The sequence below is a fragment of the Fundulus heteroclitus genome, chromosome 18 (assembly GCF_011125445.2).
Source record: "Fundulus heteroclitus isolate FHET01 chromosome 18, MU-UCD_Fhet_4.1, whole genome shotgun sequence".
Taxonomy (NCBI): Eukaryota; Metazoa; Chordata; class Actinopteri; order Cyprinodontiformes; family Fundulidae; genus Fundulus; species Fundulus heteroclitus.
Genome location: NC_046378.1, coordinates 25817942 through 25962120, shown reverse-complemented (window position 1 = coordinate 25962120; position 144179 = coordinate 25817942). Strand labels below are relative to the sequence as shown.

The 144179-nt window shown below is 39.3% G+C and overlaps 1 protein-coding gene across 1 annotated transcript; it reads left to right on the top strand.

Moving 5' to 3' along the window:
- The first annotated feature begins 88735 nt into the window (after positions 1–88735).
- On the top strand, positions 88736–139627 carry LOC118556588 (CD166 antigen homolog A-like). The gene is made up of 6 exons (XM_036150244.1): positions 88736–89058; positions 135601–135701; positions 135951–136164; positions 138399–138463; positions 139145–139232; positions 139416–139627. Exons 1-6 carry the CDS (start codon positions 89007–89009, stop codon positions 139610–139612), a joined length of 717 nt encoding a protein of 238 aa, XP_036006137.1. The 5' UTR covers positions 88736–89006; the 3' UTR covers positions 139613–139627.
- Positions 139628–144179: the final 4552 nt, after the last annotated feature.

The following is a 144179-nucleotide window of genomic DNA, read 5'->3' as shown; positions in this document are numbered from 1 at the left end:
TGTATGTGCTTCTCTAAATTATTTAAGATTTTGGGGGAAAGTATATATTTTTTTTTACAGGTTTTCACACTCTGACTTACTGTAAAGAGGTAAATACGGTCTTCAGTGTCATTCTGGTAGATCTCAAGGCTGAGATATAGGCAAAACAATCTGCCAAACACCAATAATTTGTACCTGATTTGGCAATTCAGTGCAATAGTTTCGCACACAGTCCCTCAAACCCAGTGCTTACTTAGCTCTCTGCCTTTGCCCCGGTGTTATATTTTGATCCAGGCGAGGTCTTCATTTTTAAATCTTTTAGCTCGGCTATACTAAGAGCCTCCTGACTCCAGCTTAGCAGAAGCCAAGTAAAAAGAAATAGCACAAATTTTGCCAGCTAAACTCTGGAAGAAATAAGATAATAAGGTTTAAAGGCTTTTAGAGGCAGACAGATTTTGTTACCTTTATGCAGAGCAAGTCTTTACTCCCCATGTTTTTCTATTTATCCTTCACTTACTGTAAAGTGAATCTAAAAGGCTTTGACTCAGCAGTTTGCCTCAGCTAATGGACGTTCACAATGGTCCTTACTGATACTTATAAGTATTCGCTTACTTTTTATGTAAATAAACACATGACCCCCCCCCCCCCCCCCCCTCGTCGCAGAGTTGCAAACCATCATTGATCCAAAGTCATGGTAATTTTTCACATTTAGTCGCATTACAACAAGCAATCTTCAATGTATTTTAGTTGGATTTCATTTGATAGACAAACCTAAACTAGTTTCATGCTTATGAAGCGAAAGGAAAATGCTTCTGGGTTTTCCGCATTACAAAGGAAAAAGGGGAAATATGGCACGCAGATGTAATTACACCCCTTTAATCAAATCCCTTTAAAATAAATTGCTGTTCCACCAACTGAAGACAGTTATGAGGCAGAGTCCATCTGTGTGTAATTTAATCTTAGTATAAATATAGCTGTAGAAGAACAACCAGGGTAGGTCCGGTTTGCAGTTTGCCCCAAGCCACATTGGGAGCCTAAAAAAAAAAAAAAAAAAAAAAAAAACACCTGGAAGAAGATGTTCTGGTCAAATGACACCACAATTAAGCCTGTGGTAAAAATGCAAAACACTTTGTGGTGACAAACAAACACAGCACATAACTCTGAGCACACCATCTCCAGGGTGAAATATGCTGGTGGCAGCAAAGTTCAGCCTTGGTATGTATCGAGAAAATGTCTACAATTTGAAGATGTTTTTGTTTCTCTTCAAAGAAGATGAGAAACCTGGAAATGAACCACGTGTCATTTCCAAAAAGTCACACATCAAAAGTCAAACATCAAAAGACATTTCTGTAATATATATATATATATATATATCTTAATTAGGTAAAAGGAATCATGTCTCATTGTGATGCTGTTTTGCTCAAACAGCATCATACTGTTGCTAACCTAGTCTGGTCAATCTGGTCCAATTTGAAATTTAACAAATACTCTCCATCCAATCTGATTTAGCTTGAGTTATTCTTGCAACAAAAAAAAAGAAAGAATGGCTAAACATTACATCTTCAAGAGGTACAAATGTGGCTCTTCAAAGTGTCAGTAGTGGTTCAACATAGTCACATGCAACGTTTTTCAGATCGCTATTTTTTTAATGTGGGGGGAAAAAAATCTATCATTTTATTTCATCTCATAATAGCGCAGTGCTCTGTGTTGGTATGTCTTGCAAAATCTCAATAATAGCTGTTCATGTTTATAGCTGGAATGTGACAAAATGCTAAAATGTTTACTATTAAACTGTAGATGCATGTTGATTAGCGGGAAAGCGGGTTCATTACTTAAAACAATTTAATGTACAGTAGTAATACAAAAAAAAAAAAAACTGTATTCCTGCCTTGGCCTAAAAATATCGGTTAACTTTATCTCATCACAGTCATATAATGAGCACAGGTGAAGCTGTGAAAGAGTCCATCTGGAGCCTCTAGCAACCTAATTATCAGACTGACTGACATAAAAGAGGGTTTGAAATCATCCCCTTGTGTTACCAGTGGTGATCTCCAATGAAAAGCAGGCAGCCACCAGTGCTTCATCAAAATGTCCTCACATTCAAGGAAATAGCTGCTAGAACAGCTTTTAGATGAGCAACATCCTCAATAGCTGCGGTGAAGGCTCTATGAGAGTAAAATAAGCACCGACATTGTCTCCTCCTGAGGAGTATTATAGGAGTTATTGAGGAGTCTTGTTGCCACCGGTGCAGAGCTCACTAAAAACTGGCAGGAGGTGGATCCTAAGGCATGTGCAAGGACAGTAAATGGAGAGATAGAAGACAAACTGCCTTGAAGACCCTTCAATCCAAGAAAACAATGAATGACAGACTGATATTCTGCAGAAAATACAGAAATGGAAAACAGACGACTGGTGAAAAGTTCTTTTATCTGATGTATCATCCTTGGGATTGTTTGGGACATCTGGAAAAATCATTTGTCCAGAGAAGAAAAGGTGAGCGCTGTAACAAATCCGCATGTCAGAACACTGCCGTGAATACTAAGTGGAGTCAGAACATCTTCAAAGAGGGACTTTTTCAAACAATGCAAGGGTAGAAAAAAAATACTGTTAAAATCTATGTATTTTCCAACAACACAAAGCACTATGTCACAAAGCAAAGATGATAACGTGTAAAAACTTTGGACCTCAGCCGGACAAACTCTTCAGAGTCCTGAGGTGTTAACCTATTAGACATTCTGTGTTAGTTAGTCAAAGCCTAAAGCGATTTTGGGAACTATGGCCGTATCATGAAAATTTAATGCAGTAAAAAACACAGATTGTGTCAGATATCAAAACTAAATAAATAGCCAGAAAAGAAGAGCACATAAAATATAAATAATAGCATTCGCAAGACTAGTTGTAATAAATAATGATGTGTCAGCCTAGAATGACTAATCCAATGTTTAATCATGTGTAGATTTAAAAGAAGCACGTTTATTTACCACAGGATTTCATGCAGTTGGTTAATGACACATTCGCCCCGCTCATCTTGCCATTTTTGGTGGTGGATGACGTTAACACAGGTTTGAGATCGTAACTAGAATTTTAAAAAAAAAGAAATGTCTACTTTCTCATTCACAGGAATCCCAACTTGTCCTTGGACTGAACAAAGCCTAATTTTAAAACTTTAATCCAAGGTTCAAGCTCCTCTAAAATACTTAGTCGCTTAAAAGACTCTTATTTGTACTTATGATGTTGAATCTGTAAATATTTTCAGTGTCTGAAAATGAGAGTTGCCTGAGCTTCTCATGGAGGGTTGAACGTATGTAGCAACATTAAATTATCGTAGATGATGTTTAAGTTTCCCATGCTCAATTCTTATTTCAAATAAATTGAATGAGCTAATGTACTTGAGTCTGGCCTCTCACTTCTGCATACAGGCTTTCCCTGTAGGTCCTTAAACAGTGGTCCTATAGTCTAATCTTCATCACACAAGTGCTTCATGTAAACTAAATATATTTATTTTTTTATATTTTGTTTTTGCTGATGCGTTTATGTTATACTCAAAGTTTTAAAACGCTATTTTCTCAAATATTTCTTAAGACGAATACAAGCCAGCTCAGTATAAGTCATAAGTGGGTTTGTCAAAACTGGACGGGAAAATGAAATTCATCAAATGTTTGTAATATTTGCAAAATGTCACACATTTTGGCCATTCCTGCAAACATGCTTAGTTCAGTTCCAGGTTTTTATTCGAAAACCGCATTTGTGATCACATTTAAAAAAGAAAACACGCCAACTATACCTACAGTCACAAACATTTCTAAGTAATGTAATTAGTCAGCAGGTGAAAATTGTTGTCAAATATAAATTTTTAGCACACAACCAGACCTGGAAATCTGATACATTCACTTAAGTTGGTGTTTCAGAACATGTTCACTTTAACTCAGCTATTAGAATATTGCCATATGTAAGTGGACTCACATCTATATTTAGAGCCACTGGATCACAAAAAGCCGATTAAAAGGCAGATACTTCTGTGGGCAGCACAGTGTTGCTACACTTGACCTTGTGCCCCACTTTTTTTCCCTAATGTCCCTCCATGATTGGAGTGTTTTTAACTGCAGCGGAGCTTTTTTCAGTATACTTCCTGGTCCAAAAAGAGACTGGCCAGAATATTATGGTATAAATTTTTAACAGAACAACGTCACATTGAGCAGAGAAAATAATATGACCTGTTTCCCATCTTTCAAAGTCTGTTTGTTTTATAGATTTGATAGAAAATGTTTCTTTTAGAGGGAAAACATTTGGATCCTTATCCTTGGAGCTGCTTACACGCTGAGCCTTGAACAAGCTTTTGTCCGCATAAGAAAATGAATAATATTGCACACCGGGCCCCTGGGCTGCATCACTAACTGACAGGCAGTCATTGTATGATTTATTTCCCCAATCTACTATAGTCAAAAACATATGAATATTAAAGCTTCATAGCCCAAAAAGAACAAATAAATCTTCAGTCACCTCTTTGGTTTTCACCACTGGTCTTGAATGCCACCTGATCTGACTGAGACAGCGTAGACAAACCAACATTTTCCAAGTATGAACCAGATCTAGCAGGTTATTATTATTATTTTTGATAGAAATTTAGGTTTAAAAATTCCCACAGATTTAATTTATTTTAATGGCACGGTGCCTGCTAAAACAGGCTAATTGCATGCTTTACTATTGCTAACAGCAGCTAATTCACTAGCTTTTTAATTCAATTCAGTTTTATTTATATAGCGCCAATTCATAAAACATGTCATCTCAAGGCACTTTCCAAAGTCAAATTCAATCAGATTATACAGATTGGATCAGATTATACAGTTTGGTCAAAACAATTTCCTATCTAAGGGAACCCAGTTGATTGCATCAAGTCTTGACAAGCAGTATTCACTCCTCCTGAAAGAGCGTAGAGCCACAGGGACAGTCGCCTGCATTGCTGATGGCTTTGCAGCAATCCCTCATACTGAGCAAGCATGACGACAGTGAAAAAAAAGGAAAACCTCCATCAGAACCAGGCACAGTATGAACGGTCATCTGCCTCGACCGACTGGGATTACAGAAAACAGAGAAGAGACACAACAAGAGAGACAAAAAAAGCACAGAAGCACACATTGATCAATTCATCTGTTCTACATTAGATGGTAATAGCGGGTGATCTGTCTTCCTTGGATGATGTCACAGCTAACAGAACGCCAGACCAGGTGTACCTACTATGAAGAAAAAAAGAGAGAGAACAAAAAGTTAAAAGCTGAAATGACGACAATGCAAAAATGGAGAACAGTAGAACTCAGTAGAGTGAGAAAAATAGGCCCTGATGTCCTCCAGCAGCCTAAGCCTATAGCAGCATAACTATAGAGGTAGCTCAGGGTAACATAAGCCACTCTAACTATGAGCTTTGTCAAAAAGGAAAGTTTTAAGTTAGTCTTAAAAGTAGACAGGGTGTCTGCCTCACGGACCAAAACTGGGAGTTGGTTCCACAGGAGAGGAGCCTGATAGCTAAAGGATCTGCCTCCCATTCTACTTTTAGAGACTCTAGGAACCACCAGCAGACCTGCAGTCTGAGAGCGAAGTGCTCTGTTAGGAACATACGGGGTAATCAGAGCTCTGATATATGATGGAGCTTGATTATTAAGGGCTTTATACGTTAGAAGGAGAATTTTAAATTCTATTCTTGATTTAACAAGAAGCCAATGGAGGGAAGCTAAAATTGGAGAAATATGATCCCTCTTGTTGATTTTCATCAGAACTCTCGCTGCAGCATTTTGAATCAGCTGCAAACAAGGCAAGGCTTAGACAACATGATGGATTTGTATTACATGGTGTTTTTCAGGCTGTGTTGGATCACTGTAAAATGATTCTTCTGATATAATTAAGATAGCTAGTCTGATGTCCATTTTATGGGATGGGTGGTGGTGGTGGTGGGGGGGGGGGTGCACTTCTGTGTAGATCGATAAGAATGCAATGAACATGATACGTCCAACTTCTGTTCCAGTACCATTTAAAGATGTTTTGACAGATTAGTAGTTAAAACAATTTTTAATGAGGTGGTATTTCCTGTGAACAGCCTGTTGTCTTTCAATGCAACTTGAACTGCAACAAGTTTCACATCTTTACTAAAAAATCCTGTCATTTTCCCCCCATGTTTCTACCTTCAATTCCAAACAATACTCTTGAATATTGATGCTATTAAACACTTAGAACACAGTTATTAGTGTTCTCCACCCATGAAAAAAAGGGCTTTTGACAGCGGGAAAGCAGCCTCTTGCTATAATGCCTAATGTAATTTCAAACGCCGCATCCATTACCACATGCTGGTTTCTTTAGAGCCAGGTTTGAACAGTGCCAATTACTTTCTCCAAGCAAACACTTTATGTAATGAGCAAGGTTCAGTCCCCTTGTACACACACACATTTGCATGTCCTGTTCGTGCGTAACATCTGTGCATCACATCCTCCGATGTAGTATTTAAGGATGCTGTCAGAAATATACAACACACTTGCCGGAAAACAGTGCTGATGGAGATGAAAGGTATCAGCATTTATTGATAGACATCCACTTAATTTTATTAGCGGAAGCTGACTTAACGTTGAAGTTAAAATGAAAAACATAACTCTCCAACATGTGCATTATTGTTCAACCCCAGTGAAAGTACATTGTGGAGCCCCTTTAGCTTAAGCCTAAAACCAGTGATGCTTTGCAAGATCATGTGCATCACCTCTGGACCAGGCTTCATAGATGTGCTGTAAGCAATGCAGTGTAGGACGGACTGGTGTAAAGTGCAATGTGAGTGGACTCTGGAGCACTGGAAACATGTTCTCTGGAGTCATGAATAATGCCTTTCTGTCCGGAAATCCAGTGAGTGCGTTTGAGTACGTCAGTTCCCAGGAGAATGGTACATTGTGTCAAGTGTAAAGTTTGGTGCAGATGGGATTATAGTGTGGAGAGTTTTTTCAGTAGGGCGGCTCGGCCCAGTGGGTCCAGTGAAAGGAACTCTTAAAGATCCAGTATAGACAGATATTTTGGACAGTTTTTTACACTTTGGAAATGGTCCTTTTCTGTTCACAAGAATCAGAACGAAAATCAATCTCTATAAAGATATGGATGAGCATGTGTGGTTGGGATGAACTTGATTGGCCTGCACAGAGTCCTGACTTTAACTCAACAAAACGTCTTTAGGGTGAATTACAGGAGGAGACAGCGAGGCATATCATCTTCCATCATCAGTGTCTGACCTCAACCATAAGCTTCTGGAAGGAAGATTTTTATATAAATCACAAATAAATTCTCCAAAATATGGGCTGCACAGTGGAGCAGGGGGTTGCAAAGCAGCAAGAAGGTCCTGGGTCCGAGTCCTACCCTTACCCTGGGTCTTTCTGCATGGAGTCTGCATGTTCTCCCGGTGCATGCGTGGGTTCTCTCCAGGTACTCTGGCTTCCTCCCACAGTCCAAAAAAACATGACTGTTAGGTTGATTGACCTCTCTAATTTCTCCTTAGGTGTGAGTGCACGCAAGAATGGTTGTTTGTCTTTGTGTTGCCCTGGCAACCTGGCGACCTGTCCCCGCCTCTCGCCCATTGGCAGCCGGAGATAGGCACCAGCAACCCCTCACAACCCCACAAGGGACAGACGTGTTAGAAAATGGATGGACGGATTCTTCAAAATGTTGAACCTGTTTGCTACAAAGAGTGGGTCAACCTCATAAACTGTAGATTAAAAACTGAATGTCACTCATATATAAATTCATAGGTGGTTTACGGCAAATGACTTAAAACATTTAGCGATGTAGTGGTTTTTCCCCCCCATCTTCATACCATCTGGTTCATACCATTTGGTTCAGTCAACAGAACTGTCTCCTAAAGGTCTGCGCTCCTGTCAAAGTCTTCTTCCTGTTATTCTAGTGGAGCATTCAAGTTGCTTGAGGTTAAGAGTAGAGTGTGCCTTGGAGTCCAGTTGTAAAGTCTTTGTTTATTATTGTAGTTGTCAGCGAAACCATTTTACTAGTCTTCTTCAGGCCATACTTTAGGCATCTTGTTTTACTTTTCCTAAGTTTTTTTATTTTTATTTTGATCCCCACAGCTAGGCAGCTTTGCAACTCTTCCGAAGGTTTTGATATCCAAATAATGCATTCCATTGCCTCTCTTTAGATGTTTAAAAAAAAATATATTCTGATACCAAGAGCCCTCCAGGTGTGATGGAATAATTCTCATGCTAAGCTTTGGTGGGAGCATTTTTTTCTTTCCCGTCATTACAACACACCTTGAATACCATCATGGTTGGTGTTATCTGTACTTTCTTCATCACGGCTGAAGTAAATCAAATATCATAACAGAATTCCCAAAGACTGTGTAATGTTTCAGCTCCCTCCTTCAAATCCATGACAACAGTATTATGTTGTGGCTGAATCATTGGGATATGGCTGTCTTAGACATCCTGCATTACCTGTGTTGATTTTATGAATCTCTTGGTTCATTAAGAAGTCATTCGTTACTAGTTTCTATTATGTAAAACAAACATCTTTATGATTCCTTACCTCTGTTTAGCACTTATCTTAAGTCAGAGACACAACTAGACAAATGTGTTCATCGCAATCAAAGGAGATAATGTCATAGTATGCATGTTTTCAGTATCTCTGATCATTTTCATTTCGTTTTAAGAACTAACCATTCCTTTAACACTTACAATATGCTAATTTGAAAGTAGCTTTTCTGTTTTCTTGTAGATGTGAAGAACTTGTGTCTGCAAAAAGACTTCTATCAGCAAAAGCTTCCTTTTTCCCCCCCCCCCCGTATGACTGAAACAAAATGTTAGGTGTTTTCCTTGATCTTATGCAAAATTGAAGTTTATGTAACAGGCTTTGTGCTGTACCACTGCTTCTATGAGGGGGAAAAAAGAAGACTTTCTGACTCCTAAAGAGAGCTACGTGAAATCTGCTAAATTGCCTGAAATAACTAGAGTTCTCCCAGTTGGATGATTAAACATGCAATTTTAAAGACAGACCTCGGTTGTGAGGAGTCAAACAGAGAGTAACTAACCAGACTTCTGTAGACCTCTTCTTGTCTGTTGCAAGCTTGTAGCTTCAGGCCACATTTGGCCTCCACTCTGCTAACTTGCAGTAAATCTTCTTCTGATTTCACTCAAGACCTTTACAAGGTTTTCTCGGTAAGCAGCTGTTTCTGTTTTGCAATACAAATACAGCATATGCTCAAAAGTAGATGCTCCATCTGCACAGCTTTGTGTAGAGTGTGTGAGCCGCTATTGGTTCAATTACACGTGAGCTCAGGAATAAGCACAAATAAAATAATAATAGCTTTAACGATTCTCACTGTGTTAGAGCCCACTCGACTATCAGTGCCTCAACAGAAGATGCCTTAAAATAATATATTTTCTAACCAATGATCACAGCACAACGGAAGAGGCAACCAACAGCTTAAAAGAGCACAAGACAGGTTGACTGACGTGGTTTGGAGAATTAATAACTGTGAGGATGAGAGCTGCAGCTTCTGATTAGCAATAACTGTTGCCATGGAAATCAGGAGATAGACATGCAGCTCTAGAGAGAAAACTCGGCCGATGTAATTAAAGGATAGAAAGTAAACTTGAAGCCAATCAGATTCCAATAGGTTCATCTCAGTTAAATGCCAACAGTTAAATGAGTTGTGCGGAAAAAAAACAAAAACATTTGAATTAAAAAAAAATGCAAGAGCAAGTGTATCACTTTTATCAGAATTTGCCACCACAAAACACTTTTAAAATGTTTTCAATTTGGGGGTTTGACGAGCTCCTCGGTGCTGAATGAGCGCAATCAGGAGCTCTGATTAAGCAAGCAGAGAAATTCTGAAAACAGAAAAAGGTTGTGACACAAAGTGTTGATGTCTGTTCATCAGAGAAACATCTTTGGGCTTTATTCAAGCCGAATGTAATTATTTTTTTATTCTCTTTGATGTTCATTGAAACTGAAACATGCTTTTCTCTCTCTTTTCACTGGTTCAAATAAACATGGTTCAGTCAACATCAATTTCTTTAACATGATAGGTGGAACGCTGTGTAACCCCTCTGGCAACAGAAAAACATTAATTTAACTCAATAGGGACTTTGCACAAGAGCACAAGAGCAAAGAACATTAAAAATAATTTTTCACACCACAGATGTAAATCAGGCAGATATAAAGAAAAGGAAAAAAGTGGAATAACAGCTCAAATTAAATTCCCACTGTCTCTTCTTTACTTACAAGTAGGATATGTAGCACAGCTACATGCAAGAGGAAGTTAGAAAATTAAGAGTTTACAACTCTCCTGACCCATCATTACAAAAATCTTTCTATTGCAATTGTGCAAACAATTTTGATGTATAGGTATTGTTATAAGTGCCTTTAGTAAATTTCAGTATCAGTGACGCTTAAGCACACAATCAATTAGTCCGATCATAATGTGTGTGTGTGTGTGTGTGTGTGTGTGTGTGTGTATATATAGACCTGGCTTTATTCAGAATGTTCCAGGTTCTAATTACGGTTGAAACTTTACTCAATGAATAATAATTTTGTTTACATGACGCTTTTTTATTTCGATTGGCCCTTTATTCCGATTACTGTTGTCCATGTAAATGTAGCTATAGTAAAAGTTTGTCCGGCAATTAGGCTTTAATGGTAAAGTGTGTTACCCTAAGAAAGCAAACTCTTAAAATCTGACAAATTAGCTGATATTTTGTTAGATTAACAAATAAAAATTATTTTCTGGGTTGGAATCTAGTAAATTCATCATTTAAAACACGCCTTACGGGTGACTGTGGCTCAATGGGAAGACCAATTGTCTCGTAGGGGGGAAATGTGTGGGTTTGATTCCAGCTTCTTTTGAGCAAGCACATAAACCAAATTTTTGCCTATTGATCCATTGTTGCATTTATGTGTGTGACTGGATGAATGTAACTGTACTGTAAAGCACATCGATTAGTCAATTTGACGAGCGATTTACCGAAATGGCTTGGGTAAATTATAGAATTTATCATTTTATTAATCAAATAAAGGTACAAGACCTTTAAATACAGGATATAGTTTCCCAGCTGCAGTAATTTGTGTGCACTAACACGTTTAATGGTTCTTTCTATCACAACAGACAGATCTGCCAGGTCCTATTTAGTGTCAATGCTAAAAAAAAAGCAAAATGTAATTATGTTGGGATTAATGCATAAAAATGGGACTGAAAAAGTAAACAAAAAATTGTTCCGATAAAGTTGCATGTAAACTTTTCCCCTGACAGCCACAGCTATGATGTCTTTATATCTCATAACTGGGATGGACTGGCAACTTCTAGGGTGTGCCTCGCCTGTCATCCAATGACCACTGGAGGTAATCGTCAGTTACCCACTGGAAAGATGGATGGATGTAAACATTACATTTACACCATTCGCTTTAATAAGATTTTAATTTATTTTCTAGTATTTTATTACTCTCCGGAGTTCCTTTTTATTGTCCAGTTTTGATTTACCCCACAGGCTCCAATGGAACAGGTTGTCTTCCAATGTGCCTGATTGATCCCTCCTGTTGTAACAGACTTTGAATTTGGTTAAAAACAACAGCGTTCTGTTGCATGAATGAATGAGTGTGTGTTTAGCTGATCGTGTGAGTGCTATGAGTGCATGTGTGCTCACACATGGCACTGCAACATGTCCCGATTTTGATGTGGAAGGAGCAATGAGACTCTGGGGCCTTTGTTTGTCAGATTGGATAAAGCTCTTATATATCTCCTTTCGGATGACATGAACTGGAAGTAGGTACTAAGGCTACTGAGGAAAGTTATTTCTATTCTTACTTACCCCCCCCCCCCCCCCCCTTCCTTTCTCTAAGAGCCCTTTATATAAAGCCATTACAGAAAAGATGTAGAAGCTCTCTGTTGATATGTGCAAGCAGAGGATGATGGGACATGCCCCCTCCAGTCGCATCAGTGTCCTTAGAAGGTTCGATCCCAGCTTTTTTTGGAGACATTTCTTTTTGACTGTTTTTAAAGATTTTTGTGTTCTTTGTGAACAAATCATTCGGATCTTAAGGCGTCAAATAGTAAGGTTTTGTTAGGACCAATTGATGTATCGAGTCAGGCTTTGCCAATGTTGGATTGACAGCAGCTAAATGTTTGAAATACACAGCATTGTTCTGGCCTATTTACTTCAGAAAACACAATCTTCTTCATGGAGTTTTTTTTTCTTTTCAGCTATCTGTTTTTCTAGTTTAATCCTCACAAGGCAAATTGAAGGCATCAAGGTACACCGAGTTTGTCCTGGTTTTGTGTGACATAGGACCCCAACGCAGGCAGGAGGCAGACAAGATCATGTGAAGTGGAAGCTTAATAAAAGCATCTTACATATCAGAGCAGGGCAAACCAAGGTAACACAAGGAGAAAAACACTCTGGAGGACCGACAAGGAGGATAGACATGGCAACAGGGAGACCTGGCAAAGACTGAAAGAAACCAAGCAGTGTGTATACACAGGGAGGGAATGATTAACAGTGTGAGAAACAGGTGAGACTAATTTACCTGAATAGGAGTCAGCAATGGAAGAGCTTGGGTTGAAGCACCAAAGGGAAACACAGGGAACCTGAAAACCATGATAAACTCAGAGCATTAAAGAATGCACTAAATGGAAAACCCCCCAAAAAGTATTTAACCCAAGTGTAATACAAATATTGGTATAAAAGGGAAAGAACACTAAGGTGCAAACCACAAGAACACATTGAAATAACCAGAACAGAAATACAAAGTGACAAACCTTAAAGTCCTAAGGATTATGTAAAGGTTTTTAAAAGTTTTAAAACTATATATATATATATGTTTTTCCTACATTAAAGCTCTTTTGGTTTAAAGCCCTTTTTAAAAAATACTTTTGATGCATTCCTTCCCTCCTCTGCTGCTGTATATGTATTGGTTAGCTGGCAAAAAGAAGGCCACTATATTTCTTCTTCTCACAGGAAAAAAAAACTAATCTGGCTGTTTGAAAACCTTTCCAGCTAGAAGAGCACAGACAGTCATGGCATGGATGTGAAAAGAGTGAAACTTATCACCAATTAACCAGCTAATTATCAGCTGACTGAACTTTTGTTAAAAAACAGAAATATTCCACCGATTAAGGACTTAAAATGATTATTATTAGCGTTATTGTCACTGCTATAATCAATATGCTATATCATTTGAGCAAAAGCAGGAATCGGTGATCATTTTCTGTTTTACATTTAAAAAAACAATCAGATCATTATATTTTTGTTTTAAATTAAAAAAAAAATGTTCTTATATCATATGCCTCAAAAAATACCATTGAACTGTGAAGCTGCCCTGTTTTTTCCCAAGATAATCTAACTGTCAGAATCTCATACAAGCACATGCCTCAACCTGACCGCCTTCCAGGGGAAAATCCCAGAGTATTATAGTGTTTAACTATCGCAAAAAAAAAAAAAAAATTCTTTCATTTAACATAAGGATAAAATATTACAAAATAAAGAAGCGTTTCTTGCTTAACACAAACACAGTACCAACGTGTGCGAGTATATTTTCAGCAGCTGACCACAAAAGCGTACTTATCAGATGAAATTACAAACAAATGGATTTCAGTGGAACGCTGACTGACTGCAAACAGATTCGGCGTTCTTGTCTGTGCAAACGTTCATCACGATAAAAGGCCAGCTAAGACGTCAAAACCCTCAAAGGGCTAAACAATTTGCAGATAACACATCTGTGGGTAAAATCTTAAAGGTTTTCAAAACTACTGGATTATCAGAATACACAATCGTGATACCTGGTGAGTGCAAAAAAAAAAAAGAAAAAAAAAAAAACAACAACAGAAAGAAAACACTGGAATCTCTGTGAGAGTGGTTGACCACCCAAGAGAAAAAAGCATTAAGTGAAGCTTGTGCTTGGCCACTTCAGGCTCCCCTAAAAGCATCAGCAACTTCTCTCTGTGATTCGAGTTCAGTTGAGTTTAAAGCTCTCTAACCATGAGCCCATTATCCGTTATTATTTAGTTCCTTTTAGAATTATGGCAATTTCTCCCTAGCATCGTTGCGCTGGTTGCATTTAGATCCACTATTGTTGCCTCCTGAATGAACTGCCTTAAAAAGTGAAAAAAGGCCTGCATCACCTTGTCCCACTTCATCTTAACTTATTTGTCGAGCTGTCCATCATCCTTTCAACGGAGGACTCCTTGTTAATGATTGATGTGGCACCTCTTAATGTGATGGATGAATCGCCTCCTGCATGATGGGATAGGGGTGAGTCACGCACCCCTGCGCCCCCCCCCCCACCCCCACCACTCAATGCTACCCTCTGCATGGAGCAGACGCACGTCTGGTGTCCATCGATGGCGGAACAAAGAGACATTCAATTTAAGCCCCATCAATAATGTACAGCTCAAAGGGCCTTCTGCTGAGGCGGCCCCTGTAAAAGCTGGGACACTGTTGTGTTGAAGCAATAGTTTTTGACTGGTTTATTATCTCCAGATCTGCACACCGACTCGTGGATGATGTCGCTTTATTTACTTTGGCATGGCAGCAGCACCGGGATGTCTGAGACGCTTTTCTTCAGCCGCTTTGTTTCTCCGCCGGCAGAATCTTCGGTTCTGGGGGATATGTCATCGAAAAAAACATGAGCTACACCGTTTCTCATTTATCAGCCATGTCATATACATGAACACGCAAATACCAAAGGAGTATGTTCGCTTTGTATATGAGGCGGGCTTTAGCAACCTGCTGCTTAAAAAAGTGGCATTTTGGGAGTTTTTATTTATTTATGTAAACACTATATTAATATAAGGAGACAGCCTGATAAAAGAGAGCTAAAGATAAATCTAAAATAAAAATAAAAAACCCTGCTGAGACCCATCCAACGAGAAAATAACAAATTTAAAACGAATGCTGTAAACGCAGGGGCTGGAGAAACTTACCATCGAACCTCACAAAAAAAGTTATTTCCCAGATCAATCAGATAAACACAGGCAGCCCACAAGAGGCTCCAAGGACATACTCAATGTCTGAAAGGTCAGCCAAAGGTCAGGGTCAAAGCACAACAACACCGATCAATATTTTTTTTTTTCTTAAACGGGCAAATAGATTGTACAAGTGACTCACAGCGAAAAGTGTTATGTGTAATAAAACGACTTATCCAGCTGTCGTGACAGAAAAAAAATATGATGGAAGCAAACACACACACATATGTATATATATATATATATATATATATATATATATATATATATATATATATATATATATATATATAAAGAACTGAGTGAATGTTCGGTTGCCTCGGATACCTGCATATCTGAGAATTTTCACAGGCATAGGGTGCATTTATTTAGTCAGATCATTTAGCTACTGACCACTAAGACACTTAGATCTTATATCTTTCCACCACCAGGATGGTAAAGGGGGGGTAAAACATCTTTAGAGCTCACTGTGAGTGTAAGAAAGCCATTTGGGGTTCTTGAGCCATCATGACAGCAACTAAAGACGAAGTTCGACATAAATTGTAAGGAGGAGATCAGTTGTTTTTTACCTGGACAAAAATTAAAGGGGTTGCATTTTGCCTTTTAGAACATTTATTTTTCTATTTCTTTAACTATTTCTTTAACTATATCTATCTTTTTATTTCATTAACGTGTCCTGTCTGGCAGGGTAGCATCAAGAATTGCTGTCTTAATGCCAAAGAGAGCCCAACAGATTTTACTTTCACAAGTGGAGCATTACTGCTTTCGCCGTAGTGCTCCGCTTGATTTATATATCCATAACGCTTTATTAGATATTTTATAACATTTTACTAAACATGTCAATCCATCCAGGATTAAATTCCTGATCTACGTTGCAGACAAAAGCCTTAAACCGGAAAACAAAGCGTTGCGTTTTCCCAGCTCATGACAGAGAAACCAAATATTAACAGTATTCTTAAAAATAAATCTTCTGCCTATTTCTCCTGGAAGATATCTTAATTCAGATCTACTTTTTGTGCATTTTTCTATCTGTTAATTGCTGTATTGGCCATTTTCTGACTGCTAAAGCTCCGTCGTTGCTGAAGGACACCTTTTGTGTTTCTCAGAGATGCTACAAGCCAAGATCAAATGTTTGACTCCGAGCATGAAACGGACGGATAACATTGTAACACGGGGCCATCCCATACGGCATTTGAGGCAAAAACGTTACTGTGTCCTACAGAAAGAAAGTTACATTCGTCTGTGTTAGGTTTCAACATTACATGGAGAAGTTATGAAGACCACAAAGGAAAGTTTCAACTGTGTGTCTTTGTTACTCGCAACCAAACAAACAAACAAAATAGAAGCCGTATCATCTTTATAAAAACTGAAGGAGAGGTCATATTCTTGACTCTTGTGGCCAAGGGGAAAATATCTGAGAACACAGAAGGGACCCTCAAAGGAAATACTCAACATTTTTTGGAAGAAAGCATATAAGATTTCAAGTATGAGCAGAGAGGGTGAAAGGGCTTTAAAGCAAATTCATATCAGCCTGTCAAGTGAACTTCCATGATCGCTGCTGTCAAAAAGCCCCAGTAGAGTACCGCAGAATCACAATAGATGATTTCTTTGTTTGGCTGCATAGTGCGTTCGCAAAAGTGATTACATTCCAGAGAGATAATTCCTTATTCCAAGTGCAATCAGCTGATTAGCAATTAAATCATCAAGGAGCATAAGTGAAGTTGGCTCCCTGTCCTTCCACCCTGGCCATATATTCAACACTGACCTAGAATAGACCCTCATAATCGGCACTCTTGTGGCCAAAGCCATTTAGACCCTTTTCCATGACACTCTATATAATTGCTTTCCCCCCACCATTTCTCAGTATCACGTTGAAAAGAGTCTCTACCACCGCTAGTCAGGACCTAAGACCCACACCTGTTCACGATTTTTTTTTTCTTCTTTTTTTTAAAAAGCGTATTTAGTCGATATTTTAACCTGAGACCAACCTGGTGCACAGAGGCCAAGGGAGACGAGCAGCACTTACGCAAACAAGCAAATCCCCTCGATGGCCTTAGACACTTCTGGCTGAGATGGTCTACTTTGCTCCCAATCCATCTGCGGGCCTCCAGGGAGGCTGTGGTGATTATGGTTTATAATTCATAGAGGGGGCAAACATCCAGGGGAAGACAACCCTAGGCTTTCCTTTTCATAATGCATTGGATCTTGAGAGCTGGATGCTTTGCCTTTTTTTTCTTCTTCTTCTTCCCCTCTCTATTTTTCAAGCTGTGAATGTAGGTTATTAGCTTAGTCAGATATGCACACAGCCACAGAGTCACAGTCCCTGAGCAGGCCGGATATACGGAATACATAGTAATTGGAAAATCCAAAGAGAAATAGACTCGGGTCGGTGTTTGCGTAGGTCAGTGATTAAGCTGGATGAGCTGGAGTGCTCCCGGGATGAAAAACGGTGACAAACCTACAGCTCTAAAGGTTGTATAAATCCCCTTAGTGGAGTCAGACTCCCATTTCTCAGTTAAATCCTGCTGCATTCTTAAGCGTCAGGGAGTGATGACAAATGCTAACAGGAGGCTTAGGCCAGAATTAATTTTCCTTCGTTTTTCACCCCCCCTGGGTCAGGATTTTAGGGAAAGGTTTGCTGTTGTTTTACATGATGTCCACAAATATTTCCATTCGCTCTGTAAATGCAGTGTGATTGCTGTAAGCCGACTGTGGGAGCTGAAGGGTGCTGAAAGAGCGACACTTGTTGAAGACCGCAGAGGAGGACGAATGTTGAAGCGGAGAAAACGGAATAAGCAGAAGCTACAACAGGAGCAGAAGATTGAAATCAAAGTGAACCGGTCATTTAAATGTGTAGTTAAATAGGTGAAAATATCTAAGAAGCAATACCAGAAATAGAAAAAAATAAGTTCATTTACCAAGTTAAATAGTGGTACATTAAGCTTATAATGCTAAACGTATAAGAGATCCCGTCTAGATCCCGTGGGATGCCGTCTGCAGGATCTGGACTCAATTTATGCAGAACGAGTCCAAAGAAGGGCCAGACGCAGCCCCGCTGATCCCACCCACCCAGGCAACGCGCTGTTTGCCCCTCTCCCATCAGGTAAACGCTTCAGAAGCCTCAAAGCCAAATCAAATACGCTTAGAAACAGCTTCTTCCCAGGAGCTGTGAGGGCAATCGCCCCCTGATAGGAGACTGCAGTCCAACGCTTTTAATCGCCCCCACTGTCACTAGTCCATCATACGTTACAATCACCTTAATGTTACTGCCTACTGCACATCATCATCTCTGAATAGCTAAATACACATTGCTGTAGACCAAGCCTCAGATCATCATTGTTCAATAAGCACCTTACTACCTCATTGTCTTTAACTGCGACTTTCCTGAATGCCAAAAAAAAAAAGAAGAAGACGTAACCCTTGTTCATTGCCTGTTGGTTTGTCAGTTTTTGCCTTCATTGTGCGTAATCGGAACTGTAATGTGAACCGGAGTGCCCAAAGAGAAATTTTGCCGGAGTAACACGCGGTAACAAATAAAACATTTTATTCTATTTGATAAATTATTTGGCATGTCTCATCTTGTTTAAGAAAGTTTTCACTTTCCTTTAAAACAACATGCTGTATCAAATAGATATGTTGCTATTTACACATTCTTTTGCAACAGCTCTTATTAATATAAAAAAGAATAAGCAAATTCAGGATTGAGGGTTGCATGTCGGTGCATGTGGAAGAAAAGATCATAGAAAATTATGAACCTTTGTTTGGCCAGCTGTTGTCTAAAACTAGACTAAACATGGCATCCTCTTTGTCCTAACCAGGAACCACTGCAGCTCCTCACCAGTGGCTGAACAGCCCTAAACATCAAATCCCAGAAATATCCCAAAATCTTTGAAGCTCTTTTCGGGCTTAAACATTTTTTTTTATAGAAAGTATAAATCATTTTTTTTTCTTTCTCTGGCTTTGCCATTTGTGTGATGATGCACTTTGTGCAGCTTTGGAAAAAAAAAAAAAAAAGTCTGTTTCAGTTGCTTTTGTAACTGAATGAAATCTTACCCTATGAATTTATTTCACAGAACTTTAAACGCCCAGAGTGTTTCTGGGGTTTGCTTGTCATATTCATCATTCATGATCCGCAACAGTCTGTGATTTAAATAAAATAAAATAAAGGAAAATGTCCTGAAATTTTCATTGCTGAATAACATAAATGAGTGGAAAATCTTCCCTAAGATTGCATCACAGAAGACAGACACGGATAAATGATAATCTATTAATGCTTAGGCTTTTTCTTTAAACTATATAACCATGAATAGCATGGAGGATGGATTCCAGCCACCTTTGAAGGATTTCAGGCACAAAGTGGAGTGTTTGTGGAAGTCTGAACACATAAGCTAATTTTCGATAAATATTTTAGTAGAAACATTTTTACCATATAAAAAAAGGCTGCTACTAAGATTACATTGCACAATCTATAACTTTGACGCATGAGAATCTCTAAAGCTAAAATCAAATTCTGGCCAAATAAATAAATAAATAATGAACAACTAAAACTTTTAGCTTCTAAAAGTTAGATGTGTAAAAAAACAGCTAGGAATAATGTGGAGGTGGCTTAATCGTTCAAACGGGGGAACCGCATTTTGACCAAATCAAATACAGAGAGAAAGCAGTCTGTAAATTTTGAATGACAGTAAATTAATGAACCTCCACAGAAGAGATCAGCTGCGATAATGTTTGTGGTTAAAGTAATTAGAGACGCTCTCACGTCTCGCGACCAATAATGCTGCAATCTCTGTAATGAGAATGGTTCTAACGCTGATATTCAGCAGCTGGAACACGCATGAATAGAGTGCAGCGGCGGCGACTGTGTTTCACTCCTCTCAGCTAATCTTAATAACGGTAATCACAGTGTGTTTGCTCTGGGGTTTCTAGTTGCAAACAAACTACTTCTTCTTGGTTAGATTTTATTTAGATTGATGCCATCCTCCTCCATCACTATGAGACAGATTAAGTGGTAGCATTCTAACCGTTTAAGGCCGAACAGAAGCAAATGACCGTCAACGTGCAAGGAAGCTTTGCAAAAAAGTCCCATCTTTTCAAACATTTTTATTAGATTCATGGGGATGTGAAATATTTCACACTTTCATTATGTTAAACATTATTCATTATTGCACCACGGAGACTAATTTCTATAATTAGGCTTGTTTAGGTGATACTTTACATTCATTAACACCTGGAGCATGTTCAAATATGTATTGCTTCATGAAAACAGATACACCAGCTAAAATGTTTTCATTGCATTTTCAAATAAATAGGGTATTGTTCCAAATTAATTTCAAAATTGATCCAATTCATTACAGAATGATCCAGTTGCTTCCCCTCGTTAGCATAGTGGTGAGTATCCCCGCCTGTCACATGGGATAAAGATGATTATTATTATTATTTAAAAAAGATTATTAGTTATATAGATAGATTCAGAGACAACAGTATAAAGTCCACCTCAGTCCAAAATACAATACAGTACAATTAGTCCATAATGTAATGTTCATTGTAGATTGTTAAAATAAGGAAGTTCAGCGAATTGGATCAAGTTCTTGTCCTTGCAGCAATTCCTTCTAGAGGTAGTGAAGAAAAAAAACTTTGTTTTAACTAGACGAAACTTCCAGCTGGACCAGCTCATTATGAGCAACCTGCTTGGGACAGCAGGCAATAAAAAAAATAAAAATAAACACAGACACTCTTGAGGGCCAGGAGTACTTTCTATGGGAAAGAAAACCAAAAAGCAGGCAGGGGTAATGGCAGCAATAGCTCTATCAATGCTTCATTCAGGAAGAAAAATCAGCTTAACATATGAGCGCTAAACCAGGGATACTTTCTACTAGAAAAAAAAGAAAATACAAAGTTAATTGCAGCGTTAGCTCCATCTAGGAAATAGAAAAAAGTAAACGCAGCGGCAGTGAGTCAAAACGTGTAAAAGGTTGAGTCATCCGGATGCATAGTCATGTGTAAAAGCTGCTTTTCATTTGGCAAAATTATAAATTCAAAATGGTGTGCCCATATAACCAGACATATATAACCCCCCCCCACCCCACCCCACCCCACCCCCCCCCCCCACACACACACACACACACACACACCAACCACCGATAGCACAGTTGGAAAACTGGTTTGGTCCATTGTACCAACAGCTGGCACCTGCAAACATATGCAGCAGAGCCATCTGTGGAGCAGGGAAGCTGTGTGTATAAAGCAATTTAATTCAATTCAGTCTACTTATATTCCGCCATCTTACAACGCATGTCATCTCAAGGCACTCTCCAAAGTCAAAGTCTCCGCTAAGTAGCAACTTAAGACGCGTCACTCATTTTATTTACGTCTCCGTGGACTAAAACACATCAACATTTGGAATCGGACGGCGTTTTGTTCACCTCCTTACTGCAGATGAATCTTGTCACACACTGCCGTGTAATGCCGTGTAAATAAAAAACTAGCTATACTAGCTAAACATTTTTTTTGACAGCTTTGAGCTTTTGTCATTGACAGTAACAAATATTTCTATAATGTTTAACCCCCCTAAGTGACAAGTTATCAAAAGCTCATTTTCGAGAAGAGTTTCAAACGTGAGGGAAGGGCGCAGCATTGCGAGCAGCTGAGCCCAGCATGGTGTGTGAGAGAGCTGAGACGGAGAGGAGAGAAAGGAGAGAGCAGAGGAAGAGCCAGCAGATATAGAACGAAAGAGAGCGGAGAAAAAAAAAGACCACACAAAATGTCAATACCTTCAGTGCCTCCCCCACCCCAAAAACCAGGATCGATCTTGAGAAATACCTTTATGTATTGTACCCCATTACTCCTTACAGGTAGAGGGGTCAATGATGCTAAGGTGCAGTCTTAAAATTCAAGGTGTTTTAGCATCTGGACTCAGTTACTCAGTTCAGTTCACGCACTAACATATTAGGAGCCCTCCATCCGTTCTCTGTTCCTTGCAGGGTTGGAGGCAGCGGTAGGTAGAGTACTCAGAAATTGTACCCAAGTTTTTACTCAAGTAAAAGTAAAAAGTTGTCAGCCAAGAAATTACTCAAGTAAGAGTAAAAATGTATTCAGTAAGAAGGCTACTCAAGTGCCGAGTAACTAATCATAACTGATGATTTAGTATTTTAAAATGATGTTATCAGGCTAACAAAAATATAGGGTTAAGGCAAATTGTGGTATTTTAAAGGCAGAAGATGTGCCAAAGACAAAATAAACACTTTTCCAAATACTTTTTTGCAACATGAAACATGAAAGCAAAACTTACAGCGGGTAATGTATACACAGTATGTTAGAAAAGTGCAAAGTACTTCCAATGACAATATCTGCTGTTTTCTGTAAGTCCATTTGACCTCCAAACGGCTCAATGAGCTCAGCAGACGGAAAGTAACATTAAAATAACAAAGCGTGTGTACAAATAAGAAGTCTCCCTTTAACATAAACTCCAGGTTTTTGTCTCTCTTTTGGTTAAAACAAGTATGTTATAAATTTTATTTATATAGTGCCAAATCATGAAACCTGTCATCTCAAGGCACTTTACAAAGTCAAGTTCAATCATATTATACAGATTGGGTCAGATTATACAGATTGGTCAAAAATGTCCTATATAAGGAAACCAGTTGATTGCATCAAAGTCCCGACAAGCAGCATTCACTCCTGGAGAAGCGTAGAGCCACAGGGAGAGTCGTCTGCATTGTACATGGCTTTGCTGCAATCCCTCATACTGAGCAAGCATGAAGCGACAGTGGAAAGAAAAACTCCCCATTAACGGGAAGGAAAACCTCCAGCAGAACCAGGCTCAGTATGAACGGTCATCTGCCTCGACTGACTGGGGTTACAGAAGACAGAGCAGAGACACAACAAGAGAGACAAAAAAGCACAGAAGCACACATTGATCCAGTAATCTGTTCTAAATTAGATGGTAATAGTGGGTGAGCCGTCTTCTCTGGATGATGTCACAGTTAACAGAACGCCAGACCAAGTGTACCTACTATGAAGAAAAAAAAAGAGAGAACAGAAAGTTAAAGCAGAAATGACAACACACAATGCATAATAGACCCCTTGCAACCACGTGACTCCGTTACCCAGAACCCCTTGCGCGGCGGCCATATTGGTTGGCACGCCATTTAACGAAATGACGAGTTCTCCAGGTATTTTTCTTCTTTAGATAACGTATCACAAGATCGTTTTAAGAGTAAGTTGATGGTTGATGGTATCAGATTGCCAGATCCACACAGCAAAAGCCTGAAGGGACGGAGCGAGTCTGTGAAATGCTGGCCAAGGGTTTCGTACCGCGACACAGCTGCTTTATAAACACGCAGGCCAGTACAGACAGAGAGCACGAAAGCCCCTGAAACCACTGGAAGGCTGCAATTATTTTATATCAGGAAAAAGGCTCCAGCAAACGCCCGCGACGCCATGAGGGATTAAGCGGGTCAGAAAATGGATGGATGGATGTTCAGACATGTTTGTGCAACAGCACAAAGCAGAGAAGAAGACCCGCCCGGTAGGTTAAAAAAACATCACTCACTACGGATTATTTAGGTGTTTTTGTCTTGTTAAAATGGGTGGGAGTGTCGGCGACATTGCAGCGTAAACACAGAAGTACTAGCGCCTGTGAACGGGCGGAGGGGAGGTGGCGATCGTTACACTGGCCGGAGAGCCGCCGCTGTCTGGAGCAGCAGGAAGCGGGTGCAGCTCCAGACAGCGGCGGCTACAGACCCCTTGCATCTCCGGCCTGTGTAGCGATAGCTACCTCCCCTCCGCCACTGTCTGAAGCAGCAACAGCGGCTCTCCGGCCTGTGTAGCGATCGCTACACCCAGCAACAGCGGCTACACCCAGCGGCTACACCCAGCAACAGCGGCACCCAGCAACAGCGGCTCTCCGGCCCGTGTAGCGATCGCTACACGGGCCGGAGAGCCGCCTCCGCCTCCGCCTCCGCCTCCGCCTCCGCCTCCGCCTCCGCCTCCGCCTCCGCCTCCGCCTCCGCCGCCGCGGCTGCTGCCTCCGCCGCCGCTGTCTGCTGCTTCAGACAGCGGCGGCTGTCTGAAGCTACACGGGCCGGAGAAGCCGCTGTTGCTGCTACAGACAGCGGCGGAGGGGAGGTAGCTATCGCTACACGGGCCGCTTCTCCGGCCTGTGTAGCGATAGCTACCTCCCCTCCGCCACTATTTAAGTAGAACAATGACTAGAGCAGAATTAAGTTGTATTTACTGGAGATGAAGTGTAGACTGCAAATTCTCTCGTAGAATGATGGCTCCCCCAGTCCATTGGGAGGGTCTGCCTGCGCTCTTTTCATTGAAAATATCCATTTCTTTCTTCGTCCTTTCTCCTTCGGTAAACGACAGAAACGTACATCCAACGATTTGGAATGCCTCTCTGTGCAACCGGGAGCGCAACAAGTCGTAGGCATTGCTTAGATTCCAAAAATAAACTAACTAAAAGTACGCTCTAAATCACCCGTTTTGTCATGTAGTAGACGGGCTGTCAGGCTAGCCTGCCCACCAAGATGGAGGCGCGCACCCCCGATCACGTGACTGTGACGTCAGATGCAAGGGGTCTATTGAAGAACAGTAGAACTCAGTAGAGTGAGAAAAATAGACCCTGATGTCCTCCAGTAGCCTAAGCCTATAGCAGCATAACTATAGAGATAGCTCAGGGTAACATGAACCACTCTAACTATAAGCTTTGTCAAAAAGGAAAGTTTTAAGATTAGTCTTAAAAGTAGACAGGGTGTCTGCCTCACGGACCAAAACTGGGAGTTGGTTCCACAGGAGAGGAGCCTGATAGCTAAAGGATCTGCCTCCCATTCTACTTTTAGAGACTCTAGGAATCACCAGCAGACCTGCAGTCTGAGAGCGATGTGCTCTGTTAGGAACATACGGGGTAATCAGAGCTCTGATATATGATGGAGCTTGATTATTAAGGGCTTTATACGTTAGAAGAAGAATTTTAAATTCTATTCTTGATTTAACAGGAAGCCAATGAAGGGAAGCTAAAATTGGAGAAATATGATCCCTCTTGTTGATTTTTATCAGAACTCTTGCTGCAGCATTTTGGATCAGCTGAAGACTTCGAACTGCATTTTGTGTACTTCCTGATAGTAAAGAATTACAATAGTCCAGCCTTGAAGTAACAAATGCATGGACCAGTTTTTCAGCATCACTCCTGGACAGAATGTTTCTAATTTTGGCGATATTCCGGAGGTGAAAAAAGGAAACTCTGGAAACATGTTTAATATGGGATCTAAATGACATGTCTTGGTCAAAAATACTTGATTAATAATATGACTCAAGTAAAAGTAAAAAGTACAGTGCAGTAAAACTATCCATAAAAGTACATTTAGCTCAAAAAGTTACTCAAGTAAATGTAACTAGTTTCTACCCACCTCTGGTTGAAGGGGAGCTGATGTCTCCAGCGGTCATTGGACAGGCCGCCAGTCCACGACTCACATGATAAGATCATTTTTACAGTTTGATCCTTCTTGAGGGTAAACAACACTGCTAGGTCCAAAGACGCCGCTGCGGTGCTCACTTTGACCGCCACGTACTGTAAGAGGGACACAAGCAGTCAATAGTGGGTACAAAAAAATATCACATTATCATGCGCATTATGAATAATTGATTCAACTGTATTTATATCTGGTTGGCACTTCCTCTAAGCTTTCAAATGATTGATTGTTGGAAATCTGTAGAAAGATTTTTATAAACAGACTCAATAAAGCGGGTTCATGCGCCGCGCCTCGCAAAAAGCAAAAAATAAAGTCAACCTACGGACACAATAGCCGATAAGTATATCTAAGTACATGCAGAAATATAACTCTGTCTCACGTTTGATTCTCCATTTAGTCATGCAGAGTGATGGATTGCATTCCGGTGCTTTTCATTTATCTGCACTGCCTTCATCAGCATTTCCCAAAACATACTCTCATTTTTCTCCCTGATAGAGTGCGCGAAAGAATGATTTCTCACTTTAAGGTTAAAGCATTCAATGACTTCCCGTTTTTGTCTTTCTGCTGCTGGAGCATCTTCCTTCCTTTTGTCTCAGTCTATCTGTTTTCCTTTTGTTTCAGAGTAAACAACTTAACAAGGACAAAGTTTTTTTGCATCGCAACTCTCACGCAGCCTCTATTGGTTCCTTTATGTGTAGTTATTGAAGAACAACCCATTAACTGACAGGGCTGTGCATATGCATGTGATGTGAGCCCACTCTCATGTGCACACACGTGTTATTAGGGAAACTGCCTTTGTCTAATGTTTTTTTTTCTTCTTAGTTTCATGTGTTTTATATGTATGTTCCTGCTCCTGTGGGTGCATCTGCATGTGATCTTGAAGTCACTCTCAGGGAGTACCGCTAAACCCCTTTGAAGTCATTGTTAATGCCACTGAAAGAAATTATGACATGTTGTGTTGTCTGAATATACGGGTGTGTGGGAGACAGCCTTTCATCTAGTTACTCACATTAAAAGGTGCATTTTTGAGAAATGTCATGATTTAAAGTGGATGTTTCATCATTTTTTTTTTTTTTTTTTGTGCTCCGTTGATTTAAAACCTGTGACTAAGTTCCTGCGCTAATAGTCAAAATATTTTCTCGTGATGAATGCATTGTCAGTGTATTAAAACACTTTATGTGGAAACTGTAATACGAATCGCACTTGCCGATGCACTTATTATAGCAATAACACATGAATCCCTGTCTGGAGTCTAATGCACTGCATGGTTACCTCACTAAACTTTCCATCTCAGGCTGTCATTAATCGGTTCCATTCATAAATAACCACTTCCTCCTTTTACTACAGCAGTAATGCGTGTTTTGCAAGGAGCACTTATCATAAAATCCATAAACTGACAACATGCCTTAAGTAAACCCTTTAAAGAGCAGAGACGCACCAGAAAGCTATCAATGAGTACAATAAACACATAAATTATTTATTACAATTAAAAAAGGGGTGGAAAAAAAAGATTTTGAGAGGATTAAATATTACACTAATCTCGCATTGCTAGTGTCATTTTCTCTTTTCAGCTTGTGCTCACTCTGGTGTAAACTTAATAAACAGACTCATGTCTACGTGTTTATATCGGGACTGTTTTGAGATATTTAACTCGAGGCAAAAAGATTAGGCATGTGCTCGGCTGCCTCCTGTTCCTTACCCTTTTCAAAAATGCTGAAATAGTGCTGATTCCCCGTGGGAGTTTCAGAGGAGGGAACTAAAAAAAAAAACACCGCAGCTTCGGTGCACGCAGCGCTGCTCCCATGACACATTTGTACTAGAGAAGGGGATTTATCCCTTCCCTTATTTTTTGGGAAAAAATGGAAGGGGGAGCTAGATCTGAGATCTCTGCATCTGCTCAGCAGCTTGGCACTATGAGTGCTGGAGGCAAGGCACGTCACCGTCGTTTGATTAAAGATTTATGCCCTCCCAGAGATGTTTTCTCTCATTTTTCGCAACGCTTATCTCCTACAATTTGCTGAAAAAACGTGTAAAGGAGAGACTCTTGTCTTAATTGTTTTTCTACCACAAGCAGGTGAGCAATTTAAATAAATCTATTTTGGTTGAGTTAAGTGCATATCTCCAAAATAAGAAAGAAATGCAATAGATTGGAATAAAAAATTCCGATCTATTCCCAAAAATGCATAACTCCTGAATTTTGTATTTTAGTTTTTGGGTTATATCCTCTTAATGCATGACTGGAGGAGAGCTGAACTTACCTCATTGCTAAACAAATGTTTAAAAGCCTCCATTCAGTGAATTTACATTTGAATTGAGGATGCCTCTGCACTCTCTGTAAATCACGCTGCACCATTGTGGCTCCTCCGTGAATCCAATAAATAAACATACACTTCTAATCCTGACATTTAAATGGAGAAAAAAAAAATAGTCTTGGAACACAATGGGGGCCGTTATTCTGAAATGGAAGTGCCTTTTTCCAAAAATAAATTCATGAAGATTGATGTTTTAACTCTTAAGTAGCTGACTCACAAAAGTTTAAAACGCATTTTGTCGTTTCTTTCCTAGACTTTTATGATGATATACAGAAAGATGTTGTTCTACTTCAAAACAGAGTTTAGTATAAAGATGCAGAATAATCTTTACCCATGTTTCTCTTTCCACAACATTCCCTTTTCAAAAACGGCACTTTGATAAAATGTCTGTCGAATCCCCATCTCCCTGTGAGGCATCACAGTGACTCAGCATGCGGAATCCCAGGAAACCAAAAACTGAGCTGCAAAAGAGAGAACGTATTCTTTTATTTATTACTATTTTTACCTTCTGTTTTTCCTGCTTTGAACTGAAACAGAGATAAAAAAAGTTTTTTGTTCAGTAATAAACTTTAAATAAAGGAAATACGAGTGTTGAAACAGGTGTTACAGTCGCTGTAAGTAACTACATGGCTCGTGTTTATTATACTGCAATAATCATGTTGAATTTCAGTCATATATATATATATATATATATATATATATATATATATATATATATATGCTTGTTTGGCTGAAGCTACTGTCTCACTGTTACTTATGTTACATTTAACATAGGAGCATATGTAATGTGAGCTTTAATGTTTCAGAACATAGAAAGGAGAAGAAATTAGTCAAATATCAAGTCCCTTCATGTCTAAAAACTGTTGATGCAACCACATTTTTTATGATGCATGCACATTTGGATAAACGCTGTATGATGTAAAACGCTCCTCTTCATATTGTACCATTTGTGGCTGAATGTTCAATGATAGTCTGATTGCTCCCTGGTGAGCAGTAATTATTTGCTGAGTTACTCAGAAAATAAGGCAGTGTAAGGCATCCCAAGCGTTTAGCATGCTGAGGCGAAGGAATCTTCATCATTGCAGACAGAGTGTCTGCTTAGTGATGAAAGAGATTCATACTGTGTTACATTTGTCTCTGAATTTCTATTTTTGGCTTGGTTCATAAAATTACATCACACCTGATTTGGTGTGGGGGGTTTTGGTGCCATCGAAGAATAGCCAAAATAAACAACGTATAGAATGCTCCTCACTCTATTTTATGTCTTCAAACACTAACATACAAATCTGTTTAAAAATAGTTGTTGTGCAGCATGATATGTGCCACTGGGTTAATTATACAAACCATCAGAAGTACTTACAAATGGTTTATAGCTGATACTTTCACTGCTTCATATGGGCAGCAGCTATATTGGTTACTAAATTCTAGGTTCCTCTGCAAACTCATACTTTCCTACTCACAATTCTAATTTGTGGTGGAAAATCTGATTTCACAGTGAACACACTGTAAAAAAGATTGTTATCAAGACAAAGCTGCAACATGTGTTGATTGTGTGGGGAGCCTTCCCCAAAATATAGATATATTTATACAAGTTTTCAAATTAAATTATTAAGAAAACATAATTATTTTATTTGAGAATTATTTTGCCCATTTATTAGATGATTATTGTGTGACTATTGCATGCAGGTCTGGTGAATATCAATACAAACATATTGTATGTATTTTTGGATAAATGTTCATCCACTGATTTGCACTGTTGACTGTTTATTCACAGTACCAATTGTTTACATATACATTTGCAATACCGTACTTTAACTGTAATATGCAATTACCTTCCACTTCACTTTAATTTAAATAGCTTCTGTCCAAACTTTATTTATTCATTTTACAGTAATAGCTACCTGTATATCATGCTCACAATTCTGCCTATAGTAATAGCCATCTGTACATATATTCATAGTACATGTAAACTCTGTTATAATAACAATCATCTGTATATTATGCTATTGTACATATCTGTAAAACTCTATTCATGATAATAGCCACCTGTATAATATATTCAGTACATATCCAGCTGTAAATTTAGTTTACAATACTAGTTATCTATATATTATACTCATAGGACAAATCTATTAGTAAAATTCTGTTTATAATAGTATTCATGTCTATATTTATTCAGTACATATCCATGTCCTGTACTTATGGAACCATTGTTTATCCTGCACTTGCTGCTATTGCACTTCTGGTTAGACCTAAACTGCATTTTGTTGCCTTGTACCTGTACCTATGTAACGGCAATAAAGTTGAATCTAATCTAATCTAATCTAATCTAATCTAATCTAATCTAATCTAATCTAATCTAATCTAATCTAATCTAATCCCTCCATCCATTTTCCCACACGCTTATCCCTGTTGGGGTCGTGAGGGTTTGCTGGTGCCTATCGCCAGATTTCAATGGGCGAGAGGCGGGTTACAGCTTAGACAGGTCGCCAGCCTATTGCAGAGCGGATAAATGTTCAATTATGACTGAATATGTTCCTTCCATCCAGTTGAACACTTTTTCATCTTGCTTAAAGAAAGGTGTCAGATTCATTACACATCACTTTGCACTTTTTATACATGACTGATTATGTCTTCGGTGATACCTCTCATGAAAATATAGACTCACTTTAATTTCCTAGCCATATGGCTACAAAAAATAGCCGTAAGACCTACTGTATAAAGATCTATTTGCATTCAAAATGTCACAGGTAGAAGAGGGAAGAACCAACCCTTTAACGGGCAGAAGCTCAGAGAGCACAACACAAAGCCACCACAAACCTAGTGCAGATGGTGAGGCAAGGGTAAAAAATGGAAGTGAAAATGAAGTGAAGTAACCTGGGAAAATGAGCAGCGTATGAGGGAATTATTGAGTCAATACAGGTGTGCTAATTACAGTCTGGAGCAGATGCTGAAATGGAAAGACAGGATACAAAGCTAACTGAGGACATCACGATGTAGGCACAGAAAACTCAACAGAACAACAAACACTTTCAAAGAAAGTTGCGATTAACTTGAGAAAAAACCTGAGAGAACAAAGTAATGCAGCAGCAGACCCTGGATAAAAATATTAACTGTGACTAACAATCATGGCTTGCATCTGCATCTGCTATGTCCAAAAAATGTCAAACAATCACGCCAAAACTATTTGTGCCGTGAGCATAATAAGCAATTTAGCACCATAAAGAGGAAAGCTGTATTTACAGGTAAAGTACAAGCTGGTGAATCTTGGTTTTTCATCGTGAAGAGAGTCATTGTAAAAGGATCTAACCTTAAAATAACACGTTCAGCGGTTTTTAAACTAAACGGCGCCTCAACATAACGCTTGATGTGGAACTACAGAGCAAATGGAAACTGCAGACCATTCAAATTTCTATAGATCACTGATCCATAACAAATTGAGCATGTTGATGGCTTTATGCTAACAGAGAACATTATACTGCCTATATACATGCAGGGTGGGTCAATTCGTTTTAGGGGCACTTTCAACAAAAACCAAATTTAACATGAAACAGGAGAAAAAAAAAAAGAACTATGTGCATTAAATTTGAACGTGCTCCTACTTGTAAATTCTGTCAACACAGATACCACCAACCTGAAATTATCAGAAAGATAAAAAGCGATGCCGGTTAGATAACGCTTGTAGACTTCTCCAGGAGGAAAGGTCAGAAAAGCTCTTAAAAAAACAAAATCACAAATATGCTGCCTAAAAAAAAAAAACAAACACCTGTTAATCGGAGCATTAAATCAAGTCAGCTAAAATTCTGGAATATTGATCTGGTAAGTTGAGTAGTACAGGGAGTTTTTCAATTAGTGTCGGCTCATCTGGGGTTCATGAAATTAACATCATGTGCTGTTAAGCGGCAGCAATGATGCAACCTCAAAAACAGTAAAGTTTTTGCAGATGGAGGCTGCAAACATATTCTCCCTCCTTACGCTTTTTTGACACTACAGAGGTTGCACAGGCAGTCCTACTCCACCAGAATGGCACATCAATATGTGCCATTCCTAAAAGCTTTGCTGTGTCTTCCAATACAGTTTAGATGAGATTTCAGGAGGCAGGAAATTACAAACTTCTAGGAGAGCTGGACAGGGCCTTCAGATGTCCTAAACTCATCAACGAGTATCTGCCCCTTTGTGCAAGGGAGAACAGGATGAGTACTGTCTGAGTGTTACAATATAACCTCCAGCAAGCCACTAACATGAATGCCTCTGACCAGATATTTTCCTGGCAAACTTTGGGCCCCTTATTAACAATTGAGCATCTTTTAAAATCCACATCCAACCTGAGTATAGTTCCAAACCAAAGTGCGCCATCGTCTGATCGCTAATTTCGCAAAAACTCTAATTATCTCAAACTGGGTTCTTGATCACAAAAACCGAGCTGATCCTTTGGGATGTGATGAAGCAGGCATTTAACATCATGGATGGGCAGCTGACAGATCTGCGTCAACTGCATGATGCTATCATGTCAAAATAGTCCAAAGTCTCTGAGGAATGTCTGACACCTTGTTGAATCTATGCCACGGCTCGAAAACACGGTCAGTTATGCAGCACTTTAATCAGGGTGGTGATGCGAGAACTGTATTAAAACTGAATGAAAACAAGGCCAGTCATTGTGACTGCAGGGATTTTATGTTTAAAAGAAAAGAAATGAGCCTGTTTGGCTGCTCCCTCAGAATTAGCTATAGTTTTAAAGTTTGGTCAAAGACTAATATTTTAGATACTTGCATTTATCTATTGGAAATTAGTTTAACTTTTTTTTTTTTACTTTGGTTTGAATCTTTTGAGGCTCTCATGATTCATTTTGATTTATTTTGTGATTTATGCTCTGTATATACCTTGTTTCCTGTCTGATGTTTATTCAGTAATTTTCCATTGATAGACAACCTCAGCTGTCTCTAACCTGCTACTTCCCAGCTGCTTCAAGTCAGTTAATCAGTCTCACCTGTTCCCCCTCCACTGGTCCGTCCTCCCAGTAAAGATAATGTCTTGTTAAAGGAGCAATAAGTAAACTATTTACTGTAAAATCCACCTAAATCATCCTCATTTGTCACCTGGCATGTTAGTAACATTCCCTATAAACAATCGGTCCTCTCCATCAACAATGTCTCAGTCACGTTTTTCTCACTTCAAACCTAGAGGTACGGTCCGGAACTGCTTTGATTCATAGTGTAGTCCTTGTTTACTTCCTGGTTCCTGAGCCAATCACATGAGAGTTCCCAGGGTTCCCAAAACACAGCGCAGCATTTGGTATTTTATTTTGCCAAAGAAGCAGCGCCCTTTACCATGGAAGCCAGTAAGAGAAGTGGGCCAGAAACAGAACAGAATACAACATCACATACCTGTCCTGTGTAAATAAAAATTCACCTTCTAAACAAGTAACAACTTCCCCATACATCATTCGGCTGTTTTAAATAAACGCCCCCTAACAAATGGAAACCCATCTGACTTAAAAGTCCTGGGCTTTAAATCCCGGGACCTGCAATGAAAAAGGGTCTAATAACTCCCCACCCCTGGGAAACTGAGTGAAACACCCAGACCGATGGTGTCCAGAGATAATTTTGCAACATGTCATCTGAAACATACACAGCATACATATTACAATCACTAATATCATCAACCATTAGATGGTTGTATTCTGTGCCAGTTTTTAGTAACACCCCCCCCCCCCCCCCCCCAATTATCCTCTCTCACTATATGTAGCCGTTTAGCCTTTCTGTTTATTTCAATTTTTGGACTTCCTGTTCTTAGTTCTATTCATTAAACGACACATTTCTCATGTTTCAGCTCGCCTCCTAGGTGTGATTGGGTCCTACACCAACAGTTCAAGGTTGTCAATAAAAAGTGTGTACAGTTGCATGTATTCCAAAAAAAGTAAAAAAACAAAGCAACTGGACTTGTTATCCGTAGTAGAAGATGTTTCGCTTCCTCTCCAGGAAGCTTTCTCAATTCAAAAGTCTGGAGTAATGTGGAGTAACAAGGTTTATACTACTTCCCATACAAAGGCCTTGTAATGGCTTAGATAACATGCAAATTCAACTGAAACAGGTCCACCCCTTAGTAGATGGCTTCCTTCTACGTTAAGAGAGAAAAAACAACCTTAAACAGAGGAGAAGGCCTTAGGTTCCAACTCTCGAAAACTCTCAAAAACTTACAATACAGCTATAGGATTATTTCCGGCCAATCATCACCTCAGTTCTCACTCTCAAACGGGTGATCAAAACATTGCTTCTTTAAGCCAAGCCAATAACAACCCTGACGACTCCCCGTTACAGAGGAGTGGACCAGTTTCGGTTCAATCTGCTGGCTTAATGGCTTTAACGACCGCCCTTTACTAAGGGGTGGACCTGTTTCTGTTGAATTTGCATGTTATCTAAGCCATTACAGGCCTTTGTTTGGCAATGGTATAAAGCTTGTTACTCCACATTACTCCAGACTTTTTGAATTGAGAAAGCTTCCGGGAGAGGAGGCGAAACGTCTTCAACTACGGAAAACAAGTCCAGTTGCTTTGTTTTTTTACTTTTTTTGGAATGACCATGACCTGGATGACTGAGAATCTTCACCAGCATACAGTTACATGTAAAATCTCAACATATTAGTTTATCCACGCAACTTTTTCCTTTCAGATCCAACAGAAAAACACAGATAAAAAGAATTGCATATCAAAGCAACGTTGTAAATGATTTGTGGATTTGTTGTGTAAATCTTTATTTCGTCGTAAGAGGCGTACACTGGCTGTTTGTCCAGTCAACTTTAGTCCAAACTGCCTCGGTGACAACTAAATAAATGAAAAAAAAAACGTGGTGCAAATATTAATGGCACTGAACCGGAAGCAGGTCTTTTGGGCTACCGGCTACTGGAGGGACAAAAACAAGACTTGCACAGCTGGTGGTTGCTTTTTCCCAACCATGACCTTCAGCAGGCATCGGGGCAGTTAGTAGTCATGGAGGTGCCCGGCATGAGAAACGGCTTCTCCTGAGGCCAGAATGGTGGATGTCTCTCGGTGGGTAGGGAGTGAGTTGCAGCCACAAGCAGAGAACATGTCCTTTAGAGTCTTGCTCACGAGGACCAGAAATAAAGTGGGTGATTCACAAGTGGATGGATGCAGCAGTGATGTGAATATAGTATGAGATCCTGTTGAGCCAGAAGGGAAAACATCCCATCCAGCAATCGATCTATGTTGAAACCTTCATATATCATTGTTACCTTGAGTGAATGAATAAGCAAAAAGAGGATAAATGGGGGTTCGTCCTTTTTTTGCTCCAGGATCCCAGGAGGACATCTGGACGGCACGGCTGGCTCCGTGACCTAAGCTCAGATGAACTGTGGAAAGCTGATGGATGGATGAGTAATTGGTGCTTTCAGACAACGGGCTGTTGCCACTGCAGCTGCAGTCTGACAACACTGATGGTGTTAGAACTTTTAATTTGAGGGCAGAAACGTCCATCACTTTTGGACCTCGTCACACAGCCAAAAATAATAGGCTGTAGTCCGATAAAAAGATACTGGTAAAACGAGTAGAGGAGTCCGTTTGGCTAATTTTTTGTTTCCATTCTCTATTTCTCGTCTTCTGACGATCCCAAATCAAATTACTTTTACAAATTTATTTGTTTTCCACAGCCAATATTTTAAGGAACAGTCTTTACCCAATTATTTGCTGACCTTTTGCCAGTTTCCCTTTTTTCTCTGGCATCTGTCCTGAAGGTACTCCGCATTATTCACAAAATAATTACTGTAATTTGCTACACTAATTTGCATTTGGTAGATGTGAGGCGGGCAAAAAAACGTAACGTTTCGTGATAAACCTGGAAGGTATTTTGAGGTTAATTTAAGTTTGTCTCATCTGTACGTACCCGTGTTCCCGCAGTTTGACTTTTTCTGTAACCGTTGGCTGCTATGAATGTTCTCGGTTTTTATCGCCTCAAATGTTTAGGTGAAGTATGCAGCAAGTCTGGGCGAATTTAGTCAAGAATGCAGGAAGAGTGAATTGAAACGTAGGTGAACGTTAAGTGAGGTTAAAATAAGAGGGTCGTGATGAAGGCAAGTGCAAAATATCAAATGTAAATTGTTGCTTTGATCACAAAAACAGGGGAGAACTAAACATCACAGACTAATGATGTTACTAGAAGAGTAATTTTGCTTTAAAGACTGCTGGTTGGTTTTCACTTGAGTATGCCGTTTTGCACTGAGGGTGTCAGTCTGTCTGTGCCCTGCAGCCTCGAAACAACACCGGTGACTTTTAATTGGTCTCCGTGTCAGGGAATCAGAATGCACAGACTGCTCTCAGCCCTTTAATTCTCCACCGGTTTGAAGGAGCAAGAAAAAAAAAAAATCTTTAAGAAGTTTCGTTTTTCATGAACTCGCGGAGATGTAAATGAGTGAGGTTGGGGGTGAATGAGTCATCGCAGATGCAGATATTTCTTTTTCTGGCTTTAAAAGCGTTTTCCTCTTAATATTTTAAATGCCTGCTAATCATCAAAGCAAAGATGCTTCTTTTTTTTTTGGTTGTTGTTTTTTTTAACTGGAGGCTAAAAGGTTAACTACGATGTAATTTTGCGAGATCTTGTAAATGTTTTGTGGGACCTCGTCTTGCGGGAATCGCGACTAGAGACACACCACCTCCACTGCCAGAAATGCACACTGTCCATCAATAGACTCTGTGTGGGTCTTGTGGATTATTTATTTATTTGTTTTGTTTATTTTCGGTTTATTTAGAGAAATATAAAGGAATGCAAACCAACCTAAAAAAAAAGTAAACTGAATTAAACCTAAGAACTGGTTGTCTTACCTTTGGTGGATTTTGCCTAAACTCGCAGCCAGTCTTTTTAATCACTGTGGAACAAATTTGCCGCCTTATCTCTTTGTCTGACTGTTTTAATTAAGCCCCATTGGAGAATTTTCAAGCATCGACAGACAGCTTGAGACAGTGCCACAGTATCTCAATCAGATTTAACAAGGACTTTGACGAGGCCACGTCAGTACCTTCACCGTATTATACTGTGCGAGCCATTTAGAGATGCAGTTGCTGTTGTGTTTTGGATTTTTTATTTGGCTGCAAAAACCTCTAGTGTACTTAAGCTTGAGGCCACAAACTGAAGGCAATAAATTCTCCTTCAGGATTTTATAATAGAAAGCAGAATTCATGATTTCATTTGTTCAAGTTAGCCAGATTCTGAAGCTGCTAAGCATCCCTGGATAATCCCACCACCACCATCTTATACTAATGTGATTTTCCCAGAAGTTATCTGGACCATCAAGATATTTCTTGGCAAACCGGGGTTCTGATGGGTTTTTATCTTGTTTACACAGTTAGCAGAGATTATGACTTTGGAGTGCTTCCATGGATGCCTTTTTTTACCCAATTTATTGTCTATCGAACCATTAACGCTGACCTTAGCTGAGGAGGGTGAGGCATGCAGTGTGTTGGGTGTTGTTCGCTGTTCTTTCTTTCTTTGGCCTCCTGGATGAGTTGTCGGTGCTCTCAGTAATTCTACCAGGCCCCTGGGAAGGTTCACCATGGTTTCATGTTTTCTCCATTTGTGGGTTATGGCTCTCACTGTGGTCTAATGGGGGCCCAAAGCCATAGAAAGAAGTGCGTGACCTTTCCATACTGATAGATGTCAATGACTTTCTCATCATTTCCTGAATTTCCTTAGTCTAGGGCATCATGTGTTAACTTTTTGAATCATTTATTTTATGCCTTCTTCATGTTGCCTGACAGTTTCTATTTTAGTGATTTGTTCATTCTGGACATCAGGCAGTAATCAAGGCTAGGTGTAGTGTGTGAAACTTAAACAGAAAATGTAGTTCATCAAAGTAATTCATACAGAAGCCAAAAGCGGACGTGTCCCTCTCAAACTTTTTGACCAGGGTTTTCTAGAGATAACCAGTTAATTTTCTCATCATCTAAAGATGACAAGGGCCGTTTTCTCGTGATAATGGAATGATTTATCGCAAGAAAACAAACCTTGTTTTCTCGAAATCACGAGATGATTGGTGTATGAGTTAAAGCTGATTCCATCCTTCAAATGCCACAACAGCGGGAGAGGACTTATAACTGTAAGTCATGGCGTGTAGCCTATCTCTACAAGACAGACAAATTGCAATTTCAGCCTGTGTTAGACCTCAGGAGAAGTCAAATCTGATGCGTTCATCCACGATCTGACATTTTCAGCTTGAGCCTGTTCTGGTACGCCTTTAAGCACACTGAGAAACTGAACATGAGCATTAAAAGAAAAAACGCTAACCATTGTAACGAGATAGTCATGTCAATATCTCGAGAAAACAGTTATTGCTTTGTCATGATAACGAGATAGTCATGTCGTTATCTCGAGAAAACAATGGAAAAGTAAACATTCGAAAATGTGTGAAAGGTGAATGATAATATTTTTAACATATGGCCATGTTGGCATGGATCATTAAATTAAATCATCATTCAGGTTATCGTTCTTAAAAGTTGTTTGATTACTTGAAACATTTAAGAATGACAAAATTCCAGCAAATATTTTTTCAATGTGTATTATAGAAAATCTTTCTGTATTTAACACTTTTGGAGGATAAAACTATTAAGACTGCAAGTATGTCTGTGTAAGACCTTAGAAAATCCTGGCTCTTGGAAACGCTTGTAGGATCTCTCAAAAATCATTCCACATCCCTAACCCTTAGCTCTTGATTTTTTTTCTTTTTTTTTTTTTTTTGCTTATTCTTTTATAAGACTTGTTATTTGTGGTTCACTCATCGCTAGCCACTATAAAAGTAGATTCATGACTCAGGAAAATTTGATGAGTCGATTTTTGCTCTGGCGGTAAAAGAAAATAGAGGTCTCCTGGCCTGAAATTGAGAGGATATCAGCTGTCAGAGTTTGGAAAACGTGCGAGAGCTGACCTTTCACCCTTTACAAGAGGTATGCATCTAGTCTCAGCAAGAACACCTTGCTTGGACAGAAAAACAGTGCCCGGAGGCCATGGGAGGGCCTCAGCAGTTAAAACATGTCACGGAGCAAAAATTGCTCCTCCGGGAAGGGAGATTTAGCAGAGTTAATGCAACCTGACTTTCAAGAAAATTGCGTTGGGTCATAACATGTCCTATTTTTTTCTTTTATTTTGTGTGTGTGTGTGGAATTGGACATGTTCCTATGAGGATCATGATAACACTTTTTTTCCCCCCTAAAATAAACAGAGCACTACGTGGAACAAGAAGCGCGAGATTATCCTGCACCTGACGGCAAACAAAACCCCGGTTCACACAATTATCTTTGGGAAAATTCCTTAGAAGTGTAAATAGGTGAAAAACGCTTGGAGAGTCCTTCCAGAGCTGTCAAAGGAGGCTGGTTTAAAGAAACTGAGATGTAACAACCAAGTTGGAAACGTCTTCTTTTAAAGCTTCCCTCAGACGTGTTTTAGGAAGTATAAAAACACAAATGTAAGGTGCCCCTTTTCCTTTCCATTGTCCATGAAGAAAAACACACACAATCAATGGTCAAAAAAAATGAAACTAGCAATGTTTTGTGACACATTGCAAAAATCTAACGTTTTCATATCTCCGCTTCACAGCGTTCGTATTGCGCCAGGATTGGCTTCTTAATTTGTGGACATTTTTATCTTCGCACGGACGGCAAACACAAAGAATCATCTATGAATAAATGTGCAAACAGCCTTCTAGTTTCAAACTTATCAGAGTGAAGGTCAGATATACAAGTAAAAGAACAAGGGAAGTCACCCCCCCCCCCCCTCCCTCAGTGAGCATGCATGAAGACCTTAAAGCTCACCTTGCTTTGTAATTCAAAACTACTGTGTGTGTAGGAAATGTTACTTTTAGTCCTTCTGGATCACATCCACATGACACATTTAGTCCAGTTAAAGAAAAGCAACATGTTTTTATGGCACAGAGGCAATACTGCAATAGCTGAAGGACATACTGAGTATTGGACTTTGATGGTGAAGATCAGGACTTTACATTTCTTTTAGGGCCTCGAGCCATGTTGCTGTCTTTATAAACCAAGATAGAAATCCTCAGCAGGAATGTGCTTTCATTGTGGTTTGTTACTCCAGGCTCAGGTTTATGAAACACGGCTGTTTCATGTGCACAGGGGCTCTGAAATCATCTGGAGGGGGAGAGGCATGTGACAATGCATTTTTCTTGTTTCAGGAATTGCCCAGACAGCTGATTTTAAAAAAGGTTAGGAAATCTAAAAGTGCACACGTTTAGCTAATCCTACAGGACGAAGGACGTGTGATTCTGTATCTTAAAAAAAAAGAAAGTATTTGCTTGTCTACCCTCAAACAAATGCAAATTTAACTGACGTCCTATTCTTAATCCGCTGGGTTTAATACGTTATTGACCCACGCTTTGTAGCATGAACAGCTGTAGTTCTTCTGGGAAGGCTGTCTAAAAGGTTTAAGCCTGTTCACAGAAATTTTTGACCCCTTCTTCTAAAAGTGCAATTGTAAGGTCAGGCAATGATTTTGGATGAATAAGTCTGGCTCACAGTCAGTCCTGTCGCGTTTGGGTCAGAAAACTAAACCAATCCATATCTTTATGAGCCTTGCTTTGAGCACTGGTGCACACAGTCTTGTCAGAACAGGAAGGGGTCTACCCAAACTGTTCCCCTAAAGTTGGAAACATGAAACTGTCCAAAATGTCTCAGTGTGCTGAAGCATTAAGACTTATTTTCTCTAGAAATAAAGGGTTGAGCCCACCTCCTGATAAAACGTCCCGCACCATGATCTGCTGTGCAACAAACCTTGGACTTGATACAATGCTGTCAAGCAAGCAGCGATCCCCTGGTGACAACAAAACCTGGAACTTTCTTTCCACTTTCTTTCTACTAATCCATGCGTTTATATTTAGTAGAATTGATTACTGCAACTGTGTTTTCACAGGTCTGCCTAAAAAGTGGATCAGTCAGCTGCAGCTGACCCAGAATGCCGCTGCCCGCATCCTCACTAAGACTAAGAAAGTAGAGCACATAACCCCAGTTCTAAAGTCCTTACTCTGGCTCCCTGTATCTCAGAGAATAGACTTTAAAATACTTCTGTTAGTCTATAAATCCCTGAATGGTTTAGCACCTAAATACATTACAGACTTGTTATCAGTGTATCAACCCTCCAGACCACTAAGGTCTTCTGGCTCCAGCCTACTCTGCATACCTAGAACCAGAACCAAACACGGAGAAGCAGCATTTAGTTCCTATGCTCCACTTATCTGGAACAAACTTCCAGAAAACTGTAAAAGTGCTGAAAGTCTGAGTTCTTTTAAATCAAGATTAAAAACACATTTGTTTAAAATTGCCTTTGACTGTTCTATTTAAACAGTTTTACTGTTTTTAATGTTCTTTTTTTGTTTCTACATTCTATCCTTACTTGCTCTTATTCTGTTTTGTTTTCCTATATTTTAATCATGTAAAGCACTTTGCATTGTCTCTGTACTGAATTGTGCTATATAAATAAATTTGGTTTGCCTTTACTTGCCTTGCCTTTTGGTTTATCAGACAGGAGAGGTATCCTTCCAGACATCACATCTCCACTGGACTAGAGTCCGTTAGAAACCTTCTATACGCTGCAACTGCATCTGGAAATTTGCATTACAATTGGTGATGTAAGGCTTGGATGCAGCTGCTCAGCCATGTTGACCTACTCAAGAAGCTCTCTGCGTCAAATGAAGGTTTTTGTACTTTTTTTTTTTTCAAAATGTGTTGCTCTTTCTGCCATATACTGGCGACCTGTCCAGGGTGTACCCCCACCCCCCCTCTCACCCACCGACAGCTGAAGATAGACACCAGCCCCCCTCGCGACCCCACAAGGGATAGACGTGTTTGAAAATGGATGGATGGATGTTGCTCTTTATTTACAGAATTGTGTTTTAAATAATAAATCATCAGTTAAACTATATGAAACATGCTTTTTTATGTGAAGGAACAATAGCAATGTTTCAAAAGTAAGAGTTGACGTTCAAATGCAAGGATTTCTTTTAGTCTAGATAATGTTTTAGTCCTATAACATGAACAGAACTGTTAAACTGAAGTTTTAACATTAGACCCCTAGTGCATAGCTGAGGACATAATATTTTTATGGACTGAATCAACTAAAATCCCGTTATGCCATAAATATTGTAAATGCAGTCTATTTTAGAATAACCCTTTTACATAGTTTGTAATGTAAGACCTTTTCGGTTCTAATCTCCATACCATCTTATCCTTGCAGGATAGTCCATCACGAAACACACAGGACCAACAAGCATGCACACACATTAATCTAATTGGTCATGTTTTTGGACTGTGTGAGGTAACGGGAGTACCCAGAGAGCACATACATGCAGAGGGAGAATGCAAACTCCATGCAGAAAGACCCCAAGCCATGAGTCAAACCCAGAATGGTCTTGGTGCAAGGCAACAATGCTACCAACTGCACCACTGTGCAGCCTTCTTTTCCCTTGCATCGATTTAAAAAATAAATGTTACAAAAACAAACTGAAGACATGTTTTGTCTCTTATTTCATGAGTCAGTACGGTAAGCAGATATTTCGTTTATCTGCCAACTTCAGCGACTAACTTTGAAAAAAACAAAATCCAGGTGCTCACGCATGTTATCTCTGTTATCTTTGATAAAGAAAACATTGATTTCCGGTGTGCGTTTTGCATCATGTTCTCATTTGTCGTTGCGGAGCTGCCCTGAAATATTTCAGACTGTGAGGACATGTCTTGCTGTAAATTCCCTGCTGACTTTTTCATGTGCAAACAGGCAGTGGGCAAAGTGAATCCGATTCTGCTGTTGATGTGGCCGTATTCATTTGTGGAAAAAAACATGTATCAAGCTGAGTCTTTTTCCATACAAAAATAAAATATGTAAGATAGGAAATCCCATTGGTAGAGGACTGTGTTCTGTGACTCTCTGAATGAACTTTATTGTGTATTTTTTTTTCTTTTTTTCAGTACCTGAGGGAAAAATGCCTGGGGATGCTTTTGCTGAAGTTCAGGATTCAATAGCTCTTTTATTGCATCCCATGCATTTTAAGTTGGATTTTTTTCAGTCTCTATTAAACTTTTGGCCAAATAAATTTAGCAAAGAGTCTTCTGTAAATTGGAATATTTTTAACTGTTCTTACAGAACCCCTGAATTTATTTAATTTGGCACCTCCGTGAAGTTTTGGGGCCAATTTGTCGCAACAAGGAGCTTAATGGCTCATCACTTGATTATGCAGACTCTTACCACACTGGAGTATGTCTCTTCTATAACAATACTTGATAGAAAAAGGTTTCCTGCTCTCCAGAGACGTTCTAAGCCTTGGAACATATGGGTTTCACCACTTTGGTTTGAAATTACCTAATTCTCGTCTCACTTGAAAATGTAAAATTATTGTCTCATGTCTTAAAATTTAGTGGTAGTCTCTGTCTCAAGAGGAGGAATTCAAGTATGTTTTGGTGTGGTGTGAGAAGTAAAACTTCTTGATTTGCAGTTCTGTCCATGTTGAGACTATATGATCATTACATATGAATCATGGTCAATTGTGAATCAGTCAATCACAAGGAAACAACTCAGTACATTTAGGCGTCTTGTTTTGTTTTTATTTGTGAGTTTTCCATCACCGCCAGTGGATGGGAGTGTGCCACGATGCTCAAACTTTGCCCCCTTGGCCATCATAGCTCTCATTTGCCCTCAGCAGACATTGATAACAATGTATTAAAACTTACCAAACGTTTTGTTTTGTTATTATACTGGTCACGCCTTACCATTTACCTTTTGTCTATGTTTTTGTAAATGTTGGAACAGCTTGTGAAGTCAAGTTTTCCTTTGTGGACAAAAACCCATTTCTCTATGAATCTAGGTGCCAGCATGCTGTTTTGGTGACATTCAGCCCAAACATCAGGATGTCTTGTTGATTCCAGAGGTCAGAGGAGAATGGGCAGAGTGGTTTGAAATTATCAAAAGGCAACAGCAGTGCAAACAACCACTCATCTCCACAGGTCCACCAAGATATGCCAAGCACCATTTTTTTTAAAGTAATTGTGGAATATTGAGGCAGATAGGCTGCAGCAGCTGCAGAAGACCAAACCAGGTGCCAACTCTGTCGGCTGAGAAGAGGAAACTTAGGCTCCAATTCACACAGAGTCATCAAAACCAGACTACAAAATGGCTTTTAAAATGTTTGCTGATCTGAAGGGTCTAAGGTTCAGCAGCAACATTCAGATGGTAGGATCAGAATTTTGGCAAAACATAAGGCATGTCAGTTTTGTCTTACATCAACAGTTCACACTGGTGACGGTGGTGATGGTGTAACGGTATGTGGAATATTCATTGGCATGCTTTACCATTTTTCCATGCTTTGCTCGACCATTAGTAACAGATGAGCAAGGTTTAAACACAAGAGCCTGTCTGGGTATCATCGCTACCCACAGCCATCCACTTCAAATCCCATTGAATGCATCTTCTTTCAGCAGAATCAAGTTTAAATAATCTCAAACCAGTTTCAAGTTTTTCTATACTCCAATGGCCTCCAACATTAATCCAATAGAGCATCTTTTGGGTTTGTCATCATGAATGTGGAAGTGATGAATCTGTAGCACCTTTGTAGTGCTGCCATGTCCAAATGGACCAAAATCGGTCAGGAATGTTTTTGCCACCTGTTGAGTTTTTTTGTCACAAATTGAGGCAGTTCTGAAGGCAAAAAGAGGTCCAGGCTGGTACTAGCAAGGCGTACCTAAAGCTGTCGGTAAAAAAAAGCAGGGTGTACCTAAAGTAGTTGGTAAGTGTATATCCACATGCATACAAACATACACACATCTTAAAATAGAAATTGCAACACTGCCCATTGCACTTACTGGTGTGCAGCAACTGCTGGGTGATAACACAGATTTGTGAAACAATCGCAAATAAGGAGAAGAGTATTTCTCATTGTCAAATCCAGACAAAAAAATGAGGCCGGATGTGCTGGGAAGCGTTATTATAGAGCCATACTTAAGGAGAGCTTTCAATGGGTGGAATGCACCTTTTTAAGATAATGTAGAATTAGGGGTTGACTCATGGGAAAGGATTGTACTTCAAACCCCTCAGATTAGCGGTGAAGCCAGAGAGTGAAATGTTTCCTTGTGAACATGAAAGAAACCAGGATGCAGGATGTTAAAAGAATAATGAGACATTTAAAAAAAAAAAACACATTTTGCTTTTTTTCCTCCCACCACTTAAGAGATTGATGTTTTTGCTTTTATTTTAAATAAATGACAGAAGATCTGGGGAAGATAAACTAATGCCAATTTTTTTTTTCAAAAAACATAATTTAAAAAGTGCTAAAAATGTCATGATTTATATTAAAAAAAAATGTAATACACTTTTTTTCTTCCACTGCAAAGATACTTTTAAATCTGTGCGGCGTTGCACAGCATTAGTTAGTCTTAACACTTCACATTAATTCAGCTGAATATCCACACATGAAAGGACGAATTGCTTCATATCAAGGAGGAGTACCTGTGGTATTGCAGTTAATATAGTGCGTTAGAGATTACTAGGACGCTTATGTTATTTAAGGCATGAGAACAGCCTATTATGCTGTTCAGTTTACTGATTTGTTGTCCTCCAAGCAGTTACCAAGGCTGCTGGAAGATGAATGAATGAAACGTGATTTATTCCTACGGGAAACGGACAACAGGATACACGGAGATTTAAAGAGGCTGTCTAATTAGAGGTAGAGATACGCAATCCTTCTCATTATCAGTCCATACAGACATCCAACGGGAAAACAGGGTTGACAAGGTTGAGTAATTGCATTACCCTTGTGTGTCCCACATGCAGTCCGATGGTACGCAGGAGGTGTCGATTCTCCAAATGAGCCGCAGACAAGGCAAAATGGTCCATTATAAAGCAAAATATTGACTTACTGATTAATATTGGCCCTAAATGTAACATATAAATTTTGTTTTCTATATTCTCACCACCGTCAGAGTGTGAATGGGTGAATGACTGATTGTAGGGTAAAGCTTTGGAGTTGTCAGACTAGTTAAAGCGCTGTACAAGCCATTTACCATTTTACAGACTGTGCACCAACAACAGGCGGTGTCAGTTAAGTTTATTGAGGGAAACATCATAAGGACCCAGTTTCTTACTTTATTTAACCAAGAGAAAAACTCATTGAGAACAGTTATCACCAGACAGTGGTATATATCGATAGATAGATAGATAGATAGATAGATAGATAGATAGATAGATAGATAGATAGATAGATAGATAGATAGATAGATAGATAGATAGATAGATAGATAGATAGATAGATAGATAGATAGATAGATAGATAGATAGATAGATAGATAGATAGATAGATAGATAGATAGATAGATAGATAGATAGATAGATAGATAGATAGATAGATAATGTTTTCTACAAATTCAATCAAAGAAACAACTATTCACATATGTATCTGTCTCCAAATCAAAAGCAAAATTACAAAAGCACTGCTTCCGAAATCTTCACCAGTGATTTGTTTAGATTTTGCTTCTAAGCAGTCAGACCTTTGTCTAATCATCAAAAGTGGTCTTGATCTGTAATTCTGTTTCTGGGGGGATTTTTCTTTAGTTTTTTTGATTTTATGTCCACACCTTGAACTTGATCACATACTGTTTGAGAGCTGCTTAAAAAATATTCAGTAGTATAGACCCATTCTATGAATTTGACTATTATTGAAAACTCAATTTATTTCAGTAGCTCCCTCAGTTAATAAAACTAATTAGTGCTAGATTAATGACACAGAGACTGATGTGTTCAAGTCTAGATTTCTGTTCATTATGATGGTTTTCTGTTTACAGCCAATAAAAACAAAACCTTTCAGATTATAATATTACATCAGATAAATAGAAACAATTTACATACAGAAATATAGACTTAATGACAAGTGTTGCCTAATACTGTCTCAAAGGTTGTTTTGAATAAATTCCTTTCATTCATTCATTCAGTCTTCAGCTAATAGCTCTATAGCAATCTAAAGCCTCTTTAGATTTGTCAAACTGTGTCATTGTTGGTATTTCTATTTATTTTTTTAAGATATTTCCTATGTGTCTACACATCACTTGAATTTAGGAACATTTTTGCACCTGATTCATTGATCAGAATTACATCTTTTCTTGGAAGGGAAAAATAATTCCTCTGAAATAAATCAAATACTGAGCTCCAAATTAGACAAAAGGAGGAAAACGTTCCACAGGAATTCAGTTGTATTCAGTTTATTTATAAAGAGCTCATTCATGACACGAGTCAGCTCAAGGCACTTTACAAAGTCACTTTAATCAAAACAGACAATTGGTTAAAAAGTTTTCTATGTCAGGAAATCCAGCAGATTGCATCGACTCTTTGACTTGCAGCATTCACTCCTCCTGAAAGAGCTTATTGCCGGAGTGGATAGTTGCTTCCATAGTGTCGTTGGCTTTGCAGCAATGCCTTATACAGAGCATGCATGTAGCGACAATGGAAAGGAAAACTCCCCTTTAACACTAACTACACAGAAGACAAAAGACCTGATCCAGCAGTACTTTCTATGTGAGAAAAAAGTTAAAATATTATGGTAGTGCTAGCACCTTTTGTGGCTTCATCTAGGACCAAAACAGAGCTAAGTAGATAAGCAACGAGTCAGTAAGAGCTCAGAAAATAGAGCTCCGGACGTCACATGACCAATTTAGTCTACACTGCCAAATTGACAGAATCAAGAAGTACACAAATTGATGAGAGGAATAGAGCAGTCAACTTTTTCATAGCGATATACAGCAATGTACAACTAAAGTCATTAGACTAAAAATTTGTGATTCTTATTTAGCTCCTAGTGTGCTTTTTAAAACAACTAATCCGGAAGCCGGCGCCGCAGGACCCCCGAAATTGAAATACCCGGACATTTCCAACTACCTTATCAACTTTCCCTCCCACTACAACGGAGAATCGCTGGAGGCCTACAAAAGTCTTGAGGGATATAAATGGACTTAGTCGGGATTTGTGGCCAAGATTCTGCTGTGGACTTTACCACAACGGGATTGTTTCATTGTTACTACAAGGGTAAGTAGCCTACAGTTATGCTAGCATTGGCTATTATAATGTTAGACAGCAACTAGTAGCTGAAATTGTGAGTTTAACAGCAGTTTTTTGTTACGGGTGAATCATTCACAAGGATAAAATGACCCCTTCCTTAACATGCCTTCAAATAACGATATGATCAAAATACTCACTCGCCTAATATTTCTGCACTCTGTACAATGAGAAGCGATAGGATTGACTATTCAGTCAGGCAATGTACTGGATCATGCATAGTGTAAAAGTTGGATTAGGCCTATGCAGGCTGCTGATTTAAAATTTTAGCCAATATTATATGCAGAAAAAGTCATGATCACTAAAGTTCTGGTTGTTTACTGTACAGGCCTTTCTGTAACTACGGAGACATTTGGGTTGTCAGCGTTAGGAAATAGCTCTGGCTACAGTACTGTGGACACAAAAATGTAATGCAATAGCTAGCAAAAGATAAAATTATAATAATAATGAATCACGTTCGCCTGAAGTTAACTAATATGAAATGTTCACTGCACAAGGGGAATCCATTGATTGACGGGATCCAGCGCTCGATTTTCTTCATCACGTCTGATGAAGAAAATCGAGTATCTTCATCCACCAATAGCAGAAATTCAGTCTTACCTCCTAACGGGATCTTTAGGGATGCGATAAAATGCTCTCTTTTAACTTCGCTCCATGGTTTGTGCATCCAGGGGCACAACACGAGTCAACCATCATCGCAAAACTGAAAAACTGTCACTTAGTTTGTGTACGGACTTATCCTGCCAATATTGCGCCTGGTGGTTGCGTGCCGTCATCTCCCGGAGCTCTATAGCTATGTCTACGAAATAGAGACAGGGTCAAACACCTAAAGACAGGACCAGCTGTATCATCCATAAAAGTTGAACATTAGACTTAGACAACTTTATTTGTCATTCTGTATGCACAGAGTGCACAAAGAACGAAATTTCATTTGCATACAGCTTGGAAAATCACTGTAAATTGCAGTAAATTACAGTAAACTTCAGTGTCCATAGTCCATTTTGTGGCTTCAGCAGTTTCGGCAACATGATGTTCTTGCCAGCGGTAGCTCGGCCATTTCCCTCCTCCAGATCGGTGTCACAGCTAAACTGAACGTCAGGCCAGCTATAGCTTGTATGAAGAGCAAGAACAGAGAGAGCATAATGTTAAAAGTTGAAATAACAGCAAACAATTGAAAACTGAAAAGTAGTAGGAGAATGTAGCGGAGTGAGAGAAAGCGGTCACTATGTCCTGTTCATATGGAGGAATCAGATCACTGATGTATTTTGGAGCTTGATTAATAAACTGGACTGTACGTGAGATGGATAATAATAAACCGGAGGTTTTTTTTTTTTTTCCCCGTTAATGGGTGGTTTTTCTTCCCACTGTCGCTTCATGCTTGCTCAGTATGAGGGATTGCAGCAAAGCCATGTACAATGCAGATGACTCTTCCTGTGGCTCTACGGTTCCCCAGGAGTGAATGCTGCTTGTCGGGACTTTGATGCAATCAACTGGTTTCCTTATATAGGACATTTTTGACCAATCTGTATAATCTGACCCAATCTGTATTATGATTGAACTTGACTTTGTAAAGTGCCTTGAGATGACATGTTTCATGATTTGGCGCTATATAAATAAAATTGAATTGAAATTGAATTGAATTGAATAATTTAAAATTATTTTATGGATTCAACAGGGAGCTAATGAGGGGGAGCTAAAATAGGAGAATTACAAAATGTTTGTAAAGACCTGCAAAAAAGCCTGAAGGACCTTTTTATAAAAAACACAAAATTCCATTTGAATTTAATTTGATTTTTTTTTTTTTTTACCATTTTAAAACTACTGTTTTCTATGCAGCGCATTAACTTTCTGGAACACAATTTGATTCTACTCTTTGACATTATGAACACTTAAAATATGTTTCTTTTTTATCTAACTGCAAAATGGGCTTAAATGTCACACCAAACAGAAAACATCACTACGCGGAAAAACGGTGGAAAATGTTTTTCGTGGTGTGGAGAAAACAACAAGGTCAAGGCCATCAGCTGCCTCCTGATACGACTGTCCAGCACCGGGAAGCCTAATCATGCATGCCTGATAGCACTCAAACCAGAAGCTTGTATTCTGTAATAATGTCGCTCTATTTTTCATATCAATTCACTTCCCTCATTGTGAAGCCAGTTTACTCCCCTCATCCGGCATTGCAGTTGTTATTTTTGAGACCCAGTGGCATCATCTCCCTTTTAAAACCACTCGAGCCAAGGATGAAAAGTATGAAGACTTTGTAGAAAAAAAAAAAAAAAACAGAACCAGCAGATGAATTTTGATATTTGCTTGAAAAAGTATCCAAATAATTGCCGGTTTGGTTTCAATCTGCAGTTCAATTAACGTCAGTTCCGGTTTGACAGCCGACATGTCAAATTTGAGACATCGCTCGTCCTTGAGCGCGCAAATGGGCTCCTTCTTAAAAATGGTCTTTAGCAGCGTGTGATGCAAATGTATCATTGACAAAATCAAAGGCAGCATGCTGCTCGCCGTGATGGATTACTCGTCTCCAGCAAGTTTCAAATCTCTTTAAGCTTATTTTCGTAGCGCACCGAAATGAATGGAAAATAATGGCTGCCAAGACGATGGGAAATCAATCTACAATCTGGTGGTTTGCTCTGGAGAATAGCCAGTGATGCAAAGTATGCCTGATTTGTAGCTAATGGGCTGGAAGATGCAGAGCTACCATTATGGTTCTTTAAAGGGACTCTCTGATAGCGGGATTTGAGCCGCAGAAAATTATTGAGCGGATGTAAGATTAGGGCATGATGTTAAATATTTTTGCGGTGTGCACGATCAGAGGCGTGGAAGGTTAAAAGGAGGTGTAAGAAACTCATCGACCATTAGAGCGGCCCCGGCCTGCTGCGAGCACCTAATCCCGTTTTATTTTGCAAATGCATTCACTTGCAACTAATTGCAGCAGCAGCAGGCAGCCAGAGTGGATCAACATGCACATTTAGTTGATTGTTAGAGCTGCCTTGACCCTGCATGAATATTAAGGTTAATCAGGCTGCATTACTGACTAACACAATAATGTTAAAAGGATTTGGTAGGTAACAAGATGATGGCTTCGATTTAACAGCGTAACGTGGTAATGAGCTTTTGATGGATATCTCAAAAATATTTTTTCCTTCACACAGCGCAGGCTTAAAAATAGGACCGAGTCTTTTTTTTATAGGGCTGAATGTTTCTTTTCTTTCTTACTTTCTTTTTTGAAGTGACTCTGACATTTGCACGGTTCACTCAGGCACTGCAGAAACTTTCTCTGCTGCAATGCGCGATAAGCTGCACCTCCTGATTCAGCCTGACAGCAGTCCGACAAGCTAATAATGGTTCACAGAGACACTTACAGCACCTTAAATGTTTTCCATTTCAGTAATATGAAGCCTGTTTCTTAATGGAAAGACAAAATGAGTTTGAACTGTTTTATTTCTTTCCACTTATTTTCTCACTTTTTTTCTGCCTTAGGAAGTCACAGCCTCACAAAACAAACATGCATGCATTCGTGCGTGCACACACACACACAAACACACATTATATTTAACATGAAAGCTTTTACTCCCAAGGACCTCTGCACAAAGAATCAGATGGTTCTTCAGCTGCCATCAGCTCAGATGTGCTTCATCATCTTCTGACCAGTGACCAAAACACACTTTTAGAAACAAGCTTCCAGGTTTCGGGCATGGAAAGCTCTAGAAACGGCTCTCTTCTCGTTGTTGAAATCAAAATGTAGCTCCTTTAAATGGCAAAGGACATCTTTATTTACAATTTTTCCTTTTTTATTTCCGCTTGGGATTGGTGCTGGAGAGAATACATCATTTTCACGAGAAAAAGAAAATTCGGGAAATATGTAAAAATGCGGGAAAGGAAAAAAAAGGGAGCACAGGGTAGCTATGATGTTAGTGGTATAGATTTTTACATTTGGAAGGCTGAACCTGGGCCTCAATGTATAATATGACAGTATTTGATGATTATGCTAGAGAAGAGGAAGGAGTCAGGAGAAAAGCTTGAAAGCCTAACAAACCGGCACCCTAAGGAGGGAATTAAAAGCTCTGTGTCACAAGCCTGGTCTGTCATTCCCCACAGAGCTTATATAGAAGCTTTTGACAAAACAAACACAACATGAAACACATTCTGGCAGCTTCCGAACGATCACCAGTGATTTACTGGCGAGGGTTTCCCTGCACTGTACTATGTTCTATCATTTTATTGCTGTTTAAGTAATAGATCTCGGTTAGCACGGAAATATAATTTTTAGGATACTGTCTTGTTACTTGTTGTTTTAGATGTTATCGTTTGCTGTTATGTTTATACATTTTATTCATTTATTTATCTTTTCCAGTTTTTTCCTCAGTGATCTACCTGATTGTGTTTCCACAGTTTCTCATCTGGTTTGTTTTCGCTCAATATGAACATACTGTTTGGGCCTAAAAAGTCAATTCAAGCGAATGCTACATGTGTTGAATTGAAGGGAGGTTAAAATGGTGATATACAATCATATTGCAGTCAAAACACTAATTTGGCTTAATCTCACAGAGAGAAAAAAGAAGAATCATCCCTAAAACTGCAGTCAAAGTTCAGCCCTTAGATGGAGTGATACCAAACATTAATTTAACATCACTAAATGTTTTGCACAGAGAACATATATAAAGTAAAAAATGCTGTAGTAGAAGCACTTTGGTACCTGGCAAACTCAATGCTTGCATACAACTTCTGCTGTCTGGGTGCTGAATCAGTAGAAAAAAAATGTACTGTAGGCATAAAAACATAAAATCCGTTGTAAAAAGTAATTACCACATCTGTTGTCTCATAAAATCTGTCTGACTTTACATTTTTCTGCATTTGCATTATTTTTTGTTTTGTTTGGGGAGGTATTTAGGGTTGCTTTTTTTATGTAGGCCTTGTAATTTAGATGCTTCAAAGCCATGGAGCACCGTACAGCTCAGTGTATAAATGTACAGTTTAACACTTTAGGCCTCAATGTGACTTCATGCTGTTCTCTAATAGGTTACTTAAACGATGACCTTGGAGCACAGCTCCGTGAGCCAGCGACCAATCAGCGCATTTTGTGTGATTCTTCCAATCAGATTAATTCATCACGCCTGTCAATCAAAGTCACTCACCCTGGCAGCTTAAATGCCGATTGTTCCTCAAACATAAAGATGGAAGCAGAAGAGTCACGTTACAACAGGACAGGAGAGAAAGGTTCAGCGAAGAGAACATTTTAGACTTTTATTCACAAATTAATAATTTCACAAGGCTGATCAGCTGTCTGTGATACTCTCGTCCTGATTTTAAGCTTATCTACTAAATCTTTAAAACATGCTTTCCAATTCTTCAAGGCCAGTGGAAAGGCAGTTTTGGGTTTATTGATGTTTTTATGGCTCTAAATGTATTTGCCGTTTCTACCTTAATCAATACAAACAAAATTCCACTCTTGAATCACTTTCTTGAAAGTATTTTAAATGCAGCTGCACAGGTTTCTCAGATATTAGTTTTTTTTTTTTTTTATTAAAGTATATTATGATATCATTCAAATAAGATGTATTTTGCACAGAAGTTATTTACAGGGACCAAAATAGTCTTAAAAATGATTTGGACACAAACAACAGTGCAACTTTATTTTTGACAGTGTATGTGGGGATCTGCTTTTTGTGTCTTTTTTTTTTCCATTGTTGATGTTATGTAATCAAACTCTCCATGGAGGAAATTTTTCTTGAAAGAAGGGCAAATTCAAATATGTATTAAGATTTCTTCCGTGGTAAAAACCATAAATAAATTATCATTATAGATCAAAAATGTTTATCAATCTTTAACAAAGCTGGGAGATTGGTAAACAAAACTGAACTAGAAAATAAAACTGATCTATTTTATAGGCTCTGAAGGAAAAAAAACTTTATAATCAGGCATCATATTATGTAGCTTAAAGTTTAGCCACAAAAATCCTCTACATATATTGGTACAGGTGGCAAAGATGTGTGAATTCACAGAACTGAATTCAATTGAATTGAATTGAACTGAATTGAATTGAACATCTATTGATTTCTGTTGCAGTGACATAATGTCATACTGGAAAATCTAGCCTTTAATTTCAGCACATTTCAAAGTTCAAAAATATTGCTTTTAACTATAATTATTATTTCCCTTTCAGTAACAAATAATTCCTATGGAATAAAATTAACAGAATGTTCCAATTTCTCCAATCTTTACTTTTTAAATTTATCAAAAAGTTTAAGAACTACCATAGTAATCTCTTCATGGGGTATGGAAATGATACAACTGAGTCTCCGTGTCACAGATATGATGTGATACAGGTTCATTTCTCTGAGCCACTCTTCAAAATGGGAAAGGCAAGAGAACCCAATATTCAAGTAATCATTTTAGTTATTTATTTACTTGCTCTTTCTCAGCTTACTTGTATTTAGAAAGCCTAAAAGAAGATTTAAATTGAGAATGACACCCATGCACACTTTTTAGCTTCTCAGGAAGTATTGTCTGTGTAGTCATCTTGAACATTATGTCTTGATTTGTGTATGTGCGTTATGTGTGAATTCTGAGCCGTGTCTCACCAAAATATCATTCTGGAAATTGACAATATATATTCTTGACTCTTGATGCACCACCTGTGCAGCACAACTCAGCCCGTGCAACTTCCTACAGCATCCTAAGCACTGGTACAACTTGTAAAGTTGCATACAAACTTCCAAAACAAATACATATTTTGATATTATATTATAATATTCTCTGACAAAAATCAAACCCTCAATTTATTTACCTTTATTCATCATGGAATACATCCCATGTTCACAAATAATCAAGAGTGTGTTACCATGATGAAAGTTTTGGTGAGGCAGACACCAGCTTAGAATGCACATTAATATACATAACACGCAGACGCCACAAAACATCTTTTTTCTTTATACAAAAACACAAGCTAAATGCACTGGCCAACCAGATCACTCCCTGACGGGGCTTACGTGTGCATATAGACTACAATACTGTGCAATACATTTAATTACAGAATTGTGCAATTTGCATGGTTGTCTAAACAGGCAGTACCTGAGAGATCGAGTATACTAATACACATGTGCAAGTAGGAGGCAGTATAAATGATCTGATTTACATCAGATCAGAAACCTGTGTAACAAGTAGTGAGTTTGTAACATGTAACAGATTATGAACAGGCCTGGTGGTTTGCTGATTTTCAGAAAGGAGTGTTAGCCCTCACAGCTTTGGGAAAGAAGCTGTTTTTAAGTCTGTTAGTTTTTGATTTAATGGTCGGTTTTCTGTTATCTACTGTCCAGTAATCCATAGGCACCATTTCTGTGTTATAAATGTGTTACAACACAGAGGTTTAGGTCCCTTAGCCACTCTTCAAAATGGGAAAGACAATAAAACATGTCATTTAAACGTTATCTTTGTGAGTCAGTAATTGGAAACAGGAGAATAGCTACCTAAGCTTGACTATATCGGCAGCCAAACCAATAATTAAACTGTTTAAGGCAAGGCCAATTTATTTCTAAGGCACATCTTTGAACAAGGACAACGCAAGGTGCTTTAAAACACCTGAAACTGTCACAAACAAGGTTAGAGAAGAATACATTTCACCATTGCACCATCATAGGTAAAAAAAAAAAATGTAAATAATTCTTCAACCATGGGAAGCTGCAGTAACTCTGTCAGTGTGAAATTCTGCTTAACATATATATATATATATATATATATATATATATATATATATATATATATATATATATATATATATATATTTATTTATTTATTTATTTATTTATTTATTTATTTATTTTTAACATCCTTACCAGTGGAGGCCATAAGCATGGAGGTGACTAAGTAGTTTTTGTCCCACTAAACAGCCCCTTAAAGGTAAGAACACAAGAGATAAACCATGAATGTCAGCAATAAAACAGATTTGAACATTTTTGGTTGGGACAGAGGGAGTTGAATTCTTTGACTTTCTACTTGTGTGTACTTACCACTTCCTCAAACCGATGCTAGTTTAAGAGTCGGCTAACCAGGCCTTCAGCGTGAAGGGTGCCACTGAGGGGGCAGGAACTTCCGGTGGTAATGCGTGAGTGCAAACCTTTGGTTCCCATGTGTTCTTTTGAAATATCTCTGTGATGTACATTTTAACATCTTTACCAGTCCACCATGGTGTATGGGGTTCTTCTGCATTGATCATGCAACACTAGATATTTCTCTCAAACACTGGGTTGTAGACATCTTTTTATTAAAAAGACCCTTGCAAAAAAAAAAAAAAAAAAAAAAAAAAGGATTCACTCAGAGGGGCCAATAATTTGCATAGTATTATACATAATCCTATAAATATAATAATATAATTTACATATTATACATTTCAATTTCCTGTATTCCCCTTGGTACACCTATGTTTATTCCAACCATTTATGTCCAAAAAAGACTTTGGTGGGCCGTCACACCACTCTGATGAGGTTATTCTATGCTGAACAGACTCACTAATAGGAAGGTGAAAAATTCACACTAGTTTCACCAGATTGCATTCAGTCTGAATGGAACCGTTTGCTAATCTCCATATGAAATAAACACAACAAAGGGGAAATTTAAATGGCAAGGACTGTATAGAAGGAAGCACAGAGAAAGTTAGCACGAGAGAGCAAAGGCAGCAGAGCAAAAACATGCCAAACTCTTTTGTAAGTGTCATGGGAGTTCACACATGAAGGCTGTTTTTACCAAGAGTAAACAGGAAAAATCCATAATCAGCTACTGACTTAATTCTGTTTATTTCCCAAATAGGATCCTACCGAGGGGTTCAGTCAAACTTGGAGTTTGACATTTTTCAATCAAAAAGCTCATTCATGTGCACAAAAAAAAAAGTTTGAAAAAGAAAATTTGGTTTGGCAATCTGTTGGTTATATGTGAGAATAAATTCATAGCAGTTGCGTATGGTAGAACCAAAACAAGACAACAGAAGGGGGAATTCAAATTTGGGCATAAGTCAGAAGTTTTCAGCGCATTTACAAAATGAAAAGACAAAAAATAAGAAAAAAAAACATCTGGAGGAAACAAGTGAGGAGGATTCAATAAGGATCCAGATGAAATCCCACAATATGTCAAAGTGAAGAATTTCAGATGGCCTTTCACCAAGGAAAGTGTGCAGCAGCTTTTTATTTTATTTATTTTTTACACTCAAACTGTCTTTGTAATAACAGGATCTCCGACGATCAGTCTTTCCATGCCTTATAGCTCACACACTGCATTTTCTTTAGCATAACATTACTCTTGGGCCAGTGCTTATATGTTTTCTTCATTATTCATTATTTTTATTTTCTGATTTTTACTCTAAACCTCAGTGAACCTCATCCGATACCCGGTTATAATGATCCTGGTTCTGATGAATGTTACATCCTGTTAAAAGGAAACATTTCCTTTCTACTATCACCACATGCTTTCTCAGTATGACAGATTGACCTAAAATCAACATAGCTTCCCTAAATATAAAAATTTTAAACATCATTATCAGCTGACTCTTATTATGCTGTTTTATTTAGACCATGTTGCATTGTATACAGTTTGATCTAAGGATCCAATCTGTGACTATATGCTGATACCAGATATTTACACCCACTGTAAAGAAATAACATTTTCTACCTGGTGTTAAATCAAACCAAGCCCTTCCTGTTATAGGTCAGTTTGGATTGCAAAAAAATAATTCATTTTGATTTGTGAAATGCCAGTATAGTAAGACGGGGAATTCAGACATGTGCATACATTTCCATAATATTATGTTGAATTGCCTTTTAAACATGACTTGGTATCCACAAGCTTCTCACAGCAGTTTGCTTGAATTTTTGCCCATTCCCCCTGACAGAAATGATGTAACTGAGCCAGGCTTTGTAGGTCACCATGCTTGCACCAACCTTATTTAGCTCTATCCGCAAATTTTTCACTAGACTGACATCAGAACAGTATTCTGTGTGGCCTGCCATCAGCTATTAATCATTTTCTCTGGGATGCTGAGCTGCTCCTAGCTGTTTTTGGCGCCCTAGGCAAAATTATGGTATTTTAGAAAGACCTCAGCGTATTATGCATCATGTAGCATTTTTTCTACAGCACACATGGGCACGTACAACTCCATATTAGATGCAGCTAAATACCAAAAAATGAAGAAGCATTAATAAACAAGTGGTGCAATTAAATTTCAATAGTTTCACTTCATTGCACACCTAGATATCAAACAAAAAAATTATAAAATACAACACAGTTAAAACACGTGCAAAATGTACCCCCAATATAAAACGTATACTTATTGCACATAATAAAATATAACAGAACCCAGTGTACACAAAATATAGATAAAGTAAAAGGAGAATTGCTCAAAAAAACTATGCGTAACAATGTAAATAATGTAGCAATGCCCTAGATTAATCACTGGGCCCTATAAATTACAGAAATTGTTTTGGACTTGATCTGTTCCTCTAAGACCAAACTCAGTTCTCACCTAATCAATTAAATCGGATGGTCAGTCAGCAGGATCTGATGGTGCAGCGTTTATCTCACTGTGCAGTGCTGAGGTAGAGGAGACGGCTCTAATGTTTATAGCATCACCACAGGCAGCTGAGAGGACAGAACCGTCCCTGGAGTCTGAAGTAGAGTTGTCTGCAAGTGGCCCAGGTTCTGAAGATGCAAGTTTCAGATATTTCCAGAGCGCATCTAAAAAGAGATGTGTAGATATAAGTATTACTGATAATTAGCCATGTTAAGCTTTCCCTGCGTCGCTCTAAACACAAGCAGCAAGAGTAGACTGAGGTACATTGTAGCAACTCAAGTCGCAATTAATTTTAAAAATGTAAGCATTTTTATTGACAATTACAGGTAGGGCTGGGCAATATTATATTGATATTGTGATTTGAGACTAGATGTAGTGTTAGATGTTGATTATGATAATATTGTTATATAGCAGACCAAAGTGTTGTCCTCTCCTGGTTTTAAAGGCCACATTAGACAGTGGTGTACTTTTGTGAACCTGCCAGACAGTTCTAGTAGTTTTTTTTTTATTATCCACTATTATATCCACATTACTAACAAATGTTTATCAAAAATCGTTTCATGTAAATACGTTGCAAAATCATCATTGGCCTGGGAACAAAGCCCTGGCTTTATTATTATTTATTTTTGATCCTGGTCTTGTTTCAGTTTAACTGCTTGTGACATGAGGACGACAGGCTATTTGACTGAAACTTCCATTCAGCCTCAAATGAGATATGCTTTTGGATCGTATCAGCCAGTTCTGGTCTGATTTCAGATGCCTACTTGTCAATATAAACATAATATTACACCTGGTTTCTTATCAGACAGTGGATGGTGCTCAATGCCACAGGGCATAAGAGAAAATGTGTGGGCCATTCTACACCTGAATCGTTTCCAACTTCCCCTGAAGTGGGAGTAACTGATACTAACTCTTACTGCTATTATTTATTTAATTCAATTCAATTTTATTTATACAGCGCCAATTCATGAAACATGTCATCTTGAGGCACTTTACAAAGTCAAAATCAATCATATTATACAGATTGGTCAAACATTTCCTATATAAGGGAACCAGTTGATTGCTTCAAAGTCCCGACAAAGCAACATTCACTCCTGGAGAAGAGTAGAGCCACAGGGAGAGTCGTCTGCATTGTCCATGGCTTTGCAGCAATCCCTCATACTGAGCAAGCATGAAGCGACAGTGGAAAGAAAAACTCCCCATTAGCGGGAAGGAAAAACCTCCAGCAGAAACGGGCTCAGTATGAACGGTCATCTGCCTCGACCTGCTACTGATTTAATCAGTGATGTTTACACTGTTATCCTCCAAAATTATTTATAGATTATATTATATATATAGATTATTTTATAGATGTTCATTATCATCAAGTCCATTCACCTGGGACTTCGCCTACATATACCTGTCTCTCACAGCCAATCAGCATCAGCCTGGTCTGCTCACATCTCCTCTACTGCCTGTCATACACACACTTATAATAAACCTTTTAAAGTCCAACTCTGTGTTCGGCTGAATACTCGGGTTCCCCGTACTAATCATTTCATAGATATTGTCGTTTTCTTTCCATGTTTGATCAAAAGTAGGTTCCGTAGTCCTTGGTCACTGAAAAAGCTTAAGAGGGTGTGCGATGTAATGGGGAGACAAAGAATGATGAAGAGGAAAATTAGGATAGAAAACTTCTGACTCAGTAACTAAGTATATTTGTAAGACTGCTACTTTTTTACTACTTTTAACCATTACATTGAAAGGAAACAAACTGAATTGTTAAGAATTTTTGTTTCAAATTCTTGTCTTTGTCAAGAAAAAAGAGCTATTATTGTTGCAGGTTAGATTTCTAATACTTCTGATTGGTAAAAACTTATCTGAAGTCTCTTATGTATCTAATCTTTCTAACGACACAGAGAAGGCATACATTAAATGTTAAAGCTATAAGTCTCCTTTAAGTAATCATTATTAGGTGTTTTGCTAATTAAAATACGGTCACTCTGTTTTAATATCATGGGCTTCGACAGGGATGCAACAAAAGCCTGGAAGCCAATTGTGGGAGGAAACTGTATGACTGTCGACATCAACAGGTGGGCAACAGATTTTACTGTGTGGGAGACACACGGCTGTGAACACTATGAACTTTTAAGACCCACTCTCTGCCCAGAGAGTTCTCCCAGATCACTGTTATCCTCTTTTATGTACCAGGCCTGGATTTTAACTTAGCTGCTGAGCACATCACTGGCAGCTTCAACAGAGCTGTCAGTTAGCCTGGAGAGCAGCCAGTATTTTTATTGGGAGATTTTAACAGGTGTGATATAACCACTCACCGGCCTTCCTTGGGAAGAAAAATAAAAAATTTGTTGGAACTCCCACCAGACCGAGCAATATACTGGAGTTACGCTTCGGAAAAAATCCCAAACGCGCACATTTCTGAACCACGCTCACTTACCTGTGTGTGAACAGTTAAAGAAGATGCTGGCTGATAAACTGGACCCAATCTAGTTTGCCTAGAAGGTGAGAAGTGGGGTGGGAGATGTCAAGCCGCGTGCTTTTAGACAGCATCACCAAAAACCTGGACTCTGCAGAGCCACACACAAGGATTTAATTCCCTCTGCTTTTAACACTGTCAATATCAGCTCTTTTTTTTTTTTTTTTTTTTTTTTTTTTTTTTTTTTACTGCAGTGCCTTTAGGCTCACCCATTACTGATTTTAAGATCTCAAAATACTCTAAAACCAGACAGCAGGTCCTTTTTAAACGGTTTTAAATCAAGTAAGCTGGTTTTAATCACTGGGCTCCCTCAAGGTAGTGTTTTACCCCTTGTTCTGTTTTCTGTGTATACCAACAGCATTTCAAGCAACAGTGAAGGTGTGTCACTATTTAAATATGCGGACGACATGACATGGCCCCAGCAGCTTACGTGACCGGCTCTGATGCTTTGCCTCGATAACCAACAGGAAGCTGACAAGTTGGTCAAAGTTTTTTTGTGCCAATTTCTTGGAACTGAATGTCACAAAGACCAAAGAGTTGTGCTGCAGGGTAAAAGAGGTAAAGGTGCGAGGTCATCTCTCCTTCAGCCAGCAACTCTGAGACAGTTTAGGACAGACATTGACGTCCAAGCTGTCTTTTAAAGAGAACAAAGGCTCCGTTTTTAAAAAGCGCACAACAATGTCTCCACCTGCTGAGAAAACTGTGGTCTTTTAATATCAAGAACGTTATTTCACAACTAGTATACAAATTACTTTATATACATGGACAAAAGTAATAGGAATAAAAGGCGGACGAGAATAAAAAAAAAAAGAGTCATGTAAACAAGACAATCGGAATATGACGATCGGATTAAGCTCAACTGGAATTAAACTGTATTCCAAAAGAGAGGGGTGGTTTATGCTGTTTGATAATCTGATCAACACACATGTAAACGCTTGACCGGCTCTGGTTTATTCCGAATGTGGCAAACTGACCCGAGTGCGCCCGACATAAACAGGACGTATTTCCGCGTTGGCGAGTGGCGGACATACGTCCGCAAGCAAAACAGTCGGGGCTCCCGATAAAACATTTCTGTTCAAAAAAATGAAAGCTCAAAATTGTTGTTTACTCAGTAACATTTCAGCCGCAATTAGAACATTGTGCAAGTCCAGCCTGGGCGCTTGGAAGACAAGAGAACTCATGAAATACTGGTTTGTTTGTTATTTTTGTAGTTTAGCAATGACAGAAATACTTCTTCTGTTTTTTTAGGGGAATTTGATAACTGCACATATCAGAGTGGTTATATTCTGATTAAAACAAGGTGGGTATACACACATTATGATTGGATTAATTGATTGTGTGCACATATAAGTGGTATAATCTGATTATATAATCCGTATACATCTTAATATGATTGTGCAGTTTTGTGCATGTAAACATAGCTATTGAATATGTCATTACTTTCAATATTTTATCCTGCTTCAACTTTCTAGCTGCAAAAACAGGCCAGCAAAATAATCGGTTCACCTCAAACCTCCCTTTCCGAACTGCACAACCTCTCTGTTTTCAGGAAAGCCAACCCCGATCAGAAGATCATTCTCCTCCCCTCCATTAACCATTCCACCTGCACACATCAGGCAAATTTAAAATCCTGCTGGCCTGAAAAGTCATTTTGTAATGCCTTGTGGGGTGGTAGATGGACCGAAATGCAGATGACAGCCAGGCAGCCACATGGTGAGGTGAAAATGATAATTTAATGAAAAGATAACAGCTGCACTTACAGGCGATGACAAGGGCCATGAACAGAACAAGGTGTCGCCCGTGCACAGGGGTAACTCAACGGAAGATCCGACTGAGAGGAGAAGGATCCAGGGGTTTAAATATGGAGGCAAGGACAGAGATGAAAGCAGAAGTGCAGGTGAAAGTAATCAATGAGACAAGCAACAGGTGATTGAAATGAAGGTGATGAGCTGAGGGGGAGAGAGAGAGAGAGCAAAGCTAGGTCGGAAACAAGGAGGTAAAAGAATCTAACAGAAGTATGAAAACAGCAAAGAATAAACAAACTAACTAAATAAACCCACTAATAACTAACTGAAGACAGAAGGCAGGCAGACGTGGAAATATCTAGCAGAAACAAGAACTAACCAAATCAATGATGAACATGAACCTAGACGACGACATGGCAGTAAGAAGAAATAAACAGAATCTACAGATAAATAAATACTAAAAAGTGAAAAACTGAAACATGTGCGATCCCCAGGAACCTAACACTAGTAATAGTAATAACTAAACACCTGGGAATTGCAACAAATTCACAAAAAGTTGTTTGTTTTGTTTGCAATATCCACCTCGAAAACATTAAAATAGGAACTCTACATTACACACTCTTAACCCTTTTATTTGTTTTGATGTGCTCTTTATGTGTCTAGATGTGTGCAGGAATGCTGTTGTTGGAGCCCCGTCAAAGAAAAATATCTGTCACCATCGGAAACATACAATAAAGTTTTGCTTTCCATTCAATTCTAAACATAACTTTTTGATTGTCACTCTAAAACATTGACTTTGAAAGATTTGTGCAGAAGCTATGATTTGAGATGCTGCTACATTTTTTTCACACAATCTACTTTATTTATGATACCATCTATTTTGTGTACGAGTCCCTCTTATAGCAAAACACCCACACAACAAGGTTTCTGCCACACCTGTAGTTTCCCAGTTGGGATGGTGTTCTCGCTTTTTTCTTGAAAAGTGACAATGATGATTAACAATGGTAACATTTCAGCTTTAGTTTCATTAGAACAACTTGTCCCTATGTGCATTTGCAAACTGTAGTCTGACTTTTTATGTGGTTTTGGAGTAATGGCCTCTTCCTTCCTGGGCGGCATTTCAGCCCATGTCAGTAAAGGACACCTTTCACTGTGGATAGCGGCACTTTCTCACCAACTAACCCCTTCATTCAGGGGTTGATGATGCATATCAAAACACGTTCATCTTTGGGACACGGAGCTAATTCCCTTCCTGAAGAGTGCCACGGCTGGTTATTTTTGTTTGTGATGTCACGCAAGGAAGCAAAGCAGTATGTTTAAGGTGTTGCCTTTAAATACATTTGCATATGTGATTCATTTTATAGTTCAGAATACAGTTGTATCATGTAAATACACCAAAGTAAAGTGAACTGAACTTAAATAGGACGTGTGACATGGGATTTAGCTGCACATAAGGCTGTTTCCAGGAGTCTTTCATGAGCAGATAACTATAATATCAGGCTTTCAGAAGTTCTAATTTCCATTCCCCTCTGGGCTCTATGTCAGCAGCTCTCATTGATTTAATTTAGTCATTTTCCCGCTTTTGTCTGTGAATTTGGGAGATACTTATTTAACTGTTGTGGTATCTTTTCCCAGGTCTGGCTGGAAGGATTATTTGATCTTTACAGAAACATAGAAGATAAAACTGTTTATTAATTCACATTTTACGTGCAGTATTTATTTTCAATCACCCTTCTTACAGTCATCTAGTGTAATTAAGTTAAAAAAAAAAGGTTTAGGTATGCAAAGGCAGATAGGGGGGAAAAAAAAGACCACCTTCATGGCCTCGGGCTGGTTTCAGGGCAGTTTGCATTCTTTCAGACAAGCCTAGAAAAAGAAAAAAAAAATGAAAACAATGACAGACGCCATGCTCCGTCCTGCCTTAACTTCCAGCAGCCCCTGCTCTTCCTCTCTGCAGCAGAAGCTGCATTGTCATGGACACGGCATGAGGTGGAGGGAGAGCCGCTCGGAAACAGAGCCGATTGTTATGGTAACATCTGTTTGTTTGGAGATGAGAAGTGAATGTGGGTGGGGTTAATTGCACTGTGCTCTTGCGGTTCACCACCAGCGCGCATTAATGCTCTGGATTGAGCCTGCAGGCACTGAGGAGATAAAGTCATCCTAGCTTTGGCCAACAAACAGGCCGCTGCTAATGTCCGTAGCTGGTAGCAGACCTTCAGGGCGACGGTGCTCCAGTCCCTCCACATTCCAGAGTCAGGGGGGCTTTACTCATTGATCCTCTGTAGGTCAGCCGACTGTGTTTAAAGAGCCTAATCAGATCTCTGTGTTGGACTTTCGAGGGTAGGGATAGATTTGCATTGTTGCCTATAACAATGACCGCCTTCATGGCAGCAGAGTGAGATGACACCTGTAAGGTGCTTCTTTCTCACCCTGCAAACAAGACATCAGGAAGTGCATTGGTAAATAAACTTTATTTAGGAGCCATTTTCGGAAGAGCAGCAGATCAGATTTAAATGGAAATGCAGTATTGCAAAAGCATCCGTGCATCTTTACAGTTTTTCACATTATATTCTGCAGTCCTGGAAGAAACGCCAAAGTTAGAAGCTCCAAAAGACTCGGGTGGATTTTCACTTTCCAGCAAGACAAAAACTCTAGAAATGCAGGCAGGGCTACAATAGGGTTGTTTAAATCAACGCATATAATAAATCGTATGTTACAATGGCACAGTCAAAGTATGGACTCAAACCTTTGGGAGAATCTGTGGCTAAAATTAAACTTTTGTTTTTGGTTCTTGGAATTGTAAATTGATCTGTGTCCATCTGTTGTGTGAATGGGTAACAGTTACATCAGAGCTGACTGATTTCCACGGGGTTTCATCTTGGGGCCCATCATATTTAGTATTAACATGTTCCCACTTGCTCAGATTATAACAAGCATCAGGATAACTTACCATAACTAGGCAGACGACACACAGGTGACTTTGGATCCCTTCAGACATGTAATAGATGCATAAAAACAGATTAATGCGTGGTTGTGCCACTTTTTTCAAGGTGAAGAAAAGATTAAGGAGGATCAATCAAAAGTCAGATATCACAGCTTGAAACTACTGATCAGGCCTGAAATCTCAATGAAGAGATGGACTCAAACCTGAACTTTCAGAGGTACATACAGAGATTGTTGCAAGTGTGTTTGGTCAGTGCAATCAACTGACTTAATTTATTTTAATTCATTTTTAAATGTGTGAAAATATGTCTATTTCGTGTGCATGTTATGTTATCTGTGTACATCCTGAGCCGCTGTTTTCCTAAAAAAACATAAATTTTGCCATGCTAACAAATGGTGACAATAAAGATTCTTGATTCCTGAGTCATGAAGGACGAAAAAATAAATAAATAAAGATTGACACAGCCAGCGGTAAAAGCTGTTGTGCTGCTGACAAAATAAATACAATCAATTAATTCAATCAAATAAATGGCAGGGTATCATTAATGCATGCTGCGTGTTTGCATATGTGAGTGACTGTTGCCAAATTCCAGTCCTGAGCGAGGACTGTGAGCAACAGTGCATTCAAGAATCCGAAACCCCTGCAGAATAAGAAGTAAGTCCCATTTTCTGCAAGACACAGCAAGCAAAGATATTCAGGAAGAGGCTTTCAGAAGCATAGATGTTTAATTCTCTTACTGCAAAGTAGCGCTGTCCGATATCAAGGCATTTTAATTTGGATATTCATTCATACTTTCCTTTTACTTTCATCCATTTTATAAAAAGAAAGATTCACCATAATTTCTGGCAGATAAATGCCAGAAATCAGACGTGTTCATCTTCATAGGTGTCTATATTAATAGGGACGCTGAAGTATGATACTCCTTTTGATCGCCTGCGTTTAATATAAAGCGGTACGCTAATAGACCATGAAGCTATTGTGGCACACGTTGTATAAACCTTAAAGTGCATAAAAGCAAATAATTATATATTTGATTTATTCCATTTAGGTTTTAGAAAGTGCTGTGCCTCATTCTTTTAAATTCTCATTCAAAGCTCCTTTAGTCCTTGTGTTTTTTTTTTTTGTTTGTTTTTTTTACATATCCAGCGGATCAGATGTTTTTTTACTGCAGAAAATTAAACTTTCAGCTTGTTTTGTGGTCTGATAAGCCACAAATGTATCTCCCTGCTTTATTGTTGCCATAAATATAGAGGACTGCAAGCCGGCTGCTGGCAAAAACAATTCCAGTGAACCCCTGTGTTTACTACCTACCTACCATTAAAAACAGCAGACGATAGGCCTCAGACTGGAGAACATGTTGCTGCATTTAACAGCCAAGGCTGCATCTGCACTGGCGCGGTTTCATTTGGAAATATCGTCACCATCCAGATGAGCCTTTAAACCGAGATTTGGAAATCAGTGTGTGTTTAGACTAGCAAGTCTGAAAATGCCCACTCGTGCATTCAGAACGTAGATAATGTTCCGATTGGGAAATGAAATAAAATACAGCATAATCCCTTGAAATGGTGAAGGGAATAGAGTTCAAACATGAAGGGTATTGTCATAAAGGGTATGCAGGACTAAACATGTTTGTGTTTTGGGTCTCGCTTTGTTTGAGTAGCGCGACGGGTGTCTCTGTCATTGTTTACTAAAGTCTCAGTTTCTGCACAGAAAGTCAGAACCTCCACCAGAAACACCAGAGTAAAAAGTGAGTTCAAATTAGACTTTCAATTTTGATTATTTTGATTCTTGTTAAATGATGGTCAGTGATTTTTGAAATGAGGTTCTGTTAAAAGGTTGTTTTCATGTTAAAAGCCAAATTATTTGGTCCAGGAGGCTGAGGCTTCCAACTAATCTAATGCCCTGTTTACACAACAGCAATGCACTGAAAACGGGATTGTTGTTCTGTTTCTAATAACACATCTACATGGCAACATTTTAATTATGAATCATTAAACCGATGTAACTTCCCTGCCACACCACTAGTTGGCAGTAACCTCTTTGAATCTCAACAACATGCGTACAAACAATCTCTGCTTAAAATGTCATTCTGTGCATGGGGCAGGGCTTCCCTGTACAGTAAGATTCTAATTGTCCAGTGTTCAAGAACAAACAACGATTTGTTTTCAAATCGTTTCGCTTTCAGAGAAGATGTGCGCTGTTGTGGTGCGGAGGTACACTGGAAACGCAACAAAACTTTTCAGTTTACACCAGGAAAATGCTGTTACGTAAACAAGTGAGGAGGATCCAGAAACAAAGCAGACTTCTACCATCTCAAACCAGGGGTTTCGTTCTTAAATAAATACATTTTCCAGGTATCACCACCTTTACAGACTTTTTAAAACATTAGAACAATAGGACACAATGAAGAAAATAATTATAATACAAAAAATCTTATTCTTCGGTGCTGCATGATTAGCCAAAGGATGTAGATTGATTGTTCCTTTACCTAAAAGTTGATAATTTAAAGGACCAAAGGACCATGGACCTTTGTAGGACGTTTTCTCCCTCTCTTACAACTCCATTTCCTGTCAACTTATTGTCAAATAAAGTGTCAAATAAATAAATATATAAACCTAGATATCAAAATGCCAGGTGGGAAAGACAGTTATATATTCATATTTATCTTGAAAATTGACTCTGAACTTTTTTCTGAATGCAGCATAAGTACTCCCAGTGGTACTTGGACCACAGATTGAGAACCGCGCATTTAAACGACTCCAATCTGCATAACATCAGAGCATTTTTGTGCAAATGCAAATAACCATCATTATGATTGCATCGGCTGGGTATTTACAAAGAAGACTACAATCATATAAACTGGAAATAGATGTAGGAGGCAGTGTAATATCCTTCCTGTTTGAAACATATCCAACGAGTGCTGTTAGAGAAATTGCTAGATATGAAAAATAGCCAGTGTCAAACGAATACATGATAATAGTTCATGAGACAGATATGTTAAATCTATATTTTTACACCACATTACTTTTTTATAGGGCATTTACTCTGAAAGCAATTACTTGATTTGTTGTATTTCAAATGCGTATTTCACACTAAGAAACTAACTGGTGGTGCCCTGTTCTAACTTCAATTTCCCATTTGTGTAACGTTTGGCCTTTTTGAAAGAACAAGTCCATATGTAACAAGGGTTTAAACAATATTAACAAGCATCTTTGTAAAGCTCTATGACATTTTTGAGACTGGAATTGTATAGGGTTTCAGATTTCCTACACACGTTTTATTTTAACACTCCAGTCCTTTTTCAAACCTCAAATTTCTAAAAAAAAAAAAATATTTGGGCCCAACTTCATGTATGAATAAAATAATAATGGAACAAATTTATGGAACACATTTCTACAAGGCACAAGCTTTAAATATGAAACCTGTAAAAAGTGTGAGCAGACAAATGGATGGACAGATGGATGGCTGCTTTAATAAATGCATGAATAAATAAATAAATTATTTGATGGAGGGATGGATGGTTGTGTGTTTAAACAACCAAGATGGATCTCCTGCCTAAAATGATAAACTGAAGACCTGGTGCTCTCGATAACAGAAAAAGGTGACATGGTAAATCTTTAGGTATGTAAAACTATTAAACCAGTGTTAACCCATAGAGCTCTGTCTGAGTACATTTAAATTAATACATCCTGTAGACAACAGATGAGGGAATGAAGTCTGGAAATCATTTTTAACCCTTTAATTTCCTTTTCTTTTACTTCTCTAGACCTGGAAAATACTTCAACCAAATTGCCCACTTTTCTAGACCTTTACACACTTTTGAACCTCGCTTCAAAAATCCTGACCAAGCTCTTCAACTGGATGTCAATACCGGCAACTGTCTGTTCGCCAAATTCAAATGCTTCATCTTGCTTCTCGTGCAGCCCAAAACCAGTAAATGAAAGCTTTGGTTTGTCAGGCCTTTTATAGATTAAATTTGTTGAGTTTCAAAGTCTGAACAGAGAACCAAAGAATCTCACATCATCATTTCACTTTTAACATCAATAAAAATAACCAGACTCCTCCTCGGGCGCCTCGGTGACAGAAACCCAAGGGGTGGGAAACCTCTCAAGGCAGAAACTTCTGTGGGAAAGCTGCGAGATGCCAGGATCTAAGACATTTTTTTTTTCAGGATCTGAAACTCCTCGCTACCTCACGAACCCTGGAGACCTTAAGTGAAACCAATTTGTCATGATCAGATCGGCAGTCACAGCTGATCAAGTGGTTTTCTGTATTTTCTTTCTGTCTCTCTTTCTACCGTGTCCCTTTTTCTTGTGTCTTTTTTTGCTTGAAGATTTAAATAGAACTACTTGTCACATTTGTCAGAGCTCTCGTGAGTTAAATTATTGAATGTAATTTGTTGAGACAGCAATCAATTCTGTAGTTTTTGCACAGTCGAACAAATAACCTCTCAGACTCTCTAAACCTTGGGCGGTTGAATATCTTCAAACTGTCAAACAGGAGCAGGATTATAGTAATGTATGTAAAGCTCCGAAAGCAGAAAAACACAGGCCTCGCCGGCTGAAAGCAGGACTTGTTCCTCCACATTGTACATATTCTCATGAAATTCCAGCGGGTTTTCCCCACCGCTCTGGCCGTACCTGGCCTCAGCTGATTCCGACACGTCGGAGGAAGAAATGTTCATCTTTCATATTTGATTACTTTGTCTTCTGTTTGATATTCCTGACATGCCCTTTTCACTCGAATTTATCGGGAGATTGTATCTCCATTCGGCCGGTATCTACACTTTCTGCTTTAAAGATTAACTGGCGAACAGAATGTCAACCTGCTTTCACTACTTTATTGCCTAAAATAGAAGTTAAAAAGAAAACCAAAAAGAAAAAAAAAAAAAAGGCAGCAGGGGCCGATAGAGCGCAGACAAATTACCGCAAACGGCTTTGAGACATGCTGATGAGTTGAAACTTTTTTCCGACTGGAACAGCGGAGACGCCCCGACATGACTTATCTTTTGTTTAAGAGTTAATTTCATGGAACATTTGAGGGTTGTGCGTCATTATGAGAAAGTGGCAGGAGACGTGTTCCCGAAATGTTCACGGCCATATTAAAAGGGGATAACAAGAAAATGCCATTTGTGTTTGTTCCGGCTTGTTGTTCAAAGCGTCGACCGGCAGCGGGGCGGCATTTAAGTACCGTCGCTGCTTCCTCCTGCTGGCAAAAATGAAATAAAAAATCAACGAGCAGCCGCCATTAAACAACAAGCCAGTTTGAGGCTCAGGTGAAAAATAAACAGCACAGGCAGCTGACAGATGCCTGAGTTGTTGCTGGCTGGTCTACATTCCTCATGAATAATTTCTTTGCCTTTTCATGCTGCCAGTGAATTACTTTTGAGCATTCACAGCCAGGTAATTTGGGAAAACAGACACAACCAGAAGCCAAGCCTGCCAGGCTGGGTCAAATATATCATACACCAGCAGCTGCACCTACTGCAGAAGCAGTATGGCGGCAAGCTTCTGTAAAACATCTGAAACTTAGTATTTCCTCTTCTCCTTCTTTCTTCCTCAAGTGTATTTTATACAAAACAAAAACACCCTTGCCTTTCTTCATCTCTTTAATTTTTCCTCAATTCATTGTTCTCCGCTGACATTTTGTCTTCCATTAATAACGATTCCAAGGCAAACATAATATTTGCCCCAGAAGAATTTCTTTTGATAAGGGTTTTTGCCATCTTTTGAAGGCTATAATAGCTTGTGTGCCTTGCTCTAATTGTCAGACTCAAGCAAAGAGAAAATTTGTGCAATTTTCTCTGTGCAAGATCTTTAACCATAGTCGTATACAACAGAAATTGTGCTCAGCGTCTACAGAATTCTGTCCTCTGTGAATACTGATTAAAACTGCATTAGTTTCTTTGTAAAATGTTGCAGTGAGGTTGTAGGCCTGCAGAAATGTGTGTTTTCTACAAAGCAGAGAATGCCTTCAGTGGAAATGCTGTCTCCTGGAATTTGTGCTGACTTGTTCCACTGTACAAGGTTTACACAGCAGGAGCAAGACAAAATAAAAAAAATAAAAAAGTAAAATGAACTTTCACATTTTCAATTCCAAGGAATTCTGAATAATGCTGCTTCTTTTGAACAAGCCGAAACCCACAGTGTGACAGTGAAAAAAAAAGTGTGAAGCAAAAATATACTTTTATTCAGTATGAGAACTTTGTATAGATTTTGCTCTTGTGTTTACTTGAAAGTCAAAAGAGCTGAAATGTAACGTCAAAGATTCAATTAACAGTTGAAAAGGAAAGCAATCACCATTATATAAGTCATTGGTTACTTGGTAGCCTTATTTGTCTATAAGTGCAGACTCTGAGCTCAGATTTATCCCTGTCACTATGTTGCATATCTGCCCTGTTGGTCGATATGAAGATACCTTAGTAATAATAATAACTTAATAATTTGATCCCCAGATGAGCCAAACTCTGGGGGGGATTGAGAATTGATCACATCCTTGATCAGAACTTGAAAAAATCCCCTTCATTTGCTCAGGTTCAGACCTTGTTTTAATAAATTATTTCCTTCCATGTAACATAACTGACTTTCTGTTTTCTTTGTGTTTGGCTGCTTTTTATTATTAAATTCTTGTCCTTGTAACCAACCATATAATCATATTGTGCAGTGTGCTTAACTTTTTTCTTTGGAGTTTTGGTTGTCTTGTAATTTTTTGGTCAGAACCCTATAATTTTAACAAAAAAATGATTAGGTTGTAAATAAAATTTGTCCTGGCTCTTTAGTGTTTTCCTGTCCGTAAACAAACCCTTTTCAATCCTTACACTCATACCATGGTATATTAGTTTCATTCTCTTGGTAATAAATTATTTTAATGATCTGTGTATGACAAATTGTCATGGTAATGCTCATAATTTTGTTTATTAGGTGTGAATTGGTATGAGATTTTCACAGAATAACAACACAAAGTTAAATTGCTTCATGGTATCAGGGTATTATTTTAAAGATATACAAATATCACAAGTACCATATGTCTTAGATTATCTAACTTCTTTAATTTAAAGCAAAAAGCCATGATTATTTATAAAACCACCAAAATAATATCACATATTGCTGATTTAACATCAATCTGTTAAAACACTTCAACAAAGATATAACTCCAAATAAACCTGGCAGTAGTTTTGATGTGTTTATATGCAAAGAATATGAATTTATTTACTTTTTGCTCGTTTTTCCCTTTAGAGAGCAACACAAGGACAACAAGCTGGAGTTTGGCTGGTTATTTAGACTCTGCTTGGGAAGCCAGCCTGCAGTCAGGTGCTTAACATACATGTCACTGGCGGCTTGCCAGCTGTGGTTTTAAAGCAGGCACATTAATAATAGAGATGGGTGAAGTTCACACTGGGAATATATGTGTTTTTCAGAACTAGAAATGTTTCTAAACAGCTGAACATGTCTTTCTTGTAGGAAAATAAAATCCTGTCGCCTTCTCTCAGCCATCTGACCAGCAGCATGCAACAACAGGTGGGGGAGGGGCCATGCTGCGGACCATGCAGAACAGCATGATGGAAAGTTTTACCAGTTTTGAAACTGTAATTTTCTAAAACCTTGACAGATCTTAACACGAGAATTAAATCCTTGTCTAAATTATCTGTATAGTACCGTCCGACAATGTCATATTACTTCCTATTTCCATAGATGATGATGTCAACGACTACTCCACAATAGCACATTTGCTAAGACATAAAGTAGATTTTAGAAAACACTTTAAATACTTTAAACGTCTTGAAGGTAGTTGGAGAAAGCTTAATAAAAAAAAAAGGACATTGCTGCTAAAGTGCAGCATGGTGAAGTGGAAAAATCAGCCCACAACACTTTTTGTTTTTCAAAGCCTGTCACAAAGACATAATTTGTAGCCACTTATTTTGTTGAATCGGTGAAAAAGACCAAAAGTAGCACACTTTGAAGGACACAAAAAAAATTTTTTTTTTCCCCCAGAGCGACCTTTTAGCTGAAAATTTGTCATACATTTGGATGAATGATCATGCATCTATCAGGTCCTGTTTGAGGTGCTTTTGACCCCGTTTCATAGAAAGGGAAAAAAAGACATTGCTTTAATTTTTTTCGTTCGTTTTGGGGCAAAACAACTTCCTTTGTCCCCCTCTTTTACATTTTCTTCAGGCAGTTAATGCACTATTGCAGTCTTTGCAGTTCAGTGCAATATTTTGTCATGGTCTGGTAAAACTACTGTGCAGAAAAGGCGTTCCCATGAAGACCAAAAGAGAAATCTTTAAACACCCTGAAGAACTGCAAATTAAAACCGCTTTAAACATGTGAGTAAAGTGTGAATCCTTGGAATCAAATTACAAGTATCTAAGAGGAGTTCAAAACATGTCTAGGCAGTAGGCCACTACATGCATGCATGAACGTGCCATGAGGGAAACCTATCACTTGCTTGAGTCTTGTTCAGAGCAGGCACATTTGTCTGTCAAATTAGCCTGCCGACTTTTCTGCTGTCATGGAAGAAGACAAAACAGCAACAAAGGCTGGAGCTGACTAATGCATCGGGTAACACAATGTATGCCGACATTGGGTTGGAAGTCTGTGACGTTTGATTTACAGGGCATACGTCTTCGTTTTTACAAATGAATTGCAGCTCAGGACAGGTCCTCTTCAACTCAATGCTTACCGTCAAAATCAAGAAATATGTATAAAAACCTGAAAGAAAATAAAGAATGTATGATACAACGTCCACCCGAGAGAAAAGCAGTGGATAGCAAAGACTTCAGCTTCTATTTGAGTTTCATAAAGTGAGAATTTAGAGGACAGCGGGGAGGAGGATGGATTTAGAAGAAGGTTGTCAGAGACCATGGCTTGGAGACTTCAACAGAGGCACTATGAAGGGATCTGAGCACACATTGTAGTGATCCCAGTCTTTCTGCATTTCCAATGCATCAGTCCAAAATCAGCGGTTGGTGGATGTGCGATCAGACAAACACTCTCTCTTTCGTTTTGCTCAGACGTAAAGAAAAAAGCAAGTTGCAGCTGAGACTAATTATCATGGAAAAACAGTCAAGAGGAATGTTTGGAGAACAGATATTGATTTAACATGACTTGAGCGGTGGTGGACTCTTCTGAAAACGAAAGAATGTTGTTACCTGATCAACTTTCTGCTCACACAAACGTCCTGTGCCGCCTTAATGGTCTGGCTGTTTACTCCCTGCTGTCGGTACCTGCGTGGCCATGGCACAGCCTGACCCTGAGTCTGTCTCATGGTGGGTGAGGAAAGGTCTCCTCTTCGCCCGTGACTCCTTTTCTGTGTTGCCAATAAGCAGCCGCACATCTGGTTTGACAAATTGCCGTTAAAAAAGCCTTTTTTTTTAAAAACAAAACAAAAAAAAAACATGAAATCATCTGTTCTCTGTTTACAGTGAAAGAGATGTGCAAATTAAGGGTGTAACTCAAAATGTTATTTTGGTGTCAGAAAAGTGTGTTTTAAAACCACTCATTTGTTTTAAAAACAGAGGAAAGGCAGACTGTGTTTGTTTATGTCTCGTATTTTTATATTTCAAAGGAATCTTTGCCTTTTGGAGCTGCACTTTTATATAGTTGAGAAATATGTTCAGGCAATCATAAGAGATAGATGTATTAATCTGCTTAAAAGCAAAGAGTCTGTCGTAGTAAAAATTAATGATGGAAATGAACCAAATGACCACATAAAATATAAAATGCGTTTGACGTGGACCAATGAGCTCACTCTTCACCAGATAGTGATGTATTTCACAGATTTACCTAAACCCGTCTTGATCCGTACCAATATTTTGGGAGTTTATCCGCTCCTTCTCTCCACCAGTTGAAATTCATCTCGGCAGTTTTTGCAGTAATCCTGCTGAACAAAGCAGACAGAGAGAGACAAACATAAGGGACTGTTCTCACCTGAATTTGCATCTCCCCTCAGTGTTCCAGCATCTTTTCATCTCAGGCCCTGCAGCTTTGCTGTTTTGGTTCGCTTTCACCGCTCTCATTAGCATCGCCTCTGACAGCAGGCGGCATGATGTACAGCATTTAGCAGCTGGCTTGTCAGACCTTTCCCTCTAGAGTTGCCGGAGCCCCAAACAAAACCACGATGAATGTCAGTATTGGACTTCAATTTGTTGAGTGGACAAATGGATCCCCGGAGAAATGCCCACGTTGCACTGTGAGTGGCGCGTGTGTAGATAAGAAACAGGTTCCTAAAGTGCAGCACCTCGGTGCAGTGACTCTGAAACGTTTCCACATTGAGTCACATTGCAGCCTCAAACTTGAAAGCGTTTAATATTGATGTCATGCAATTCTTTTGTGCAGAGCATTGCAAAACCAATGAGTCAAAGGAAACTAATGCACATAAAAAAATATATTAAAAAGTGTCCAAAGTGTGGGATGAGGTTTGATCCTCTCACTCCTCTCCCCAATTTATTTATTTTTTTTGTACTCAGACACTCTTAAATAAAATTTAGCGCCAACAAATGCCTTGATTAGTCAATGTTTTGTCCATCATGCAAAGATTTAGGGTCTGGCAAACGTGTAAGCCTCCCAAGACACTCGGTCCAACTAAACCTATACAACGGGCAACTAAAGCTTTAATTAAAGAACAAGCCGACAGGCCCACAGTGGCTCTGGAAGAGCTGCAGCTCAGGCGGGAGAACTTGTTGACAAGAAAACTATTAGTTGTGCACTCCACAAATCTGGGCTTTATGGAAAAGTGGCAAGAAAAAAAAAAAAGCCAGTGCAAAGGAAAGTCAAAAGAAAACCCATTCCATGTCTGTCGGTACGCCGCACTGGTTCGATGAGACCAGAATGGAAGCTTTTGGCCTGCATGTTAATTTCTGTGAGAATAGAAAGCTAATACCACACGTTCCCATGACACCACCATGCAGCGAGGATGATGGTGTCACAGGCATGTGTGGTATTAGCTCAAGAGTTGAGGGTAAGATGGATGGAGCTAAATATAGGCCAATCCTGAAAGAAAACCTGCTGAATACAGTAATGACTTGAGATTGGCAGAGGAAGCAGACAGACAGAGATAGGAATAAGTGCCACTTGAGTCACTTTTAGTGATAATCAGAATATTTTTAGACATCACCCTACTGAGAACAAAAAAAAAAAAAAAAACTGAAGCTGATTAACTGTGTTACAGAACTTATAGCCCATGGCCAAAAAAAACCACAGCATGGATGAGGTGTTCAAACAAAAACTGTTGCTTTTCAAACTGAAACCATTTGAAAAGAGAACTACAAAAAAAAGAGAGAACCACTAACTCTTATTTTAGATTGTAACGAAAAACAGTGAACCAAGAACAGCAGATTATGGCTGCTTCTTTTTTTTACCCCTGAAGTCAGAGTGTATCTGGGAATAATAACAAACCCAACTATGTTCGAGCCACATGTAGTAAAACACGCAGAATATGCTAATGCTGTGCTCAAGCTAACTCAATTTGAGCAAATGACAGCATATTTATTTCAATATTATGCATTCAAACGAGGAACATTTTTACTAACAAAGGTTGTACTTTACAATGCGGGTAAAAGATGTGATGAGATACAAACTGCGGGAAGTACAACCCCGTCCCAACTTACTGTAACTGTAGCTATTACTATTTAAACAAAATGTAGCAATATTGGATTTTGATATCCAATATATATTTTGATTCTTATGTCTTTTCCCATCAGAATTCTGAAAAAAATATATATATTTACTGGAAACGTGTATAAATACTTTTGTCATTTCTTTTTCGTCTTTATGAGCAGGACACAGCAAACTTCAAGAAAAATCCAATTCAAGTTTTTTTTTCACAGCTTTTAATTCTGTTTCAGGATGATTTTTTGAAACCTCAGAATTTACTCAATCAGTACTTGTAATAGTTTGAAGCTTACTGTGTTAAACCAAAGTTTATTTATCCATTAAAGTGGCCCGGTCAGTGTACTTGCAGTGAAAGATGGCCCTATAAAGGGGGAAGGTGTAAATACATTAAGATTTTTGGCTAAAACATGAACAGATGTGATAAAGTTCAAGGTATATGAATACTATTACAGGGCACAGTGCCAAAATGGATGTGGTGATTGTTTGTTACTCCTACCCTTAATACTCAGACTAATTTGCTGATGGTTTAGAAGTAGGTGTTTGGACCATTTGTACGGCCAAAATAGTTATTGTTTCTCTTTTTGAGCAACAACTGAGTGGCGTCGTAACAGATGCGACGGATTCTCATCATTAGCTGTACGTTTTGCTATCAAAGAGCGGGTTCTATCGATCGGTTTTAATAAAATGACGGTGGGGATGGCATGTGAAGCTCAAACAAAAAGAACCATTCTCCATTTCTTTGTGTAAATGTGGAGATTAGTTTGTGGGGGGAAAGTTAGGCTCTGCAGTGAAGAATGAAATCGATAAAACACAGACTCCGCTCAGAAAGAGCGGTAACTGTGCATTGACTACAAGCTGCTCACACACTCAATCTGATTAACTAATGAAGCAATTATCGATCTGGCATGGAGATACTGGCCGGACACAGGCCCGAGCCATTAAGTGGATCTTCCTCTCCCTTGGTTACACTGAAAAATGTCAGGGCCACTATGTTTTGCTTCTTGACACAGTTTACCAAAGCCCCCCCGCCTAATCACTCGTTTGCCTCCCACGAGGGGCTGTGAAGAGGCCAACGCCTCCGTGGGATGTAGGCGAAATCTGATTGTCACAATGTTTGGAGAGGAGCCAAATTAACGTGTGCCCTATTTGCCGCATCGACAGGGAGAAAACGAAGGTACGCGAAACGACAACCGGCTCACTGCAGGGCTGGAAACGAGCGGCGTCCTGCTCGCCGTCCCGTCAGTTCAGGTTACAGCTTTCTGTCGCGGTCGCACCGAATGGGCAGGGTTTAATTATTTTTATATTAGCAACACACCTCTGGCAATTAGCGCAGATCCATAATACGACCGGGCTGCAGGGAGGAAGCGGAAGATTAGCTGTCTGCAGCATCCCCGAATGTCGGAAATACGTGCTTTTTCGCCTGATCCCTTAGCAACACACAGGTTTGTTTGTTTCCGTGCTCGTAGCAGGCGCCGTACCACAAGACGCCTCGCAAAAATGTCAAAATAGGAACCCTCATTCTTTCATCAGATAAAAGACAGCAGGAACCGGTACAGTTTTTCCCCCACTATGACATGATATATTGTAATTCATTATTCTGTGTGTAATCCCTCTCCGGAGTCATGGGGACTCACTGAAAATGCTCTCCGGTGAATACAAAATCAACTTGAACTGCAGCTGTGTTTATTTTCAGAGTAGAGGAGGGAAAAACCAGGAGCAAAGTTCCAGCGCTGACTTCTTCCAGACTCATGGGTTTTTTCAATATTTAGCCCTTGAGCGTGCCTCACCTGCAATCGCAATTATGACTGAGATGTCATTGTTTGGTAATTGAACACAATGCTTCGGGCCTGGTCATCAGTCACTCTCATTCACTTTCACCCACACTCACGCATTAAAAAAAAAAGTAAATAGTTCTTTTTTCTTTCTCGCCCTCTCTCTCTCTCTGTGCACCGAGGCAGGGAAAATATTGCTTTGCGGTTAACTTCTAATCAAATTGCATTAGGTTTTCACAGCCTGTGCCCTCACTCCATTTGCACAAACCATCACAGGGCCTTACATGAATTTCACACCCAGGGTGAGGAATACTTACTTCTTCACCCCCAATAGATTTCTGCTCTAGCCCACCAACACACATGAAAGTGTGCACCCCCACCCCCCACAGATAAACACACACGCCCGCACACACACACATGCTCACATGCACACAATTTGTGATCAAACAAGCATGATCATGCAGTTACAGCCCAGTGGTGGATCATTTTATTTGCAGTGTGGATTTAATGACATTTTAGATGCTCTGATGTTATTTTTACTAACTTCTGAAGCGGACTTGAAGAGACTGTCACTGTCACACCGCTCGTACAGTGTGGCATGTTTTGCAGCTGCACCGATCTTTTTTAAGTCATAATTTGTGTGTCATCATACATGCTGCATTCAAGTTGATCAAACCACAATATTATGCAGAGACTCCAGCATGTTAGTTTGATTAAATTAACTGCATAAAGCTAGTTTAAGAACTATCTATCTAAGTCATTTCTCTTCACTTGGGTAAAAATATAAAATTTTCCTCATGTGCCAGAGTTGTTTAAGGAGTTACACAAGGTGGAGTGCTTGGACCAATTTAATTTAATTTCTGATTAAACTGTTATGCAGCACAAGACAAAAATATATGTTGGTATGCAGATGATACTCCACAATTATTAGCAGCCTTGGTAAATAAGTGCAAGAGCCTGATGATAAATTGTAGTGGTTACTTCCACTGTTTCATGCACTTCATTAAAAGTTATGCTTTGACATTTTTTTCCCCATCTTCCTTATCCTCCTTCTCACTGTTCATGGTAAAAAGACAAATCTCCTCATTAATTTATGTTTGTCTTCGTTTGGGTTGTTTTGAACCTAATTATCACCCTCACTGTAGATATAAGACAGATGTTGTCAAGTAGCTGTTTTTCTTGTATTCCTTTCCAGACTCATGAGATTAACACTTCATCCTTCTTCGAATGGTATGTTCTGTTGTACTTCCCTTTTTAAATGTGGCAGAGAGAAATTGGGCTCTGAGTTGTGTGACGTTTGTACAGAGGGAAACAGGATGTTTCGGATCACAAATTAAAAGTTCACAGAGATGAACTTGAAAAGTAACAAAAGAAGTTACAATGGTATATCAGTTATATTTACTTAGGAGGAATAGCTAGCTTTGCCAAAGACTGTAGGAATATAGATTTTCTGATCAACAACTATTTCTCAATGTTCTTAATCAATTGATTATATTTTGTTCATCTATTTAATTGAGTTTATGCTATAGTGTTTAAAAAAATATAACATTTTAAGTATTTTTATTCAACATCTTTGCTGGTCATGAAAAAAATTACTTGATGGAGGTGTTCACAAATTTCATCAACATTACAAGCAGGGTTTTAAACTTTTAAAGCCTGAATGGGTTTTATATTCTGTTTTTAAGATTAAACAGGAAGGACGCCACCACAAACTCTCCTGTTTAGTTTTCTAAATGAGACTGAATTCCCATTTCACCACCACCGCTAGGCAGAAAATGTTGACCAGGATATGTCCTAATACATGTTTCAAGGACGTCCTTGCCGACAAGGATGTGATATTGTAATTATTTATTATTAGGATGATCAGAAATTCTTCAAACTTGTGTCAAACAGCTCTTAGTCTGCAGAAAGATTTCTAATAGGGAGTGAAAGAGAGATCATACTTTTCTAGTTGTACCTTCTCTCCTTCTTTTTCCCCTCTAAAATCCAGAATAAACATATTAAAATCTTCTTTTAACATACAAAAGCTCTTAATCACCAAGCTCCATCCTACCTCAGAGATTTCAAATTTCCATGCTTTCCCAACAGTGCTTTGCTCTCAGACTTTAGGTCCAGCTGTGGTTGTCGGAGTATCTGAGGCAGAGTCTTCGGTTATCTTATTCTCTTTACTCTCTCTATGTGTGCATGCTAATGATATTGTGAATAAAGTTGGGTTGAAGTACACTGTAGGTACCAGGATTTGAATTAGGCCTCGCCACTCACTTGCTTACTTTAGTTCAACAACGTGAAATCATGTTCATTCTAAACTGGCACAATCTAAATAAACCATTTTTAGTTGAATAATGATAGTATAGGAGTAATTTAGAGATCTGCCAACAGAGCACACTGCCAGGAGAGGGAATGTTCATGAAAGCAAAAGCCGTCTTTGTGCCATTATTTCCATTTAATGAATAGTCGTTATCTATTATAGTGGTATTGCTCTTCAGCGTGTTGTGAAATAATTGAAAAGAAGGGAGATATGAGCAAGGGTTTTATTAATTAATTATGACTTCTTTATTTATGCAGACATTACTTCTTCATCATAATTAACCATGCCAGAGGCTGCTTTACCATCAGCTTTATGTTTTTTTGTTTTTTTTTTGGCTGAAGGGCACAGCAGCAGGGTGATGCTCGCCCGCATGAAACAAGCCTCAATGTCGGAGCTCGGTGAAATACACCTCAGCGTGAATGTGTGTTAGTGCAGCCGTAGGAACTCGTGTCGGATGCTGTAAAAAGGGAAAAGGTAAAAAAAAAAAAAAAAGAGAAAAATAACAAAGCACCAATTTGTGCTTCTGACACTTTCCATCTTAGGAAACATCTAGTTTAAGTCAAATTTCTGTGGATTTCGTCAGTGAATTTTTAAAAGCATGTCAGCGGCACTTTGAAGCTGCTTTAGAGATTCTACTAGCATTCTTCTGGAGGTTAAAATTACATTATTTTTTCTGATGGGATCTCTCAGAGCAATTACCTTGATGTCAAATGTACATTTTGTTCTCTTGCATTGCAGCTTTTTGCTGCATGTGATCAGCAATGGACCAGTCTCTATTTGTACGAAGGCAATTAAAAACTATTTGATTAAGTTTAAGCTTGTTTGTTTGGCACCGATTCACACACAAAAAAAGTCATTTTGGGGCACTTTACAACATAAACAAGTCCAATTAATAGCCTACATTACACAATCCTGTTTGATCTGAATGTTAATTCATATAAATTCAAGTCATTCTACTAGAGTTCAATCGTATACCTAGATCCACGTCATAAAGGTAACAGGTTCAGGAGAGAAACCTACACATGCCTCCCCCAGTCTGTGGATTCAATTGCATTACCAGGGCAGAAGGGACACATGGTCTCTCAGAAAACCTCCAAAGAGAGGTTCCAATAAGGCATCCTATTCAGGTGCTCGAAGCATCTCAACTAACTCCTTTTGATGTGGAAGAGCAGTGGCTCTACTCTGAGCTCCTCACCCTATCTCAGAGGGTGAGTCCTTACCTGACTCCGCCAGATAGATTTGCTCCGCATATCCATCTGGAAACCTTCCGTTGAAGTAACTTTGGGAAGGGGCGAAAATACTGGTTAGCTGATTGGCCTATGTTGGTGATAGACGGGCCAAATGAACCAATCAGATTCGTCGTCGCTCTGTTACGAGCGACGACGAAAACACAACCACAAGCCAAGCTACTCTTGCTGCTGCAGGTAAAGGCTCGTTAGCTCAGCAAGGAAATACTCTGTAATTCCGATAAAACTTGCTCTATAGCCACGCTAACGCTAGTTTCATCGGCTGAAGCCGCCATGTTCTTCAGACTGAACTGACGCGCTTCCCGTTGCGTCACACCTCAACGCGCCTCAAAGCCAACGCTGATTGGACGTTCGTTTGGTGAACGGCTCCAAATTTTCTTTAACGGAGAGTAGCCAGACTGATCTGCGAGTGAAACCTTGAAAGCTCGCGAGATCAGGATGGTCTCACGAGGCTAGGTGAGTCCTGCCAACCTATGTAGGAAGCTTCTTCCAGCTGATGGGATCTCATCTGCTACGTTTACATGGACATAAGTAATGGTCATAAACAGCTATAAATGTGTAATGCAGACATAGCAGTCGGAATATTCTGAAAAGATCTGGCAAGATCTGTGTGCGATACAACCTTTCTATTAGAGACATTTAAAAAGTGCAAAAGACCAATAGCATGTATTGCTTAGCTTTTAGCTTAATTAAGGAGTTCAGTAATGTCTCAACGTCAATTAGAACCTGGTACGAGACCATCCTGGTCGCTCAGAAGACAAACAAACTTTGTACACTACTCATTGGTTGATATTTTTTGTTGTTCAGCCAAGATGGAAATACGTCTGTGTTTTTAAGGAAAATTTGAGAGCTCTGCGCATGTTATTGGTTCTATTCTGAATAAAGCCAGGTGCATATAAACACACATTATGACTGGATTTAATGATTGTATGCCCAGGTAAACAGCACAATCCCATTATTTTTTTGTTTCTGAGTCCAAATACATTTTAACCCGATGGTGAAATTTTGTGCATGTAAACATAGCAACTGTTTCAGTCATGATCCCAATCTCATCACTTTAGCCGAGGGCTAGAATGTATATGGATCAGTAAATTGAGAGCTTTGTTTTTCTGCTCAGATCTTTCTTCACCAGGACAGCCCAAAACAATATCTTCCTTATTGCAGACGAGGCCCCAGTCCGTCTATCTCTTGCCATATACTCGCATCACTCAAACAAGACACCAAGACACTTCAGCTTGTCCACTTGAGGCAGAGACTCACATCCGACCCAGAGGGAGCATTCCACCTTTTTTAATTGACAAATGTGGTCTCAGACCACTTCCCACTCAGCTATGAACCACCGAAGTGCACTTTAAAGGCGATTACTCAAAGACAGCAACACAACCACATCATCTGCAAATTGCAAAATTCATACCCTGTGGCTTCCAAAACAGAACCCCTCTTCTTCACGACAACACCTTGACATCCTGTCTGTCAACGCTACAAACAGGATCAATGACAAGCTGCACCCCTGGCAAAGTCCAACCTGGATTGGGATCAAGTTTCAACTTTGCGCTGAGAATGCAGACGATGCTTTTGCTTTGGTTTTACAAGGACCGGATAACCATTAAAAGCATCCCAGGTGCCCCATACTTCCGCAACACCTCTCTCAGAATGCTTTTGGTTCAATTCCATACTGATTTTCTTGTGCTGTAGATCTGAAGAGTCCTTACAAACTACACCCCTCTACGCTAATCAAACAGTAAAAAAATAAAAAAATAAAACATAAAAAAAATTCCAAACCATGAAAGTTCTCTGAAATAGAAAAAAAGTGATATTTTCATTACTCATTCTCCAAGCACTGTTACATTCAGAATTTTTTTTTTACAAAAACACATCACATCACTTATTGAAATAGACAGGCAAGAAACTTCTCTGCAGTTGCTTTGATAATCCATCAGATGTTCAAAAGAAGAAACATTTCTTTCTTCCATTCTCTCAAACCGCTAAACCGCGCGTCTTCCAGAGTCAGACTGCTGAAAAAAGTAAAAATGTCACCTTGCCATCTTTTTTTCTCAAAAGAAAAAAAATATCACTGGGATAATCAGCTAAAAAATGATCAGACACCAAAAGAATATTTGAATCCTGCTATTAAATAAAACATTATGAAATAGAAATTTTGTGGGGAATCAAATATTAGCCATTAAAACTATTAAAGTTTAATCAAGTGTATTGTGAACTGTTCAATTCTAAAGATGTTCTGTTTCATTGTTATTCTAATTTGTCATGTGTGGCATGCAGCGGAGAGCGGCAAGCCTGATATGTTTAAATGACCCATATTATGTGTGAATACAGTGATCAGGGATAAAATTATGGCATGTGAGGGGACACTGATTATCTCTTCGAAATGAAAGTTGTTAGTGGGTGGGATACTAGGCAGTAAGTAAACATTATGTCTGAAAGTTGTTAAATGTAAAGATTTTAACAAGTTGGACAAGGTCCAAATAGTGATGGCTAGACGACAAGGCAAGAGCATCAAAGGTGCACATTTTGTTGCGTGTTCCCAGTCTGCTATCATTATCAATCTCTAGTAAGGGTGGTCCAAGAAAGGAACAGTGGGGACAAAGTCATGGCTGTTGGAAATGAAGGGCTGGCCTGTTTGATCAGATCCAACAATAGACCTCATCTAGATCAAATTATTGAAGAGGTTTTCTCATACAAAATGGTGTAAGAATAGGCACTGCATCACAGTCCGTTGCCCAGGGGTGTGCAGCTGCAGACTAGTCAGGGTGCCCATTACAAGAACTGTACTGGATTCTGCACAAATTCAAACCGTGAGAGAGGAGAGCAATTTAGTTTGAGCTGTAAGCCCCACCCCCAACCGTTCTTTTCTCAATGAGAAACCCTCGACATGCTAAGCATGTGCCTCAAGCTCGTCCACAATACTTCAGAGGAAGCAAAGCTTCATCGAGGGGCTTTTCTCCGTTTTCTTTGACATAAATGGCAACGTCTAGGATAAATTATAGTTTCCTGTGTGATTGGTCAACACTTTCATACATGCCGCGCTGTTCTGTTTACACGCACTGGAGGAGCTGCTGCTTAGCATCGGCTCCACACCTCGTTGTGCCATTGGCAGAGAAAGTCGTCCGGGTTGTCCCCATTCGCTGCATATTCTACTAAAAAAAGCATGGATCAGTTAGTCAATTGTTGTTATCAAATTACATATTTTAACACATAGCATTAAAAGCATTTTTCCTCACCAGAAAAACATAAATTCAGGCATAGTTCCTTTAAAAAGATAAGATAAGAATTCCTTTAATGTCCCTCAATGGGGAAATTCAGGTGTGACAGTGGCAAACACACACAATTATTAGTGATGAGAAAATAAAAAAAAGAATACAAGGAAGGAAAAGTAAACTGTTATGCAAAGTTAGCTCTAAAGAAATCACAGAGTAGAATATAGGGGTAAATAAATAGATTGACTGAAGGAAAAACAAACTTATTTGATAGTGGAAAAATAACTCCAGCCTATAGACCTAACACACAATAAAAGAGTATGCAATACTTCCAGATGTACAATTTCCATAACATACAAAGCATAATCAATACACACTATGTATCATAGTCCAGCAAAATCCCAGTTAAGGCGTGTGCAAGTTAACTTAGCATTTGGGTACAGTGTAAACATTTAATGGCTGAGTCAGAGTCTGTGCAACAATATGCATGATGTAGACAGTTATCTTAGCATCTTAGAACAGTGTCAACAGTTAATGGTGTGCAACAACTTGTGCAACAATTTGTAGGATTTAAACAGATATTATGTTTGTTGGGAGCAGCAATGATTATAAAGTCTGACTGCAGCCGGGAGGAACGTTTGACGGAAGCGCTCCTTAGAGTGTCTGAGATGCAGCAGCCTGTCACTAAAAGAGCTCTCCAGCGCTGCAACTGTTCCATGCATGAGATGGGAGACTCCAGTGATGTGATTTTATGTCTCCCACCACCTGTACCGGGTTAAAAGGGCATCCCCGTGAGTTTATGGAGAAGCCTGCGGTGTATAAGGGGAACAAAAATGGTGCCAGCACAGCTCCCTGCGGTGCTCCCATGCTGCAGATCAGCTGGTCAGAGACACAGCCCCGTTTCCTCACACACTGCGGTCAACCAGTGAGGTAACACTGGGAAAGTTAGTGATCTACTCCTGACCGCTCCAGCTTTTCCTTCAGGAATCCTGGTTGGATGATGTTGTATGCACTGGAGAAATTAAAGAACGATCATCACCATGCTTCCAGGATTCTCCAGATAGGCCAGAACTCTGTGCAGCAGGTAGATGATGGCATTATCCACCCCAATGCCAGGCTGGTAGGCCAACTGCAGGGGATCCAATGAAGACCTCACCAGGGGCGAAGATGGTTGAGGATGAGCCTCTCCAGGGTCTTCATCAGGTGTGAAGTCAGTGCTATCGACCTGCAGCTGTTGAGGTCTTTGGTTTTCCACAGCTGTGGTACTCTCCTCTGCTTCAGGCTGATGTTAAAGATGTACCCCATGATGCCACAAAGCTCATCCACACAGCAGAAGCCTGGAGCTGAAGCCATCTGGACCTGCAGCCTTCCTCGGTTTGGTCTTCTGCAGAATGTTCCTCACTTGGAGCGTTGAGAAGGACAAGGTGGTGGCAGGGAGCTCATTGGTGGAGTCATCTGAAGCGAAGTGAGTGGATGACAGAGATGAAAGGTTCAGTTCTGGGTGGAAGAACCGAGAAGTGAGGGTGTTTGCTGCATGGTTGGCTGCGTTGGGGGGGAGGGGGGGTGGCTGGCTAGGCAAACCTCAGGAAGTGCTGGTCCAGCTAGTTTTTTAGCCTTTTCCAGACATCACTGGTGTTGTTGTCCTGCAGCTGTGACTCCATTTTCCTCCTGTGGCTGTTCTTTCCTTCTTTAATTTCTGTCCTCGGTCTTTTCTGCACATCTTTCAGCTCTTCTTTATCTCCTGATGTGAAAGGCCTTATCTTCTCCCTCAGCAGAGATGTTATCTCTGGGTTTATCCAAGGCTTGCTGTTGGAGAAAACTTCTCACCTTCATGGGAGGAATAGCAGAGTCCACACAGAAGTTGATGTAATCTGTGATGCATTCTATTCTGTCATATCAAAAAAAAAAATAATAATAATAATAATAATAATAATAATTATTATTATTATTATTATAATAATAATATACAGAAATAAGGACCTCTGTCATATCTGGGCTGGGATCTTAATGCATGGGGTTTATATCTTTTGTCTGCATGTGTTGTACATGGTTTTCGTACACTTGGCGGGTTGCCAGTCTTGGCCGTTGTGTTCGAATTGCCTGCTGCCGGTGGTCGGAGGACCCAGTGGCGCCAATGTATGGCAACGTCTCCTCCGTCAGTCTGCCTCAGGGCAGCTGTGGCTACTAACACAGCTCACCACCGTCGGGGTGTGAATGGGTGAATGACTCATTTTAGTGCAAAATGCTTTGGGGTTGACTAGTTAAAGCGTTTGAAAGTACAAGCCATTTACCATTTACATGGCTGTAAAGGTTATGAGTACCGCTCTGTAGTATTACTGCATTTACTGTCTATTATTTTTATTTACAGATAAAAAATATCTGTAAATAACATCTGTAAATAAAATATAATATTTTATTTACAGATGATTAATAAATGCTATGAGGTTTGACTGAGTTTGAATTTCAATGTGAAAACAACAGCAACACTATTATTGAAACTAGTTCTATTGTTCTTACGGTTGTTGTTGTTGTCGTCACTGTTGTTACAATATTATAATTAGATTCACAAGTAAGTTCATGAATGGATCAGACATGTCTCCTGGGAATAACTGAATGAGCTATCCCCAAAAAAAAAAAAGTCAGCATTTTCTTTTTTCCGCCAGTTCTATTTCGTTAAAAATCCGTTTCTTCTGTAGGTTAACTTTTAAAAACCAGGTGGGCGTTTTTGTTTTTTAAGAAGTGCTGCTCTCCTCCTCCAAGTATCCCTTTGAGTTCTGAATGTGTGTGCAGACTGGGGATGAGGGTGCATGAATGAGGGGAGGTTGAGGGGAGAGAAATGGGGAGTTGGGAGATGAGAGAGTACAGAAAGGAGGGGGGGCGGCTGAGAAAGGAGGGGAGTGCTGCTGGAGGGGAGAAGCAGGGGGAGGAGGAGGAGGAGGAGGGGGAGGAGGAAGGGAGGCAGGGTGGGGATGGGTATCAGAGGCGGAACTGCGAGCAGGAGCCTCCGCCCTCGCGCCCGCTCGCGAGCCCCTTGCAATTACCTGTTTGAGCAGAGCTTATGCGAGCGAGCTGGCGAGCACATGCCACGTTGGGAGTGGAGCCAAGACTGAGCAGCGCGTGGAGCAAAGCGAACCGGGCGCACGCGGACACTTTAGATTCAATTCACCTGTTCACATAAGAAAATAATAATAATAATAATAAAAAAAAAGATCTGAAGTGGTCTCCCGAAAACCTTCGAATCAGAACCGAGCTGACTGAGGATCTGTGTGAGAGTCGCCAGGATGCTGCACTTGTTGTTGTTGTCGCTCCTCTTCCCCGCGGTCCTGTGCCAAGGTAAGCTTTTTCTTCTTCTTCTTCTTCTTCTTCTTCTTCATTCTCTTCTGGGGTTACTGCGTGGTCGCGGACGAGGTGGACGGCAGGTAAAGGCAGGAAAAAGTGGCAGCTCTCTTCCCCCCCGCAGGTGCAGCCACAACTTCAGCCAGGGGAGTTCAACAGACTTAAGGCGCCAGGTTTTTTTTTTTTTGTTTTTTTTAATCATGTTCATAAGTTTGGGATCTCTCTCGTAGTTCTGCTTGCTTTAGTCAAGCTTTAGGGTAGACCGTTCCAACATCAGCAATTAGGACTAAATTGTTCCTTCTGTGCGTTGCTGGTTTTGTAATGCCCTCCGCAACAAAAACACAGAATGAAATCATGTAAAAAAAAAAAAAAAAAAAAAAAAAAAAACGAAAAAAAGCGAAAACAATTCCAACTCTTTCCTGCATTTCCTCAAAGTCCGGCTTATATCAGTAGAAGGTGACCTATTGCTATGTCTAAAGTCATTATGTGCCCATTGTGGATCTGTGAGGTGGGCATCACTTAGTCCTGATATGTGCTCATGCCACGATGATGATCTCATTAACATGAGTCATTTTTTTTTTGTCTGTGTGTGTGTGTGTGTGTGTGTTTGCGTCCTTGTTAACAAGCAGGCTGTTGAGCCGAATGATGCTGCTCTCCTGTATGATTTATGGTAATTATGGGCTGCCTGTGCGAGGAAAGCATTCCTTACATGCTCTGTCTAGTAATTACACATGGGGATGTTGGCAGTATTGGCTTGGGCGAGTGAATGGGCCCTTCGTTTTAACCAAATGAAGTGGAATCTTTTTTGTGTTTAAGCAGCACACAGAAAGTATGTGTTTTAAAAGGGATTGTTTCCTTTAGGAATTCAAATATGGACAAAGGATGCGTGCATTTAAGAATTTAAATATGGACAAAGGATGCGTGCATGTGTGTAAGTTTTGCACATGTTTTGCATTTGTGGGGATGCCTGCGTGGCTCTTTGTAGTTTTCCATCTTGTCTTGCTCCTGTTGGGTCAACAGGTAGCAGTCCCCCATGTGTTCACATCATTCAGCCACACTGCAAGCAGAAGCCATAAGCTCGGAGCACTTCCTGGGATAAGAGAGGGGCGGGGAGGTTGATCCCACTCTGCTTCCCTTGTGCCCGGCTGCACAGCAGTGGCGCCTGTAGTTGTGAAAGGAACGCCGTGCTGCACCTTTCAGCCCAACTCAGGTGGTTTATTTGGATGGAAAGGGGAAAAAAATGGCCTCTTAAGACACCATTGTATCACTGCAGTGCTGTGTGGTCTTCCAGATTTGTGTTTTTTTTTTTAAAGATGTTAGTGATTAAATAGTTGAAACGCGTGTATTCGCCTACGAGATAATTGGGAAATGAGTGGAGGGAAATAATCTAGCAATTTGTGCAACGTGAGAAAAAAGCTATTTGTAAAGTTTTTTGAATGGAAACAAAATGGATTCGGTGAGGGGTTTTAACCAGCTGCTGCATTTATTCATTTTTTTTTTTTTATTTGAAGAGATCGTCTTGGTAACGACGGTGGAGAGGTTCTGTTTCAAACTCCCAGTGACTGCTGCAACCAGATAAAACAGGAAAACGAGTTAGTCCTTGAAAGATGCATCTGGGTTTTGTTAGCTCCACCGACTCCACCCTTCCCCCACCGTCGCCCCCCCCCCCACACACACACACACACACACCCACACACCTCTCCCAGGCACTGCCTATCCTGAGCAGACAGACAGACAGACAGTGCTCGGTGTCACAGCTGGTCTTACTTGTCCGGCAAGTGGGGGCTCTCCTCTTTTGCTAATGGCCTAATCTCATGTTGGGAGGGGGAGGCAGTGGAGAGGGGGGGGGGGGGGGTCACCCAATTTCACCTGAGAGTCATCCACTCTCTCTCTTTCATCTCCTAACTAGGTTATGTCAAGGCTTGCCTGATGTTAAATCTCGGGAAAAGAACCGGAGGGCTTTAATTGCATGTTTGGGTTCTGTGCTTAATTTTCCCACAACTGTTCATTTGTGCCCTGTCTCATCTGAAGGCGGCTCGCAGTTGTGTTTCCTCCTCCGAAAAAGAGATTCCTTTGTGCACTCACAAGTATTGTGCCCCCTTCCTTCATGCAAAATTCAGATGCGGTCATGAGAAGTACGGGAACTCATCCGAATCATGACCCACAGAAATTCTGCAGCTTTACATCCAGTTTCACTATCCCGTTTAACTCTTCGCCTTTCTTAAATACACTGACATGGACTGGAGCATGGAAGTGGGAAGCTCTCTACGTGGAGATCATAAGACTATAAATTAATAATTAACTTGATACAAAACAGGAGCAGACAGTTAATTGATGGGTTTATTTTCATGGGTGATTTTGAAGTGCGGTTTAGTTAATATCTCACCTGTGGTCAATAACTCTCCTGGCGACTTCAAATAGTTTAAACCCAAATTAGTTGGACCTGGAGGACGAAGCTTAAACTTAGTTTGAGAGTGGCCAAGCCCAGTGCAGACTTCTGGCTACTTAGACCAATTCTAGTCCAGAAAATGTCTGTGAAAGCTGTTATGCTAAGTATTGCTGTGTTTACATTGGGCGGTTATTTGCAAAAAAAAAAAAAAAAAAAGCTGATAATTTTTTACAGAGGAAATCAAGGTGTAGCACCAATGATCTCCCTGTGTGAAGATCAGGCTTACAATACGGTGGAGATTCAGCTTCCAGGTCCAGCTACTGTAAATGTTTATAGACGTCTATGAAAATATATGCCTCGAGATGGAGATGTGAAGTCTGTTTAATGGTTCACAAAATATTATTCCTATATAACGATATGACTTTTTTGGAATTAGAGTTGTTTCAAAATAAGGTTTGTCTTGGTCTATTTCTTTATTAGCTGTTAGCTTCGGCGCCTGGCGCCAGCTAAATGAACTAATTATTTACGCCAGACGCAAACAAAACAAGGGTTTAAACGTTCAACAAACAGAATTCATATAAAGTAGTAGAATGTTTGTTTTTTTATAGATTGAAATGGTTCTTAGATCGTAGGAGTTTGCTTCAGCCAGGGTCGCTCTCAGCCTAGCTGACACTTCCAGCTGGTGGAACCAAAGTAATAATCGGCTTTCATGCAAAAACCTTTCCAATGCAAACTTGACGGCGGTTGAAGAGTTGATAGAATGGAGTGATATAAAAAGGAATGGGATTTTTGAGATTGGAGTTCTTTTTAGGATAGTAGAAGCTCAGATGTATTTTGGTCCTGCTGACTCTTATCCATCAGTTTCACCCTCCAGGACAAAGTATGCAAAAATGCCAGGAGCTTAAAGGTTTATTAAATCGAGACTGTGTAAATAAGTATTGTGTTTTTGAGACTAAAGTAGTTTTAAGATTGTGAATTGGTCTTGACTCCTTTCAGGATAGCAGCGAGTTTCAGCCTCCCCAACCATCTAATCTGAATTCACGCTAAATGAAGATGTCGAAGGAGCTTCTGTCTACAGCAGCTACAATATTAGCTGCTTATAGCCATTCTTCAAAATTTCTATAATAGCCCTTTAAGAGAATAAATGGGCTGTAAAACTCATGTAGTCTGACTAACAGCATCTTAAAGGAACAAAGGGAACATCAGTCCTATTATTCCACAGTTCCCCTCTCTTCTTATTATAGGAATGCTTGAAATGCTCCCAAATGTGATATCTATGCAAGTTATTGTCCTGCTGGATGCTTAACCCAAATTTGCCTGCTCGTAATGTCTCTCAAAAGGCTCTAAAGGGCTCTCAGTGATTAGTTGCGAGTGAGAATGTGAAGTGGACCTCTTTTTTTTCTTGTTTCACACCGTGAGCACACTTGTGTTTTCAATAAAAAAAAATAAAAAAAAGAGCCCGGATAAAGGGAGACAGGCGCTATTGCTTACCCGAGAAGCACAAAGCAAGTAAGATATAACAAGAAGACAGATGTTCGCTGTTGAGAAACAAAAAAAAAAAAAAAAGGTTTGTGTATGCTTATTTGTGTGCACCTTGCGCTTCACTGGCCTTGATCGGAATAAGAAATGAGCGGGAATTCTGAGCAGACGGCAGAGGTGATGCTGGTGTAGAGAAAAGAGAGAGGCTCCTTAAAATAAAATAAAAAAAAAACCTGAGGGCTTTTCAGGCTGGCGAGGTCGTACTGTAAATTAAAACAGCATTTGGGGCGGGGGGGGGGCCTGGTGTCATTTCCCACCGGGGGGTCCAGAATTCCTGGCATCGCCCCTGGCAGCAGCACTTCATGGCCAGGATGTGAGAATCAAGCTTGAGTTACGTCTCGACGTGCTAACTTTAGTTTTTGATTACACCCAACTAAAAATAATGCGCAAAAAAACTCAAGATCCGGATGAAAAGAAGGCACGGGTGTTGCGTGGTTTTTGATAAAGCTCCAGACGGAGCAGGTTTTATTGCACATGTGAAAGCTGGGAAGCTCATATTAGAGCGGATCGTTACCCTGCTCTACTTCTTTAAGATGGAAAAGAAGCTTCAGATGCCGCCGTTTCTAAGAAATCAGGCCGGTGCATCTTCTCGTCCCAGGAGAGTCGATGCTTATAACATGTGCATCCTACCATATGGTGCGCTGCCTTGGGTCTTCTTATTAATATTGCACACCTTAAATTAGTGGTGGACTAACACATAAGAACATAGATTTTGTTTAACTGTAATTTTTTTTCATGTAACATTGTCCAGAATGTACACAGGTGCTGTTTTTTGTTTTTTTATTATTTTGTCTTTGTCTGAACCCCTTTACACAGTGAGTGGGTGTGCTCAGGCTTGTATCTACCCCCAGCAGGACACCGAACAGGTGGAGGAGTATTGGGCTGTTTTTGTGCCTGTGAGGAAGGGGGAGGGTTTCTCTTTATGGTCCAATGTTTGTGTGTACAGTTGTTGAAAGAACAGCTTGTTCTCATCACTCACCTTCAGCTGAAATATAACTAAGTTTCCTTTGTTCATGAGCTCTTAGTAGTTTTAGTGGGTTGTTTTTTTTTTTTTTTTTTTTAGATCACTTTTGTCCAGAGGTGTAGCAGTACATCCAGTTCATGAGGCTAGATTTATGATACTGGGTTCATGACAACGACACAAGATTTTAGCAACGTTGGCAAATCTATAACTTAATTTTCTTTGTTTTCAATAATCTGTTATAATGGTTGAAAAACTCTGTCTAGGTTTGACTAGTCCAGATATATATAGTTGTTTTTATACCTCCTTAATTATAAGGTGGTTCAAATGCCAACTGGAACTGTAAATTCCCCAAATTTCACTACAGATTTGTATTGTCTAAGGATTTTATTTTTAAAACTAGAGGTGATAAGATGCAATCAAGGCTCGTTAAAAAAATGTAAACTAGGCCTTTAGTTTAGCAACAATGGAAAGCCACAAAGCACCTGAGAACTTTACCATCTTTACTGACGATTGTGGTTTTCTCACAGTGCCTATAAATTGTTTGTGTCTTATATGTCATACTTTAATCAACTTGGTGGCCATGATGCAACCATGAAATGGTTTAAAATAATTGTAGTTGACCCCATGACTTTATCTATTATATCTGCCTTCCAATAGAACTGAGCCAGATAAAAGAACTGTGGTGTGTGCCCTTCTCTTTCTGAAGACAGATTTTCCTAGTTCCCAGTTGGAACTAGAACAAGAAGCCCCCCTAAAATCAGATTTCCCTCTGGGAAAATCAAATTTCCCTGAGCAACCCCAATTTAAGGCACACACGGTGTTGCATACCCATGGGTAGGTAGAGTACCCATGCATTGTACTTACTTAGGTAGGAGTAGTACAACTTCGACATATTTTTACTCAGTTAGAAATAAAAAGTAGCCATGCAAGAAGTGACTCAAGTAACAGAAAATAAGTATTTCTTAAAAAGGCTAGTCAAGTACTTGGTAACTGTTTATATTTTTGTCAAAATGTAAAGATATGTCAGAATTCTGGTATTTTAAAGACTAAAGAAAGCATACATATAAAAGGCTTCATTGCAAAATAACAAATTCAGGCTGAAGAAACTGTTTTCCAAATCATGTTTTGTTGGTTATTGAACTTACAGTAGGTGATGCATGTACTGCATGTCAGTACAAGCTAAAGCACTTCCAGTGAAAATACATTGTATTTACTGTATATTCACTTGACCTTCAAATGTCTCAGCAGATAGAAAAAAACATGAGAACGAGGAAGCTAGTGTGCACACAACAAGTGTCCCTTTAACTTAAACAGTAAGTACGAGTCCGGTGCCTTTTAGGTTAAAACATATTTATTCTGCATTCAGTGAGGAAACCAGAATTAGCCAGAAATCACAATCAAGTTTATTGCCAAGTAGGTTTGCACTTACAAGGAATTTGACTTGGTATTGATGTTGCAGACAAAACAAAATAAAATAGAATAGATATATATATATATAAAGAAGCTATATACACAGTAGACTGTGCGTTAATTAATGCGTAAATTGTAATCAAGTAAGAGTGGCATTACTTTAAAGTAACATTACTCCAGGAAAAGCTAAAAGAAGTACTCCAGAAAATATTCTCCTTCTAAAAAAGTTACTTGAGTAAATGTAAATAGGTAAATGTAGCTAGTTACAACCTCTGTATAATCTCTGTTTGAGAACATTTTCCTTTTGACACAAAATGGATGGAAATGCATTGCATTTAGCTTGTATTGTATTGCCACTAGTAGTTGGCAACAAATCGATTTGCAAATCCTGCTAGTTTTGGACTTGGAACCTACAGAACGCCGTCAACTCGAGCGCAGGTTCAAGCCCCAACTTCCAAGACAATCCACATGGACCACTACTTCCTTCGTTACTTCCAAGTAAGAATCTCAATCTTAGATATAACCGTGTGTCAAGTAAAGCTGTGAAGTACATTTCAAATATATCATGATCGGTGTACAGTATTGACATCTCAAAGGATTGTTTGAGAACGCAGTAATTGTTACATAATGACATACAAATATGGAGTCTCACTGCATTAGATGCCCACATCTGACACAGATTAAAGTGTCCAAGATGCATGGTGAGAAAGAACTCGTTTTTTTACTAAAAAATAGTGTGAAGATTTATTATTGCTAGATCTTGTACCACAAGATGCTGTTATACCCCTGGTTTTAACATCTTATCACCTTTGTATTAGGAGCCACCGAGGAAGTATGAGCCTTCGCGTGAGCATGCTGAGTTTTCTACCAAGTCACACAGAGCAATTCCCCTTCTGCTAGCTTCACAGAGCTGGGAGATGTATGAGTGTCTTTGCCTTCAGAAAAAGAAAAGACTTGGGTGGCAAAAGTAATCACTCTCAGGCAATGACTCAGTAAGGAAAAGGGTCCTTTGTTCGCCCGCAACAGTTTTACACACAGGATTATCAGTGAAAACAGCGGCAAGTGAATCTTAATTACACTTTGGTGATTGGCTTGCCCCACTTTAGAGGCAGAGCAAGAGCGATATATTCAATTTTAATAATCTCTGCCAAAACTGCCCTCTTCAGCCGCCCGTTTCTGGTGTAATTAGCCGGTCAGGTCAGAAAAGATTGTTGGAGTTTAGCTCATTATTCAGTCTACATTCATCAAGTAAAGTAAAAAGAGAGATGAACTCGTTTTTTTCTTTTTCTTTTTTCTCTCTTAGCATTTCCTGACTTTCCTCATTGCGCCGCAGACTTGTCTTGCAAAATAATGGTTTATTTGTTATCCAGTGAGCGGGAGCAGAGATCTATTGTCTCAGCTTTAGAGACTTAACAACAGCAGAAAGGTGACTGCTCTGCCCAGTCGTGCCCCTTTCTCTGTGCAGAGACTCTCCCATTGAAATGCATGAAACTGGTCTTGGTTTAGGTAAAAGACGAACGGTGCTCTGAAACTCTGCAGCCCTTGTTTTACGGAAGGGGGGGGTTTAAAAAAAGTGAGGTTGTTTCTGTCTTTTGTCATTGACGCATCCCCCCCCCAGCTTTCACTGGATTCCTCAGGACTCCTGTGGACTGTATTGTGAGGCTGGCTCTTATTAAACAAATGAGTGTATGATAGTGACTTCTTGCTCCCGCTCCTCTCTTTGTCATTAATATGGAACAGCACACACCCCTCGGAGGGAGAAGGAGGGAGGGAGCGCAGCGTAGCTGCTGCCGATCCCGGCACTTCACATGTGCAACCTGGAGAAGCGGGAGGAGGGAGTCTCTCCTCCATATGAAAAGCCTGGCGCCACACCCATCCCTAACAGGGCCCGGATCTTTGTTCAAATTTTCCATTAGAGCTCCGTTGCTCCATTTTAATGAATTCTTCGAGTGGCCTCCATTAACTGTGATGTTAATGATCCTGAGGATAAATGAGGAATACCACAAATTGGCAAATCATGTGTATGTAGGAAGCCACGGGACGGGCGCTAATGTCACCTTTTGTTTTTTAGAAATTGCGTTTAATGGACTTTTTCTTTTCACAGCTGCCGAGACAAATCAGAGATAGGGCAGTTCCCGCTTCCGACAGTATTGTATACCACAGGAGAGTAGGTTATCTTAATGGCCCAAAAGTGGGTCAGTGGTGAACATTTAATATTTATGCCATAAAGTCTTCCTTTCTGCCTATTAATGAGTTTTTATTTTATTGTATTAGACCCTTTTTTTTCTTTACGTTTGACGTTCTTTTTTAGGTTAAATAGAGTCAAGAAAGTTGATACATCTTTTGTGCAAAAAAGGTGAAACATTCATTTCAAGCCTCAAGGCAACTAATAAAATGACAATGAGTTTTGTCTTTCGATTCATGCATGAATCACTCTCTTTTGCAATGCTGAGAAGTCCCTCTATTCACTCTGTCGCTGTCAAGCCATTTTTTTGATTCATGAAACATCACGCCGCTTCCATCATGTCCCACCCCTGGGAACTTCGACACAATGGGTTTGTGTCGCCATCTGACCCCAGTATTCGCATTCTTGCCGTTTGAAAAGCCAGCTCTTTGTATGGTACTGATGTCCACCATCCTTCCTTAAAGGCTGCAGCAGAGAGTCTGCAGCGCCTGAAGCTATCGCCGATTATAGTGCCATGGCTGAACTTCTTGGAGACAGGGATTCTCATTCAGGGAGGCTCGCTTTCACAGGGGGATTGTAGAGAAGATCTCTGGTTAGAATTAAAAGCCTCATATTTTTTTGTTGTAATGGATATAATGAAGGACCAAATGGTTAGCCTATCTCACTGTGTGACTCGAGCCACATTTAACTTTATTGATCCTCTGGTAGAAGTCAATAATGTGTTTGTTGGACAAACCGAAAAAGGTAAACATCCTGGTAATAGAAATAAATTAGCAGTGATCGAGTTCTCGCAGGCCAAAGATAATTCCCAGTTTGTATATAAAACATTCACAATAAACAAGTGATAAACAAATTGGAGGGATTAGAAGATTGTTCCGGTTTATTCATCCAAGCATTTGCTCCCAACCTTTAATTGGATGTTAGCGTGTTTAGAGACAAAAAGAGTTTTCAGTTTCGGTGCATTGATTGAAAATGAACAAAAAAATCTGTTTTTTTTCCCCCTTTCGACCAAGTTTTCATGTAAGCTAATCAGAGGGGATAGAACACATCAAGGAAGGCTGACTGGTCATGAGAGAGCCCACAATTCACAAAGATGACGATCCTTGTTTTTATGTGTCAATGAGCTACAATAAGACTTAATTTCCTTCTTTATGTACTGTAAGAAATTCTTATTATTCCAATCACTGTCAGTGTTTGACTCCAACCATTGACCAGAGGAGATCAGCAGAAAATCGTCATGATTTCGAAACATGGCTGATTGATTGATGCATAACTAAAATGAACACTTTCTGTTACCATAACAAAACCAATTATAGGGAACATACTTTCTTCTTGAGGTTGGAACACCTTTTTGCCATGTCTCGAAATAAGCAACATATGTCATTGAATATTAGAAGTGCTTACCAGGAAACGTTTAACATCTGAACCAATTATCTAATGAATATGCCAAATATTTAAAGGAAATGGAAACACATTTGATGTAATCGGTCAAACGTAATGAGCAAAATGAGATACTTAGCTTGGGGAAGTAAAGAAAAAACTTCAAATAAAGTACTGGAACAGCGAGCTACATAAATCATAATCCCTCCTCCTCTTCCCAGTTGAAAGCAAGATTTTTTTTTTTTGCATTCTAGTCAGCGAACAGTTAAGACTTCTTTTCTGGCTTAAGGGCATGTCTTTTCTAATGAGAAACTGCCAAAAAAAAAAAAAACATGATTTAGTGTGGGGAAATGTAATCCTCACAACAGCTTACTGTGGTTTGAAACTGTCTCGTCACTTAAGCGGCAGCAGGAGCAGGAGTTTCCTTCCTGCTTTTTTGGCTGATGCCTTCCTTGTGGACGTGGTAGATGTTTTCTGATAAAGTACTCTGCATCGCTGTTAAGTATTCAGCTGCGTCTCTGCCAGACCCAACGAAAGGAGGTGAAGAGATGCTTGTCTTGTAATTGGATGCAATACTTAATTTTCCTAATGGGACGTATTAGGAGGTCACCAGCCTGCATGCACCTGGAGTGAATTTCCAAGCACTCCATAGCCCTCAGGTCCTGCTTGAATACAGATTTTTGTGCATTTTCCTCTAGTTGCAAAACAAGAAACAGGTGTTGTGTATGGTTCCAGTTTACTAATATGACTGAACAAGCAGTTTAATCACCGTAGACTGTTATTAAGTCTCCTAAATCTGTAGATAGAAAAACTTAATTCTGAATAACAAGAATGTCATAGGATTGAGTAAAAGATGCAAAAGAACTGAGATTTTGTGTTGTGATCCGCTGAAAAAAAAAAACAGGGTGAAAATCTGCACGAAAGAATAGACCCCCAGGGTGTAGCAGCTGAGATTTTCAGCATTTTTTTTTCTGGAGCCAGGAAATCTTAGGATTACCTGTCTTATTGTGGTAGGCTTGCCATAGCACGCTCGTATAAACAAAGTCAACACGAATGAGCACTCCAGAACGAGACAGCATCACAGCCATGGTATGTTCTTTATGGGATTATTTGCTCAGATAATATTATATTGCGAGTTTCAAAGAAATGGAGGAGTTTTTTTTTACTTCTCTGCTCAAGGCAGCATCTTTTTTTTCTTCCTTTTTTCGAAATATCATGCTTGACTGGATCCGTTTCTTATTGGAATGTTTTGTAGTTAATGCATTTTCATATCTTAGGCCATTACGTCTGCCGGTACCCATGTTTGTTACATTAACAACAGCTCAACGCAGTCTGAGCTCGTAAGAGATTATTTTTATTTTAGTGTTGTGTTTTTTTTTTTCTTATTCTACACATGACAGGGTACTTGGAAAGGCTCTGCCGTTCCTCGTGTACATTTGAGCATGCCTTTTAGGTTTTAGTCATAAATGTGTTTGACAATCGGATGAAAATGGAGCTATAAGAAGAGGAAGGGTGCCATAGGTCTGAGGTCTGGGAGTCTAAGAAAGGATTTCTTGTATCACGGCTTAATCCAAACAGTATGTTCTCCTTTAACGTTCTCATTTCCTTTTGAACCTAAAGTATTAAACACCAACCCCATGCAGAGATGGGACTTGAAAGCTTTGATGCGGGTTAGCATTCAAACTTCGTCTATGGGGTGCAATGCATTGGTTTGAATGCAGAGAAAAAAAAATAAGCCTTTATTTCAAGTACCTCTAAAACATGTTTGTGCAGATCTGATTCTCAACTTTTTCTAGACACAGAAACTGATACTGACGGTTTGCAGATCTGTTTACCCTCTGAGATTGCGCTTTGAATCTCACACAGGCTTGACAACTCTGTTTACAAAGTTAATTTACTGTTAAAATAAATCAAAATCAAAAATAAACCTGTATTTACCCTCGGAAAATTGTCATTATAAATTGACCTGATACACATAAGGAATTTAAAGGACAGACAAAGTCAGCTTATGTATAAATTCATTAGAAGGTAATGACCTCTTTGACTTGACTAAACGCAGTTTTATAACACAGAATGTGACTTTTATTGTTAGCAAATATCTAGTTATTTGTGGCTACGTCTTTCTTAAAGAGCTGAGTCATGCTGGCTTTATAGAAAATTGCAGGCATATCTATGGCAGGCAACATTATGTTTATGGATGAAACGGCTACTACTATTCCTGAATAGAAAGTTCAGTATTAATATTTTAACACCAATCTTTATTTATAGAGCTCTGTTCATTCACAAAGAGGGAAACAAGTATTTCAAAGAGGATAAACTGGTGGCAATGAAAAACACGCCACAAAAGGACAAACCAAAAACAAACAATGAGCTAAATATGGCTAAGAAGGGAAAGGCAAAGAAGAAAATGTCAAAAATGAAAGGATACGCTAGTTTAAGGAACAGAGGAAACTTTAGCTAGTTTAATCACATGTTAACCACTCCCTATAGTTGAAATGTTGGAGTAACACCTCAGGATTTCATTGTTGCTGGATGTCATGTTAGTCCTGCTGATTAGTTGCTTTTGTAAGCTGCTCCGATGTTGTCATGTAGGAAATACCATCTAAAGACGTGTTAAGTTGAAGTAAATGTGAAGAAATGAAGGACATTTTGTGAACCAACAATTCCCATCACATGTATTAGGATTGAGGCTGAATAATTTACAGTGTGCTACTCAGAAAGGCTAGAGTAATTTCTTGGGCTAAAAGTTAAATAGTTTGTACACAGTCCCAAATTGGTATAGTAATTATTAGCTGAAATTATCAGAAAATAACTCCAACTCATCTGTCACATGAGCCACTGCCAGTCTTCGGCCTGCCGAGGCGGTAAATCTTTATCAGTGTAGACAGAGCATCTGCATACCATAGCATAAGATTAAGCAACACTTAAAAAAAAAGACATTTATCGAAAGGTAAGAATACAATGTATACTTTGGACACAGAATAAAATGCAAGCCAACATGCAATAATCTTATTGCTTGTTAAGCCTAATTTGGAATCAGTATCAAAGCATAAACACGTTTCTTAAAGCTAACTAAACTTAAAATGCCTTACACCATTAGTGCAGCCAGGTAAACAGCTTGTTTTACACTTTGTTGGACCCTTAAGGTCTCACTCAGAGATACACAGTTTTAACTAAATCCTAAGTATTACTTGTCAGTTTGTCACCCATCTACTCAAACACAAGACGACGAAAGAAAGAACAGTGACTTAAGGAATTATGTGTTGCTTATATATATATATATATATATATATATATATATATATATATATATATATATATATATATATATATATACACATACATATATTTCAAATGATTCAACAATAACGCTTCTCACCCTGTGTTTAATCAAAACAAGTGTCCTTAATCTCTTCCCCTGCTCATCATCACACTTGTGGTTCTTCATTGTTTCATGTTTGGCATCACCTTTTGAATAGGGGTTTTATTACCTCTCTTGGCACGTATAGTACACAAGGTCACAAGTTTTGACTGAGATTGCCTTGGGGAGGTCTTGTAAAGAATGATGATAAGATTTACGTCACAGGAGGTTTGCTGTAATGCTAATGCATGGGGCAGACTGGTAGGTAAGAAGCTGTCTTCGTATTTCACCATCTCTACTTAGTGGGGGGGGGGGGGAGACAGGTTCTACACTCAACTTTGAGTTTATTTTTTATTTTATTTTACATTTTACAGAACAAGCTTATGTGTTTTAAAGATTTTATTTTTGCAACTACACTATATACTTAAGAATTTTTCATACTCGGCAAGATGCCATTGTATTAGTTCACATTTTGCGTTGTTTATAAATTGCCTTTTTACATTATTCCGTCACATTTGTTATGTCTTGAAAGACTGTTTTTTTTTTTTTTTACAAAGTCAATGAAACAACGCTGTTTTCAAATAAAAAGAAAGTGGCAGCAGTTCTCCTCCATAAAATTCACACAAGGCACCCCTATCGAGTTTGTGGGTTCTCGTAAATACCTCGGCATTTTTATTGACGCACGTCTTTCTTTTAATTCTCCGGCTGGATATATTTCAAAGAAGCTGAAACTTTGGCTGCGGTTTTCTTTTCTTCCTGAATAAATCATGTTCTTCTTTTTCTTTTTTTTTCTTTTTGTTTAATGCCAGAAAACAGCTTGTCGCTGCGACCTTTTTACCTCTTATTGACTTTGGTGTCATTGTTTACAAAAAAACGACTCTGTTAGCTCTCCTCGGATCTTTGACACTGTTTGTAAGGTTTATAACAGGCTGTAAACACCTCACCATTATGCTCTGTGTTCTCTGGTCAAATGGTCATCATTTTCCTAAAGCCGACTTGCCTATTGCAAACAGAAGTCAGTTCTGGGTTCCTACTCTTTAAAAAAAAAAATTGTGCTTCCTTTCACTGCTATTTCAACTGGGATCAAGATACAACATGATCCGCAGCTGTTCAGCTTGACCCCACTGAGAAATTTTAAACGAAGGATAACTAAGCATATCGTGAAAGACTCAGTGCCCTGCAAAAGGGTTCGTTCCTATTGAACCTTTTCCCCTTTCCTTATGTATCAACCGCAAACATCAACTGGGATATTTTTGAAGTTTCAAACGAGAATCTTGGTGTGATTTACATATGTATCTAATAGTAAAACCACCTTTTATTGCAATTACAGCTGAAAGTATTTTGTTTATATGGCTCTACCATGTTTGCGCCCCTAGAGGTTAACATTTTTGCCTTTTTTTTGTCTTTTGTAGTTAACTTTTTGTATCGTCTCAGCAAATTCGATATACCTGCTGAAGAATAGCATCATGATGCTGCCCCCCTCATTGTCCATGATGGGCATGGCGTGTTTACGTTTTCCACCAAAGTGCTATGCATGCAGGCTGGAAAGTTCAGTGTTGGCGTTACCTCATCAAAGAACCTTTTTCCTCGTGTTTGCTACGTCCAACTACGAGACTTGTGACAGGGATTATTTTGACTTTGCTTTAACAATTCAACAATTTTTGCCACTTTCCGTTAAGGCTAGATTAGTATTGTTCGTGACTAACAGCAACAGACTCTCCCACCTGAGCTGCGGTTCTCTGCAGCCACTCCAGAGTTACCATGAGCCTCTTGGCTGCTTATCCGATTAATAGTGGTGGTGGACGGCCATGTCTGGGTAGGTTTGCAGATACTCCGTTGCATTTACATTTTCAGATGATGGACTGAGCAGTGCACTGTGAGATGGTGAAAGTTTGGGATATTGTTTTATAACATGGCCCTGCTTTAACCACCTCCCCAGCTTTCTCCCTGACCTTGCTGCTGTGTTCTTTAGTCTTTATGATGCTGTTTGTTCATTAATGTTCTCTAACAAACATCACAGTACAGCTGTATTGACACTGAGATTAAGTTACGCAAAGCTGGATTTATTTGATAATTGTTTGACTTTTGAAATTAATTGTTTGCACTAGATTTTATTTAAGGGTGTCAGACTGAAGACCACTCTTCAGATATTTATCATTAAAGAAAAAAATAAATAAAAACCACATTCTCTTTTGTCAAATTAAGGTGTCTTGTGATTGATACATCACAAAATCTAACAAAGGTTTAAGATCTGTAAGTACTTTTGCATTATAGTGCTTTGCAATTAAAGGAGCTTTAATGGATGTAGAATTAATCGATTATCTTTTAGCCAATAATAACAATTAAACCTGAATGAAAAGATTACAAATATCAAAATTTTGAGTGAAACCATTTAAAATTGCCACTCATTTTTGTTTGTTTGTTTGTTTTCTGTTAACAGCATTTCTCTGGGCTTTCCTTGCTTTTGTCTGACTCTACAGAGGGCTTTCTGAACTATATGTTTTTAACTCGGATTGCTTGAAGGTGGAAATACTGTGCAGAACATTTCCATTGAGGTTTTTACTGCTTAGCTCTTCAGGCCACATATCTGATATCTTGAACATCTTTCAACGGTCGAAGAGGTGTTGGCTGCTTATTGACAGTTTTTTTTTTTCCTTTTTGTGTGTGTGTGAAGTGGGATGTTTCGCTGCTGCTGGTACATCTCACCATCAGACAGATCTGCGGGGCTTTTTTTCCATTCCTGCTTGTGTTCAGGGCGTACCGCACAGGACAACCAGGCAGGGAGAGGAGGGGGTGGTGAAAATAGTCAAACAACAGGGTTGATGGTTAAAAGCACTTACCTTGATGTATGGCTTCTCCTCATGTCGCTGTGGAAGAGGAAAATGTAATAGCCACGGCTAATAAAATTAGTCAAGGTTTTGTGTACCCAAAATGACTGTGACATGGACTGAAAAACATAAACTGGGTGTGGTTATTTAATTTTGCAGACACAAAAGGAAAGCACAGACAAAGAAGGATCATTGGGTTTTTTTCAGCGATGCCATCCAGATTTCCCTAGAATGGCTCCTAGTGATCAGCAGGTCTAACATTGAAGATTCTTAATTGTTTGTCCCAATTTCTTAAATGTAGCAAAACTCAGAACTCTCATCCTGTCTGTAAATATACCTAGCAAGTTTCATAAAAAAAAAAATTTTTTTTTTTCTCAAATACAAATAAAAGTGAGAGGCAAGGTTTAGTGCTGTTAAAAAGCATTTGGCTGCCTTACAGGTTTCTTTTGTGTTTGCTTTTTTTTGTTTTGCACATTTTTACACAAAAAATTGTATGATCTTTAAGACTTAAGTAGTATTCTATGAACCCGAGAGACAGGAAGTGGACTTCCTGTTACTTTTGGTGTAAAGATAACACATCGTTTCAGAAAAATAACATGGACGTTTTAATCTTTGACTGGCCTAGTCACAGCCTGGATTAAAATTAGACCGAGATGTTTTGGCACGACTCTAAACCGGTTGGTTGTACTTGAATGCTTTAATGTGGGTGAATTAAAACAATTATGCAAGAAGAGTTACTCACCAGCGATGTAGAAGTGTTATCACAAACACTTGAGGGAATTTGTTGCCACCAAGAGTGGGACAACAGATTATTAGCTCCAGTGGGCAATTTCTTATCCACATAGGGCCAGGTTGATTTAGATAGCCTCAAAGTCATTTGAAAACTGCCTTTCGTATTGATTTAGGTTATCTTTGTCTGATATTATATTTTGTTTGTTGTTCTGAAACATTCAGGTTTGCCAAAAAGAAAAAAAACAGCAGACAGAAATTTGTCAGGGTGGGACAAATACTTTCTGAGCCCAGTATGTTTAGATGTAGTAATAGGGATAATCTTTTATTTCCTTCATGTTCTCTTATCATGGTTTAAAAAGACAGCCTCTATTAAAGAACCTGAAAGACATTTGTTTGTGTTTTTATCTTTGGAGCAAAACAATATCGTCAATCAAAAACTTAATTAGGATGTCGGACTTTGATCAAAACCAGGCATCTGTGTCCTCCATGAAAAGCCTTATCGGTGCATCCCTAGTTCAGTGTGGTAGTTTTATCTGGTATAAGAAAAATGCAGCAAGCACTTTTAGTGACCTCGTTTGTCACGAAGTATCTGTTAAACCGGCGTTTACATTCTCCTTGTGCACAAAAAAAAAAAAAAAACAACAACTTTGTATCATTGAAGTTTCCCTCTTGTGAAACCTTCCACCCAGTTCGTGTTAGCAGTCATCCAGCCGAATAATCCGAAAGTCCTGAAGTCAAAGGAAGCCTCAGCGGTGCAACAGCGCACGTTAATCTCCAGCCTTTTACAAGGCTCCATCAAAGCAGACGTTCGGCCGTGGGTATTAAATGCAAAACCACACAGATTTGATGTGCAAGCAGGTACATAATCCTTTGTATGTATTATATGCATTCCATGTATTCCTCTCACCATTCGCCGTGCTGTTTAGCCAGGAGAGGCTTTAGGACCCCCCCCTCCCCTCCCTCCCAGTGTCTAAAAACTGAAGCAGGACACATTTAAAACCATCTTTTTACTCGCCTAATACTCACCAGCCTTATTGGGATGAGCTGCACTGTTTCACCGAAAAAGGGTTAAAAGGTCCGCTCTGTCATTATGAGTGAACACACACGACTTTCTACCCAACTAATGTGAGAGCATAGGTCTCGCTCTTTCTATTACCAAAAGGTGAGAGGTACATGGATTAATGCTTAGAGCAAGCACCTGGCTGGTTCAGTTTCTGCTGTTTATAGCGTAAACAAAGCATAAATTAATAATACAACATAACAGGCGGCAAATTAAGATACTAATCAGACTTCATACATGAATATATTTCCATAAGACATTCATTTTGAATCAAGAAAATTGCAGTTCATGCATCATGTGACACCTAATGAAGCGCTTAAAAGGACAATCATTGGAAGCGCTCTTGTTCCACCCACCTGCCCCGAGTTTCTCTTTTTTTTTTTTTTTCTGTGCCAGGATCCATTTGCCCACAACAGGGTTGTGTAGCGGCAGCAGGTTTGATTGCTATCCTTAGGCATCACCTGACAGTCTAACATGGTCATACAGATGGCCTAATCGTGAGCACAACTGCTCCCTGGTGACCAATGGGGCTCCACGTGTTCAAATGATTCTCTGCTGGGGGGGTGCTGGGGGGGTGCTGGGGGGGTGCAGGGACTGCCTGGGCGGGGCAGCTTTTACGGCAGAGGCAGCACTGGCGTTGCACACAGACAGGCGGTCGGGTGCTTCAACAAAAGCTCGTGGCATTTGTGTAAATATAGTTGAATCTGTAGCTGCCAGCTGTGCTAATACCTCAGAGTACCGTGAAAAAAAAAAAAAAAAAAAAATCACAGATTTCACTGCCAGTAGGAGGAGCAGCCTTTTAGTGTGTTGGTTCGGTTTCTATCTCAACCCTCCTGGAGAGCTTCTGTCTGTTTGCACATGCAGGCGCTTGTGCATAATGGTCGCGGTGAGAGCTGCACCAACCCGTTGTCACTGTCAATACATACTTTTTCCGACAGAGAATACTACTTAGCAGCAGCACAGGTTCTTAGGGTTTCAAAACACATTATTGTTAGAGCCACGGATGAGTTTAGTCTCACATAATGTTTGACATTTCTGGTTGACGAATGATGAACTGACGTCAAAAATATTTCATTTGTGCTCCAGTTTGTAACTTTTCAAGCACAGATGGAGACTTTGATGCAATCAACTGGTTTCCTTATATAGGACATTTTTGACCAATCTGTATAATCTGACCCAATCTGTATAATATGATTGAACTTGATTTTGTAAAGTGCCTTGAGATGACATGTTTCATGATTTGGCGCTATATAAATAAAATTGAATTGAATTGAATTGAATTGAAGATGCCAAACAGTCTTAGCTTCTTAAATACAGATTTTGTGCAATTTTATGTTGAATGTTTTAGAAACGACTGTAAACCCCTGTAATCAAGTCAAAAGTGTCCAAAATGTGACCCGCGCCTAGTGGCCTGCGCAAACAGCCAAAGTAGTTACAAAATTGTTTAACAACAATAAGGAAATACACATCATTAAAAGTTGTATAAGAATTAACTGGGTTCTGATTCTCGTGTGTAAGGCTCTTAGTGTGAAAAATGTGACTGCAGTATGTTTGGAGGAAGAAAAAAAAACTAGGTAGCACTTTTGCGAGTAAAATCACTGCTTCTCTTTTTATTTTCATCCTTGCAGCTGTGATATGAAATCTGCCGTATTTGTTGCCTGTAAACAAAGAAATCAGAGCTGCTCTGCAGGATAAATGAGGCAATGGCATATCTACATTATTTCTGTGTTGTGATCTGTACAAAACACATCTGTCTGTCGTTCTTTGTGATAAATGTTTTTGTCTTTAAAGTATCAAAATGCTGTGAGCTTTATCACAATCTCCAGCTCAAGGTGACATCTTAAGATTGCTTGTTTTTGGGAGATTTTCTTCTAACAAAGAACCTGGATATTTTGTATTTTTTTTTACTTTTTCGTGACGGCAACAGCAAACCTTCACGTCGTAGAGGCAGTAAACAGCATTGCATTTCTCATCTAATGCTGTTCAGTCATCAAAGTTTTTCACTTTTCCTTTAATTTAAAAGCCAACGAATCAACTAACTTATTCCACGTTCTGAGCTTCAGGACCCTTTCAGCTAATAATAAACCTGACTACAAATTATGTTCAGTCTGTAATCTAGAGTGCAGATACTTAATCTGAAAGTCAGTCCCACTCGAGTTGGCGCAGCTGCTTCAGGCAAGCAAGGCTGGCAGGTTTACGGTCTGTATGCAAAAAAAACGGAATATCTACTGCCTTGTGTGACACCTTGTGAAGAAACCTGGTGAAATGAAGAGCACTTTGATGTCAAGAAGCTTGTTTTGAATGTGTCAGGAATATTTTACAGCTTCCTGTTAACTGAGAAAAGGGAGAGCCTTTTAAGAACTCAAGGACTCGTTTCTTGTACTTAGATTTACTGATATCCGTTAGGTTTTCTCAGTAATTCAAATATCCTATATGCATCATTGCAAAACATTACCCTCTGCTGGCTTCATCTACCATATCTTGCCACCCAAGGCTCTGCTCTGTCATTTACTTTTTTTTTTTTCCCCAAGACTGTAAACATTTATTTTATCGCCACTGTGGCTGCAGTTTTAAAGCCTTAATTTGGCTAATTCTTCCAGTGATTGCTGGAGGAAAGGGGCTCTGTAATTTTAATTACACCAGCTAAATATAGGGTTTTCAGACAGCAAGTACTGCCCTCTGAAAAACTGTGAGCACTTATCTGAGCCTCATCAAAAAATGCAGAGAAGCACCGGGGGACCAAAAGAACCGAGTGATCAGATACCTGTTTATCATTGACTTTGTGAAGTGCCTTGAGATGAAATGTGTTGTTAATTGGCGCTATATAAATAAACTGAATTGAACTGAATCAAAGCACGACTGCCAGCCTTGGATTAACTGAAGGGCTGTAATTCTTCTCGGATCGACTGAAGTGCAAAAACGATACACTGTAAGCTAGAGAATCAAAAGTGCTGATGGTGTTCAAGTCAATTGAATTAAACTCTTTAATTTAATTTGATTAAAGTATATAGTGCCAGTTCACAAGAAACGGCACCTTACAAGTCAATGCTCTCTTTCTCCCGCTTTCAGCCGCTCACATTCTTTTCGAACTTTTCATTTTTCTGAATCTATTTTTTTTTACTAATGTTGTGTGTTCCTGTTTTTCTGCCTTGTTTTACACATAGGTTAGTGGACCTTTAAGTACCTGGGCAATAAACTGGACTGGAATCACAACACTAAAATGCCTTTTAGAGAAAGCGTCAGGGCAGACTACCTGCTAAGGAGGCTGGGATCTTTTGGAGTGTAGGGGTGATCCTTAAGACTTTTTTTTACTCTGTGGTGGCATCAGCCATCTTCTGTAGTGTGGTTTCTCTGAGCAGCTGAGAGGAACTGGTTAGATAAGCCCATCAGGAAGGCATGCTTTGTCCTAGGATGCTCCCTCCACACAAATCTGGTGGTGGGAGACAGAAGGACTCTAGCAGAAAAAATAAAACCATCACTGTTGGACAGTATCTCCCACCTCGTGTGTGAAGCTGTTGCAGAACTGGAGAGCTCCTTCAGTGAAAGACATTATTGCAGATATACTTTAGAACTGTCACAGCTCCCAATAAGCTCGATAAGTTGGTTACGTCACTGCGTGCACAGTTGTTTTTGCTGTTTTTTAAGCACAAATATACATGCACATTTTGTATGCTTTCGGGTCATCCCACTCAGTTGCACATTTCATCTAATCGAGTATGAAATTCTTAAGAGATGTACAGTGTTTTTTCTTTTCTCCTGTCGTGGACTTCTTAATCTTACTTGCGGCTTATACGCATGCATTTAGCTTCTGTGGGTCAATAAAGGATTTTAAAAGTCTATTTAAAATCAGTCCAGTCATATGATATGCTTCAAATCCAGTTACGTATTCAAATGTAATCTAGATTATAGTGCCTTGCCGTCTCATTCATTTGATCATCAAATGCTGGCTGGTTAAGATCAAAGGAAGCCTAGCCAACTGCATTGAACCCTCCTCCTGAAGTTAGAAGGATGCGCAGAAGAAAAAAAAACAGATGGACTGTGAGAGGAGTACTTTCTATAGGAAAGACGAATGAATGGTACACCAATGGCAGCAATAGCTTTGCCAGTACGTCCTTCCAGGAAAGAGAGGCTGCTAAACGTGGAAGTCCTCCTGAGCCAGGAGTACTATCTGTGGGGGAGGGAATACAAAGGGTTGCAGAATTAATGGCCGCTATACCTTTGCTCTGTTATTTTCTCCACCCAGGAGACACAGGTAAACAGAGAAGCACTGAGCTAGACATGCTCTCTGTAGGAAGAGAAAAACAGACCAGACCAAGATAATGACAAAATTAGGCTGTCAATGGCCCAAAAAAGAGCAACAGGTAAACAACGAAGCCAGAAGTACATTCTATGGGAGAGAAAAACAAAAGATAGTACACTTGGTTAATGGCAGCAAAAATCTCTGCCCGGTAGTAAAACAGCACTAAAGAATAATGCACTGAGCCAGGGGTGCTTACTTTAGGAGGGTAAAACAAAAACTATCAATGTTTTTGGCAGCAATAGCTTGGACACTGTCTATGTCCAGTAAGCAAGAGGTAAACAATGTTGCTCTGGACTAGAATTATTTTATATAGGTAAGGAAAACAAAGATAGTACAGATTAAGCATGGGCCGGTATGCAATTCTGACGGTATGACATATCATGATTTCAATGGTTTTTGAAATAATACCTTGAAATTAGCAAATATCGATGGATGGTGCTCCCGCAGATGACGTATCATATTAGATGTAATGCCTCCTCTGGCTCCCGCTGTCCGAAAACAGAACATTCATGTAGGGCAACCATCTTTCCCCAAGCCGTTGCCGTCCATCTTCTCGCTGTAGCCAAAATATTTCCACATAGTTGACTAAATGATTTTAGACGCGGGGAAAAGTTTGTGGCACCCGCCTACTTCAGTCACAAATAAAACGCTTCTACCATAGGAACGCTACGACGGAAAACTTTAGTGGTCTTGAAACAGTGAGTTTTTAATACCAGGGCATACCATGAAACCGGTATCTTGCCCATGCTTAGTACAAATAGTCAATGGCAGCAATAACTCTGTCAATGACTTCCTTAAAAGAAAGAGACACAGCTCAATACAGAATTACTTGGCCAGGAGTAGCCGCTATTACAAAAGCAATAAAAGGGTAGACAAAGTTAATGGCTGCAATAGCACCATCCCTCGCTTCATGTAAGGAGAGAGCCGCCTATAAACGGAGAAGCACTCAGACAGGTGTAATTTCTATTGGAACAAAAAACATGGAAAAAAGACAAGGTTAATGACATCATTAGGTATGCCTGTGGCTCTGGCAAGAAAAGAGTGGCGGCTAAACCCAAAATCACTGGAATAGCTGTATCTTCTATGTACTGATGACACAAGCTTTTTTTTTCTTGCCTTTTTACCCCAAACCCAAAAGCTGGCTCTGAGATTTTATATGTCAAGTGTGTAAAAAACCATGAATCATTCTTCTGACTTTTCTTACATTTAGCCCATCTTTCACTCCAGCAAAATACTCGTGGATATTTGTTAAGCAACAGCAAGATTACCTGGCTTTAAAGCCAAGGTCTCTGCAGTCAGAAACGCCGATGTTGCATGTCGAGACAAGTTCATCATCAGGCACGGGCAGCCACAACTAATTCAGTCAGGCTTGTAGGATGGAGTTTATTGAAGTCTGAAATCTCCTCAGCCGCTGAAAACATTATCGTGCTTTAAAAAAACATGTAATAATCAAAAATGATTAAGACGGCTCGACCTGAATGGAGAGTCAATAGGCCTGGGCCTTGCCATTCTTCAGCATACCAAACATTTAGAAGAAACAACCCAATTAAAGAGGGGATTTTTTTTATTTTCTGCTTTTAATTTACTGCAGTGAAAACACTGAGTAAGAGCGTTGAATGGTTCTCTACATTATGGATAAGACTGAAGCTAAGGTGGAAATTCACTTAACGTTTTTGGAGGGACAGAGATTTCTCAAGTGCAATTTTTGGGGGAGTCGACAAAGGCACAGTGGATACAATATGCTGAACAACTGGTAATTAACCTGGTTGAAATGGAATGGCCAAAATGTATTCAATAGTCATATTAATTGTAATATTAATCATTGCAATTCAGTACTTGAAAACCCAGTACGTCACTAGAGGGTAATTATTACCATCTGAATCAGAAGCGACACATTTCTGATAAAGTAATTCAACCATGGTATAATCAAATCAATTATACTGTGCCCCACGTGAACATGTTATAACATTTTTTTGCGTGTTTATATATTTTTTAAATATATGTATATATAGGCTCCTTTAATAATAAATGTGTGTGTGTGGGGGGACAAATTTTTATGTTTAAAACTGTTTAATTGGTCTGATTCCACTTATTTTCTCTTAGATTAAATTATGATGCGACAATCATGAGGTGTTGTAAGATCATTTTTGCATATGCCAAACCCCTTACTTAAAACGGTCTCTCTGCACTTATGTGCAGCAGTCGGACTTTGAGTTGTTTTTCATTGTAACATATTAAAAGGTTTGGTCAACTCTTTTGTCTAGTCAAGATCTAGTTATCTACTCAGTCTTGTGTCTACCTTTTTGGAATTAGCTTTGATCACGGGAGTCTTGGAGCTTGGAGTTGTGTGCTTTGGCCATCATCTTGACAAGAGTCAAAACACGGGGATCCATTATCCTGTGATTGAGCCTGCCACTGTCACGCTCATTTATAGCCCAGACGCTTAGGTGAGCTAATGCATGCACTTCCAGAAACAAAAGCCCTAAGTCTCAAAGCCGAAACGTTAGCCACTGAGATGCATTAGGAAGGGTTAATGGATAAATAGGAAGCGGTGGGGCCGTGCTTTGTTAATGGCCCTAACGTTGCCTTTAATGGTATGTCGTTAATGGGGGTGGGGGTGGGGGGTGGGGGAGCTGTTGCTGGAGGTTTTTGTGTCAAGACAGCAAGCTCTCCTTTGATCGGGCTCCAAGTCTGCCCACAGGCATCTCACAGCTACTCCCCCCACCCCAACCCCTCCCCACATAAATCACTCCGGGTTCCTGTAGTATTCACCCCTCAAATACATAATTCACGACATAATGGACTTGATTTCTGAGTGCACTTAGCACCCGATCGCCCCAGCCAGCTGTGATCCTAAGAGCAGTCCCTGTGACCGGTTACAGCTCATCTGCTGATGTAATTTATGACATTTTTTAAGAGGTTTCCACAGACACACGTGTGGTCGAGTGTGTGGATGAGAAGGTTTTTAAAGACTAACGATCAAGCTACAAGATCAATTTCTAGGAAACCTCATGGCAAGTCGTTTAGACAGATAATCGCCCATCTTCTAATGTACTTTTATCTTTCCTGTCACCCATCCCAACTTTTAAAAAATGAATGATATTTCATGCAGTATTAGCCATATGTCAAACAGTTGGTACTTTTCCCACATGTTCCTCGTAGGTGTCTTTTACACCAAAAGAAAATTAAAGTTTCTTTTCCGAGGAGTTCATAGTTCTTTGCTGAGGATTAAATGAGCAATTTAGAGCAAATCAAGGCTGGGCTAGATGGTTTGATTGTGCTTTCAGCATCTATAGCAACAGAGCATTATTTTAAAGTATCTTGATTGTCATTCATTAACGTCCTTCACAATGGCTCTCTTTCAGATTTCCTATTGGACTGTCTTGCTAATCAAAGAAAAGAAATGTACAAGACCCTTGAAGAGCAAATGTTCTATATGTTACATTATTTTTTATATGCTTTTCATTCAGATTTTGAGTTATATTCCTCCTACATTGCCTTGAGAAAGTAGTTGCCCCCTTACATATGTATTCTGTAGTCCATTGTCAGCCTTAAATGGTTTAGCTCAGCAGATTTTATTATTAGACAAAGTCTATCCAAACTAACACGGCCCTGTGGGACAAAATAATTGTCACCCTTTTTTATGAGGAAAGGGATTCATGTATTCATTTTGATTAATAACATCACTTGACATCCAAGCTTAATTTCAATACCCCTACCAAAGGCTTAATTACTGCCAGACCCGTAAAATCAAGTAAAAAATTTAAAAATTTAAAAAGATAAAAAAGATAAAAAAAGATAAATATATATATATATATATATATATATATATATATATATATATATATATATATATATATATATATATATATATCTTCTGATAAGGATGAGCTGTCCTGGGATCGGTCAGGCTACCAAAAATGTCTCAAAAGAGACCAAAAAGAACACAAAAGCTAATCTCACATTTTCCAGAAAAGACATCTTGATGATCCCCGAGACTTCTGTGAAAATATTCTGTGGAAAAGACAGAAGTGGACCAATGTGGAAGTTTCTGCATCCCACTATGACATGAAACTGGCACAGCATTTAAAAAAAAAAGAACACCGTATTGTCTGGAGCTGCATTTACAGGGTTTGGATAATTTCCCGTATTCTGCTCTCTTCCAGAAAATTCTGAAGGCAATCTTAAGGGGGGGTTGAACTGGTTTAGATTTTCCCAAAACTTTCCCGGGTGTGGAAACTTTTGGCCACGTGAAAGCCAAAATGACCTAATATGGCCACACGGACCCTGCGGATGCGTCAAGCATAAACCCGACATTGCCAAAACCCATACTTAAGTCTGATTAAGATGCTCTGGCCTAACCCAAACAGGCTATTCCTGTAGAATAAAACCTCCAGTATTGCTGAATTAAAACTATTTTAGCAAAAGAGAGCCAACCAAAATTCCATCCCGGTGATGGAAAGGCTTTCATAAAGGCTTGACAGCAGTTGTTGCTGCCAAGGGTGTTACAAGCATGTTTTAGGTTTGGAGGGCAATTACCTTTTTCACATAGGGCCAGGTTGGTTTGTAAATCCTTTTTCTCACCTCATTGTATAAAAATCACCATTTGAAACCTGCCTTTTGAATTGCACAGGTGATCTTTGTCTGATACAAAAATTAGCTGGACGATTGGAAACCAGAATGTGTGACCAAAAAAAAAAAAAAAAAAAGATAGGAAATCTGAAAGAGGACAAATAGGTTTTTGGCAGCATTGTGTTGCTGGAGTTTAAATGCTATTACATGAGATGTAAAAGCCGGACATTTATGGTGGTGCGAAGCAGAGACTGTATTTAGTGTAGACTGTTGAAAAAACGTGCGTGTGTGATCATATTCTGATCTGTTTACTTCAGCCTCGGCGAGGTCTGATGGAAAATGTTACTGGAGGAAGCATCTGTTCGAAATAACAGTGCATTTCAGTCCATCAGCATTAACTTTTATTTCTTAAACCGAGTATTGCAGGGTGAAAATAATCTTCCTTAATGCACCAGGATGAAGGAGAGTCACGAGACATCCTGTGTTTTCAGCTAAAGAGCGGCGCTTCATCTTCCTCCGGGCCTATTCTTTCCCGCGCTCATGCTGTTGTTCTCTCCACCCACTCAGATAACCCGCAGCAGGTGCAAACAGTTTCTACCTGTTCTTGAGGGATTGTCAACAGGTATTCTGGGAATTGTAGGAAATCAAAGGATGCAGAAGCAAACGAGCCGCGATGTGAGTCATCTCCTGCAGAATGTGTCACTCATACTCTAATGCTGAGAGAATTTGTTCCCCAACCAGAAGTAAAAATAAACAGCAAACACATTTCAGTTTTAGAGGCTGTGAGACGAGTTTGTCCCAACAAGATCAGAAACTTGAAGTTAAAAACGTTTCATTTGTCATCGCTGCTTAAATAAGCAAACCAAAGGGCCCTTGCTACAGCGTCTGGCAAAACTAAATGCCCCCCTTTTATTTTTACACATTTTGTTGCAAATCTTTAACCTGACTCCGCCAGATGGACTTGCTCTGCATATCCATCTGGAAACCTTCCGTTGAAGTAATTTTTGGAAGGGGCGAAAATACTGGTTAGCTGATTGGCCTATGTTGGTGATAGACGGGCCAAATCAACCAATCAGATTCGTCGTCACTCTGTTACGAGCGACGACGAAAACACAACCACAAGCCAAGCTACTCTTGCTGCTGCAGGTAAAAGCTCGTTAGCTCAGCAAAGAAATACTCTGTAATTCCGATAAAACTTGCTCGATAGCCACGCTAACGCTAGTTTCATCGACTAAAGCCGCCATGTTCTTTAGACTGAACTGTCGCGCTTCCCGTTGCGTCACACCTCAACCCGCCTCAAAGCCAACGCTGATTGGACGTTCATTTGGTGAACGGCTCCAAATTTTCTTTACGGAAAGTAGCCAGACTGATCTGCGAGTGAAACCTTGAAAACTCGCGAGATCAGGATGGTCTCACGAGGCTAGCAAATCTTTGCCTTTTGTGCAAAATATCTCACGCTCAGTGAGGCTCAATGGTGAGCATCAGAGAACATTATCTTTTTAAATATCACATTGGGATGTAGAACTGGGCTTTAACTGGATCAGTCTATGACTTAAAACTTGTATGTTTAGGGTTGTTGTCCTGCTACAAGGTCAACTTCTGCTTTAGTCTCAAGCCCTTTGCAGCCCGTAGCCAGTTTCCAGGACGGATCTCTATTTAGATTCTTCCACCTCCCCGTCATGTCTGACCAGCTTTCCTGTACCCGCTGAAGAAAATGATGCCAGTGAAACATGATGCTGCCACCACCATGCTTCCAGCACGCGTAACATTTCGCATGTAGGCCAAAAAGTTTCATTTTGGTCTGATCTAACCAGAGCTACGTCATCTACATGTTTGCTCTGTCTCCTACATATGGGGATAAACTGTAAACTGGACTTTTGAATTCCCTTTTTTTTCCCTTAAGGTCAGATTTGTGGAGTTTACAACCAATAGTTGTCCTGTCAACAGATTCTCTGACCTTCTGCTCCTTCGGAGATGCAAAAGGCCGTTTGGGGATTTGTGCGTTGAAGGCAAAAAAACAATTCAGGGGTAAAATAGTGAAGAGGCTTTCCGCACAGCTTTGTATTTTTTATTTATTTTTTTAATATATGTTTTGGAAGCGATGTGCCTTTTTCCTTTCACTTCACAATTAGGCGCTACCTTGTCCTGGTTCTATCACATCAAACCCAAATAAAAGGTGTTGAAGTTTGTGGTTGGAATGTGACAAAAAGTGAAAAAAAAGTCTTAATATTCCTGTGAGAATAATGCTTTATTAAGTTATAACTGGTGAACATATGTGACATCAACTATTTCCAACTGACCCCTCAACTTTTAATAGGCGAGGAGTCAGAATAAGAGACATAGAAACACCTTTTTAAATGCTTTATTTTAATCAGAACTGCCATCTATCCTTGCAGATGTGTGATTAGAACTAGCATATTTTTTGGTCGGCCTTGAAAGAGTCACTGATAATATAAAAGATTTCCTTCAAATGAAAGATATTTCTTCTCAGCAGCTAGAGCTAGTAATTACTCAAGTGACCTATAAGCCTGGAGACAGAATAAATCTCCTCCTCCTTCCCAAGCCCTCCTCTCTTATCTTTGTCCTCGCTTCTCTTTCCCTGATGAAACAAAGGCAGAATCCGATCCCCCTTCGGCAGGTCTGCGCAGGTTTTTAGGGCCTCCTCAGTACAAATTTGAAACTCGAGAACACGGAGGCAGCGTTTTCAGTCACAGGGCAACAATGGGATCTCGACAGGTGAGACTGCAGGCAGTGCATTAGCCTCGTCCCCCGCCCGCTGTGGTCTGTACGTGTCTGTTGACCACACATGACGCAGCTAATGAACATTTTTGTCTTCCCCCCCGAGCAGGAGACAGAGGCCTATCGATGTTTTGCTTTTGAAAAATGCTTTTTTTTTTTTTTTTTTTTTTTTCCCACAGCAGGGGATGAACTTTCTGTCTATCTTGAGAGATCCTCATTGTCAAGACTTATAAATAGTTTCAATAATCCGCGGTTGTTAGTCTGTGTGCTGTTAAACTCGTGTTACGGAGCACATTTTTATTTGAATGCTCCTGAAATATCTTCAGAATCATCATAAGTTGTGTGATTGGGTGATATGCTTGCTAAGCATGACTGGTTTTGTTGTTTTGAAGAACAGTGGAATAAAAATGCAGCCCTGCTGCTCGGGTGGGGGCGGGGGGGGGGGGGGGGGTCATTAAGTTTCATAGACTCAGACTAATAACTCCATGTGTTGCAGGCACTGCACAAGCCGTCTGTTTGCTGTGTCCACAAGCCTTTTTAAAAGAACACTGAATTGTTTACCCCAAACACTGTGTACTTTGTGGAGTGAAAAGAAAATGGAGATTTTACCCATTTTCCATAGTAGTTCGGATTGTAGGGCGCAGCTTTTTGTGTAACAACTTGGCTGCAGAGCTAAGGCAATCAGTTTATTAGATCAGCAGCTGATCAATAGAAAATTAGCTGCTAATTTTGCCTTCCTGAGCAGATAGCCTGGGAGGGTTCATGTCATGGTGAGACATTGTTTCCTGTTTTATTTTGACAATAGTTTTCCTTTTGTGCTTAAGTTCGCTTCATGTATCCATGTCACACACCAGGTTTCTGTTTGCAGTGAACCCACCTGCAACTTATTGTCTTAACTTAGCTCAGTGTATTTAAGCCTATGGCTTATCGTTGCATTTGTCAGATCCTCGTGATTACTCGTTGCTGTTCATATTGTCAGCAGCCCCGTTTATTTCTTAAGTAAAGTCACTTGGAGTCCTGCAACCTTCGTATGTGGTGTATACTTCCGTTTGGGTTCACACCCAACTCGTGACACCAAGGCCCGAGCTTGTATGACACCCTAAACTAAAATTGATTTTCCATTTATGACTGCCATGACAGCAGTCATAAATGTAACATTTACAATTTTAGGTCTAAGTCTTAAATATCCCCATATGTTCAATTCTTGGTCATAAATTATGTTTGGTAAGGTCTAAAAATTTGTACGTTAGATCTGAAACATCAAAAGATAAAACTTTGGTATTCTGCTTTTAAATCCTTCCTTTTCCACATATGTGGTCTATATAAAATGCAAATGCAATGCTTTGGTCTGAATTCCTCGTTATTGTTGGCCCACAGCCCCTATTTTGCCCCTGTTCTAAGGTGCGCCTGAGACTACATCCATATGGAGCCGAATACTGTATCCACACAGAAAGGTTTGAGCATAAAGGTGGTTTCAAATGTAGTCGGTGCTGCGACTGCTTCGTCTGGATGGGAAACTATTCGACCAAGAAGTTTTTCGGATACAGCCAAACCCGGCTTCATCTGGATGAGGTCTAAAGACAACTCGTTTTTGGTACAGTCTCCCCGCCCACCTCCAATGTCGCAGGGTGGTCTGACATTTTTGTAGTATTCTGGGGGATGGTGTAATGAATTGTGTGTGTTAAAACACACAATTCAATGACTAAACATTTTGAACTAATGCACTTGTAGCTGCGGCAGCTTGGACTACCAAATCGCAGCGAGAAATAAAAATGGCGGATTTGTGAAATTAGTTAGCCAGAAGTCCACAAATTTATTTAGCAGTTTCGCAGCAAAATAATTTTACCTTACCGTTAAAAAAAATGCAACTGGGAATAGAGAAAACCGAACAGCTTAAAAAAACATGACCCAAACAGAATATAAAGATGTTTATGCAGCACCTGGAGGGACTAAATTCAACTTTTTCTACACTCGTACAGACTGAAAACTACACAACAAAATGTATTTAGGAATAAAAAAGTGTATTTTGCATCTGTCCCCTTCAACTCCTGAAACTGAGCCATGCTTAATTTAAGCAATGAAAAATGGTTAAAGCTTTTCATGGAGGTAAATGCAATCCTATTTAAGCAAGGGGGTAGCTTAATGTATTCAGTTTTATGCTGATGGTTGCAAAATGGTAGCAGAAATGCTTGATATTCAAGTGTCAAATCAGAGCTGTAGAATGCATATCGAATATTAACCCTACATGGACATCATGCATCCCTGTGTGGCTGCATTGTTAATCTTAAGTTGTTTCCATCTTTGTTTTTGGAATTGAAATAACAAGTTTAACTTTTAGTAAGGTTTTCCCAAATTCCCCCGTTGTGCGACCATAAGGGTATTTCTTACCTTATATCATATTTTAGTTTTTAAATGGCCTTTCCCTCCAATGCAGCAACAGGCAGGTACTATGTCAAAGTTACATTCTTAATAAATGTTTAGCTACTTCAGAGCATTTTCTTTTTACCATGACCCTTTTCACCACATTTCACTGTTTCATCAAAAGATTAAAAGACTGGTTTTATTGTGTCACTGCTTTGACTTTTGAATACTGATTTATTTTCCTGAATTAGTTTTAAATTAATAACCAACAAATTGTAAAAACTAGGCTTATAAGTACGGTTATATGACTCTTGGAAGTGGATTTATTCCTCCAGTGTTATCTCGGTGTGAAATTGCTCACATACTGTAGCATTTAATGCGTGAAAGTAAATTGCTCTGCTTTTCTTGAGACCAATTTCACATTTTATTGTAGTTTCATTGCATGCCCATGCATGAATGCAGTGTTATATTAGTGTCAGACAGTATCACACACTCTCTTCCCTCATAAAGCTAATAAATGTGTTAGACTTCAGACAGTGTTTCTTGTGGAAGTTATAGATAAGAATCCATTGAGAGCGGATCACTTATTAAAAACCCCAAAAAACAAAATCAGACAGGCTTAGCTCAGCCGGCCAAGCTGCAGATGGAGCCTTCGGGTGGGGGAACTTTGTCAGAAAATGAAAGCTTTGTCTCAACTCTTTCTGTCTATAACTTGACCTTCTTTTCAGATAGAAGGTCGGGGATCTTTAGGTTTTTGTGTTGCATTCTGTGCCCAGAAGCAGGTGGGGTAGCGTAAAGTAGGAAAATTGTTGTAAATCCATGCGTCACAAACTCAGTGAAGCTCATTTTCCAGTGAAGCTCGTTTTCCACAATTGGGCTTTTGTCACCCGTATGTATGAGGGGGAAAATTTCAAATCTTCTGCTTAGGTTGCAAAATAGACAACATTCAGAACTTGTTTTTTTACAACTCAGAAAGAAACAGAGGTGTATTGCTTATATTCTGTTTTATTTTCCTGTATTTTAATCATGTAAAGCACTTTGCATTGTCTCTGTACTGAATTGTGCTATACAAATAATTTTGCCTTGCCTTGTCTATTTATATTTTTTAACAAATATTCATTGCTTTTTTTAACCTAGATAAAAATATTTGCCTTTATATTTTTGGTTTAAAAACTGAAACTAAAACCCCAGATTTGATCATGCAATGAATTTGAAGGCTTTTCGGAACAGCTTGATCTTAACAATATATGTTATTTTACTGAAGTTAGCAGAGATACGCCGATCGCAGATTTTGTGACTAGGTTCTGATCACTGATTTTGGAAAGCCCTGACATACCACTTATGATTTAGCCGATGCCCACTTGTTTTTAAGAACTATAAATAGCATAAGAAAACATTTTTTATACTTTTAGATGGTTTTCGGCCTGCCGGTCACGGATAAGTTGAGGCTACAATCTGGTCACCTGCTTGATCCGCTATGTATCCTTACCCACAAGCTGTGCATTCTTTCTCATTACATGTTCGAAAATCAGTCAGCCGTAACGAGTGAGATATTTTCCTTTTTTTTTTTTTTGCCCACCAGCTCTTGACAGTTAAAAAATACAAGCTGATGGCTTTAGTTTTATGCTCCAAAGACAGTGACAGGCAATTACAGTGGGAAGGAAAGAGCTAAATTACAGAGCATACAGTGTTGACGGTTGGAATGGTGCCTCGATGGTTCAGCTCGCTAGGAAGAAAAAAAAGGGAGAGAGGAGCTGTGTGAGAGGGATGTTGTGCGAGCCCTGCTGTCAGTTATCCATCAGTGACATGATTACACCTCTTCCCTCGATAGAGAGAGAGACAGAGAGATAGTGAGGATGTAGCTGTGTGTGTGTGTGTTTTTTTTTAATGTCTCTCTTCAGCGTGCTGATGTTATACACTTCCTGAGCGTGATACTGGAGCAGAATTACAATATAGTCATGTGTCTGTCATAGTCAGTAACACATGAGCTGGCTGAGTGTGTGAAGGGTGAAAGGTGTGACAAAGCAGCCGAGCTCAGATGGTAGAAGATAGCTACAAGGATGCTTTGGGGACCCCGGTGATAGACTGTTCTGGTTTCCAAAAAAAAAAAAAAAAAAAAAACTCTCTCACCTTCCGGTGTGACGGCGATTTTTCCTGACAGCGAGCACTTAGAGATTGAGCTTATTAAATCACTGATCTCTCTCATCGGAGGTACTTGGTTGCGGCTAATCAAAATTCAGCACTTGTTGAATTATTAAAGGAAAGACAAGGACGAGAAGCAGAATGTCACGGAAGGTTAGGCTTTCTTTGATTTCTCTCTCCTTAGGCGAGTGCAGTTCACTAGAAGAATCTGGCCTTTCTCCGAGTTTTATTGATCTAGCCAGAGTGGGTCTGTTTGCCCCCTCTACGCTGAACCGCCTCTGAAGCGAGGCTATTTGCCATCAAGTCTTTGTGAACATGCGCCATGGGATCTCTATTCACAGAGAAAGCCTCATTTTCGGCACTTAATAAGTTTGGGCCTCCGTTTTCTTTGGGATGTTGTAGGTGAACGGCACGAACACACCCGCGCACACATACACTCACACAAAAATGGGAGGTATAGGTAAAAGGTAGCACAACAAGGATATGGAGACTTTTGCAAGGTGGAAGCTGATTTCCCAGGCGAGCTTCTATCTGAGCTGTCGTCAGCTGTCTTCTCTCACGGATAGAGGCGCCTTAATCAGGAACATGAAAGTATCTCCTGCGGTGCTGCCTTCTGTCTCCATCACTCACCTGTCTATTGGTTGATTTACCTTTTGCAGGAGCATTAGCAAACTTTTTTCCATGCCCAGTGTGAGAGCTCCGCTTTTATAACCGAAGAGGGATTTAGATAAAACCCCAGGAGCCGTTTTATTTTTGGTTCAGAGGACTAAAATGCCCCTCTATGATTTGTAAAAACCCAGATGTATTGAACTGAAACCTTTGTCTTAAGAGCCAGCGGGATTGTCAAGAGATTTTTGAGGTCAGACTCAAGAAAATCCATTTACCAAAGCCATTTGAGCTTTGTGTTTGTGTCTTCTGTGAGTTGACTGATCACAATCTACAGTGCAGGGCTTTGAAGAAATATTCATCTCCTTACTGATCTCTTCCGTTTTTGTGTCGTTGGTACTCGTTTCACATGTGTCATATCATCAAACAAGGCATCTTAATAGACAAAGACAACCTGACTTAACACAGAAAACTATTTTTAAATGATGATCTCAGCCATGAACAAAAAAATTAAAATAAAAATCTGAACTGGCCTTGGTTTATGTGAGTGATTTTACCCACCCCCATGTTAAATCACAAATTTACCGTAATTAGCTATACTTTTTGGACTGGTTACTCGATTGCTACCAGAACTTTAGGATCAAGAAATCCCTTCAAAGGAACCCGTATGACACCTTGAAGTAGTATAATACAACCAGATCTAAAGAAATTCAAGGACAGATGACAAAGTGACTGACATATATCAGTCGGTAGAGCGTTACAAAGCTATTTCTAAGGCTTTTGGTCTGCAGCTTATAGAACAAGAATAAAAAAAAGAATTCAACAGAAAATTCTTTATTGTCCCACAGTGGTGTATCACTAGCAAGTAACATGGGGAAATATGAGGAAATATTTGCGATAATGCTCCTTAACGCACTTAGGATGGAGCAGTCTGTTACTAAAGGAGGTATCCAGCTTCGTCCCTGGGGTGAGAGACACTGTAGCAAGAACTATTACTGAAAAAAACAAAACGGTAGTGAATTTTCCCAGGAGTGATCAGCGTACCAAAATAACTTTTAGGGCACCTCAACAACTCATCTAGGAGGTTTCAAAACAGCCTGATACAATATCTATAACACTGGAGGCCTAACATGCTTCAGCTAGAGTCAGTGGTCATAATCTCTAATCAGAGAGAAAGAAAGAGAGAGAGAGAGACAGAGAGACAGACAGACAGAGAGAGAGAGACTGACTAAAATAACATCCATGGGGAGTACAAAGGCCAAAACCACTCCTGACCCTGAAGAACATAAATGTCCATCTCACAGTTGCTTAAAAAAAACTCCTATCTGATTTAAAAAGAACACACACTTTGGGGAAAATATTCTGTGGACTGACACGACAAAAAAAATGAACTTTATGGAAGATGTCCTGTTACATCTGGAGTAAAACTTTTCTCACGCAGCAATTATAAGGTGTGTTACAGTAAAACACAATTAAAAACATTTAAATAACACAAAAATCACTATTGACTAATAAAAACCTCTTGATGTGTTTTAGTTTAAGAAGCATAATTCATGTCTTCAGCTTCCAGTATCATGAAAGGTTGCAAGGGTTAGAAAAGGAGCCTTGCCTGTTCCAGACAAGGGTGTCAGCCTGAATGCCGGAGGCTTCTTGCACATTGTTAATAACAAGGTGTGAGTTGGAGTTTGGACCACAAAGCACTCAAGCCTCAGCAGTCTGTACTTAAAAGAAAAGAAAACTATACAGCTTCAGCTTATTTGCAAAGTCATTTTTTTTAGGTAAGTTTTAACTGGCCAGCAGAGTTTTTAATAATGCATTTCAAATGGATGCTTATGGATACTGTACCCTCAGATACAGTATATTTAGAGTATCACTAACATCACTTTGTGACTAGTAAGTGTTAGCCTACAATGGGCTAAGCAGAATAAATTATTCACCTATAAATCTGTTGAATGCCAGATTGTCTAAATGGCACTAGGGAAACTCAACATGGAGAAAATTATTCTGATGTTAAACCCAGCTTTCTTATACTAAACCTAGATAATTGTACTTTTTTAATTAAGTCAATCAAGGTAATTGTCTGTGTTTCTAAAAATGCACAGATAAGGGTTATATTATCTGATGGCTTTCTGACCTTTGAAACTTCAAAAAAAAATGTTTATACTGATTTTAACCAACTCTAATTTCTATAAGATCTAAATTATAAGAAAGTATAAAAACCGCATTCAAAGTTTTCCTCCTAGTCTTCGTACTGAGTGTTAATTAATTATTATCTTTGAACGAAGACAAAATAATTACAGAGTGGACATTTTAAACTGACTTGATGATCTAATGTCAATCTGGCTACGCGTTACAAAACAGTAGTCTCTGTATGTGTATTCTAGAAAATATAGACCCTTATCTTTCCTCTGAGATTTCCAAATCCAGCTTGTTGCATGACACACAGAAGGCCTTTACTGTTCTAATCTTCTTGGTTTCGCTGAAAGACTACCAAACTCTCCCCCAGCCTGAAGGAAGCGTAGACGTGTCGATGAAGCAATAGTTTCATTGACACGTCTACGCTTCTTGTCTCATAGCTTAGCATGTCTTGAGTGCTTCCTCTGACTTAATCTTTAAATAGCTCACTGATAGTGGCCGAGTCTTCCTGCCTCTATAAAGACAGCCAAACTCAAGAGTGTTGTGGCTGGCGTCCCCTTTTAGTACCTTGTATGATCAGAAATAGACTGGATCTTTTGAGTTACCAACTGGCTGGCCCCTCAAGGTGAGAATTTCTTGGTTGCTCTCTAGTTTTGCTCATACATTATAGTTCTCTACAGCGGTGGGGACTCAAGTCACATGACTTGGACTTGAGTCAGACTCGAGTCATTGATTTCATGACTTTAGACTTGACTTGAAAAACTGTTCGGGGACTTGTGACTTGATTTGGACTTTACAACCAATGACTCGAGAATTGAATTGGACTTGAACTTGTTTGCTTGAAAAGACTTGATATTTCACACAAAATCCAAAGCTTAAGACATCTGTCATTTAAAAAGTGTGCACCGTTAATTAATTTCCCTCAATCGTTATCAACATATGCAGACCGTCTCTGTCTTTCCCCCACTGCGTACGTATATGTGCGTGAGATGCAGCACAGCCAATTAAATTAACCAGAGAAGAAAAGAAGCTAAGGAGAAAGATGCTCCCTAAAGTAATTTCATTGGGACTGAATATGAAGTTCTGCCGTTGTATTTGTCACTGAATATTCTGGAAAATATAGTTCAAAGGAGGAATGTTCTTGAAGCGAAGTTTAATTTTACTGTTTTGTAAGGTCAGTTACACTGGTTTCATTACATTTTCAGATAAATACTGATTTAAAAAGAACACACGCTTTATTATTTACATTTAACATGTATTTCAACATTGTTAAAGACTCGAAACGACTTGAAATTAGAAATTTAAGACTTTGGACTGTCTTGAGAAATACCTGTTTTGACTTGAGACCTGACTTGGGACTTTAGGGTAAAGACTTGAGACTTACCTGGGAATTACAAAACATTGACTTGTTCCCACCTCTGGTTTTCTATACCTAATCTCAGTGTTTACCATTATTCATATTTGATGAGATTATACTGTATATTATTAGAATAGATTGAACTTTATTGTCATTACACGTGTACAGGTATAGGGCACCAAAATGCAGTTTAGCTTCTAACCAGAAGTGCAGTAAGCAGTTTCTGCATGCAGCATACATAGCGTGGTTTATAAGAGGCATGGTACATGTTTTTGTAGCATGTGAATAGTATTTAAAGATGAAAACCAATGTACAGGGGAGACCATATATTTAGGTGAGTGAGCAAATAGTGCCACAATGGTCGATTGTGGCACTAATAAACATATTATACAGATGGATTTGTGAGTTAAATGTAAGTAGACTATACACAGGAACTATACCATAATTCTCAATGAAAGACAGGCTGATGATAAATTAGGTGAGATCAATAGTGTAATATTTGGTACATGGTACTGTGCCAACAGGTCCCTAAAAGTGTGCGTGTGCAGAACAGTCCAGTAGTGCAGTGGTGAATCTCTTTGGTCAGGGAGGAAATGAGGAGTTGCAGGGTGTGGGTGAATTGCTGTGAAGGGGTGAGCAGAGGGCAAACAGTCCATATGTCAGGTGGGAGGAGTCATTCAGATTGTTTTTACTACCTGCTGCAGTCCTTTGTGCTTCCAGACTGAGCAGCTCCCATACCAGACTGTGACAGAGTTGGTTAAGATGCTCTCAGTCACGCAATGGTGAAACATCTAAGCCCATGCTTAGATGTTTCTTCTTCAGTGTCCCTAGGAAGGACAAGCGCTGGTAAGCTTACTGCGCTGGAGATGTTGGTGGTCCAGGACAGGACCTCCGAGATGTGGGTAATCAGGAACTTGAAGCTGGAGACTCACTCGACAGGTATCCTGTCGATGTAGACAGGGTCATGTGTGCCTCTTCTCTTTTTCCTGAAGTCTACAATGAGCTTATTGGTTTTGCTGGTGTTAAGGAGCAGGTTACTGTCCATACACCATGTGGCCTGTAGGCTGTCTCGTCGTTGTATAGAGAACCGTTGAAGGTGGTGGCCTTATTTTGTTATGCATTGTGTGTGAACATGTGTGCAAACCTTTGTCACTCCGAAGACACTGTTCGCCTTCTTGTGTTGTGAAGGATTACCTTATCTCAGCAAGCAGGAGCTCTGCTGTCTCCAACTCAACCTTTGCGATTAGTTCTCATTCCGTGATGGTGTAATCTCCACAGATAATGGCTTTACTTAATGCACCCTCTTTTAAAGTTCTCGGAGACACAGCTTTATTTTGATATTCAAAGTAAATCTGAATTTTAAATGGAAAGGATCCCATTAAACAGGAAGGACGATAACCTTTTTTCATCTCTGCGGATGAGCAGTTGTTCGACTCATCCTAGTAGGTTGTGCTACACTTTCTCCAGAGAGGTTCGCCTCTCAATGCTTTAGACACAACATACACTGCTCCTGGTTGCATATGTGTTCCCACAATGCTTACCAAAAAAATAAAAATAAAAAATCATCGCCTTCAGCAGGCCGTGAGATGCATTCAGATTATCTTTCTTACATCACTAGACCACCAGCACACACAGGTGGAGCACACAATCAAGATAGTGACAGATTATTTCTGGCACCCTAAATACCTCCCAAAATGAAATGTAGCAGGATGTCATCAAACCTGACACATATGCAAAACATGTCCCCCTGTCTTCCAAAGAGAGCTCATTAACAGGCCCCTCTCAATATATTCACAATGTCTCCATTAGCCTTTTTTTTCCCCCTTCCACCCAGCATGTGCAATCATTTCTGCCTGGATCAGAAACCTGCACGTTTCATTAGATTTCCATCAGACAGGCAAAATAGCAGAGTGCGGGGTAGCTCCATCAACATGCTGCGTTCAACCCAGCTATCTGCAGTGCTGTTTCAGGTGGATCCCATGGAAAGAAAAAAAAAAAAAACTTGGATGCAAGCTCAGTGCAGATGCATATTTAATGTCACGGAAAGTGCATAGCTGGAGTGTGCAATGCAGTGTTTTAATCAAACGCTGAAGGTCATGACGATTAAAGCGTTTTAATGGATACAAAAATAAATCAAGAAAACATGTCAGACAGCAGCGTGCAATTTGTTAAATTTCTGAAATTACTTAATAGGAGGCGTCATTTATTTATTTTTTTCTTAAAAAATGTTCAAATCCTTTAAAGGAACTTTTCAGTGATGTAGGAAGATATTTCAAGGTGTCATGAACAATGCTCGGATTCGGAGCAAGAAATTTACGGCGTCTGCTTGACAGACAACTGGGCTTATCTCTGTGTTTGCTAGAAAAAGTCCCGGTGAAAGTGTCAGCGGTAGATATGTGGTGATCTTTTGTCCCATCCTGTGCTGTCACTAGTAAATGTCGCCAAGTCTGATTGTGAATGCAGGAAATAGCTCTCTGGGTGAAGTCCTATGGTAGGGCTCTGTGTCGTTCATAGTTTTCATTGGGGTGGGCTTTATTCCACCGTGATGCTCTTATAACTTGTTCCTGCTTCTTGGACACAGCAGTCAGCACCGATCATCATCACTTTCAAAGATTTACTCCACCTCACATCATTATCCACACACTTACCGATTTATGTGTATGTATACAGTGTATGTATCATTTAACATCTGTATTAAATTACCTTGTGCTTTTCTTCAGCTATGCTTTTCCATTTTTTGCAGTGGAAAAATTAACTTCTAAGAGTTTAGATGTAGTAATGCTTAGTATCAAGAGAAAAAAAATAATAAAAGCATGCAACATCAAACATGTGTTTGATTAGAAATAGATTAAGACAGGGAAAAAGGCTGTGGTGCCTGAACCACAAATAATAAATATGTAGAAAATTATCTTGTTTGACTCGACTTAAGCTTGTATTTCGACGGTGTATGAACATACACTGTTTCAACTAATATCCCATCATCACTTTTTCACACACGCAAAAAAGTTGGTGGAACTAGTGTTGTAACAAGGCAGCACAAAGTTATTGATTTTATAAATTTGTCACACAAAATGCATTAAAGATAGAGTGGATGATGTTTCCGGAAATTTAGGTAAGAAACGCCCAAGTCCCTTTCTGAATAACTGCACGCACGCGCGAGAATGTCTTACCCACTCTTCCACTCCTTTAGGGGGATCGAGTGGAAAAAAATCTCCTAAATCTCCACTCTGGTTTTCCTCTTCTTCTCATAAACTTGTACGAGAGTTTGCTTCTCACGACTCTCAACCCCTTTCCAAGTCTACAGTGAGAGCAGCAGAGCTACAATGAACGGCTAACGCCGAAGCTAACCAGATACATAAACACTACAAGTGCGCAGCCAGCAAGCGGAAACTAACAAGGAACTTGGACGCAAATTGGCGTTACGTGAGCACTTCACAATGATTGACAAGTGTTACAACCAATAGATATGGTGATCCCCTCAGAACACTAAGCTGAAAAACATTGTCGACTATACCTTTAACCTTACTGAGTCTTGAGCCATGCATACGTTCTGTCTGTACTGATGAAGATTCACCACTACTACTACTAATAATAATAATAACAATAATTTATTCCATTTGTACTACACTATACATTTCTCAACCTCAAACCGCTACAGTGCTTCAGCAGAGCCCCTAACATCCCAGAGATGGCAGGGGAGTCCTGACCTATTTTCCTCTTAACAATGCTCATAATTATTTGACCGCTTGGGGCTTTTGTAGACTGTGACGGCATTGAACTAAAAAAAAAATCCCACTTAGTCTTCAAACATTACACACTTTGAAATCTTTTTGTTTTCTGCCGATACACTGGCAACATATGCAACGGCTGATGTTTCTCAAGATGGGCTTCATTTCTTTACATTTGGACACTTTTAAAAAAGTTTCCAAGTTATTATGCCAGATAAAAATTTCAAAATTGGACACATTTAAGTTAGAAATAAGCAAACTAGTCCCTAAATAGAAAAGGTTAGAGCCAGACATTAAACTTATGGGGCATGTTTAACATAGAGGGCCCCTCAAACATTTAGACAGTGTTTTTAAATTTCCAGCTTTTGAGACTTAGTTTTACGATTATTACAGCTTTTTTATATATATAGATTAGTTGCATTTCTGCTGAAATCAGCAGGATATATCTTGCAATAAAGGTGTAAAAAGGTTGGAAATTATTTCATCAGGGTCACAATTTTTAGGTTGCATAAACCTGAAATTGTAACAGGTGTACAATTTTATACTGATGGAAAAATAAATGCAGTTTTCTTAAAGGTCAAGTTAACATTTTCATAAAGGCTGTAAAAACAGTTAACGGAAGAACAAGGTTGGGGGGCCAGAATAGGTAAACAGATAGAGCTGATAAAGACATTGACTATGACTATACAATATTGTTTGAGCTGTCTTAAAGGTTTGAAATTGATAAGAATAAAAGATAGCTGTAAAAGGTTAAAAAATATGCTTTAGTGGATATTTAATACAGTTAAAAGCCCAAATGAACCTTTGAGACATTTACAGAATTGGAAATTGGACTAACAACCAAAAGGTTTCGGGGAACTTTTAACTAGGAGTGAAAAGCTGTTAAAAAGCTTTAAAGAGGTTATCGCAACTTACGAACCACCTGACCTTGACCACATGAGTAGCTACTGCTGCTGGCCCCAGATTTTTATCTTTTACCAAGAAATATTCAGAACTGGTGGATTCAAACAGGACACTTCTTTGCTGGTTAATTAGTTTCTCTAGTTGGAAGGCTAGCTTGCCATGTAACCTTAATAAGAGTGATGGGAGGTGCTTCATTAGCTTCCACAACATGACTTTGTCTTGTTGCAGCGTGGCACTATTCTGCTTAATACAACCCGAGACAACTCCAGTCGTTTTGTTATTTTCTCTGGCATCGCATGAAAAGGACTTTTGACCTTTGCTTCTTTAATAGTGTTACTTTTTAAAACTTTGGTATATCTTGATGCCTTAACCCAGCCCATGCTTAATTAGCACTGAGGTCAACTTTTAAAGCAGGCCGTTAGGTTTTCTCAACCCCTACCAATTAATTTTTTGTTTGTCTAAACTCTTTTTCAAAAAGGTAATAAAGAACTGCCATGGTTACAATTTAATATATACATCCTGGCTTTAGGGTTATCTTTAAAGCAAGTGGACGGTTTTCTGCTGGTCTATAAGATGTGTGCGTCTTGTCGCGTCGTCTAATTCTCTGCAAAAGTAGTAAATGCATTTCCCAATTGTCTAAGTGTTACTTTAAAGTCAGCATGTGGCCACAGGGGTTGGTGAAGTCATAGCAGACGGAGAAAAGCTCCAGGACAGTGAGTCAAACCGGCTCTGTTTCAAACAGATGTGTTTCACTACTCCGTGTTTGTCGTGCGTCTTTTTGTTGGTGCTTTTAAAAACAGGTTTCGCCGTTTGGTTCAGAACCAGACTGGTGGTTGTTTGACAGCTCATAATGATGAGCGACAAGTGTTGGCACAGGAACCCGTTTGGCCGAGTGCCAAGAATATGGCAAAGAGAGCAGAAATTGCTGACTCCAGGCAGTCTGTTTGATTTTTTTTTCCCTCTCCGCTCAGTAATAAATCACTGCAGTCCTTAACTGTTTTACAAACTCGCGTAATAATTCTGAATAGATACAAAGTAGGAAACAGACATTTCTAAACGTGTCGCCTTGGGCTTACATCACGTGAACTGCGCAAACAGTCCCTCGGGGTCCTGGTTTTTACCCTACCCTAATGTGGACAAAGGTAACCATAGTAAAAGTATTTACTTTCATTCAAACAGGATTCAAATGAGGCTCATGTACACGGCAAATGAATTCACTCCAACTCTGCCCCAGCAGAGAGGAAACCTTTAAAGGTCCAATGAGTTTAGACTGAAACTGAAAGTGAATCTCAGTTTTCGCTCTCAGTGTGCTGTTGTTGTTTTTTTTCTTATTTCTTTTCCTCTGCAAGAACATAAGTCAGACAATTTCAGAGCTGAATGAGCACAACCAAATGTTGTAGCTTCATTCCTTGCCTGTAAATACACAAGCATGACTTGTCGCAGATTCAGCAGATAGGAGAGAAGGACTGCCGGCCACTGCTTTGTTCTCGCGCTGAACTGTTGTCGAGCTGGTTGGGGTTTTAGCTGTCAGATTTGTGCTTCCGCACGCCCACTTGCGCGTTTACCTAAGCCTGAACTCTGATAAGTCTGAAATGTAAATCTGAGCGCCAGAGAAGTGAGCAGCGCCTCATTTTCAGTCGGGCCGCGGCAGCCTTCCCCTCCCTGCGGCCCTCTGGCTCTAACCCCACATCACAGTGCAGTGAGAAACGTTGTGCTGGCAACCCATCGCCCTTCTCAATCATATGGTCTCTATCTTTTGGATGAAATGTAAAATGGGAAAGGAAGTTTAAAATTATTTAGACTCTTTAGGAATGAATTGTTGCATTTGTTTAGTGAATGTCAAATATAATGTTGCTATCAGAATTAAAATAATTACCTTTTTTTCCGGACTATAAGTCGCTCCAGAGTACAAGTCGCACAAACCATAAAATGCATAATAAAGAAGGAAAAAACATATAGTCGCACTGGAGTATAAGTCGCCTTTTTGGGGGAAATGTATTTGATAATATACATCATCAAGAACAGACATGTCATCTTGAAAGGCAATTTTAAATAAAAATAGAACGGAGGCAACAACAGCCTGAATAATTGTACGGTTAGCTTACGCTACATGACAACTGAGAACATGCCTGGTATGTTAACATATTAAAAGCTATTCAGATAACTATAGCATAAATAACATGCGAAGAAGTTAACCAAAGCGCCCGTGTCGCTCCAAATAACTAAAATCCAGTGAAATCTTCATCCTCTGTGTCACTTTCAAATAACTCCGTTAACTCCAGAGGTAGAAGCACTTCCGCTTCTACGTCGCTTACGTCTGATTCAACACAGGCCTAGAGCGCCCTCCTTGAGGTTTGGTGTGAAAATAACAGGTGTAATGATATACCGGTAAAAATGTGTAATAATTTCACACATAAGTCGCTCCAGAGTATAAGTCGCACCCCCGGCCAAACTATGAAAAAAACTGTGACATATAGTCCCGAAAATAGCAGCAAAAAGTAATAGCCGCTAGATGATGTTTTTGCTTCTTTTTCTTTACCTTTTTCTGTGCAGTCCCTCTAGCTAGTAGTGTAATATGCAGTGTGAGCTTAGAAAATTGTAAAGAATATCTGAAGATGCTCCATCAAGTGTTCCCCCTGCTGGTACAGATCGTGTATTAATTTGCCACTAATATTATCTTCTTAGAAATATCTGCGTCTTTTGCTATTTAATGGTTTCTCCTAATAATAGCAAATATGAAGCAAATAGTAATGGTCCAAGTCCTCCTCCATGCTGAACTCCCTTTTTGCATGTTCTTATCAGGGCTGACAGAAATAGCGGCTGGTGTTGTAAAGACAGTTAGCTAACAAGAAGATCAAACCATTGGTGAGAGGCCGCTATTAGCCAATTTAGAAGAAATTTCTGTTTAGAAGTCTTACCTTACTAATCTGTATTTTAGTTTAAAGATCAATAGCTTTTTACACCTTCTGTGCTTCATTTGACTACCTTTTTAAGCATCATACTGATGTTGAAAACTACTTATTTTATAACTAATATTCACTCACATACACACCAAAAAAAGTCAACTTAATTGTATACTTCATTCTCATATGCCTTTTATTTTATTCAATAACCTGCTGTTTACAGAAATATTGTTTTTGTCCTCCAAACAAGTCGTAGATGACTTCACTTCATAAATGTGGTTAGACCCTCTGAATCTGCTCTTTTGGCGCTAAGCTCAAGTATTTCTGTAAAAGAAAAGGTGTTTTTCCCCCCTTACACTAGCCAGCGGATGCTATACATTAAAATCACATTGATAAACGCGTTGCTTCTTACCTGGCTCTGGATGGGCTTCCCTTCCTCTGCATTTCCGTTCCTAGACCTGTTCCTGACTCATCCACAGTTTTTAAAAAATATATACTCATAAAATCCCTCAAGCCTTTGGTGTCACCTTCTCTTTTTCGCTCCTCTTTTCATCTCTGTGCGCCGGACATTCTTAGTTTGCAGCGAAACGAACTTTCAAAGTTGCAGCCAGCCAGCCGTCCTAATGGTAAAACCATTTTATGTTGGGGTGGGGGAAGTTCTAATGGTCCCTTATTTAAAGAATGCATATTACATATACCTAATGCAGATTATATGTATATATTTAGTTACTGTAATATTAAATTTTTTTCACACAAATGTTTTCAGAAAAATTACTTTGCCTGTATTTTCATGGTCAGAGTGTCAGTTTCGGGCCCCCCCTCTGTCCTGGGCCCGGGACAATGGACCCATTTGCCCCCCCTGTAAGCAGGCTTGGCGGTTGCATACAGTGTGCCTACCACTGACTAAAAAATATGTTTTTGTCATTGTTATTTTTCATTCACAGGTTTTAAAACCGTTATCGGCATGTACGGGGAAACTGTGGAGATTCCTTGCAACATCGGCGACACTAAAGTCGAAGACATCGCGATAACTCAATGGAAATATGTAAGTCACGGTGGAGGTCAATGGATTCACAACAGTGACATCCGTCTGACACCCATTTATCATGTCTGAACCACACCCAGTCTGGGGGGGGGGGGAAGGGGGGTATGACTTAAAGCATACATCTGCCACCTTCATATGACTCTGAATAATAAATGAGGCAATGGGGGCTAGACATTGTGCATGCTTTTATTGCAGTTGGAAGACATGTGTGACGGACAAGTAACAAGTGCACTCTTCTCTTGTCTTCAGGACAAAGAGCCGACTGTGCGTGGAGAACTGCTGAGCAAGAATAAAGGCGACGAGGTTGTGATCACCGCTACAGATAAATTCAAGGGCCGTGTCAGCTTAGGGGCCAACTTGAGCCTCTTGCTCTCTGATGCCAAACTGACCGACCAGCACACCTTCATCTGCATGGTGGTTGTTAAAACAATTTACGAACACTCAGTGAAGCTGGTCATCCAGAGTGAGTACAGACATTGTGCTTTTGTTTTAAAGGGTCTTCTTAAACTGTTTTAAAAGTGTGCTTTTATTAAAGTAGAATGTCATTGAAAAATGATTCAGTTAACTAATGCAAACCAAAAATCTGAGACTATATTATTGCATAAAATATGATCCTTTATTGTCCCATAGTGGAGAAATTCAGGATTACTTGCAATAAAGAGCAAAAATTCTTATTACATAACACAAATAAAAAAACTCTTATGCTGAAATGTCTGTATGTCTATGTATTGTAGAGTTTATACACTCATTGTTGTGTGGGTCCCCATTTGCATGAATTAATGCATCAATGCCGCCTGGCATAGAGGCGATCAGCCTGTGGCTCTACAGAAGTGTTAAGGAAACCCGGGTCGCTTTAATTGTGACCTTCAGCTCATCTGCATTGTTGGCTCTGGTGTCTCTCTTCTTCCTCTCGACAGTAAGGTCAAGAGGAAGAATACAATACTATGGTCATTAAACCAGGTGCTTGCCACTAGAGATGGGCTTTAATGGCTTTAGAGGATTGCTCTTGTTTATTTCAAAGTACCAGCTTGTTTTTATTTACATATTTTCAAGAAGGCAGCCTAGAGTATCTCATTTCACGTCGGACATAATCATGGGGAGAAATGATGACAGTTACTATTTTGTCATCAAAAAAGCGCGTCCGGGGTTTTTGCTGTGCTTTTCTTTAGCTCGGATTAGTGATTTGTGAATTTGTCACCGGCCCCCCCCTTAGTTCGCACTTGGCAGATCAGATGACATTAGGGCTGCACGATATTGCAACCCTGCAATAATTGCAATTGGTGAGTCAAAAAAAATGGCGTGTGATAAACGAACAAACAATAAAAATGGGTTTATCACAAGCATAAACATCAGATAATAAGTATTTCCTGCAGCTACTGGGGGAATTTAACTTAATATTTCAACCTAAACAAATTCACCATTGCTTCTGACCAACGGATGCTGTTTCGTCTCGGAATATATTATAGGCATAGAGCCTGAACACTTTAATCATTAGCTAACACTCCCTACAGTTTAGGCAGTCCTTTGCAATAGGCATCATGAGATAACAATAGGTTTGTGATATATGGTGCAGTCCTAAATGACGTTATTTAATATTTACATATCAAAAAGGGAAGGCAAACGTACTCTGCTGTGTACCATCACTCTGTTCTCCTTCTCTCTCAGTGGAGTAGCAAAAATAGTAGTTTGTATGCATCTATGTGGAACTCAGCAGAAGTAAAATTGTTTGTTAGATTTACTCTGTCCTAATGTGGGCAAAGGTAACCACAGTAAAAGTATTGTTTGTACAGTGGATTTTTGGTTCCTCTGTGAACGTCACGACTCTACCTGGTACTTTTTCGAAAGGTGGGCAAGTTCCAGGTCCTGCTGGAAAATGAAGTCAGCATCTCCACGAAACTCGTTAAGAGAGGGAAGCAGCATTGGCCGGATACAGGGATGTTCAGTGGTGGTGGTTTTGGATTTGATCAAACAGTGAACCAACACCTAACATCACTGACTGTGGAAATTTCACTCTGGACTTCAAGCAGCTCTAATCTTCCTCCAAACTCTGATACTGTGACTTACGAATAAAATGTCAAATGTTTTCTATTCTAAAAAAAAAAAAAAAAATCCAGTCCTGTTTCTTTGTAGCCCAGGTAAGCTTCGGACATTGTCTCATGTCCAAGAGTGGCTTCCCAAAATCAATGCAACGTGATTCTCCAAACTCTTGATTGTGCACCTTTTCCTATCACCCTTTTCCCTCCATTGAATTCGCCATTTATGTGCATGGTTACAGCACTCTGTGAACAGGCATCTTCTTTAGCCCGGCTAGATAAATCAACATCTCTATGACAATCGAATTTATTAAGCTGCACCTGTATTCATTATCTGGTTTAATTGACCATGAAGTTGGCGTAACGCAAATGTTGCATAACGCGAGGTTCCTCTGTGAAGAAACGGCACGCCAAGGATAAGGTGTTCCAGACAGTTCAGAAGCAGGGTGTCCTGTGGGACAGGATAACTTCATTTGTTTTGGACTTAAAGCTTTGTAACCCTGCAGACTTCCCATGCACAAACAGCTCTTTAACAGCTCTGAAGGAAAGCATAATACAGCCCCTTTAAGGTGCCACTATGACTGACGGCAGCAACAGTTGTGTCTCCACTAACACCCTTTTCATTAACACAAATGTTGTTGTTTTTTTCTGTTGTTTATTACAGAGTCGCCTGAAGCTCCTTTAATAACCGAGAAAGCAGAAGCGCTGGAGATTGGCAAACGCACAAAGGTGGAGTTTTTTATGATAATTGTTGCTTATACCTACAGTATTTTAAGCTGTTACTCATCAAGGGAAGTCCCTGATTCGTGGTGTGCTATCTCGGGACCTATAGGAGAGCCCATGAATGTTGCTACAGTAATGAGTTCTTTGAAGTGATTCTCATAAATTAGTGAAGAGCAGAACCCCTCCTTCCCTACAGCAATTAGAATACTCAGAGGATTGGATGGGCTTTAGAAACGCTTCGGGCATTTCATGGTCTGCTGCGTGGAAAAGTATTTTACTTCTCAAATTCTGTGGAGGCATTAAAAAAAAAAAAAAGCTAATATGTTTGGTAATTTAAAAAACATGAAGAAACTGTTGGGTTTTCGGAGGAGTTGTATGACTACAGTGGCTCTTAAAAATATTCATACCCCTTGTGATTTTTCACATTTGGTCATATTATAACCGCAGACGTTGATTTATTTTTTATTGAAGTGCTTGATTGGGAAATAAAAGGAAATGAATAATTGACACGGGACTATAACGGCACATTGCTGTTTTGGTCTGTCACATAAAAAGCTCTTAAGTTTAAAGGGTGTAAATACTTTTGCAAGGCTCTCTATGTTTTCTCATTTCTTTGTTGTTGTTGAATTCCATTTTAAATAATTTATTTGCTTGATTTACTGGAAACATTTCTGATGTATTCCACAGCTGGGAACATGTGTTGCCAAGAACGCTAGTCCAGCTGCAAACATCATATGGCTGAAGAACAACAAACCCCTGTTGTCTGATGGAAACCGTGCGTATTCCTCACCCCGTTGCATGGCTAGAAATGATAGCAAAATGTGATATTTATAAATATTTCATGATGTCGCCATATATTTCGGACGTTCGCTTCTCTGCTGTCAGGCTGTGTGTACGGTGTTTTGATTGGTGCTGTTTTTCTCCCTTTTTTTTTTTTTTTTTTTTGGTTTGTGTGCAGGGATTTTGATCAACGACACTGTGGTCAAACAGCCTGAGACTGAACTGTTGAACGCGTTATCCACGCTGCATTATTCCGCGGAGAAGGAAGACACAGGCGCCCAGTTCAGCTGCAAGGCCGAGCACCCAAAGGCCAATAACCTTGTGTCCCCCCCTGAGACCTTCACCATCACCTGTAAGTCACGCCGGAGACGCTGAGTGTTGATTGGACATAAAATGTTGTAGTCACAACCAAATGCTACAGAAAATCAATAACCCACACCGAGGACGGTTGATTTTATGATTTTATTTGTTATGCGCAGGACACCTTGAGAATGACTGCATATGTAATGCGAAGTCGGGCGAGATGTCAATGAAGGCTTTTTTTCACAGATTTGGTGTAAGATTCACACCAATTCCTTTAATGAAGTGTCACAGAAATAGCACGATGGAAAACAAACCTTGGCCCTTTAGCTGAATAATAATTTTTTTTTTAATGGTTGCACTCGTGCTTTTATGTACATTACGTTGCGATGAGCCAGTCAACCTTAACTGGTAGAGCATTTGTCACTGAAAGGAGCTTAACAGAGCATTTTAAAGGCAGACAAACTCTTTAAAAAATAAAAACTTCCACACTTCTATTAAGAAAAAATATTAATTATTAAATTCAAATAATTCTAGAGGCTGGAGAAATAAGGAAACTATATGATGAAAGGAGGAAAGACAATATAAATATAAATAAAAAATGGCATGTACAGTACAGTCAAAAATATAAATAACGCTAAATATATTAACTAAAATATAGAAAATATAAATAATCAAACTTCTTCAGTTTATCTTTAGATACAACAAGATCGGTTACAGGCTATGAGGAATGTTTCATGCTTTTGCTCAGTGTTCCCTGTGTAAAGCTGAACCAACTGTATATACTATATTGATTTCTATTAATTTACAATGAAAACATTGTATTACTTGCTTTTTTTAATCAAGCCTAACTAGAATCAGTTTTAACTGGAATTTCAGAGACACATTTTTGGGTGTGTGTCTCTGTCTCTGAAATGGTTCCATACTCTTTGTACATCTACAGACTGTCATTTCTGCCCATCGTTCTTTGCAAAATTCACTCAGATTAACCAGAATGGATGGAAATCATCTGTAAAAAGTCCTTTCATGTGCTGCACATATGCTGAATTTGATTTAGGTCTAAACCAGGGGTCTGCGACCTTACAATCCAAAGAGCTATTTTGTCACTCACGCCTTATAAAAGTAAAATTGATCTAGAACGGCAAACCTAAATATTTCTTTAAAAAAGACTGCTTAACTTTTTAAAATACCTGCTATATATACATTTTCTTGTGTTATGGTTAAAAGAATTGCATTCTTTGTTTGATTTTCAGGTTTTAGACTATGTAGAACATTAAAATAAACCTTGCAGAGTTAACATGGAAAGTCATTGAAGGTCTATGCAGATATTGCAAGAAAACATGGAATATCTGTTGAGACTTTTTAATGTTTAAAAAACACGGCTGATTTCAGTTCCATTCTTGGAACTGAAATCAACTCAAGAGTTGCTGTGGAAAGGCAGGTTTCAGACCACTGACCTACTTTGACTGGGCTTTTTTACAACAAATAGGGCGTGATCTAGACCATTGTACTCTGGCTGCATGTTTTAAGGAGTCATAGTTCTACTTGAAGGTGAACTTCTGCCCCTATTTTAAAACATTTTCTTCAGGATTATCATATATTTAGCCCCATTCATCTTCCTATAAATTAAAAAAATCCCTCTTATTCCTGCTGAAGAAAAGACGTCATACTGCTGCCACCACCATGTTTCACCAGGGGATGGTGCGTTCAGGGGCGTGCAGTGTTAGGTTTTCATCACACATAGTGTTTCACTTAAAGCTCCATGAATTCAGTTTTGGTCTCACTGCCTTTCAATAGTGCTTTTCCTCTTGCTACTCTTCCCCAAAGACCAGATTCGTGAAGTGGGTGACTTATCATTGTCCTATCAGCACATTCTTACACCTGAGTTGTGGATCTCTGCAACTGCTCTGTAGTTACAATCAGCCTCTTGGATGCTTTTCTGATTGATGTTCTCCATGCCTGGCCTGTCAGTTCAGACAGATTGCTCTGTCTGAGAAGATATGAAATGGTTCCATACTCTTTCCATTTTCAGATGATGGACAGCGCTCGGTAACATGCTCACACTAAGAATATTGTTTTATGACCTAACTTTTATTTAAGCTTCTCCGCAGCTTTATTCTCAACCCGTATGCTGTGTTTGTTGGTCTTTATGATCCTGTTTGCTCACTAATGTTCTCAAATACAGACCCGACACCTTCACAGAACAGCTATATTTATACTGTAATTAAATTACATTAAATTTGGACTGTATTTACTAATTAGGTGACTTCTAAATGGAATTTGTTGCCTTATTTTATATAAGGGAAACGAGAGTGACGAGGCTGATCTAATATTTGTGTATGCTAATGCACGCTACACATTTCAGAATTTTATCTGCAAAATAAGTTGAAAGCCATCCATGTTTTCACTCTCCACAGTGATGCACTACTTTTGGTCGGTCTAGCACAAAAAAATCCCAACACAGTATACTGAAGTTCATGCTTGAAAAATTCAGGGGCTACAGGGGGCCTTGCTTTTCTGAAACTTTCCTGTTGCCATATGACATGTGAAGGTACTACAAAAGGTTTAATTTTTGTTTTACCATCAAAGATTTTACTTATTTAGCCCCTAATGTGTTGGTTGTCTGTGAGCTTTAAGTTTTCATGTAGAGATTTTAGAAAGCAGAGAAAAACAAAAGAAAGAAGGCAAGGATCGAAGGTCACAGCATTCACCTTTGGTCAGAAAAAGTTCGGGAGGCTTTTCCGTGTTAATTTGCTGCTGTGGACCTTCTGTAAGTGCTGCTTACCCTCAAGGGTAGCCTGGCTCACCAGATGTCGACCTCTTCAAGCTTCTAGCATCTGTCTCCCTCTCACCTTTTGCTTGTTACCATTTCCAAATCTCCTTCTCTAAGGAAAACAACAACCTCTGTGTTGCACCAGATGAAAATGTCAAGTTTGATTTGGATTGGGCAGATCATTAATTATAACACTCAAGGAGATCATTAATCCCTATAAACAAATATCTGAAAATGAAAATTAATTTTTGATGATGTTTTCGTCCTAATTGCTGTTTTAAAATTGACGGCAGACTTTTGGTGACATCCATGCAGACATGGGTCGGTTTAAGACTCTCACAGTAGGATAACCTTGAGTAAACATATAAATATGGCCGTTCCACTGTATTTATATCAAATATATATTATGATCTAATTGTTTATCTTTGAAACAGAAGAGCAACATCTAATGCACTATTACTCATTATTACTTTTATAATCAAGTTTTCCAATGTATTAATTTACTTGGATTTTAATTAGATTTTTAATTGATATGAATCTTACACCAAATATAAATTTAACAATTGTTATATTTAATAGTACGATTAATGCTTATATTTCAGATTATTACGCCTACCTTATTGTCATGCTCCTGTTTGACAATTATAGCACCAGGAGCTTATCAGACATGCATACGACAGCTTGCTAACTGTGATTTTAAACGGTGTTACCTTAGCGAGAGTGACGCATGTGTCGCTTCTTGAGGTTTTTATTTCTGCACAGCTTTTTATATTTTTCATATCTGGAAATGTTTCAAAACAGTTTGTTTTTTTTTTTGTTTTTTTTTTGCATGCATGCATGGGTAATGTGCAGCAGCTTCTTTCAGCCAGCTGACCGGCAGTGAGAAGTAACAATTGCTGCTAACACTCAATAATTAAATTTATGAATAATCTATCCACTGATTGTTATTTAAACAAGATAAACACAAACTAACCAGATGTAAAGGCTTAAACATAAACGAATACAACAATAATTAACGTACCAGCCACTAACGAAAGAGGCAGTTTGAGCCGACTGAGCAATGCATAAATTAACAGCACCAGAACTAATTAAGAACCTAATGATGTTCAAGAATGAAGTGTTAGTTTTTCTCAGACACCTAACTAAATAGATTGTGTGTCCCAGTACTAAGTTCTAATCTCTAAATGTGGGAAAAAGAGGCTCTCCAACATTCGGAACCTTTAGAAATCATTCAACTTCGTGAGCACCAGCACAGCCACGTCACAACAAAACAACACTTACTTGCTTTGAAATGGAGCCAAACGAACCGGCAGGTGTGCAGTTGTGACCCACTGTCTCTCAGCTTGGCTGACAGAGACATCTTGGTACAAATTGCTATCGGCTAGCATGAAAGGTAGGCCTGAATTGCTACCTATAGGACAATTTATGTCTACCTGTGAAGGCAGCTGTTTCTTCTTGCACGTGTGTCAAAGCGGCCGAGTGGTTCCGAATTTTGGATCATGCTGGGACCGTGTTCTCGGTGAGAAAACAGAGAAGCTACCCTGGATAAACTTGGGGTTAAGCAGTAGGTGTCCCCCCACAGTGTGTTTGGAGGAAAATAAAACTGTCTTGCAGGAGCTTACACAGAATAGATAAAACAACATACAATGCAAACAAACCAAGAAAAGGATGATAAGTCCTCTCTCTGACCCAGTTGGGCAAACCTTATTGATGGATTCTCAGGTTAGGTTATCTGGTGACAGCTTTTCACATAAACAGGCAATAACAAATGAGCAAGGTTATAAAAATAGTCACTGCCTCAAAAAAAAAAAAAAAATCATCTCTGAAAGGCAGTTTGTTTTCATGAAATCTACAATCCGGCAAAGCCAT

Excerpts from the sequence above, each read along its gene's own strand:
- LOC118556588 (XM_036150244.1), top strand. The coding sequence starts at position 89,007 with ATGCTGCACTTGTTGTTGTTGTCGCTCCTCTTCCCCGCGGTCCTGTGC. Across the intron at positions 135,702-135,950 it reads CGATAACTCAATGGAAATAT|GACAAAGAGCCGACTGTGCG; the intron begins GTAAGTCACGGT and ends TCTTGTCTTCAG. Across the intron at positions 136,165-138,398 it reads AGTGAAGCTGGTCATCCAGA|AGTCGCCTGAAGCTCCTTTA; the intron begins GTGAGTACAGAC and ends TGTTTATTACAG.